The sequence below is a fragment of the Nicotiana sylvestris genome, chromosome 4, assembly GCF_000393655.2.
Source record: "Nicotiana sylvestris chromosome 4, ASM39365v2, whole genome shotgun sequence".
Taxonomy (NCBI): Eukaryota; Viridiplantae; Streptophyta; class Magnoliopsida; order Solanales; family Solanaceae; genus Nicotiana; species Nicotiana sylvestris.
The window spans coordinates 98,795,600-98,939,778 of record NC_091060.1 but is presented as its reverse complement, the minus strand read 5'-3'; positions in this window follow the sequence as shown (position 1 = coordinate 98,939,778).

Genomic DNA, 144,179 nt, shown 5'->3' with positions numbered 1-144,179 from the left:
ATTTTGGGGGAGTACCAGTAGATATTCAACAAGAGATCCTTCAGAAACTTGGCTTTACAATGGGTGAACTCCCCTTTCGATACCTTGGAGTACCTTTGAGCTCTAAAAGACTCTCAATTAGCCAATGCCAACCTTTACTTGATAAAATGCTGGGAAGAGTGAAGAAGTGGATAGTGAAGCTTTTGACTTATGCAGGGAGATTACAACTGATAAAAAGTGTGTTGATCGCTATACAATCTTTCTGGTCGCAGATCTTTCCTTTGCCAAAAAAAGTCATCCAAGCTGTTGAATCCATATATAGGAAATTTCTATGGACATGTGATACTGCAGCAAGTAAAAAAGCTCTGGTGGCATGGGAAAATTTATGCAGGCCAAAGTTAGCAGGGGGGCTTAACATCACTGACATGAGTATGTGGAATAAAGCTGCCATGCTGAAACATCTATGGAATTTGAGCAAAAAGAAGGATAAGCTATGGATACAATGGGTACATACATATTATATAAAGGGAGGGATCCATGGGCAGTGACAACGAAGCAAGCCTTATGGATAGTCCAAAAGATACTACATGCTGCTAAATACCTGCACGAGGCTAGGTTGGAAATAGAGAAGACCTTAACAGCAAGCACCTACTCCATCAGAACCATATATAATTAATTGAGAGGGGAGTTCCCAAAGATAATTTGGAGAAGATTGATATGTAATAACAAAGGATGCCCGAAATGGATATTCATTTTATACCTAGCACTTTAGAAGAGGTTATATACCAAAGATAGACTTAGTAAGTGGGGGATGCAGGTTAATCCAACCTGTCCTTTGTGTGACCAGGAAATGGAGGATCATCAGCACCTCTTCTTTGCTTGTAAATACTCGATAGACATATGGAGGAAATTATTAGCATGTCAGGGGATCACAAGGCAGGTCTATGGTTGGAGGGAAGAGGTTGACTGGGCAATTAAACATGTAAATGGCAAGGGATCAAAAGAAGAGGTCTACAGACTAAGTATGGTAGGAGCAATATATCATCTGTGGATAGAAAGGAAACAAGAAAAGAGAAGCTGTGAAGACATCACAAGGCAAATAATTCAAGAAATATATTGTAGAGGCAATATGCGGATACGATTGAGAAGAGAAATGCAATACTTAAATTTTTACACACAGCATGATAGAAGAAATTGTTAGATAGAAGAACTTGGTAGCTTGACGTATAGTTTGTCCTGACTTTGGGGCCATCTGTCCAATTTCAGGAGTTTTGTTTATACATGAAAATATTTCGAGTGGTAATAAAATCTTTAATTACCAAAAAAAAAAAAAAAAAAGAAATGTGACATTTTCTGGTACTAGCTACTAGCTAGTGCTTTCAAACTAGCATAGACTCCATCCTATAAGTAGAGAAAAAAGAAGAAACACAAATAAGAAGATACATACATATTTCCCGCACATGATTATGATATCAGAATCACATTAGTATGGTTAGTAAATGGTGTAAGTAAAAGAAAACACAAAATTATTACAGTGTTATATTATCGACAGTAAAAAATATATTTCTTTCAATGTTGATAACAATATTCTCAAAGATGCACATGGATTGCACATTTCTATCTCATCTTTGTATTGTCTATAAATTTATAGACTTGGCCTCACTTTTAGATTGAACCTATCTATTTCATTTTTTTATTGCCTATAAATTCAGATATGACTTCTACCACTCGCCTGTGGATTAAAAAATTGAGAATAATTTAGAGACCAGATTTTGTAAGATATTAATTATTGAAATATTGTTGTTAATTACATGACTAACAATATATATATATTTGTACTTAGAATGGTGGGAATTTCTGCATCATGTTCTGGAAAAAGGATAAGAAGCACTGGTCGGCTTGGATAGACAATAAGGGCGCCATGTACGGTGGCGCTTTGCCATATGTCTTTTGCAGGCCACCATAATGTACCATACCCATCTGATGAACATGCGATATTTCTTCTGATTGAAGTGCCGGATTGTATTAACCATGTCAATTTACTTTGCGGGTCTGATTTAAAGTGTCGGTCACCATACCTAATAAATACGATTGTACAAAACAAAATTAAATTAGAAGAGTAATAATTAATATACACGTACGAGTAGAGATCGAGGAGAAAAAAAGAAATTGAAGTAGAAAAAGAAGTTAATTTATACCACGAAATAGTTATATTGTCTTTGCCTTGGTTCTCGATATCTACTATAATAGTTTCTCCTTCGTGAGCGTATATTGTTGGCCCCGAAAATTCTTTATTGACCGTGAGAATGTTCTTTGAAACGCAGAGCCTCTCAAACGAAGCCTCCTCAACCTGCCATGCATGCAACATCCAGTGATTAGTACTCGTAGCTACTTAACACATGCAGGAAATTATTTTCTTGTAAGAAATTAAAATAAAGACGGTGAAGAATTTAATTATACAATAAAATGATTGAAAGCTGTGCAGCTAAAGCAAGAAAGCTGGCGAAAAACATGAACATAATGTAGTGTTTCCTAGTTACTATAGCCACCATTTTAATTAATTATGCAGAGCGTCGGTTTCTTGATTATGGCAGAGAAGTCAAAAAACGGTGGATTTGCTTAGCTGTTGCTTCGAAAGTTTTCGTGAAAGAAAGCGGGTTGTTTTTGTGTAGTGCAGAATGAAGATATAAGGGATGTTTTGATGGAAAGACGGTGTTGATATAGAAGAAAATGGGGTGGGGGTGGATATTATATATGTCATTTATATAGGTGTTAATTAGTAGTATAAGAACATGGAAAATAAAAAGAGAAAATGTGAATAATAAATTAAAATAAGAGAAAAAAGAGTGAAAATTTTAATTAAGTGGATTTTTTACGTGTCACTAGCTAATATAATATTATAGACGCATATAATTAAAGCGCATAATCTCGTGAAATTTTTATTATATGTCTCAGGATATTAGTTGCAGTTATTAAAATAGGAGTCAATGGGAAAGTTAATATATATATAAATAATTTTCCGGATAAATTTACAAATGAATCAGGAGCACACTCCAACATAGTACTAGAGAGAGGCATTTGCCAAGTCACTACGTGGTCCCTAATCCAAAAGGGAATATTGGATCTGTCAAGCCGTTAGAGAAGGGATGAGAATTGCTTGGCAAGGAATGACATATATAGCAGCAGCAACAACAACTAAAATAGGTGTGGATGAAGTTTGTTTTTTTTTTTATTTCATTAGCTACCTTGTTCTTTTCTTGTTTTTCATTTTTTGTTCACCGTCTAATCCTTGTTTGCCTAAGGATTCAGGATCATATATATAGTATAATTCCTCAGTTCAATTGAATATCACATCTGTTTCCTTACACAACTAATGAATTATTCTTAATTTAAAAAGTAGATTTGAGAATGAATATGCCATGTAATGTAATGTAATGAGCACAAGTGCAAATGGCAATCATAAATATAGACCTGTTTATCAAAATGAGGAAAATTATTTGAAATCACTGATAAGAAGAGAGTCCATCATACTATTGTGTCAAATTCGATATTATGGTGAAATCTGGTCTCGCGTTGTTCTTCCTAATTCGCAGTTCAGGATTCTAAATGTAATTTTTTCAGTTAATTAAATTTAATACTTAAAAGAGTAAACCCCTGTATACTAGACCACGATACAAGATCTACACATAGTTATTTTAAATTTACAAATTTGAGTTCAATTTTAGATTAGAAAGATGAAGTTTTAAGTCCCTTAAATGGCTGATTTCACCAGATATTATCCAAGAACATAATACGTTTGATTTCAGAATGGATTAATAATAGCTGCTATAAGAAATTAAACACAACCGTTTAGAATTATTTATTTACCCCCAACAAATAAGACAATTGAAGTATGACATTTTATGGTACTAGCTACTAGCTAGTGCTTTCAAACTAGCATAGACTCCATCCTATAAGTAGAGAAAAAAAGAGGAAACACAAATAAGAAGATACGTAGATATTTCCGGCACATGATTATGATATCAGAATTACACTAGTATGGTTAGTAAATCGTGTAAGTAAAAGAAAACACAAAATTGTTACAGTGTTATATTATCGACAGTAAAAAATATATTTCTTTCAATGTTGATAACAATATTCTCAAAGACGCACATGGATTGCACATTTCTATCTCATCTTTTTATTGTCTATAAATTTATACTTGACCTCATTTTTAAATATCGAAATTTTTGAAATCTATCCCCTCTTCTATGCAACTTTTTCCCAAAACAACAGCAAGTATCAAGTGTGATTTGCTCCATCATTTGAGTTCGTTAAATTTTGATAATTTGAAGTGCCGTTATTACAAAAAAATTTATTCTGTTCTATTTTGTGATGAATTAATTCATAACCTTAAACAACAACGAGTTGATTAAAATACTTAAGGACACATAGTGAATTCAGTGGGTTGAAAATTATTTAACGTTTCTGGTTGTTCTATTTTTCCAGTTCACTGCCATTACTGTTTTGTTAATCATTAATGGAGAATCTACATTTCGTTGCCAAACAGCATTTACACTAAGGGATTTTTACATTGTATAACAATATAAATATTTAAAATTATCATAAAATAATGAGGTAATTTTCCCTCCAAATTTATGTTTTTTAAAAAAAAAAAATTGGAAGCATTACTCACAGCCAATTGGAAAGAAGATTTCGCATGTGATTTTTAATTTCCAAAGTTACTTATAGACAGTGCAACAAGAAATGATTCAACTTTGGATAGTTGTTCCAAAACTTAAACAGATCAATCAATATATATGGCTAACTAGCAATCCCTTTTTAAACAGTCCTATAAGGATTAAGTTCAATTAAATTAGTTAACGCATTAATGCTTTTACTAATCTAGACGGTGCACAGATTTTCTCTCTTCTTACAAGCCTATTTTATTTTAAGTAATCGTAAGTGTTTTAAAAGGCGTGGGCGTAAGGCGAGGCATTTTACATATGCCTCAGCGAGGCGTAAGCTCCGAGGCAAGGGGCGTAAGCCCCATAGGTATTTAGTTTTTAATATTTTATAAAATAATATAATTATAGTAAATATTTATAAACTGGTAAAATTGCATAAAAACTAAAGAAAACTGTAAATGAAATATATATATATATATATAGATGTGTTTCATCCCCGCAAAAAAACTAGTCAAAACAATCTATTATACGCTACTTAGAAGCTCAAGTAACTTGACTCGAAAAGAATAAAGTTTTTTACATGAAGGAACAAAAAAGATGACTAACCTGCAATTTAAACTTTGAACTTGCTGCTATGAAGGACAATGGAGTTCTCTTTGTATTTGTAAAAAAAAAAATATTCGTTGCTTTTGGGAGATATTAGCAGACTAGCAGACAAGATAAAGAATTGGGAAAGACCATGAATTGGGGCTTCAATCAATAAAAAAGGTCTTAACTTTTAAATTTAATGCATTTCAGTTCCTTTTTAAAACATTTGAGTAATTACCAAGCTGAATTTTGAGAATTTGGGTATTATATGAAGGACTTATTCAACAATTTTTGTTTTAATTTGAAAAAATCTTTGAGGCTTACTCCTCACTAAAAAAATGTGCCCCGAACGCCCGCGCGTACGCTCCGAACACCAGGGCGTACGCTCCGAATTGCTGGGCGTAAGCCCCGAATTGTTGGGCGTACGCCTCTTGAGCCTTTCGCCCCACACCATCGCTCCGGAGCGTTTTTGGTGCGCCTCGCCCCAGGGCTCGCCCCTAAAACGCCTTTCAAAACACTTATCGTAAACAATTAGTGAACTTAGTCCAACCTATTTGATTATGGAATAAGCTATAAGGATGTGATCAGATGTAATAATAGAACAAAATGCCTACTAAAATAGTCATTGTGATATCGTTATCAATCGTTATCATCGTTGCTGTTGAGATAGATCTAAAGCTCCCAATGAAATATGATAGATGTCGTATTACCAAATGGTTGCTTCACTGGACGTGGTAGTAGAGCTGTTAATATGGGCTTAACTTGTTGGGTTGGTCCAGCTTAATCCTTTGCTCAACAAGGATGGGCTTAAAAATTTCGAGCCCATTTAAGAGCGAGGCTTTTCTAAGCCTACGAGATTTTGGCATGGTGTGATAATATACTCACATAATTAGCAGAGAAAGCCGTAGTTATTAATATTAGCAGCAAGTAGCCAATAAATATATATCACAATAATAATGTGTATATCAAAATGTATATAACAATCAGGGGCATATGTAGAAATTTTTATAAGTTGTGTTGAAATTTATGAAAGAATAAGAATAATAACTTTAATTATCATATTTCTATACAAACAATAGTCTTAGTCTATTGGTTTTATTGAGTTTTAGGTTAGAAAAGATCCCGATTTCCATTTTACTTCATCATAACTTTAACCACGAGGGCTCTCTCAAATATTTACAAAAAAGTGTGCTAGGTGAGGTTCAAACATTTGACCCTTAGAGCAAAATCAAGTACATAACCAACACGCAAAGAAATAATTTTTGTTAAATAGTGTCATTTTTGCCTACTTATCCATTTTCTTACATTACTAATACATATACTTAGTAAAAAATTTCAACGAAGTGGTGTCGCGTGACACCGCTTCGTTAAAGGAGCATCCGCACCTAATCACAACTTTATTTTCTTTTTTTGTATATAAAAAATGTATATTAAAATTTTATTTTCCATCTTTGTATATCTAAAATATGAAGTAATAAATATAATTCTTTATAATTTACTGTTATTTCTATATTAATGTTTATCACAATAAAAATACTTATATTATTTGCGTATAACACATCAAATAATGTGTATACCAACATGTATATCACAAAATTATTTTTCTTCTTTAGTTTGTGTATATCAAAAATTTATTTTCCTTTTTTTTTATAAATTAATTGTTTTCCTTCTTTGTATATCTCAGTGTATATATAACACATAATATTTTGTGGATATATACAAAGGGGACAAACATAAGGGTAAGGAGGGTTGAGGCCCATGCAGGAGTTGTGAGAAAGTAAATAGCATTTGAGGCATGAAATGAGGCCAGAAGAAGAAGGGGAGGGGAAGGTCGTAAATGAGCAAGTAGGGTAAAATGATTGAATATGGAGTCTTGAGATTGTAAGAGAAGATGGAACATCTAAAGGTGAAATTTGAAGACTAAGAGCCCGTTTGGCTTAGCTGATTTAGAGTAGCCGATAAGAATTAGGTGTTGAAGCTGATTTAAAAATAAGCAGTTATGTGTTTGGATAAAAGTGCTGAAATTAATAATAAACAGTTAAAGAATTGGGTATATGAAGAGTTTGTTTTTAAAAAGAAGTATTTTAGGGATAGAATAGTAAATATTTTGGTCAAACCTAAAGTGCTTATAAGCTGAAATTTAATAAGTTAGGGGAGACCAACTTATGGCTTTTAGCTTATTTTTGGCTTAGAAGCACTTAACTTATAAGCACTTTTAATTTTACCAAACGCGTAGATAAGCCAAAAAGTGCTTATAAGCCAGTTTGACCAGCTTATAAGCTTAGCCAAACACCCTCTAATTAAATTGATGAGATTTGTGATGATTATGTGCTTTTCTGGAGGAGATAGAAAAGAGTTTTCATTGTTTTTCGACAGGAGAGAAAATTAGGGAAAAGAAAATAAATGGAGAGGAAGGTTTTTTGGGGGGATTTGGCTACACAATGCTAATTTTTTGGGTTGTCTTTACTAAATATAATCTAGAGAAATTTTTATAAAGCATTATCTTTTAGTAGTAGTCATCTATAGATATCATTTGCTTTATTACGGATTATAGATACCTTTTTGTGGTTATAAGATGTATTTGATGTATTTAAGCTATTGTATTCATGAATACAGTAGCAAAAATAGGCGTGAATCAGGGAAGTCCAGCTAATCAGTTGTTGCATTTGAGTGCATTCGACTGTATTAATGGAGTGAAATATAGGATTACAGTTGGACAGATTATTTTATTCAATTGTATTCGAGTGTATTCACAACGTGAAATAGGGTATTAGACTGTTTTTAAAACAGAAAGCGAATCAATTAACATAATAGACTCCTTATATAACTCAACAAACTCAATTATAACACACAAAATTTGTATTTTCAGTTATAAAAAAAATTCTCAATCGAAAAATACCCCAAAAACATAGCAATCTTAAGAGAAATTATATAATACATCTGAATACATAAATTATATTAATTAAAAAGGTATATGAATACGTTCGTGGCATATAGCGAGACAATGAATACAATGAAATACATAAAATACAGCGGGATAAATTGAAATACAATGAAAAAAAGACAGTGAATACAATGAAATACATGGAATACAACGAGAAACATTGAATTACAATGAAAAAAAAGACACTGAATACAATGAAATACATGAAAATACATTGAAATATATTAACAGAAAATCAAGTTGCTCATCCCCAAACTCCGTCGTCTTTGTTCAAGAACAAACCCTAATTTCCGACGAATACACCATTCACCGGAAGTCAGTAGTGAACACGCGCCGCCTTGGTTCGGCGATGGTGCCGGAACCGAGGTCACTTCCTGAGCAGAAGCAACCGCCGATACGCGAATCAAACCCCTTATTTCATGACTTTTGCATAGCTTTTTGTACGTGTACCCATGTGCGTGGTCTCTTCGCATAAATTAAATGAATAGATAGTCACGGGGACTGGCAGTAGTGATAACTGAAACAGTCCTATGGACAGTTCCTGTCACGACCCTAAACCTGGATCCGGTCGTGATAGCGCATCTCGTGAATATAAGGTCAGTCGACACTTCCCATTTCCGAAATTAACAGTTAAACAGTAAGAAAACAGTCTAAAGCATGACAAAATAATCCAAAGGTTAAGCAGATAATGGCATAATGTGCGGAATACAACCCAACACACCCCGATACCGGGGTGTCACTAGTCATGAGTATCTAAAAATCCGGAATACTCAGAGAAATCTACAGAGTTTAATACAAAAACTAAGAACAAGGAGAAATAAGATAAATAAGAAGCTCCAGGCTGCGAACGCCGACAACTACCTAGAGACTCCTCGAATCCGCCTGAGCTGGAAAGATCAGCACTCGGGAGTAGGACCAGATGCGCCTAAGTCTGCACACGGAGTGCAGGGAGTAAAGTGAGTACTCTAACTCAGTGAGTAATAATCATAAATAAAAACTGAAAGCAGAAAAACACGTAAGTCACATTACAGGCTATAATGAAGCAGTAAAACAAGTAAAAACAGTAACTCGGTAAAAATATGAGAAAGTCATTTCATTCAACTTAAACTTCATAAAACGCCTTCAGCAATTAAACAAATAATGACAGGCAATTAAGAAAGATAAACACATAAAGGTTTGTCCCTGGGGCACAGTATCAACAATCCGCCCCTCGGGCAATATCTCAGAATAATACCAGCCTCTCGGGCTACATCTCACATCACATGGGTGCCCGCGCTCACTGGGGGTGTGCAGACTTACAGAGGGGCCCCTTACAGCCCAAGCGCAATATCAAGCCATCTCGTGGCATCATCACTAGGTTCTCGGCCTCATATCAATCAAGCCAACGCGTGGCGTACATATCTCAGGCCCTCAGCCTCAAATCATGATCAGTGTTTCCTCACAACATAGGCCCTCGGCCTTACTCCGTCAAAAATCCTCACAAGCCACTCGGCAGTAGTAAAACAGGATCTTTCAGCCCAATTATCATTTAAAAGATCGTATAAGTGTCAAAACATAGTAAACATGGCTGAGTATGAAAACAGTGAAATATATCATGACTGAGTTCAAGTATAAAATCAAAACAGTGAGGAAATATCGATAGAAATCCTCGAAGGGTTCAAATAGTATGCACGAGGTCCAAATATGGCATTCAGCCCAAATAATGATGATAGCAAATAGATTTCAGTCAAATACGCGGTAAAATAGTCATTCGGGATAGACTAAGTCACAATCCCCAACAGTGCACGACCCCACACTCGTCATCAAGCATGTGCGTCACCTCAATATAGCACAACGATGTGCAAATCCGGGGTTTCATACCCTCAGAACATAATTTACAATCATTACTCACCTCAAACCGGTCAAATCTCTAGCTCGCGATGCCCTTTCCCATCAAATCGGCCTCCAATCACGTCGAATCTATCCAAAATCAAAATCACTGCGTCAAAATATGCTAAGGGAACGAAGCCCAAGCAAAAATAATCAATATACGGCACAAATCCCGAAATTACCAAAACCTGTCCCCCAGGCCCACGTCTCGGAATTCGATAAAATTCACATCAATGGATTCCTTATTCCCCCACGAGTTCATATATATCAAAAGTACCAAAATCCGACCATAATAGGCCTCTCAAATCCTCAAGTCTAGGTCTCCAATACCAAGCCCTAGTTTTTCTAATTTTAACCCTTAAATTTCATTAATTATAGCTTTAATCCATGAAATAATAGCATAGGAATGAGTTTTAGGCCCAAATTCCTTACCTCAATGAAGTTCCCTTGAAATCCCTCTTCAAAATTGTCCAAAAAGCTCTAAAGCCGACTCAAAAATGATGAAATAGCTCAAAAATCGCGAATGACACAATTTATACCTTCTGGCCTAGGTATTTTCGCATCTGCGACCAATTTACCGCTTCTGCGGTACCGCATTTGCTGTCAACCAACCGCTTCTGCGGTTTTCACTTAAGTTCCCATATTTCTGCATCTGCGATGTTATCCACCGCAACTACGCCTTCGCAGATGCGGTCCCACAACTGCTTCTGCGGTTTCAGCCAACTCCACCAGCTTTCGCTTCTGTGACCACACTTCCGCATATGCGGCTTGCAGTCCCTAATCTGCAGGTGCGGAAATACCAGAAGCAACAAAAATATGCAACTTCACAAAATCTCAAACTCCTCCGTCAACTATCCGAAATCACCTCGAGGCCCCCGGGACCTCAACCAAAAGTACAAACATATCCCATAGCCTTATTCAAACTTGTACCAATCTTCAAAACATCTCAAACACCATCAAATCAACCAAAACAAATCGGATTCAAGACTAAGTTTCCAAAATTTTCCGAATTCTGCTTTTGATAAAAAACCCAACCAAGCCATGTCCGAATGACTTGAAATTTTGCACACACATCCCAAATGACACAACGAAACTATTGCAACTCTCGAAATTCGATTCCGACCCCCATATCAAAATCTCGCCTACCAACCGAAAATCGCCAAAATATCAACTTCACCAATTCAAGCCTAAATCTACTCCGAACCTCCAAAACTCATTCTGATCACGCTCCTAAGTCCCAAATCACCTCCCGTAGCTATACGAACTATCGGAACTCACATCCGAGCCCTCTAACACATAAGTCAACATCCGGTTGACTTTTCCAACTTATGCTTCCTCAAAAGAGACTAAGTGTCTCAAACCTTACCAAATCCTTTCTGAACCCGAGCCAACCAACTCGATTATATATAGAACCAATAGACCCAAAAAATAAGAAGCAGAAATGGGAGAAACAGAGCGGTAACTCATGAGACGACTGGCCGGATCGTCACATCCTCCCCAACTTAAACAAACGGTCATCCTCGAACCAGTTAAGAAACATACCTGAAGACGCAAATAAGTGAGGATATCTACTCTGCATCTCCCGCTCAGTCTCCCAAGTAGCCTCCTCCACGGGCCGACCTCTCCACTGCACTTTCACTGAAGCTATATCCTTTGATCTCAACTTTCGAACCTGACGACCCAAAATAGCTACAGGCTCCACATCATAGGTCAAATCATCATCCAACTGAAGCGTGCTGAAATCCAGAACATGAGATGGATCCCCAATATACTTTCGGAGCATAGAAACATGAAATACCGGATGCACACTTGACAAGCTGGGTGGCAAAGCAAACGCATAAGCCATCTCCCCAATGCTCCGAAGTACCTCAAAAGGCCCAATGAACCGCGGACTCAATTTCCCTTTCTTCCCAAATCGCATAACACCCTTCATGGGCGAGACCTTCAACAGAACCTTCTCACCAACCATGTAGGACACATCTCGAACCTTCCTGTCAGCATAACTCTTTTGTCTCGACTGCGCTGTACGGAGCCTCTCCTGAATCACCTTCACCTTTTTCTAAAGCATCCTGCACCAAGTCTGTCCCCAATAGCCTAGCCTCACTCGGCTCAAACCAACCAACTGGAGATCTACACCGCCTCCCATACAAAGCCTCATATGGAGCCATCTGAATACTTAACTAGTAGCTGTTGTTATAAGCAAACTCTGCAAGCGGTAGAAACTGATCCCATGTCCCTCCGATGTCAATAACACAAGCACGCAACATGTCCTCCAATATCTGAATAATGTGCTCGAACTGCCCGTTCGTCTAAGGGTGAAAAGTTGTGCTCAATCAACTTGAGTACCCAACTCTCACTGCACAGACCTCCAAAACTGCGATGTAAACTGAGTGCCCCTATCTGAAATGATGGAAACTGGGACACCATGCAACTGAACAATCTCCCGGATATAGATCTCTACCAACCGCTCAGAAGAATAGGTATTACACACAGGAATGAAGTGCGCGAACTTGGTCAGCCGATCCACAATCACCCAAATAGCATCGAACTTCTTCAAAGTCCATGGAAGTCCAACTTCAAAGTCTATAGTGATCCTCTCCCACTTCCACTCTGGAATATCCATCCGCTGAAGTAAGCCACCCGGTCTCTGATGCTCATATTTCACCTGCTGACAATTGAGACACCGAGCTATAAATCCCACAATGTCTTTCTTCATTCTTTTCCACCAATAATGTTGCCTCAAATCCTGATATATCTTCGCGAAACCCGGATGAATGGAATACCGCGAGCTTTGGGCCTCCTCAAAAATCAACTCCCGAAGCCCATCTACATTGGGCACACATATCCAGCCCTGCATCCTCAATACCCCATCCTCACCAATGGTCACATCTCTGACATCATCATGCTGAACTCTGTCCTTAAGTACAAGCAAATGCGGATCATCATACTAGCGCTCTCTGATGCGATCATATAAGGAAGACCGAGAAACCATACAAGCCAATACTCGACTGGGCTCCGAAATATCTAACCTCACGAACCGATTGGCCAAGGACTGAATGTCAACTACAAGAGATCTCTCCCAATTGGAATATATGCCAAACTCCCCATACTTAATGCCTTTCGGCTCAAAGCATCGCTCACCACATTGGCCTTTCCGGGATGGTACAATATAGTGATATCATAATCCTTAAGCAACACCAACCACCTCTGCTGCCTCAAATTAAGATCCTTCTACTTGAACAAGTGTTGGAGGCTATAATGATCAGTAAACACCTCACAAGAAACACCATACAAGTAATGCCTCCAAATCTTCAATGCGTGGACTATGGCAGCCAACTCCAAATCATGAACGGGGTAGTTCTTCTCATGGGGCTTCAACTGACGAGAAATATAAGCAATAACTCTACCCCCCTGCATCAAAACACAACCAATACCATTCCTCAAAGCATCACAATACATAGTTTATGAACCTGAAGATGATGGCAACACTAACACTGGAGCTGTGGTCAAAGCTATCTTAAGCTTCTGAAAGCTCTCCTCACACTCATCCGACCATACAAATGAAGCACCCTTCTGAGTCAACTTGGTCAAGGGCGATGCGATAGACGAGAATCCCTGAACAAACCGGCGATAATAGCCTACCAAACCAAGAAAGCTGCAAATCTCTGTGGCTGATGACGGTCTGGGCCAACTCTGAACTGCCTCTATCTTCTTCGAAACAACTTGAATACCCTCGCTGGACACCACGTGCCTCAAGAAAACCACTGAACTGAGCCAAAACTCACACTTGGAGAATTTTGCATAAAACTTCTCCTCTCTCAATCTCTGCAACACGACTCTCAAATGCTCCACGTGCTCCTCCGAACTATGCGAATACACCAGAATATCATCAATGAAGACTATGACAAACAAATCGAGATAAGGCCGGAACACGTTGTTCATCAAATGCATGAACGCTGCTAGGGCATTGGTTAGCCCAAAGGACATCACCAAGAACTCATAATGATCATATCGGGTCCTAAAAGCCGTCTTAAGAATATCCGAGTCCCTGATCTTCAACTGGTGATAACCTGAACGGAGATCAATCTTGGAGAACACTCTCGCTCCCTGAAGCTAGTTGAATAAATCATCAATGCGAGGCAAATGATACTTGTTCTTAACTGTTACCTTGTTCAATTGTCTATAATCAATGCACATCCTCATAGTGCCATCCTTCTTATTCACAAATAGAACTGGTGCGCCCCAAGGTGACACACTAGGCCGAATGAACCTTTTTTCAAGGAGTTCATGAAGCTGCTCCTTTAACTCATTCAACTCCGCTGGTGCCATACAATACGGCGGAATAGAAATGGGCTGAGTGCCCGGCACCAGGTCAATACCAAAATCAATATCCCTGTCCGGTGGCATGCCTGACAGGTCTGTAGGAAACACATTGGGGAAATCTCTCACAACTGGAACAGAATCAATAATGTGAGTCTCAGCACCGACATCCCTCACAAAGGCTAGATACGAGAGACAACCTTTCCCAACCATGCGCTGGGCCATCAAGAATGAGATCACCCTACTGGGAACATAGTCAGTCACCCATCGCCACTCAATCCGTGGCACACCCGGCATGGCCAATGTGACTATCTTGCCATGACAGTCCAGAATAGCACGACACGGAGATAGTCAATCCATGCCCAAAATGACATCGAAATCCACCATACACAATAATAAAAGACCCACTCGGGTCTCCAGACACCCAATAGTCACCACACACGACCGCTACACACGGTCTACAACAACAGTATTGCCCACCGGGATAGATACATGAATAAGTGAAACAAAAGACTCACGGGGCGTACCCAAATAATGAACAAAGTATGATGACACATAAGAAATGTTGGAACCAGGATCAAATAATACAGAGGCATCTCTGTGGCATACTGAAACAATACCTGTGATGACAGCATCTGAAGCAAATATATCGGGTCTAGCTAGAAGTGCATAGAAACAGGCCTGACCGCCACCTGATCGACCTCCCCCTCTGGGGCGACCCCCAGCTGAATGACCTCCACCCCTAGCTATGTGGGTGGGTGGTGATGAATTAACTGGCACTGAAGACGATGACTGACCCCTCTGTTGAGATGAACCCGCAAGACGACGAGGGCACTGCCTCCACATATAGCCCACCTTTCCACACTCATAACAACTCCTATGTACTGGAGAAGGGGACTGAAGGGAACCCCTCGCACCGGATTGACTAGAAGATGCACCTGGCATAGAAGAGCCCTAAACTGATGGAGTACGGGACGAACTCTGAGCTGGAAAGGCACTAATATTGATACCCAATTTTTTCCTATATATTTTCAATATGCACAATACCTTTAAAAAAGAATATATATGCATATATAAGCATGCCCAAGGATTTTTATTATTTTTCCATAATTTTAAAGGTTTTAATTGATTTATTTTCCCTTTTTTATCCATAAAATCCCAATAATTATTTTCAAATTATTATTTTGATAATTAATCTATTGGGTTTTTATATTTTATGCCAAAATATGGCTAAAGTATTTTTTTTTACATATTTTTTACAATTTTATTTTGTATTTTTAAAGCTAAATTGCACATAATTACAATATTAGCCCTTTAAAAGTTTAATTATGTTTATATTCATAAAATTAGATACTGTATTTTTAAATTGTTATTTATGTGTTATAAATCATTTTGGCTTTTTAAATTAATTTTTAGAAACTATTTACTATTTTCTATAAATTAAAAAGAAAAAAATGGCTATTTAAATTTTAGCCAAATTGGCTTTAAAATCTAGCCCAAATCGAATTCCCAATTCCCCAACCCAATTCCAATTCAAATCCGACCCTAACCCAATCTTAATCCAAGCCTAAACCGGATCCCACCTACCCATTTGATCATGACCGTTGATCATTCAGATCAACGGTCCCCTTTTCCCTTTACCATTTTAACCCAAAACGACCCCTAACCTATTTCATTTGTTACGATCCGCCGCCCTTGAATCCCCTCTCCTATCAAACTCTCTCTGAAACCTAAAGCCAACCCTAGCCGCCGCCACCCAAATTAACCCTAATCCCCTTTGATTCTCACTCAACCCATGGGCTCTCATGGCTGTCTGAGATGTATACCGGTCTCCTATGTCTCCTGGCTGTCTGTTTTCGTGATTTCATGGAAAGATCTCAAAGAGATCTAGTCCAGTCTTTGCTCAACTTCCATCTATGGCCTTTTCCCGGCCATCCATGGCCATTCGAGTCAGGTCCATGGCTTTTCTGGCTTGATCGGTAACTTTTCGAAGTCTTTCTCATTTTTCTGGGTTCTCCGAAACCCTAACTTTAAAGTATTCCGATTTTCTTTCAGATCTATCTTAGATCTGTGTATATTATGAACCTCTTAAGTGTTTTCCTTAAAGGTTTTTCGATTTTTCAAAACGACTCTTCGTCTTCAACGATTAGGGTTTTTCTCAACCTTTTTTAAAAAGATCTCTTCTCCGATTTTCAGTGTTGTTTTATGATTTTATCATGTTCAAACGATTTGTTTATGCTTTTCTTCTACTTGATTCAGCACGTTGAAAACCCTAAATATCTTTGGTTTTATTCGGGGTCCTGAAACTGTCTTTGTTTATTTTGTATACTTGTTCCGACTGAGTTCTTTGAGTTTAGATCTTTTTCTTTGTTTAACTTGACTGATTCTGAGTTCCTACCTTTTTAACTCAGATTTGTTAAAACTCTAGTTTCTTGAAATTTTCCTTAGAGCTTTAAAAGATCTCCTTTGCCTGTTGCTATGTGTTAGACTATTTCCTTTATTTTTGGTTCTATGTTACTACTTGACTTTGTTGACTACTATGCTTCGAGTAGGTTCTTTTACTACTGAGCCCTAGCCTACTCCTGTTACTGATGTATGTGTGTGTGCATCTAGTTGCTTCTTTTGTCAATATGGTTGACCTTACATGTCTGATATTCTTGTTCATTCTTCTCTATTTATACGGCGAAGTGCAGAATCGTGATTCTTTCTTGATTGATCTTGATTTCCTCAAGTTACGACTGATTGCAAGGGTTTTCTTATAAACCCTTAATTTTACTCATTTGTTTAAATTGATTGATTCCCTTCCTTTATTTGCTGTGATGTTTCACCCCTGCTGAATCCTTTCCCCAATTAAGTATATTCTGTACCTAGACTCAATTGTATACTCTATATTTTACTATCCCTTATATGGTCAAAAATCAATCTTTCTCAAATTGATTTTCTTTCCTTAATTATTCCTGTTTTGAGCAGTAATTCATTGATTAAAGGGAAGTACTTGTATTAATGGGATTCTGATTGTGATTACTTCCATATTTGCGTTAAACCTTTACTTGTTACCTTATTTTCTACTCATTTTAAAAGTTATAAATACCCTAATGCTTTCATTAACAACACACGAACAACTAAGTTCAAAAACACACACTTACACATTCAAACTCTCTTTCTTTCTCTACTACTTGTGCTCCTACCTTGTCTAGTCGGCTGAAAGCCAAGGCTAGACTGTGAAATTCTAATTGCTTTACTTTTCCTGCACTTTGCTTCTTCAACTGGTATGTCCCTAGTTTAAATTCTGAAACCCAAACCTATGTGTTCCCTTGTTTGTCAATCCTTGTCTCTTTCTGCACTAACTTAATGGCTCATGCTGTTAGTTGTACTGTTTGTTTATTGCTTTATTCAGCATGCTTAAAATTCTACTCTTCTTTGTTCAAATGTGATCAACATATTTACTTGTTCCTGTTTATGTCCTTCAACTAGCATGTCTATAATGTACCTAATTCATGACTAATTATGTGTTTCTGATTTGGGTCCTCTATGTCCCCAACCCCTACTCCCATTTTTGTAACTACTGAAGCATGTAATTCTCTCAGAACTGGTTTTGTGTGTTGTTATTATTGCTCCTACCCCCTTTCCCTTTCAAAAACTGTTTTACAGGCAATTCTTCTGCTGTTTTACAAACTCACTTCAAACATGTTGTTTCTAAAACTGTTTTCCAACTCAACTCCTTTGAGTCTATGTCCAGCACTCTCACATGCACTCTTAGATCATTAGGTTCTGGCCCTCTTATGTGAGCCTTGATTTGGGACCCTTTAGCTCCCTCTGAACCTGGACACATAAGAGCTAGCCCTTCCACACTGCACTCACTCTCTTGGTTATGTAATCTGGGTGTGAGTACTGCCCGGGATCCGTTGAGGTCCTTAGGGAACTCTGACACACCCAGATATGAGCAAGGCTTTGGAATAATATTGGCATTGAAGTAGTTTATTACATAACTCAGAGAGGAAGTCAGGATCAGGCTTCCTATGGTTGCAACTTCTTATTTTTGCATTTTTTCTTATGTAATTCAATCACATGGTTTGTAATAATTTGTAAACAAGTATTGGGGTGGCTAGTGAAAAGGGATGGAAAAATATGCATGCTATAGTTGTTAAAGGGTAGAAAACATGTTATTAGATTTATATTCCAAGTTGTGCAATAGAAATCATGTTTAGGATTCATACAATGCATTAGAAATCATGTTCTTAGGATTCATGTTTCCTGCTTTAGCATCTCATTCATTAATCCATACTTCGTGTCCATCACTTAGAAATCCTGCTTTTAGGACGAATAAATAAGAAAGTGTTACTCATGAGGTCATTTCTTAATAATTCTGCAACTCTTTTGTATATTTAGAAACCATGCCTTAGGAACTCTGCCATCTGCATATGCATATTAGATACCTTGTTTTAGGATCCTATTTGCATTTTGTTTAAAAATGCCTAGTTAATTACTGATTCATGAAAAAGGTAGTAAGGTAATAGTTTTCACATTGCAAAATTTCTGAATAACTGGTAATAATCTCTGTACCTAGAACAACATGTTTTAGGTCCAAACTGTCTTAGCAATTTTGAATAACTATTGAATACGGATTACGCCTAAGCAAGCCTTAGGTAATTATTTTAATAAAACTGAAACTACCTTTGTTTAATTCTTGACTGTCACAACCATCAGGCAAGCCTGATTCAGACTTTTTTTCTAAGTCATGTGATAAATCTGGTTCTGACTTAAACACCTTGCTTAGGGTTTTAAATTCAGACCTTAACTGTGTATAAGTCATGGTATTTATATGCATTATTTGTGGAGGTATAACTGAGCCTTATGCTTGTTTTCCGTGTTTTCCCTTTTTTTAAAATACAGTCCTACTTGTTTTGTATGTAACCTTAGCATTTTACCTTTAAACCTAAGGGTCAACCTAGAACCTCCTTCTTATAGGAATATGAGTCCTAAATTCCTCCGGGACTGATAGGAATGAGACGGGTAACAGCATGCAATAGAGGTCGAGACCAACCCTCGCTTTAATTACCTTTACGGGGCAGGAAAGGGTAGATATGGATATGATGACCGATGCACTAATACCACGTGCATCCCCTCTTTTGAGGAGTGTCATACCGGGTATTGCATTGATGTGATCCATATTACAAACAAACCTAGGATACTCCCTTTTATATTCATAAGCATGCCTTAGATTATAAATCTTTTCAAAATTTCACCTTTCAATAATTATTTTCAAACACTTGTGTATTTAAACATAAATCCTCTATTACTTGAGCCTTACTTGTTTATTTTCTAATTGCACAAATTCACAAAATATTGTCTGGCCGGGAACCACACTAGTGGATCCTGAGGGGTGCCTAACAGCTTCCTCTTAGGATAATTTCAAGCCCTTACCCTATCTCTAGTTATCAAACGTAGTTATAGTTAAACCTTATAGGTGCCCTAACATACCTTAAAACCGTTAGGTGGTGACTCTTCAAATACCCAATTCCCAAAAGGAAATGAGTCATTACACCCCATGAATGTCGAAACCCAGACTCTTCTCCGATGGAAGGGGAAAAAGGGGGTGCAACAATTAAGTGATGACTGGACCTAATGAGAACTGTGAGAACCATGACCCGATGACGCCCTACGATAACCTGGGCGAGCTGGCTAAGCATGCCTAAATGGACAGCCTATGCCGTGCTGAAACTGACCTCTCGAAGGAGCACTAATATAATTGCCAGATCCTCGAGGCCTCTTGGCCTCCCTCTCCTCTCGCTCCCGGCGGCGAACAGACTCAATCTCACGGGCAATATCCACAACCTCCTCAAAAGTAGCACCAGTCACCCTCTCCTTAGTCATGAGAATATAAAGCTAATAAGTGAGGCCATCAACAAACCTCCTAATCCTCTCTCTATCTGTCCGAACCAAACAAATGGCATGACGAGCTAACTCGAAGAACCTCAACTCATACTGCGACACGGTCATCTCTCCCTGACGCAACCACTCAAACTTCCTGCGCAGCTCCTCTCTATGAGACTGCGACACATACTTCTCCAGAAAAAGAACGGATAACTGCTACCAGGTAAGGGGTGTTGCACCAACAGGCCTACGCCTCTCAAAATCCTCCCACCAAGTGAAGGCAGCTCCAAAAAACTGATAAGTAGTGAAAGCGACCCCGCTGGTCTCCAAAATACCTATTGTAAGAAGCATCCTCTGACACTTATCCAAGAAACCCTGTGCATCATCGCCCTCTGCACCACTGAAGGTCAGAGGCTGAAGTCTACCAAACCTTTCTAACCTATGCTGCTCGTCCTCTGGCATGGCAGTAACTACATAGTTCTGAGCAGCTGCAACCGGCTGGGCTGGATGTGCCCCCAGAGTCTGAAGTCCTTGCATGACCTGCTCAGGTATGTGAGCGGTAGGAGTATGATTGCCTTCGCCGGCCTCAAAAGTAGTTGCGGCTGTAGTGGCTGAGACCGCCTAAGCTAGGCCAGTGCAAACTGATGGAATCTAAGCCAAGGCCTTCTGAAGACCCGGAATCACAATAGGCACAGCTGGTGCCTGAGCTGGTGCTGCTGGAGCATCCATAACTGGGACCTGATCCTGAACTAGGGCTATTGGTGGATCTGTAGGTGCTGCCTTAGCTATTGTGCGGCCCACCCCTCTGCCCTTACTGCAACCACGACCGCGTCCTCGGCCTTTAGTGGCCACATCTGGTGGTACTGGTGGTCATCCATCCTAACTGGTAGCGCGTGTCCTCACCATCTGTGAGAGAATAGAATAACAGAAGTTTAGTACTCGGATCAACAAATTTACACGACAGAATTTCAAGAATATGAAGTTTTTCCTAAAGGCTCTACAGCCTCTCGAGGATAAATACAAATGTCTCCATACCGATCCGTGAGACTCTACTAAACCTGCTCATGACTTTTGAGACCTATGTAACCTAGGCTTTGATACCAACTTGTCACGACCCTAAACCCAGACCCGGTCATGATGGTGCCTCTCGTGAAGACAAAGCTAACCGACACTTCCCATTTTCGAAATTAACAGTTAAACAGTAAGAAAACAGTTTAAAGCATGACAAAATACTCCAAAGGTTAAGCAGATAATGGCATAATATGCGCAATACAACCCAACAAAGCCCGATACCAGGGTGTCACTAGTCATGAGCATCTAAAAATCAGGAATACTCAGAGAAATCTACAGAGTTTAATACAAAAACTAAGAACAAAGAGAAATAAGATAGATAAGAAGCTCTGGGTTGCGAACGTCGACAACTACCTAGAGACTCCTCGGATCCGCCTGAGTTAGAAAGATCAACACTCGGGAGCAGGACCAGATGCACCTGAATCTGCACACGGGGTGCAAGGAGTAAAGTGAGTACTCTAACTCAGTGAGTAATAATCATAAATAAAGACTGAAAGCAAGAAAATACGTAAGGCACATTACAGGCTATAATGAAGCAGTAAAACAAGTAAAAATAATAACTCAGTAAAAATATGAGAAATTCATTTCATTCAACTTAAACTTCATAACAAGCCTTTTTAGAATTAAACAGATAATGACAGGCAATTAAGAAAGATAAACACATAAAGGTTCGCCCCTCAGGCACAACATCAACAATCCGCCCCTCGGGCAATATCTCAAAACAATACCAGCCCCTCGGGCTACATCTCGCATCACATGGGTACCCGCTCTCACTGGGGGTATGCAGACTCCTAGAGGGGTCCCTTACGACCCAAACGCAATATCAAGTCATCTCGTGGCATCATCACTAGGCTCTCGGCCTCATATCATTCAAGCCACCTCGTGGCGTACATATCCCCGGCCCCCGGCCTCAAATCATGATCAGTGTTTCCTCACAACATAGACCCTCGACCTTACTCAGTCAAAAATCCTCACAAGCCACTCGACAGTAGTAAAACAAGATTTCTCAACCCAATTATCATTTAAAAGGTCATATAAGTGTTAAAACATAGTAAACATGGTTGAGTATAAAAATAGTGAAATATATCATGACTAAGTTCAAGTATAAAATCAAAACAGTGAGGAAATATCGATAGAAATCTCCGAAGGGTTCAAATAGTTGGCACGAGGTCCAAATATGGCATTCAGCCCAAATAATGATGATAGCAAATAGATTTCAGTCAAATACGCGGTAAAATAGTCATTCGGGATGGACAAGTCACAATCCCCAACAGTGCACAACCCCACGCTCATCATCAAGAGCGTGCGTCACCTCAATATAGCACAACGATGTGCAAATCCGGGGTTTCATACCCTCAGAACATCATTGCAATCATTGCTCACCTCAAACCGGTTAAATCTCTAGCTCGCGACGCCCTTGCCCCTCACATCGTCCTCCACTCGTGTCGAATCTATCCAAAATTAGAATCACGGCATCAAAATATTCTAAGGGAACGAAGCCCAAGCAAAAATAATCAATATACGACACAAGTACCGAAATTACAAAACCCGACCCCGGGCCCACGCCTCAGAATTCGATAAAATTCACATCAATGGATTCCTTATCTCCCCACAAGTTCATACATATCAAAAGTACCAAAATCCGACCACAATAGGCCCCTCAAATCCTCAAGTCTAGGTCTCCAATACTAAGCCCTAGTTTCCCCAATATTAACCCTTAAATTCCATTAATTATAGCTCTAATCCATGAAATAATAGCATAGGAACGAGTTTTAGGTCCAAATTCCATACCTCAATGAAGTTCCCTTGGAATCCCCCTTCAAAATCGTTCAAAAAGCTCCAAAGCCGACTCAAAAATGGTGAAATAGCTCAAAAATCGCGAAGGACATAATTTATACCTTCTGGCCCAGGGGTTTTCGTATCTGCGACCAATTTACCGCTTCTGCGGTACCACATTTACGGTCAACCAACTGCTTCTGCGGTTTTCACTTAAGTTCCCATGTTTCTACATCTGTGATGTTATCCACCGCACCTGCGCCTTCGCAGATGCTGTCCTACAACAGCTTCTGCGGTTCCAGCCAACTCCATCAGCTTCCGCTTCTGCGACCACACTTCCGCATATACGGCATCGCACCTGCAGTCTCCAATCCGCAGGTGCGGAAATACCAAAAGCAACAAAAATCTGCAACTTCACAAAATCTCAAACTCCTCCATCAACCATCTGAAATCACCCCGAGGCCCCCGGGACCTCAACCAAAAGCACAAACATATCCCATAACCTTATTCAAACTTGTACCAATCTTCAAAACACCTCAAACACCATCAAATCAACCAAAAGACATCGGATTCAAGCCTAAGTTTCCAAAATCTTCCAAATTTTTCTTTTTATAAAAAACCCAACCAAACGACTCATAGATCAAAAATCTTCCGATTACGCTCCTAAGTCCCAAATCACCGCCCATAGCTATCCGACTCATCGGAACTCACATCCGAGACCTCTAACACATAAGTCAACATTCGATTAACTTTTCCAACTTAAGCTTCCTCAAAAGAGACTAAGTGCCTCAAACATTACCAAATCCTTTCCAAAACCAACCCGATTACATATAGAACCGATAGACAAAGCAATAAGAAGAAGAAATGGGAAAAACAAAGCGGTAACTCATGAGACGACTAGCCGGATCGTTACAGTTCCAAACCTGGAACTGACATTCAAATTGGAAATCAAGGTGGGGTCTCAGATCCTTCAAGATATTCTAAGAATTGAACATACCATAGATCCACACTTGTTTATACCCAAGTGCTTGGGTCATAGATCACCACCAATACAATCTCCTTATATGGATGCTCACCAACCTAGATAACTCACCATTTTAGACATTCAAACATGGAGAAAGAGGCGGAGAGAGAGAAGAGAAAACCATGGAGAAAGACTGGCGTTGAGAGAGAGAGAGAGGGTGGAGAAAAATCTGAAATAATGAGAGAGAAAAATAGTAAAAAGAGTATTTTATGGCTTAAGAGTAGGAGGTAACCATAAATAGATATTTGGCTATAAAAATCAAAAGGTATCTATAGAATATAATTTTTTAAAAGGGTATTTATTTAAAATAAATAAGGTATCAACCTTTGCTATAAGAGGTAAAAATTTCTATAATCTAAGGTCAAAATTTTGCTAATTCCTATTATGTGTTGTCAATCGGTGTCAATTTTAAGCCTACCCAAGTAAACTAGTTGGCTCTTGAGGCTTGACTAAGATAGGCTTGGGCTAGTCTGTGGCATAAATAAAAAAATATTTAATCTAAATTTATGCAGAATTAAAAACTTAGCATCCTATAACAACACATAGCAAAAATTGATAATTTTTTAGCCTTATATTAGGTTTGGCAAAGATAGCCCCAAACAATTGGCATTATATAGCCAAATCTTTAAAAAAAACCACTCTCTTTTATATTCTCTTTCAAAACAAAACTACAAGCTTATTTTGGCTTCCCTCCCCCTTTCTTTCCTTGTATTTCTTCTTTTATCTCTTCTCTTTTTCTCTCATAGTTTAGCAAAAATTCTTGCAAAAAAAAAAAAAATCAGAGGGATAAAAAGGTAAGATTGATCTCACATAACAGAAAATCAGAAGCAAAAACTAAGAGAGAAAAAATATATTTCAACTTTGTTTTTATTATTTCTCTCTTTTTTTTGTTTGGATTAAATGAGTGGGTGTGATTGAAATTGGTTGAGAATACCCAAACGAGACTATATACAAAATTTGAGCAAGATTAGCAAAAATTAAGAGACCAAAAATATATTTTAACTTTATTATTCTTCTCTCTTCCTTTTTTTTGTTGATTGAATGAGTGGGTGTGATTGAAATTAGTTAAAAATACCTAAACTGGGCTATATAGAATATTTGAGTAAGATTAGAAGTGATTTATACTGGTTTCAGGTAAAACGTTAGACCTAAAAATCCAACTACGACATGTGTATATCACGTGGTAAAATCGACTAAACGTAGCAATGGCTAAACATTTACTTACTCTTCTCAAGTCAAACAAATTATTATGCAATAATCTTAGTATCACGACCCAAAATCCACTAACGGTCGTGATGACGCCGGATATCGCTGTCAGACAAGTCAATCATAAATATTTAATTTAGGCCTTGTTTTAACAATGTTGAAAACTATGATTTTTCCTTCGATTCTACGAGTAAAAGATAAGCGTTTCAAAATTTAATAAAAATGTTTGGAATTAATACAAATACCCCATAATCATCCCAGAACCCGGTGTCACAAGTGCATGAGCATTTACTAGGGAATGGAATGAAATACAATAAATGTCCGGAATATAATTGGACATAAATGAAATAATACAGTACAGTACTCGGAGGGAGACTCTGCTGACTACGGGTCATCTCAATAAATGCAGCTCACCTAAGTCTCTATATCAACCATGCTGCTATGCCACTAAGCCACTAGCCACGCATAAACCTGTGCAACAAAAATGCACAGCAAGTGTAGTATGAGTACGCAACAACGTATACCCAGTGAGTATCCCATCTAATCTCGAATAAGTAGAGACGAGAGATCGACTTCGACACATACTAGTGGTCCAATGATAATATAATAAAAATGTTAGGAAATCATAGATTTCATAAAGCAGAAATAAACTCATAAAGCCGAAAAGCAAGTAAAAAACTTCTCAAATAATAAAGGATTTCCAAAGATTTACTTTTCATTATTTTTATCAATTTATGTGTGGCCAGGAAAGGCAAATATCAACATTTAAAATTCTCAGGAAAGCAATACAAGCATGCGCATATCATGTCGAGGTCGTACGACCCGATCCAATATAAATGTAAAATGTGCACTGCCGAGCGTCGAACGGCGCGAACCATAGATGCATCTATTACCCCGCTCGCGAATCATACATGCGACACGGTCAAATATAAATAAACAATCACCCTACTTGTGAATCATACATGCGATGCAGGTACACATAGAAACACGTATTCAAACAGTCCATCAGGACATTCATCAAGGAAACAATTATTCAAGGAGGTGTAATTTCCTTTTTTACAAGTCATAAAATGGAGTTTAACTCTTTTAGAAAATCATTTGTCACTTCGATATGATTTAAGCAAAATAAACTATCAATAAGGTTGCACTTATTGCAAGTAAGCATGCTTTTGGGTCCTAGACTACCTGGACATAAGCATAATAGTAGCTACGCACGTACTCTCGTCACCTCGTGCATACGTAGCTCCCACAATTAGCAACACATATTCAATTAATTCACCTATGGGGACAATTCCCTCTTACAAGGTTAGAAAGGAGACTCGCCTCGTTCCGAAGCCCACTTTTCGATTCAAGATTATGCTCAAACCCTCAATTCGGTGCGGAATAATCCAAAACTAATAAATTAATGTATAAACTAATCAATACATGTTCAAAAAATTATATTCCAACTATTAAGGTGATTACCCAATCCTGAATGTAAGATTCCTAAAAATTCACCCGCGGGCCCACGTGCCCGATTTCCGGAAATATTTGAAGAAAGTTGTAACCCATAACCTTATGAAGCCAAATATATGATTTTTACCAAATTCCATAACCATTTTCGTGGTCAAATCTCATTTTATACAAAACCTAGGTTTTCATCTAAACCCTTGATTTTACCAATTTTTACATGTTAATTTATCCATAATCTATGTATTAAACTCTTGTTGTGTAGAAATTACTTACCTCAAAGTGCTAGGTGAAAACCCTCTTCCAAAAGCTCCAAAAATCGCACAAATCCGAGACTCAAAACTCAAAAATGAGTAAAACATGGCTGACTCCCGTTTTTAGGCATTCTGCCTAGGCAAGTCGCATGTATGCAATGCTACTTTGCCTGATTTTCGGGCAAAAAATGAACTACTACCAGCTTTTAGTCAACGGATCATAACTTTTTGTACAAATATCCAAATGATAAACGGTTTAATCTTCTGGAAACTAGAATCAAAGATCTACAACTTTTATGTTTTGCACATTTTTATATTCCTCATAAATTTCGAGATATATGCTTCCAAAATAGGCTCCTCGCATCAGAAATTTCTGGGGAAATTGCAGAACAGATTTACCAACCTTCATTCAGTTGATCATAACTTTCTGTACAAATATCCAAATGGTAAATGGTCTATCTTCTGATAACTAGAATACAAGGGCTACAACTTTCATGTTTTGCAAATTTTCTAATTCCTTATATGTTGCAAGATATGAGCTTCCAAAATCAACTCCTTGCATCAGAATTTTTCTGGCGAACAACTGCTGCAACAGATTTCAGTAGCTTTTCTTTGTCCGAAATCCATTCCGTTAACCTTTCGAAATCCACCTGAGGCCCTCGGGACCTTAACCAACTATACCAACATGTCCCAAAACATGATACGAACTCGCTTGAGGCCTCAAATCATATCAAGCAACGTCGAAATAATGAATCGCACTCCAATTCAAGCTTAATGAACTTTAAAATTTCAAACTTTTACTTTCGGTGTTTAAACCTACCAAATCACATCCGATTGACCTCAAATTTTGCACACAAGTCATATTTGACATTATGGACCTAATGTAACTTCCAAAATTGAAATCCGGCCACGATATCAAAAAGATCACTTCCAGTCAAACTTCTCAAAAACCTTCAAATTTCTATTTTTAGCCAAATGACTACAAAATGACCCACGGACCTCCGAATTTACTTCCGATCACGCTCCCAACACCTGAATCACCATGCAGAGCTATTCCCAGACTCAGAATCCCAAATGGACATTGATAACACTGAAATACACTTCAACTCAAACTTATGAAATTCTTCCAAAAATGCTAGCTTCCACAATAGGTGCCGAAACGTTCCCGGGTCTTCCGAAACCCGATCCTGACATACGCCCAAGTCCAAAATCATCATGCGAACCTACTGGAACCTTCGAATCCCGATTCCGAGATTGTTTACTCAAAAATCCAATCTTAGTCAATTCTTTCAACTTAAAGCTTCTGAAATGAGAATTCTCTTTCCAAATCGATTTCTGAACTTCCCGAAATTCAATTCCGACCACACGTACAAGTCATAATACCTGAAGTGAAGCTGCTCATGGCCTCAAACTGCTGAACGACGGGCTAGAGCTCAAAACGACCGGTCGAGTCGTTACATTCTCTCCCACTTAAACATACGTTCCTCCTCGAACGTGCCGAAAACTGCTACGGAGTTGTCCGAAATCACTGCTTAACACCTTGAGCACCTACCTGTGCTACCACAACTCGCATGTGCACCTTAGCTTGATCAATATGAAGATATCATTTTTCCCTTAAGCAAATAAGCCTTAGAGCCCAATTCCCACATCCGCAATTCTATGCCAGGACTGTTTCCAATATACGATCACCATATCAATCACTACACGTTGTACCCAAACATGACTGCATACCTTTGCTGAATTCACACCTTGCACCACTTTACTCACAGGACCACAATAACATTCTCTGATCAAATTAGTCGATATTCCCCGAATCTGATACTCCCAATGCACCTCATGATATATATATAAGTCTTGCTCTAACTCTTACAATACCGCCACGATGGAAGAGATGTGTAGAAATTCATAACCAACTGCCGAATCAACAATTTATTGGGTCTATACTCCTGACAAGAACCATCACCTCATTCTGAACCGAATAATAATCTTTGCTCCTTAATATACTTCATATAATCAGATTTCACTGATCCTAAATCCAATAATCTCGTCTCATCCAGTACGAATTGCTTAGGCAATAAGCCACTCCGGACATGATCAAAAGTCTCATATAATGCCACAATGTGCCAATAGGCTACCAATTCGAACGTAATACAAAAGGAAAACGAACTCTGGAAGGGACTACTAAACTCACACAGCTAGTACGAGCTTTCCTCAGAAAAAAAGGGAAACAAAACACATAAAACAGATATAGGGAATTGTACTCAACATCACACTGTTGCAGCGCGCAACCTGATCCAAACAACATACCCATGGCGGCGTGACACCTGATCCCCACATAAAATTCACAGAAGGAGATACACACCGAGCTAGATTGCTTATTACAACAAAATACCGAATATCGGTCACAAGCACGCTAAGTGCATAATACCATCCCTGGGGAGACATATAGCGCCATTAGCTACAAAACTCAAGCACAACTGAGGTGTGATATACGATCTGAATCTCAAGAGCCATTCTGCTTATATAACACTATCTCTAAGCGGAACCTTAACACATAAGAAATTCACCAAGCCGTTTCACAACTCACACGGCGCAATACATCATTACATGAAATAGCTGACGCCGAAATAACACCCCGACTACTCTCCCATAAGGACCGCATTGCTGAAATGAACACATCTGGCATGATATAGAGCCATATTCACATTTAAATCCATCCACAGACCTCAAGCTGATTCTAATCGCGCTGAACTAGGCTAATAACCTTTCAAAGGTCCATAATAACCCCCCCTTTTCTCATAACACACAAGAACTACCATCATAACCGGAGTAATCCTCCACAGTCCACAACCCAATAAACCGAGTGCCCTCCAGGCATCAATTCTCAAATTAACGACATCACCACAATCTTCATACTTTGTTTAACTCTTCAATCAATCAAGTGATTACATGCCACACTTATACAATCTTCCCGTGGGGCACGCTCCTACAATCTTCCATGACAGATAACAGGTCTGCACCTCCATACAACCGGCCGCACTAACACTGAAAAGTGATCAAGAATCCATAACCAGGAGGTAGGGCCTCTTTCACAAAACAACGATCTCTAGTGAGGCTGAAGACAATGCCAGCTTACTCTAAACATTCAAATCCCATTTCCTGCTCATCTGAGCTCATGACATCCTTGTCAATACCAAACTACGAACTTGATCCTCACTTCAATTTCCATACCACTCATTACACCCAACATGCCAATATGCGACCGAATACGATTTTCATCATAACTCTGGAACCTCTAATAGATTAACACTTCATCATATAAAAACTTTTCACTTAACTCACTTCAGGAGAACCATAGCAACACACAGGTGAATTCTCATAACCGTAGAATATGCAAATCTCTAAGTAGTGTTCTAAGCCACATAGCCTTTCCGGGATCCGCCTACACATAACAGGCCATAACAGTAGAATACTTCTAAATAATATCAATTACGGTGGCTGACAAGCATTATACGTACCATCACAAATCACTTGCATAACTTGATCACGCTGCATGAACTAATCACTACACCAATATGCCAATTCAACTATGGCTAACCAATCTATCTCCTCCCAATTTATCATTGATTGCCTTAGAAATAATAATAACTCCATTCAACACATAACACACTCCATCCGCACTCATCCCGAGTGACCTTGAATCACGAGACCATGTTGTCTCCAATCCCACGAACCATTTCATACCTCCCTTGTGCACACATTCGCATCCTCAACTGACATGCCCATTCTGGTAATACCTCTACGAACCCGAAGTTGTTTTTTCATTTTTTTCCTCCCAAATGCTACACTGCAAGTCAAAACATCATAGAACATTCTGGGCCTCTTCTCATAAGCTGCTACAAAACTTGATTCTTAACCGTACCTATAGGCTCGAAATTATTAGGCACCATACTTAAACCTTTGAATCCACTAGGACCGTTGTTGAGAGTCACCCGCTCTGACTTGGCCCCGAATATAATTAACTCCATGAATCTTCTAGCACATGAATACCCTCTTGAACGAAGCACCTGACAGAATCACTTCCCTTGAAACCCGTATCTATACAAGGCATAAATCCAAAATCCTTCCCCACGTCTGAACATGAGCCAATAAGGCCAACTAATAGCACACCTTTAATAATTCCTTTGCTCAAATCACCCCTTATGTTACTCTCCCTTAGCTAAAATAACCTATCAATATGCTAATAACCGGAAATCTCATGAATAGACGATCATGCAATCCAACCGTAGGCGGTGGGACTCTCCCACTTAGCTTGAAGCCACTATTACACAACTCTGGAACCCACCAAGATTCCTTCTCTCCTATTGACATGAATTTGCGCAATCAAACCGCCAGATTCCTTGAAACCCTCCCGTTAGCACTTCATGAACACTCTGAATTCCCATCAATAACCCCATATTCGATCTCTACTAGATGGCCAGTAAAATCCTTTGCAGAAGTTTCGCCAACCACGCGACCACTAACCTGCTCATAGGGGATAACACACCTGTGGAAATTACCTGCCGACATCTTCCAACACTACTGCACAGGGTACAATCACTGCGACATAAATAACCCCTCCTGAGCCCATGCTCTTTCACCAGCTGTACAAGTCCATTCGCTCCTCATGGACATCAATTAAATGTGCGACCATCTCTTTCCATTCCAAGTCCTGTTGTATCCTCCTTCATATCAAGAAACTCCTTTTCGTCATATCCAATCTCCCGCCACATAATAGCCAATACTTCGAATTAAGTTCGTAGACCCAATCACTGATCACTAAAATTGCCAAATCATTCTAAACCTTCCTTAGGTGTGAAGTTATTCTTCCATTAAATCCACGTGCTGCTCTGCCACTCTCCCACTTTGGTGGAACTCACTCCTTTAATTAACTACCCGACTTTCGCTTCTTATACCTAGCCTTTTAGAAATTTTAACTACCGCCTGATACTTCCCACATGTCCTTCCTCATCCTTTGTTGCCTGGTTGTTGCCTTGATTCAATCTCATTCTCTGCAACATGGGAACCAACAGATCGTCACTAACTTTAAATCTCCCCGAGGTCATCTTTCTTGAGCTATCAACACTAGAAACACCGATTCAATACTGAACTTCCGCACACCGCAATCTCTGATAGTCGCCTCTCCATTATCATTTCACAACATCCTGCCCCAAGGCAAAATGGAAGAAAACCATAACACCGGCGAACTCAACATATTCAATCGAGGACGACAATACCACGTCGCAGATGAAAATTCCACCACACTCGAAAACACCAAGTCTCGTTACTCCATCGATCCAAATCTGGACATTCATAGGCCAATTGCTTTTTCCCGCCGGAAATGAAATCCCGAATCTCAAAATCATGCACTGAGAGAACTCCCTTCCAAATCATTCACTGCCCCACATATAGGCAAGTATCCTACTATCATGTCAATACTGTGCGATAACCAATCATGAGCAATCATAGCATCTGTGCATAGCATCAAAGCTCTCAAGAATACTGTTACTGAGCTGAAATGACAAGATATCCTCCCGCAAGGCAACGACAATAGCCTAATCAACTATGCAGGGAGAAACATCCGATGCCACATCGGTAGTACCATTACAATTCTTCAATTCTCGATTTATAACAAGTGGTTCACGTCGCGTAGGATTGAGTAGGAAGGAAACAAGGGCATAAGCCTCAAGGAATCAAATCGCACGATGAGGAATCAAGAAGGGAAGTGCTCCTAACAGTCCTGTAGCCTCTCGAAGATAAGTACAGACGTCTCCATATTGATCCGCAAGACTCTACTAGACTCACTCATGACTCGTGAGACCTAAGGCAATCTAGTGCTCTGATACTATGTTGTCATGACCCAAAATTCACTAAGGGTCGTGATGGCGCCGGACATCGCTGTCAGGCAAGTCAATCATAAATACTTAATTTAGTCCTTATTTTAACAGTGTTGAAAACTATGATTTTTCCTTCGATTCTACGAGTAAAAGATAACCGTTTCAAAATTTAATAAAAATATTTGGAATTAATACAAGTACCCCATAATCATCCCAGAATCCGGTGTCACAAGTGCATGAGCATTTACTAGGGAATGGAATGAAATACAATAACTGTCCAGAATATAATTGGACATGAATGAAATAATACAGTACAGTACTCGGAGAGAGACTCTGCAGACTACGGGTCGTCTCAATAAATGCAGCTCACCTAAATCTCCGTATCAACCATGATACTATGCCACTAAGCCACTAGCCACACATGAACCTGTGCAACAAAAATGCACAACAAGTGTAGTATGAGTACGAAAACAACGTGTACCCAGTGAGTATTCCGTCTAATCTCAAAGAAGTAGAGACGAGAGATCGACTTCGACACTTACTAGTGGTCCAATGATAATATAGTAAAAATGTGAGGAAATCATGGATTTCATAAAGCAGAAATAAACTCATAAAGCCGGAAAGCAGGTAAACAACTTCTCAAATAATAAAAGAGTTTCAATGATTTACTTTTCATTATCTTTATCAATTTATGTGTGGCCAGGAAAGGCAAATATCAACACTTAAAATTCTCAGGCAAGCAATACAAGCATGCGCATATCATGCCGAGGTCGTATGACCCGATCCAACATAAATGTAAAATGTGCACTGTCGAGGGTCGAACGACGCGAACCATATATGCATCTATTACCCTGCTCGCGAATCATACATGCGACGCGGTCAAATATAAATAAACAATCACCCTGCTCGCGAATCATACATGTGATGCAGGTACACATAGAAACACGTATTCAAACAGTCCATCAGGACATTCATCAAGGAAACAATTATTCAAGGGGGTGTAGTTTCCCTTTTTACAAGTAATAAAATGGAGTTTAACTCTTTTAGAAAATAATTTGTCACTTCGATATGATTTAAGCAATTTAAACTATCAATAAGGTTGCACTTATTACAAGTAAGCATGCTTTTGGGTCCTAGACTACCCGGACATAAGCATAATAGTAGCTACGCACGGACTCTCGTCACCTCATACGTACGTAGCCCCCACAATTAGCAACACATATTCAATTAATTCACCTATGGGGACAATTTCCTCTTACAAGGTTAGAAAGGAAACTCACCTCGCTTCGAAGCCCACTTTCTGATCTAAGATTATGCTCAAATCCTCAATTCGGTGCGGAACAATCCAAAACTAATGCAATAGTGTATAAACTAATCAATACATGTTCAAAAATTCATATTCCAACTATTAAGGTGATTACCCAACCCTAAATGTAAGATTCCTAAAATTCACCCACGGGCCCGGATTCTAGAATTTTTCTAAGAAAGTTGTTACCCATAACCTTATGAAGTCAAATATATGATTTTTACCAAATTCCATAACCATTTTCGTGGTCAAATCTCACTTTTATACAAAAACTAGGTTTTCATCTAAACCCTTGATTTTGCTAATTTTTACATGTTAATCTATCCATAATCTATGTATTAAACTCATGTTGTGTAGAAATTACTTATCTCAAAGTGTTAGGTGAAAACCCTCTTCCAAAAGCTCTAAAAATCACCCAAATCCGAGATTCAAAACTCAAAAATGAGTAAAACATGGCTGACTCCCGTTTTTAAGCATTTTGCCTAGGCAAGTCGCATGTATGAAATGCGACTTTGCCTGATTTTCGGGCAAAACATGAACTACTACCAGCCTTAAGTCAACGAACCATAACTTTCTGTACAAATATCCAATGATGAATGGTTTAATTTTATGGAAACTAGAATCAAAGATCTATAACTTTCATGTTTTGCACATTTTCAGATTCCTTATAGATTTGGAGATATATGCTTCTAAATAGGCTCCTCTCATCAAACGTTTTTGGGGAAATTGCAGAATAACTTTACCAACCTTTATTTCAGTCGACCATAACTTTCTGTACAGATATCCAAATGGTGAATGGTTTATCTTTCTGAAAACTAAAATGCAAGAGCTACAACTTTCATGTTTTGCAAATTTTCTGATTTCTCATAGATTACAAGATATGAGCTTCAAAAATCGACTCCTTGCATCAGAATTTTTCTGGCGAACAGCTGCTGCAACAGATTTCAGCAGCGTTTCTTTGTCCGAAATCCATTCCGTTAACCTTCCGAAATCCACCTGAGGCCCTCGGGACCTTAACCAACTATACCAACATGTCCCAAAATATGATACGAACTCGCTCGAGGCCTCAAATCACATCAAACAACATCGAAATCATAAATCGCACTCCAATTCAAGCTTAATGAGCTTTCGGTGTTTAAACCTATCAAGTCACGTCCGATTGACCTCAAATTTTGTGCACAAGTCATATTTGACATTACAGACCTACTCCAACTTTCGAAATCAAAATCCGACCCCGATATCAAAAAGTCCACTTCCGGTCAAACTTCTCAAAAACCTTCAAATTTCTATCTTTAGCCAAATGACTCCAAAATGACCCACAGACCTCCGAATTCACTTTCGATCGCGCTCCCAACACCAGAATCACCATGCAGAGTTATTCCTAGACTCGGAATCCCAAACGGACATCGATAACATTGAAATGCACTTCAACCCAAACTTATGAAATTCTTCCAAAAATGCTAGCTTCCACAATAGGTGCCGAAACGTTTCCGGGTTTTTCGAAACCCGATCCGGACATACGCTCAAGTCCAAAATCATCATACGAACCTACTGAAACCTTCGAATCCCGATTCCGAGGTCGTCTACTAAAAAATCCAATCTTAGTCAATTCTTTCAACTTAAAGCTTGCGAAATGAGAATTCTCTTTCCAAATCGATTCTGAACTTCCCGAAATTCAATTCCGATCACACGTACAAGTCATAATACCTTAAGTGAAGCTGCTCATAGCCTCAAACTGCTGAACGACGGGTTAGAGCCCAAAACGACCGGTCGGGTCGTTACACTTAGTTTAGTAAGGACTTGAAAAGAAAGGTTTAATTTAAAGCAACAATTTTGACCGATCGAATGACGAATAAAGTAATCATATTTAGTTAACTTATTTATTGATGACAATGTCATTCATATTTATCAAATTATTTCAAGTTAAATGTACTTAAAGTTTAATCCCATACGATGTGATTTTTTAATTAAATATTACATATAATTAAGAATGATATGACCCGTTACTAATCCAATAACAAGATAATTTTCATAAATCTAAATAGTATTGAGATATAATTTTCATAAATCTAATTAGTATTGAGATACTATCTTTAGAAAACATACTAAATTATGTATTATTGTATAGTTTCAGTATAATTTTTAAGTATAGAAATATTCCAACGCATGTATCATTAGCATGAAGTTTAATTTTGTCTCCCATAAAAGATAGATTTGTATTAAGCAAAACAAAAAAAACTTATTTTTTATTGTGTATCCCACATATATCTTATTCTATTTTATATGTATTTAAAATGATATAATTAAATTTTAGGGTGTCACTTAATTGATATTTATTTGTAAATATTATAGTGAGACTTAACTATTGAGTAATCTTTTATTTTGAAACATCCTATTGATTAAATAATATTGTTGAAGTAACCGAATCTTATGTTTGTGGTTAGAATTAGCGAAATAATTCTTACCAATTACTTAACCATGTACAATTTAATGAATTCTTGTCTAGAGAAAATATAAAATAAAGATTTAATGTGTTATTCAAGGTATATAAATGTCTTATTATCAATTATTATCTTAATTAATATCATTCTCTCACATGCACGGAAAATTTATTGTTTTTTTTATCGCATCTCTTACACATATAACCGGTCATTATTTTTTTTCTAGCCATATACATAAATTATACACTGATTATATTTATGCATATATTATACCTTGACCGATTATTTTTAATTTTGGGTTAATTCTTCTTCTGCTTTTTGGATCTTTTCGTTTCTGGAAGGGAGTCATGGATCATTGTGATTGCGATGTCAATTGTCATTAATATCATATGAATTAATTAATGACACTCAACGGTCTTACGTAAGGTGATCAATATTAACTATATATGGAAACTAGTTTTATGTCGTGCATCGACTAACAATAATTAGTATTGGGATCCGCGCGATACACAGACAAATCATTTAAAATTGCGATGTAGATTGTTTGAATCATATGCAAATAACCTTAAAATATAAACCTCTCAGATAAAAATTATATAACATGAGAATTTAATTATGAAGCTGGATATGAAATTATTGTTCAAATCTCGTAGTAGACAAATAATCTTTTTAATATATATTTGTAGCAACCTAACCCCATGATTTTAGTACTTGCAATTTGTTCCGCTGTTAATATTAAAAGAATAGTAAACATGTCATATTGTGATCTGTCTTGTTCGAGCACATTAGATCATATTATTTTAACAAAATTTTTACTATCACTTTATTTTTATCTAGAAGTCAAATATGTCTTATTCATCACATCATTTTTACGTAAATTTTTTTTTTGTTCTTTTCTTATAGTTATTGTATTATTTATTATTAAATATTATTATACTATCATACAATTTTTTATTAGCTTATAATTAAATTAATGTCTTGCTTATTATCCTTTTAATAATATTTAATAAAAATAAATGTTTTATTCTTGAAATTTGGTATATTTTTATGTTTTTATCCTCTTATTCATAATATTTTAATCATTTAAATTTATCAGTAATATTTTTAATATAATTTAATTATTTTATTTTATCTATTTTTAAATTAATTTAAAGTATAAGTATCCTCACACTACCTTTATTTTATTTTATACATTCTCTTCCCTACTATAAATTTTAATTAGTTTTTATATCAATGTTTTACCTATAACTTAAATAATATCATATTTTATTTTAAATTGGAAATTTTAATTAGTCTAAAATATTAATACATAAGTTATTTGATAATCATGTTCCAAATGTATTGAGTTCTCTTATAATTAATTTTGTATTAGATGCAATTAAATTTTCTTTCTTTTTTAGCTATAAGATACAATTTAATGTTTAATTTTCATTACTAAATTTTATTTAATCATAGAAAAAAAATCTTAATTGTTTGAACACATTATTTCTAAATATTGTAGTAATATTTTTATTGTCATTTTAGTTCTTTACTTAATATTTTGAAAAACAAAAACAAATCTCATCTCAAATTCAAATAATTCTTATCATTCTATTTTCTAAATTGGGCCGCATTTTTCAAAAATTATGCTATGCATTCAAACTCAAACTAACTGCACTCGATTCAGATATTAATCATAGAAAAATATTTTCTTAATTGTTTGAACATATTATATCTAAATATTATAGTAATATTTTCACTGTCATTTTATTTCTTTACATAAATTTTCTTTCTTTTTTAGTTTTAAGATACAAATTTACTTTTTGTTAAATTACCTATATTAGAAATTTATTTTGTAATTTAAAATTTTTATTTTTTATTTTTTTATTTTTCATAAATAAGACTTCAATTTCGTGATATTATCCATAATTTGAGAATTTGCATCATAGTTTTAAGAACATTCTAGTCTCAAATTTAAATAGTCTTTTCTTTTAATTTCTAAAAGTAAATTTCTAATAATTTAAAATAACTTTGCTATTTTTTTAATCTAATATATAGTCTTATTAAGTTTTATGTGGCTTTTCATTAACTTGTAACTTTATTTAATATCATTATCAACTACTTTTGTTTTTAAATAATATAAGATAAATATATAATTATTTAATTCTAAAATAACATTTATTTTGTTTTAAAAATATTGTTTTAATTTTAAATTATTTAAAATTTAATAATATTTTTAAGTATTTTAAAATATTTACTTTATTTTATTTTCTAAACTTTGATTTATAAATGTCCTTACATTATCTCCAATTTATTGTTATTGTTCAATATTTTTAGTTTTTGATTTTACTATTAGACTTGAGTTATGTAGATTTATATTATGACTTTTCTTATCATAATATAAAAACTTTCTCATCTTAAATTTAAATAAGTTTTACCCTTTTTCATATGATAAAAAATCTGAATTTTTATTTTTTTTCTCTATTTATTCTTTAAGTTTGATTTTATATTATTCAATACGTAATATTATTATATTGTCATGTAAATTTTTATTAGCATGTTTGAATCTAATATCTATTTTTTTCACACTCATTCTAATATGATATAGATAAAAATTTAAAAACTTTCTCATCTCAAATTTAAATAATTTTTATCATTCTATTTTCTTAATTGGACCATATTTTCAAAAAATTATGTTATGCTTTCAAACTTAAACTAACTGAACTCAATTCAAATATCATAGAAATATTTTCTTAATTGTTTGAACACATCATATCTAAATATTGTTGTAATATTTACGTATAAAATATTTGTTTGAACAATTTATCAATATTAATATGAATTTATTATTCTTGTTATTAAAATATTTTTTACTGATTATTTATGTATAAATTATTTTTGTAAGTTCTCATTTTGCTGCTTGAATTTATTTAATTTTTAAACTCAATTAATATTTAATATCTTAAGTAAATTCTAGTTTTATATAAAGAGTTACAGGTTATCTCAATTTACGTCTTTATGTATTTTTATTTTTTCTATTATAGTTTTTAATTAATTTTTTACATCCATATTTCTAGCTAATATAGAAGAAAATCTATGAGTGGATCAATATATAGATATAAATATAGATATAAATATAGATACAAATATACATATAAATTTAAATATAGATATATAAATTTGATTTGTCTAAGATCTATTTAGATTATGTATAAGATTCATTAAACTACTTCCATTAATTATGTTTTTATATATAATTTTTAATTATTAATGTTGGGCTTTATTTTAGCTTACCACTTGGCTTAATCACACTGCATACTACTCTCCTTTTAATATAATATAAATCCTCAGTTCTGTAATTATTGGTTTCAATCAATTATGTATTATGATGTAACTGGCATCTTCAATCCTTTATTAACTAACATTCTCTGCGAAATTCGAATATTTACCCATTGATACGTTTAATCGATTTTATCAGTAATGTTTAGTGCTAGAAAATTGCCAAAAATTGTCCAACAAAACCGAACTATATCGGCCGAAAATATAGAAAAACCGACCGAATTTCGACTGATTTTAATTCATCGAAACAATAGTGGTCGCTAAGGTGTGGCGACCGAAGACGGTCGCAATTTCTGACCGAAGTCGATCGGTTAATTTAACCTTTGGTTGACCACTTTAACTGACAATTTTGTCGGAAAAATAAATATACCGACCAAAATCGGTCAATAATATGTAAATTATTTTTTATTTATTTTTCAAAATTGTGACCGATTTCAGTTGGAAATATAATTATTTGATAATTTTGCATTTCTTTTTAAATTTTAACAGACCGATCGAAAATCGGTCAGAATAATTAAAATAAATAAATAAATAAATAAAGTTATTTTTGACCGACTTAGGTCGATAATTTCAAATTTCTGCAAATTGCACATTGAAATTACCGACCGAAGTTGTTCGGAAATTATGAATTTCTTGGTTTTAATATAAGAATTCCGACCGAAATCGGTCGGTTTTCTGGGTAAAAAAAAGGCAGAATATGTCTGCTTTTAAGCTATACCACCTATCAATTACAACCAATAACCATCCTATAATGGCAGCATTACATTGCTGTTATTCAACCACAATTAACCAACAACAACAACAAAAATTAACCAACAACAACTACAACAACGGCGCTAATAACAACCACAACGCTAATAACAACCAAAACCACAACTACAACAACAACGCTAATAACAACCACAACAACAATGCCAAGCACCAAACAACAATACAAAATACCAAAATAATATCAACAATACAATCATTATTCAAAACTATTCCAACTAAATATTCACAAGTTCAAGACTTTGTTTTAATACACATCATTCAATGAGTGTTTTGTATTGCATCATCTCCATATTCACTACTATAAGCTTCATCGTTGACATGGTTCAAAGGATCACTATGAGAAGGATTAGCATATCGGGAAGGCTCACGAGACCGGGGAATGGGGAAAGCACCACTAGCAAGAAGATTGGCCAGCTGACCTTGAAGGAGATTAAATTATTTGTCCCTCATTTCTAGCTGAACTGCAAGAGTATCAAATTATTTATCTCTCTTTTGTACTCTAGCCTTTGTCTCTTCGAGCTCAACTATCAGCTTTGCGATCTTCTTCTCCATAGACGAGAGAGTCGACTTATCAATTACCTCGCATTGGGCGGAAGTCCCTATACCTTGCATTCCAGTCCTGTAGCGGCGAAATGATATCTCTGGATGGTAGTATGCTATCCCCTTTTAGGATCACCGACAACATCCAACCATATCTTCTGCGCTTCTTCGTTTGAAACGGGTGGTCGCTTGCCTTGCTAATTCGGGGGCATGCTCTGAGTGTACTCCTCCACATTAATCTTGTTGCGACCCTTTATTTAGAAGATAGAAAATTATTAACTATATAATATTATAAACATTAATTTCAAGTTATAGTAGTTATGAACCTTATATATGTACTCTCCGCCCGGTCCTCGACCCATCTACTTGGATCTGTCGATGCCTTCTTCTTCCGGATGTGAGTCTCCATGAAGAACTCATCATGAGTCATCTTCCTCCCATATTTTTTTCGTACAAATATAATAAAACATGTTAACTAAATTAAAATATATAAATATAGTTCGATAAAAAAAATGAAATATTTTAAGGAAATACCAGTAGTCTCCTCGCAGTCCCCATGCTCCTTGCACTCACGCAGTGCAAGGAGCCACCCTTCTCAGATGCTCAGACCTTCTTTCCCTGTTCACTCTTCTTATTGAACTTCTCAGTGGTCCACTCTCTTAGCAGATCCTCCCATATGTGCGGTAGAACCCATGAAGGGTTCTTGCTCTTCTTCCAAGCAGAATAGAAGGAATCAAATAGTCTCTTATGGCATTTAAACTCAAAATTTTCAAGAATGGTACTATTATGCCGGTCCTCCCAGCATACTTAGTCTGCAAATGAAGTGTGTAATGTTATATGAAAATATAGTTAATATAATGCTTAAATATATAAGAATTTTAGTAAAATGTAATATTGGTTGAAAATTTGCTCCACGAGCTCCGGTGGAAATTCACTCCAAGTCGCATAGGGTGCATCACACAACCGGCCAAGAGCTTCAGTGATTTTCTTTGTAGTCCGATGATTAGGTATGAACCTTCAACATAGAAATTACATTAAATAAACAAGACTAGCTATTATAATTCAACAAAAATAAAGAAGTAATAAATAAATCTTACCCATTGCCCTCGGGCCTGATGATCATCTTATGATAACGATCATACCGCACTTCCTCTGGATCATCTTCCTCTGATGAATCTGAAGCGTGCGCAGAAGGGGAGTCATTTGACTCACCGCTACTATCTCGAAGGCGAAGTCTAGAAATGCTAGGAGACGAACTCCGTGGAGAGGGAGACGGGGTCGCTGATAAAGATGATTGTGATCCACACCCCTGCTGTGATCCAGATCACTACTGCAATCCGACTGGCTGAAATCTAGATGGATGCGATCCAGCTGGTGATGAAGAAAATGGATCAGATGACGGGCGCATCACCACGTAGGCCTGTGACTGCTGACTCGATGGACCTATGTAACTATATGCAGGATCATGTGGAGGAAGTGAGGTATAGCCATGTGGTGGAGAATTGTAAGAATAGTGGTGGGAGGGAGAATGATAGGTCATCTGATGAGTAAATGGATGTGATGGAAAAGATGTGTACCTAGAATATTGCTGTCGGCCATCAACAGCGGAGGGATGCATATGTTGAGTGGAAGGAAGCGAGGGTGTAGCCCTATCTTCATGATCAATAGGCCTCTTATCCTTACAAGACCTACCTCAACCCCGATCGGCCATCTTCATAAATTAAAGAAAATGTTAGAATTGAGAATATAAATCTATATAAGTTGAGAGAGCTTGAAAAAACTAACATGCTAGTCGTCTTCGAAGTATCCTTCCTCGTCTGAAAATTCTTCCTCTTCACTTATTCATTTTTATTATGTGATTGTTCGTCCTCATTTTCTATGATTGTTATTTCCTCCAAATCAACTTCTTCTAATATGCGTTGAGGATGCTCCAAGTCATTTTCTAACTGATCATCCACCATTTCGTTAACACTTGAGGTATCGTTTTGGTAAGAAATATCTAGCACATTCTAACCTTCTACCCTACCAACAGGATTTTTGATTACAACCAACCAATCACCCTTATCCCTCTGCAATGGATATGGAGCATAATATGCTTGCCTAACTTTTTTTGAAATTTTAAAAGGATCATAGCAATCATACTCCCTATTTTTATTAACCTCGATTATGTTGTATTGCAAGTGTATATTTGTACCTCTTCTAGGTGTTGGGTCAAACCACTTGCATCAGAAAAGTATGATCTTCTTATTTGGCCAACATGAATATGATAATTCTAGAATCTCTTTGGTCACACCATAATAATCATTTTCCCCATCCTGGTTGCCTTCACCACATTTGACACATACCCCACTATTATTGCCTTTTTTTTTATACTTAGAGCATTCCTTGATGTGAAATTTGTAGCCATTCACAAAATATTTAGACATAGTTGTAACCGTAGGTTTGATGAATATAAAATATTTACTTGTTGTACACTTTTGATATCCTAATTTAAATAATATACTTAAATTCTATTTCGAATTTTTCTCGTTACTATTTTTGCAGAAAAAAAGAAGAAAAAAACAATATAAATAACAGAAGGAAAAGACAGAATGCTCGATAAAAGTCTAATATGGAAAGCACAATAACTGAAATGGCAATATGGAAGCATGTAATTAAAGTTTCGGCGTGTTCTAGCCCACATCCTTGGACGTATCCAAACTCCTATCTTGGACGTGTCCAAGCTCATATCTTCAGATGTGTCCTAACTCATATCTTCAGACCTGTCCAAGATCTTATTTTCAGATGTGTCCAAGCTCATATATTCAGACATGTCCAAGCTCATATCTTCAGACGTATCCAAGCTCCTAGTCTTGGACACGTCTAATCATTTAATGCATGCAAGACTTTTCTATAAATAGAATGCAAATTTGGCATCATAAAGGGGTAGAGGTAGAAAGAGAATTACTTTTTATCTAAACTTTGGTCTTAACTTCTTTCTTTAACTATTTCATTTTCTTCTTGAAAGTTTTTGAATTTTCTAAGAGTATTGGTAATATTCTAGAATTCCTTTTTGTTGTGAGATTTAAATACTGCATAATTGTGTAATCTCGTTTGTTGGGATAGTTGATGAAACTTTAGAAATATTATTTCAGATTTAATATAGCCTTGGCTTGAAATTTTCTTTTTATACTTCATACTCTGCTGAAATAATGGTTTCTAATTAATCATTATTATTATCACTTTTACATATTTTTTTAAAGTTATTCTTATATTAATTTTGTAATTCTCACGGAGCAAAATTAATATATAATAACCAATAAATAAAATAGTAGAGTGAGAATAAGTTTTTGTAAAACTCTTATTTCAAATATGTAATCTCGTTTGTCTCGGTTTTAATTTCAGATTTAAATCTGAAATATTAAATCTTATTTCAGATTTAATATAGCCTTGGCTTGAAATTTTCTTTTTATACTTCATACTGTGCTGAAATAATGGTTTCTAATTAATCATTATTATCACTTTTATATATATTTTTTAAGTTATTCTTATATTAATTTTGTAATTCTCACGGAGCAAAATTAATATATAATAACCAATAAATAAAATAGTAGAGTGAGAATAAGTTTTTGTAAAACTCTTATTTCAAATATGTAATCTCGTTTGTCTCGGTTTTAATTCTCATGGAGAAATTGTTATAGGCAAGATTAATGATTTTTAGTAAGAAATTCTCACGAAGTTTATACTACCTTTTAGCACAATTCAAGCAAGGAAATATTTCGATTTGATTGTCACTAGTTTTAACTCAATTAATTAAATAAACTCACAAAGTGCTATTAATTGACTTTTTTTTAGTGAGCAAATATAATTGCATTAGCAATAAGCAATTATTCTATACAGAAATAAATGTAGAATTTGAGATTTTATTGTAATAATATTATCAAGTGAATTCAATGATTCCCAATTCTTTTTAAATTATAAATCTTTCCGAAATTGTTTGTTTTGCTTTAAGTAATTAACAAGTTTAAAACCTCACTCACCTTTCATCAATTTGGTTCTCTCAAACAGCAGTAAAAATATTAAAAGTGTTTAGCCTAGATTAACCAATCACTGTGAGACGATATCACAAGCTATACTAGAATTTGACTGAGTACGGGCAGAAAAATCCTATGCACATTGGTCTCGTCAAGGTGCAAGTCCCCAAGATATATCTTTTAAAAATTGATTAAAACCATTGTTTGGATTATTGACATACATGTAGTCACAAGTGAACAAGTATATTCACAAGTGACCAAGTTTGTATATTCACATGTGAGAAAGTATGTAAGATGCACTTACACACTCTTTAAATCATGCCTCAAATGTAGAATATACAGCATCATGGCCAAATTGACTCATGAAGTCACTGAGCGACTGATAAGTAGGGATTTTGACCGCTTATTTGCTCTCTTTTACTTGTATTTTAGCTAAAAAATGCTTCAAAGATTGTAACGATCCGACTGGTCGTTTTGCTTTCTAGAATCCTGTTTCCCCTAAATAAGACTTTTCGTACTTGCTTTAACTGATTTATGACTTGCGGGGATGGTTGGTTTGGAATTTGGAAGAGTTTGGGTTGAAATTGGAACACTTGGTTCCTTAAGGTTGGCTTAAAAGGCCAAGTTTGACTTCAGTCAATATTTTTAGTGAACGGACCCAGACTCGTATTTTGACGGTCCCGGAGGATCCGTAGTAAAATATGGAACTTAGGCGTAGGTCCGAAATTGAATTCCGAGCTCCCTAACCCGAGTAATGATTTTTTGTTAAAAATTGTTAAACTGAAAATTTAAGGATTTAAAGAAATTGAATAATATTTGATCATGTTGGTATCGGGCCCGTATGTTAGTTCTGGAGCCCGGTACAGGTCCAATATAACATTTAAGTCATGCCTGTGAAATTTGGTGAGAAACGGGACTGATTTGACGTGATTCAGACGTTCGGTTGTGAAAATAGGAATTTCAAATGTTCTTAAGGATTTCACGTGTTTTGGTGTTAAATCCGTAGTTTTAGATGTTATTTTGGCGATTTGATCGCACGAGCAAGTTTTTATGATGTTGTTAGACTTGTGTGAATATTCGTTTGTCACGACCCAGATTTCCCACCCTCGGGAGTCGTGATGGCGCCTACTCGTAGAAGCTAGGCAAGCTGCAAAATAAAGAATCACTAACTCTTTCATTTTAGCCCTTTTTAACAATTTGGATTATCAGGTAATTAACATTGAAATATCAACGATAAATAAAAATCAAGAGGAAGACTTAATCTGATAAAATAACTAAAGCCAGTACGATAATGCCAACATACTCTCTACCCGGAATCCGGTGTCACAATATCACGGACTGTCTATGAATACTACAAGAAAATGTCTGAAAAGAAAGTACAATCTGTCTCGGAAACAACTGAAAACAGAATACATAATGCGATAGAAGAGATCGCCCGGCCTATGGATGCTTGCAGGACTACCTCAGGATCTTTAGCTGGACTGAAGGCAGCCACCCAAATGCTATGGTCCAAGAGCTGCTCCGGGATCTACACATAGTGCAGAGTGTAGCATTATCACAACCGACCCCATGCGCTGGTAAGTGCCTAACCTAACCTCGACAAAGTAGTGACGAGGCTAGGACCAGACTACCAGATAAACCTGTACAGTTATATAATATACAGCGGAAAATAAAACCGAAATAAACAAGTAAAGATGGGAGGGGGTACATGCTGCGGGGTTTATCAATATCAACAGTAAATCAAGAGGAAAGGCATAAGGACAACTTGGAATTCACAACAAAACAATAAGGAACTTGTATCCAAGCTACAAACACTTTGTATCATCAATTGTTGAGGTGTGCAACCTGATCCCAACTTATATCAACACTGTTGCGGCGTGCAACCCGATCCATATCATTTATCACTGTTGCAGAGTGTAACCCGATCCAATTATATTATTGTTGCGGCGTGCAACCCAATTCAATTATATCATTATTGCGGCGTGCAACCCGATCCACATATAATGTTGTTGCGGCATGCAACCTGATCCAAATATATATTTATTGCGACGCGCAAATCAATCCACATATACAATCAATAACAATCATAACAAGAGTCCCGACAAGGGCTGAATCAAGAACTACACTATCCCGGCAAGGGAATCGACAGTTTATGTGAAATACGTCCCGACAAGGAAGAAACAGCTATAACCAAACTTGTTCCAACATCTAGCTACCTCATCTAACACCAATACTCAATCATAAGTAATTTCCACGAGAATAATCATAATCCTTGCTCAATACAGAGAATCATCAACTTAAACATCTGTAGTATTATTTAAGAACACAATAAATTACAATTTAAGACTTACGGTCATGCTCGACACCAACGTATAGATACTTGTCACCATGCCTATATGTCGTACTCAACAAGAAACAAGTAGCAAATAGGACACAACTCCTAATCCCTCAAGCTAAGGTTTGACCAAATAGTTACCTCGAACTTCCATAGCCAACTCAAGCCTCAAACACCACTTTTCCTTTTGAATTTGACTCCAAATAAATTTTATCTAGACATAATCGACTTAATAACATCAATAAACGCTAAACAATCCAACTTCAATGCTTAATTATAGCTTTCCCATCATTCTTTCCAAAAGGTCAAAAATTGACCCCGGGCCTGCTTGATCAAAACACGAGGTTCAGACCAAAACCCGATCACCCATTCACCCACGAGCCCGGATATACAATTAGTTCCAGAATTCGACCCCAAAACGAGGTCTAAATCCCAAATATACAAAAAGCCCTAACTCTACCCAAATCCCTAATTTTCTACCCTTAAAAACATGATTTAGGCCTAGAAATCTAATGGGTGTTAATGAATATTGAAGAAAATGAGTCTAACATTACATACCTATGAATTGGTGGTGAAATCCCCTTTCAAAAATCGCCCAATTTGGAGTTTGGAAGAAGAAGTTATGAAATTTGCTTCTGTTTTAAAATCACTGGACAAGCCTTCATCACGTTCGCGATAGGCCTGTCGCGTTCGCGATGAGTTGGGCCTAAGTTACCTTCACGTTTGCGACATTGTGCTCACGTTTGAGGAGCTTTGACCCCTTGAGCCTCCGCGTTCGCGGCCCAGTGGCCGCGTTCGCGTAGAACAAAAATGTGAATCCCTCCCCCCAGGCCAATTGCCTTACGCGTTCGCGAGTACCTGGACGCGTTCACGAACGGTACTCCCCCCTCAGCCTCGTGTTCGCATCTTAGGGTTCATGTTCGCGAAGAAGAAATCTATCACCTGGGAAATTTTCCTTACGCGTTCGCAAGTGGGACCACACGAACACAAAGAACAAAATCCCTGGGCACTGAACAACCCAAAACCTGCAACTTTCAATAGTTCAAAAACTTTCCGAAACCCATCCGAAACTCACCCGAGCCCTCGGGGCTCCAAACCAAATATACGTACAAACTCAGAAACATCATACGAACTTATCCGTGCGATCAAATCGCCATAATAACCTCTTAAACAACGAATTTAGCATAGAAATGTAAGAAAATTCTCAAAACTTTCAAAGTAGAAATTTTCACAACTACGGGTCCGAATCACCTCAAACGACTTCCGTTTCTTACCAAATTTCACAGACTCGTCTTATTTCACATATAAGACCTGTAACGGGCTCCGAAACCAGAATACAAGCCCGATACCATCAAATTCTAAATGCATTTCATTTCCAAAACTCATAGAAGTTTCAAGAAAATAATTTTCTTTAAAAATTCATTTCTCGGGCTTGGGACCTCGGAATTCGATTCCGGGCTTATGCCCAAGTCCCATATTTTTCCACGGACCCTTTGGGAACGTCAAATTACGAGTCCGGGTCTGTTTACCCAAAATATTGACCGAAGTCAACTTAAATGCATTTTAAGTCAAAATTTCAACATTTTCACAGATTTTCACATAATAGCTTTTCGGCTACGTGCCCCGACTACACACGCAAATTGAGGTAATTCCGAAAGAGGGTTTTAAGGCCTCGGAATGCAGAATTAATTTTAACAACAAGTGATGACCTTTTGGGTCATCATATCGGTGTGGAGCTCCGAGGGCTGGGGTGAGTTTCGGACGTGTGTTGGAAGTGAAAACACTCCAGTTTTTCTTGTATTTCTGGTCAGTGTTGCAGGTCTCGCAAATGTGAGGAATTGTTCGCATTTGCGATGACCGCATTTGCGAAGAAGGCTTCACAATTGGGAAGAAGCCTGAGCTGGGCAGTCGTCGCATTTGCGAACTCAGTAGGGTCCTAATACGAACCAGATGTCGCAAATGCGACATCAGAGGCCTCGACACAACTTTTAAAAATGGGACTTAGGCCATTTATTCCATTTCACTTCTACCCTTGGGAGATTTGGGAGCTTCCAAAGAGGAGATTTTAACCTAGCATTGTGAGGTAAGTTATTTCTACTTAATGTGAGTTTAATACTTGGGTTTTGGGTAGATTAACATATAAAAATTAGTGAAAATCATGGGATTATAGTAAAACCTAGGGTTTTGATAAAAATAAGATCTAACCACGAAATTTGTTATGGAATGGAGTAATAATCATATATTCTTGATCCTTAGGTTATGGATAACAACTTTCTTCAAATATTTCCTAAATCCGGGCAAGTGGGCCCGGGGATGAATTTTAGGAACTTTGCATTCAGGGTTGGGAAATTACTCTAATAGCTAGAATATGAATTCTTGAGCTTGTATTGACTAGTTCATACACCGTTTGATTAGTTTTGGATCGTTCGGCTCCGAATTGAGGGTTTTGAGCACGTTCTTGAGTTTGGAAGTAAGCTTTGGAGCACGGTGAGTCTCCTTTCTAACATCGTAAAAGGGAAATAAACCCCTAGGTGAATTAAATAAATTCTTGTGACTATCTGTGGGGGATACGTATGTACTTGGTAACGAGAGTCCGCACATAGCTACTATTATGCTAATTGTCTGGGTAGTTTAAGACTCGTATGATGCTATACATGCAAATGCCTATGTTTTTGCTTGCTACTGAGATCACTTAGGACATGCTAGGAATTGTAAATAATTATAAACAAATGTACGCACTTACTTGATAACTTATATAAATTTATTTGACTATAAATGAGCAATGTGTGCTTACTTGATAAAAATTTCTATTTGTGGATCGGCTCGATCGCCTTGGTAGAAATAGATGCATCTATCGTCATTTGACCCTCTGGCAGTTCACAGTTTAATATTATGTTGGACCAGGCCGTATGACCTTGACATCATGTGCGCATGTTATTTATGTGGAATTTATCCATGATTTACTCTGTTTAAATGCTTTGAAATGCAAATTAGTATATGACATGGCTGAAATTGATATATCGTTTTCTCCTTAATTCTGAGACTGCTGTTATATTCATGCTATCCATGCTTAGCAAAATCCTTAAATATTATTGATATTGACCTTAGTAAGTGTCATAGTCGACCCCCCATCACTACTTCTTCGAGGTTAGACTAGATACTTGTTGGGTACATGTTGTTTATGTGCTCATACTACATTTCTGTACTTAACTATACAGGATCCGAGGCAGGTGCATCTAGATATCTAGCCGGTGCGCACACCTTGTACTTGATCAAGACTTCACGGTGAGCTGCCCCTTCTGAGCCGTTCAACACCATGCCGTAGTCTCTTCTTTTCTTTTGTTATATCTGTCTATCCTATCCTAGGCAGTAGGGAAGTTATATTCTTTTGTACATTCTACTAGTTTCCTTAGTACTTGTGACACTGGTTCTTGGCACACACATTGGTATACTATTATTTTAGGTATTTATTATTATGGATTGTTAATTATCACTTGTTTTAAATTTAAGTCAAGAACATGTTGGGATTGTTTGGTAAAATAAATGAGACTATCTAGGGTTAGCTTGCCTAACAACGACGTTGGGCGCCAGCACGACCTATAATGAAATTTGGGTTGTGACAACATGGTATCATAGCACTAGGTTCACGTAGGTCTCACAAGTTATGGGCAAACCTAATAGAGTCTTGCAGATCGGTACGGAGACGTCTGTATCTATCTTCGAGAGGCTATAAGGTATTAGGAAACTACTCTTTATTCACCTTCTATCGTGCAGTCGATGGTATATTAAATTTTCTTCTTCTATTCTCTCACAGATGGTGAGGACACATACGATAGATGTTCTAGACCCGGGAGAAGCTACTCCCCCCATTGCTAGAGGCCGAGGCAAAGGCTGGGGGAGGGAACTGGACCGAGTTAGGGGACATGGACATCCTAGAGCTGCCCCAGTTGCACCACCGGCAGATCCTGTGGGGGACCATATCATTGAAGAGGAGGGAGAGGTGGCCGCAATTGATCCTACCTCAGCGGAATTCATGACAGCACCGGGTTTCCAGGAGGCCATAGGCCGCATGTTACGGTTAATGGACACTATGACTCAAGCTGGTTTATTTCCAGCAAACCCCAGCCATATCTCAGTCGGGAGAGGGATCACAGACACCTACTGCCCAGGCTATTAGTCTTGAAGGTCCTGTGTATTAGACTCCAGGTGCACTACCCACAGATGGGGCTCAGCCAGTTGCTGTAGTGGTACCCGATCCTAGACCGGCTGCGAACGACGATACACAGAAGTTGGTGGACCGATGAACTAAGTTACACCCTCCCATCTTCGGAAGTGAGCGTTATGAGGATGCTCAGGATTTCATTAATATGTACAGGGACAGACTGCACAACATGAGAATATTGAAGTCTCATGCGGTAGACTTCACTATATTCTAGCTGGAGGGCAGAGCCCGTAGATGGTGGCAGTCTTACATTCTTGGTAGGCCAGCGGGTTCTTCTCCTAATACTTGGGGTCAATTTATATAGCTTTTCCTGGATAGGTATATTCTACCCTATGATAGGGAAGAGTTCAGGTATCGGTTTGAGCAACTTGAGCAGGGTCAGATGTTGGTGGCCGACTATGAGGCGAGGTTTTTTGAGTTGTCCCGCTATGTACTGATGATACTTTCTACTGACGCAGAGAGCGTGCAGAGGTTTATTTCAGGGTTGTATTCTGGTATTAGGGCCAACATGGACCAAGAGGTTGAGATGGTTACTCCTTATCAACTGGTAGTGGATATTTCTCGGAGGATTGAGGGCTAGCATCTGAGAGGTACAGAGCAGATGCAGCAGGACAAGAGCACTCAATTCTCTGGAGAGTTCATAGGTGCCCCGACTAGGGGCAAAGGTCAGTTTGGGAGGGGTCAGCCCAATAGGCCCCCATATTCAGCACTACCTCCTTGAGGTACTCCAGCGCGCCCTTATTTCAGCGCCATACCAGAGAGTTCTTACCGCCCACTACCTATTCAGGGTTCTTCCAGGGGGTATTCAGGTCCCCAAGGTTCTTCTGGCTGCTATTTCAGTGCTAAACTGGAGAGTTCATACCGCCCACCGGCTATTCACGATTCTTCCAGTGGGTCTACAAGCCATCAGGGTCAAACATCAGGGCAACAAGTCACCATACCACATGGTTGTTTTGAGTGCGAAGATCTGGGTCATATGAAGAAATACTGCCCCAGGCTTCGGGGCAAGGTAGTGTAGCAGGGTCAACAACCCATAATTTCATCACCGGCTGCCCAACCGCCCTGAGGTAGAGGACAAACTGGTAGGGGCCGTCCTAGAGGTGGAGGCCAGGCAAGGAGAGGTCAGCCAGCTACTACTCAGTCAGGTGGAGGCCAACCAGCTGGCGCTCAAGCCAGATTCTATGGTTTTTCGGCCAGACCAGATGCATTGTCCTCAGATGCCATTATCACATGTATTATTTCTGTTTGCGGTAGGTATGCTTCAGTGCTATTTGATCCAGGGTCTACCTATTCATATGTATCATCTCTGTTTGCTCATTTTTTGGATATTCATCGTGAGTCCTTGGGTACTCATATTCATGTGTCCACTCCTATAGGCGATTCCGTCGTTGTGGATCGGATCTACGGGTCCTGTGTGGTCACATTCTATGGTTTTGAGACTAGAGAAGACCTCTTGTTGCTTGATATGACCGACTTTGATGTCATCCTGGGAATGGATTGGTTATCCCCATACCACGCCGTCCTAGATTGCCATGCCAATACTGTTACTTTAGCAATGCCAGAGTTGCTGAGGTTGGAGTGGAAGGGTTCCTCAATTAGTACATCTAGTCGGGTTATCACCGCACATAGTCGAGATGGGTTGTTTGGATTATCTAGCTTATGTTCAGGACACCACCGTAGAGTCTTCGACGATTGATTCAGTTCAGTAGTCCGGGAGTTTACCAACGTGTTTTCATCTAACCTTCCTGGCATGCCACCAGATCGTGATATTGATTTCTGTATTGACTTGTCTCTAGGCACCCAGCCTATATCTATACCACCATACCGTATGGATCTGGAAGAGTTGAAGAAGTTGAAGGAGCAGCTTGAGGAGTTGTTAGACAAGGGGTTTGTTAGACCGAGTGTGTCACCTTGGGGTGCACCAGTGTTGTTTGAGAAGAAGAAGGATGTGACTATGCTGATGTAGCTTGATTACCGCCTGTTAAACAAGGTTGCCATCAAGAACAAGTACCCATTGTCGCACATTGATGATTTGTTCGACCAGTTAAAGGGTGCTAGGGTGTTCTCTAAGATCGACTTGAGGTTGGGGTATCATCAGCTGAAGATTCAGGACTTAGATGTCTTGAAGACTGCTTTTCGTACTAGATATGGCCATTATGTGTTTCTGGTGACTTCCTTTGGCTTGACTAATGCTCCATCGGCGTTTATGGACTTGATGAACACGGTGTTTAGGCCTTATATTGATTCCTTTGTTATCGTCTTCATAGACAAAATCTTGATATACTCACGTAGTCTGGGAGAGTGCGAGCAACATTTGAGAGTAGTGCTTTAGACCTTGCGAAAGCAGAAGCTATATGCTAAATTCTCCAAGTGAGAGTTTTGGCTAGAGTCAGTAGCATTCTTGGGGCATATTGTATCAGGAGAGGGTATTAAAGTGGATCCCAAGAAGATTGAGGCAGTTCAAAGTTGGCCACGTCCTACTTTAGTGACTGAGATCAGGAGTTTCCTGGGGTTAACAGGTTATTATCGCTGATTCGTGTAGGGCTTTTCATCCATTGCAGTACCTTTGAATAGATTGACCCAGAAGGGTGCTCCTTTTCGTTGGTCTGATGATTATGATACGAGTTTTTAGAAGCTCAAGACAACTTTGTGCACGATGAAATTAGAGGACCAATTTCTCGTTGACAAATTGCTTCAGTAGGTCGCCTCGAAGGCTCTCGACCTCGAGCTGGTCACTTCCCTCAAGATCTTTCGATATCAAACCGAGGATAGCATTGGCCAAAATCCCGACGAACACGGGAAGTTTCCAAAGAATGCATCCGGAGACGATTAAGTCTATTTGGGCAGCCTAACATTGACCCACACATATGTCATAAAGCTAGTTATCCGTCGCATCCCGTTTCCTTTATCACTCAACATACCTTGTACTAAGTTTGGACTCCCCCCTCTTATAAAAGGGGAGTCGTTAACACTCTATAAAGAAGAGCTCCAACTACTCTATACAATATCATTAATATCTCACTCTCTTTCTTCTCTCTAACTTATATGCTCGAGGCCACTTTAGCATTTATTGCTTTCTTACTTGTTTTTCATTTATTGCTTGGTCTTGGCCATAAATAGCCTTGTTTGATCATACCTTAACTGTTATCCCACTCCCGACTAACCCAATAGCTTGAGCTCGAGCCAGATATCGACCCCGAGGCTTCTTCATCGACCAGTCCGAGGCTCGGGCTGCAAGCCCCTCGGTTTGATTACTGCCCCATTTTAGCTTGTATCTCTTCGTTAAACTTCATACTCTTAGCATCAACTACTCTAACAACTAGCATAAAAATAGATCACTTATTTTTAGAATCACATTTACAAATAATTGTTGTTACCATTTTTACGGTAAACAGTTTGGCACCCACCGTGGGGCTAAAAATAATAGTGATTATTTTCTTGCTAGTTTCATTACACAAACACAAGTTATCTTTCACATTTTTTGCTCGAGATCGTTGATTTCAGGTCGAAATGTCTGGATCGATAAATAGAGTCGAGAACGACAACCTCGAAAACCATGGGGAAAATGGCGTGGCTGTACTAGCTATCGGTATGCCAACACAGAATCCCGATAACTTGCCCGGACCGATTCTAGTGGACGCGAATTTAGAGGATGCACAACAAGTCGACGAAACCTCACACACCGACAGGAGCATACGACATAACAACCGATAGGAAGCCCAAAGAACCCCAGCCTAAGAAGAATAGGAAGCTAGTCTTCATGTCATTTTTGAAATGTTACAGGCACAACAGTTGGCCATCGCTCAGTTACAAAGCCGTTTGAAGACTCCCAGTACAGCAATGCCCGAAAACTGCTCCCCCACCGAACAAGTACCTGAGAGATCAAGCAATAATGGATCGGTAGCCGACCCTGCCATAGTAAAGATGCTTGAGGACCTCACCAAAAGGATCAAATCGGGTGAGAAAATGATAGCAGCCAACGATAAAAAGGTCGAGACCTACAACTCTAGGGTCGATCAGATCCCGGGTGTGCCCCCGATCCTCAAGGGCGTGGATTCGAAGAAGTTCATACAAAGGCCATTCCCCGAGGAAGAGTCCTCGAAGCCCATTCCAAAGACGTTCAGAATGCAGGAACTCCCTAAGTATAACGGTACCACCGACCCTAATGAACACATTATCTCCTACACCTATGCAATAAAGGCAACGATATAAAGAATGACGAGATCAAGTCCGTAAAGGCACTCTTGAAGGGGCCATGATGTGCTATCACAACTTGGCTCCTGATTCCCTAGATTCATTCGCTATACTAGCAGACTCCTTCGTAAAGGCACATGTCGGAGCCATCAAGGTAGCAACAAGGAAGTCTGACATTTTCAAAATCAAGAAAATAGAGAATAAGATGTTGTGGGAATTCGTGTCCCGCTTTCAGATGGAACAGATGGAGCTACCGCCAGTCTCTGACGACTACGCAGTGTAGGCCTTCACCCAAGGCCTGAACGAATGAAGCTCGGTGGCTTAAAAACAACTGAAATAGAACCTGATCGAGTATCCGGCTGTGACTTGGTCAGACATCCAAAACCGATACCGGTCGAAGATCAGAGCTGAGGATGACCAGTTGGGAGCCCCTTCGGGCTTAGTGAACTCGAACAGGCTCTTGGCAAAGGAACCAAAGCCAAACAAAGAAAGGTATTAGCCATACCTCGAGGATAGGAGGAACGCCCCGAGGCGCAACCTACCTCGCAATGATCGGAGGGTGGATCGAGGGCAGGACCCTCGAGGGCTCATCAACAGAACTAGATTCGATCGAAACATAGTGCCAACGGGTGCGCCCCACCTATCAGAATACAACTTCAACGTCGATGTGTCAGACATCGTGTTCGCTATTAGTAAGATCAGAGATACCAAGTGGCCTAAACCGATACAGTCAGATCCTTCGTAGAGGAATTACAACTTAGTATGCGAGTTTCAAAACACGCACGGCCACATGACCAAGGATTGTCATAAACTACGAGAGGAGGTAGCTCGACTGCTTGACAAAGGACACCTCCGGGAATTCCTTAGCGATCGAGCCAAAAACTAGTTCTAAGAAAAGGAGGCAACCAAGAAGAACGAGGTAAACGAGCCGCAACATGGCATCCACATGATCATGGGGGGAGCCGATGCCCCGCAGGAACTCGTAATGAGAATAACAAAAATATCCATCACCAGAGAAAAGCAGACTCGGGGATATATCCTCGAAAATTCCCTCACATTTAGCGAAGAAGACACCAAGACCCTGTCTCAACCCCACAACAACGCCCTGGTAATTTCCTTCCTTGTAAATTCTTTTCAGATAAAATGTGTACTCGTGGATCCAGCGACCAATATTGTCAGGTCGAGGGTAATAGAACAGCTCGGACTGCTCAATCAAATCGTGCCCGCTACTCGGGTCCTCAACAGATTGAACATGGCAAACGAAACGACGAAAGGAGAAATCATCCTCCTGGTTACCATGGCCGGCACGACCCAAGACACCAAATTCCATGTCATCGAGAGAGACATGAGGTATAACGCCTTATTCGGGCGGACGTGGATATACTGCATGAGAGCAGTGCCATCTACTCTTCACCAGATGATAAAATTCCCAACAAAGGACGGGATTAAAACCGTCTACGGGGAACAACACGGGGCAAGGGAAATATCCGCAATACATAATGTAGTACCAATGTTCGTACCTCCACCCCCGAATAAACCAAAGGGCGAATCAGGCCTCACCATCGATCGAACTTGACAAAATGAAGTAGAAATCCATACCGCATTTTCTCCTCAGGCAATTATAACAAATCAATTCTGAGGCATCGCCAGCATATCTCACTTCAAGGTATGACCATCTCTTTTTTTGTTTCAAATATAGAACTAACCCTTATGCAGGAACCCGACAGGAGATGTCATAACGCTAACACTGCCTGAAGACCTCGAGGCTCTAAAAACACACTCGTTGTACTCTTTTCCTTCGACCGAGTTTTTGTCCTAAAAAAGGGTTTTACCGGCAAGGTTTTTAACGAGTCAACATCTGTGAGCTGCTCAGGGAAAACTCTGCAAGTTGGAGACAACTTTGGACAGTGAGGGGCATTCCCCCAGAAAGCTACCCGCTTGAAAAGGTCTTGAAATGCCAAATGGGGTTCCTGTAGGAAAGCGATGTACCAGGCCAAACGGTCGAAAGTACCGTGTTCATATATTTAGGCCCTCATCGGCAAATACGTGTACTATTGTACCAAGCAATCAAAGAATACCTTTTGTCAAATACACCTTCGCAAAGTAAGGTACAATTATTTTGCCGGAAATGCCCCGAACACTCGGGGACTGACGCCAGCAATTCAATGCTCAGACGGCCTCCAGATCGAAACTCCGAAATAATGAAACCTTCAGGAAAGGCAACGCGAAAATTGCCGAGCATCACCAAAATCAAAGGTACCTTGAGTACTCGAAGACTATCGTCAGTCTCCACGCGCCTAAAAGGACGAGGCCGTAAGACCCCGAGCGAGCAAACTCGGTCTAGCAAAGATCTATTCAACACAACAACACGTATTTACATCAATAGATCAAAGGGTATTTATCACCAAAAGCACCTCGTACTCCAAAAAGAAAGTTCAGCATGCTCACAGTAGGGGTCCCAAAACCGAGTGCGTCCCGAAATACTCGGAGACTTAGCGTCAACAATTTGGCGACCGCACGACCCCAGGGTCGGAACTCTGGGCTCATAAGGCTCCAACAAGGCAACTCCGAGCTTACGAATAACGACCTTCGAGCCTATGCAAAATCGATGACTCGGAGACTGTTGTCACTCGCCATACACTGGAAAACCCGAGGCCGTAAGACCCCGAGTGGGCAGATTCGGTTAAGCCAGATCTATTTCACATAGCAACAAAACTGTAAGACCTCAACATGCATGAAACACTGTAAGACCTCAACAGGCATGACAAACTGTAAGACCTTAACAGGCATGACAAACTGTAAGACCTCAATAGACATGACAAACTGTAAGACCTTACTATAGGCATAAAACTCAATCCCGAAGTTTAGGCTATACGTCGGATTTGTAAGAATCTCAAAAGGGCATACCCTCGGTGTAGACGCCTAAACTATCACTCAGGATAAAAAATGGCTCTGGCCAAACACATATTAAGGTCAAAACGGCTGCACCAACTAAATTAACGCGACTCGGGGATGCCCGATCGTCGCTAACAAAATCGCAGACCATTACTTCAAATATACTTCGAAAAGAACCAGTTAAAACAGGCTTCCCTCAACTGGCAAATGAGCTTCGACTATGTCAGCTCCAAATCACAAGGCTTCGAGCTACTCAGCCTACGAGCTAAAAACCTTTTGAGGTGCTCGAACATCGCCGCTAATGACTTGAAATCGAGGTTCTTCTCGAACCGACGACGGGTCAGGAAATATTATTTCAAAAAGACCTTAACGAGAGGAAAACAAAGCCTACAATATGCCTATGGGCAAAATTTTAAGAGCCATTGTCGCCAGCCAAACGAGCCTCCGGACCGTACACTAAAAGGTCGCAATGACCAAACAACGTAAGAGCCACTGTCGCCAGCTTGAAAATTGAAAACTTTAGGATTAAAATGAGCTCGAGTCGTAACCCGATTCGGAGACCAGATCCAAAATAGTTAACTACACATGCCTAAGGGCACAACGTAAGTGCCATTGTCACCAGCCAAACAAGCCTCAGGGCCACACACTTAAAAGGTCGCTTCGAACCAAGGCTTAAGAGCCATCGACATCCTCCCATGTGGGCACGAAAAAACTTAGGGGTCGATTAAAGCTCGAGTCACAACGCGACTCGGAGACTGAACCCAAAATAGTTAAAATACAAATTCCCAAAGGCAAGGAATAAGTACCATCACCATCCACCCGTGCAGGCAAATGAGATTCAAGGTCGGGTAAGCTCGAGTCAAAGCCTGACTCGGAGACTAGACCTAAACAGCGGGGCAAGGAACAAAGGCCCTAACGCCTACTCGCGTCAAAAATCGCACTTAAGAGCTTCCGGGCCTCTCTAAGTGAGCTCCGGATCCATAGGGCTCCCGCTAGACACCGAAACCATCCCACCTGGTCTAAAGCAATGCAGAAAGAGATACAAAAGAGATAAAACTTCAAGTTTTCTCTTATTTACATATGTAAAAGGTGTGCTCTCCATCTACAAACATGCTATGCGAATGTCAAATACAAAATGGAAAAGTGGCAAAATCTACGCTCTGCTCTAGAAGGCTATAGCCTACCAGCCCTAGATTCGGTCTTCGTGACGTCAGCAAGAAGTGACCGAGCATAACGCTCGTCCGCCCTTGCTCGATCCAACTCCTCCGAGAGAACGAAGCCCCTAGCGCCGATCTCTTCGAGTACCTCCTCAGGATCCACAACAAACGTATCCCTCGATCCTTTTCTCATGATCGAGGGCCCACTCCAACTCAGCTCGGATGTCAGTAATGTCCTTCAAATGGATCACCATTTCCTCATCAGCCTTGGTCCGACTCAATGATGCTTCAGTCAGAGCGTCGATTATTTCGACCCAGAACTTCGAGGGATCAGACTCCAGCTTCGCGATCATATCCACTCGAACCGAAGCTTGAGCCTGCACCTGAGCCCTTAGTTCACCACAAGCATTTCTAACTCGGTCGACTTCGCCCCTAAGGTACTCCTGAGCCTTCGTCTTTTTTCTGTTAAAAAATAAGAAAAAGCCTAACCTCAAAGGTTAAAAAAGTGAAACGCATACTACAAGAGGTCACCTGCCCCATCAAATAGCTCTCGTAATTCAAACTCTGGTAAGCCCCATATTGCCAGTGCTTCAACTCAACACATTAAGGAGCCTAAGGGACTTACCCTCATCCAGAACTCACCGAGGTCTAGCCCCATGGCAGAGAAGCTCAAACTTAGGCCTATCAAAGTCCTATAGAGGGAAAACTTGATAAGGAAGGGAAGACATGAGATGTGGAAGAACTGTGCCGAAGCTCACCACGAAGTAAAGCCGGTGGACTTCCACGAAGGCCGAAGCACATTTCTGCTGGCTTAGCCCCCTCGGTCTTAGAAAAAACCAATCTTGGTTGAAGCATGATCACTTGGAGGAACCACCACTCCGGAATAAAAAACTTCTAGAACAACAGGCTTAGACGATGTTCTCTCGCCGGAGACACGGACCCATTTAGCCCCGCTAAAAGCTCCATCGCACTACGAGTGCATATCCTACTTATCACCATCGTCCCCTTGCTCGGAATCCTACAACTCTTCCCCCTCTCCGAAAGAGCACAGCCTCTCCCCTGGGGGACCATCCGATACCAACAGCGCATGAATAAACACAATAGAAGAAGGAAGACACAGCTACTAGGTTCGCTCTCACCATAGGCAGAACCGGCAAAGCGCGGGGCACAACGCCTAAAGAATATTGCTCCATTTTCAAGCAAATAATATGGTTTCCTAAGGTATAATACCAGCGGCCAGCACCCCAACAAAGCGACTTGTCCATGCCCGATCTCTATCGTCCCAGGCAACAGCGATTAAGGGCGTGATCAACCGGCACCATGGAGTCAGCCAACAAAAGATGCCAGCCAATAGCGCCATCTCTAGCCTCAAGGCGATACTCGATCTCGAAGACATCCGTTATGGTAAGGCGATGCTCCAGAGATCCAACAAAGCCTTTACCAACACAACGGTGGCATGAAACTTCGAAGATCTCCACCAAGGGAAACCAGTCTATGAAGAAATAAGCGTCTTTGAATGTTACCTGTATGAATCGGGCTCCGGGTGCTGTCCAGGATGGTCCAAGTGCGAGCGAGCCTCCGCTCAAGGGCTGTCTTTAGGAAATCAATAGCATTCCCCGTCCACAAGTCTCCGAGCAAATTTCTTCTCAAAGGTCATTATGAGGACCAAAAACATTATCCTTGCTTCCACGCGAAGTCAGGGTCCCGCCGACCCGAGGTTATTGGCCTTATTCAGGTTCGGTCAGAGGAATCGTGAAAGGCCCCGTGCAAAGCCATTTCCATCAACCAAAGGCCGGAAGGAATACTCACATCCGGGTTTAGTATTAGCAATGATAAAATAGGATCGTGTATTCAGAGCTGCCACAAACATAAAGAAATGCAGCAAGTATCAAAGGCAGGAGTCGAGGAAATATCTTTGTATTCATAACATGTTCGCTTACAACGATCTTCGGGGGGTCCTTACATATGATTACAAAAGCCCGCAAGGGGATGCCTACATAGAAATAATGAAGTTCAAGGGTATGCATATAACAAAAGCCTAAGAATCTAGCCTATTCCCGAAGTACGAATCTCCGATATCATCTCCTTAGGCGTGTGACCTCAAAGACAATATTTTCCGAAGTCCATTCCCCTCGGGGACCTTATCTCGGTCCTCCCGGAATGGCATCTTCAAAAGGAAGGATATAGAAAAGGAAAGAGAGGGAGAAGAGCAAAATGACAAAGGAGAAGCCAGAAGAAGACAAGAAGTGGCTGGGTGAAAAATTTGGCTACAGCGAACTCTGCCAGTACTACCATTGTAAAGCCACTTCTTGAGACGTTGCCTCGGCCCAGGAGGCAACAGCCAGTAGAGACTGTCGCCATACCCCTAGGAATCCAAAGGGGGTGTAACAGGCCAAGCCGAGGAAGGAGGGTGAGCAGTAGTGTATAATCCGAGCCCCCTATTGAGTAGCGGTGCATAATCCAAGTATCTCCTTGGGTCAGATAAAATCGGTTCTCTGCTTCATCGCCCCAAACCAACAAGGACAGCAATGATAGCAACAACAACAACAACAATAGCATCACAACAGCACAGTTTTGTCCAACCGAAAAAGGATCGATAGTTGGGCCATAGCGCGCATGATGTTGACATGAGATCTTGAGGCCATGGGCCTCAAACATGGCAAGACGGCAAAGACTAAAAACAACAAGAAAGGAGGAAAAGATAGGTATCAATAAATGTTTGGATGAAAAACTGATCACAAGAAGCCCAATTTATAGGGGGAGGGCAAAGTAACCGATGGCGCCATTATCACCCTCGAAAAGCGTAATAGCAGTCGCAATCAATGTGTTCATGTAAGATGAATCGATGTCAATATTATGACCCCGAAGAACGAGGAGTCACGACACATCAGATGACCCTGAAGAAGCGAAAGGGTGAAATGCCTCGGCACTTGTAAAAGGGGTTGCGCCATCAGCACGACGTCATTACGGGAGCCCGTGAAGTGGGGTGTCAAAATCATTTCTTATCGCTTCTCTCTATGAAACACGGGGACTATCTGTGCACGGTGAAATCGAAGGACCAATTTCTCGTTGGAAAATTACTTCAGTAGGTCACCTCGGAGGCTCGGGACCTCGAGCCGGTTGCTTCCCTCAATATCTGTCGATACCCAGCCGAGGATAACATCGGTCGAAATCCCAAAGAACATGGGAAGCTTCTAAAGAATGCATCCGGAGTCGATTAAGTCTATTTAGGTAGCCTAACATTGGTCCACGCATACGTCATAAATCTAGTTATCTATCCCTTCCCATTTCCTTTATCACTCAACATACCTTATACTAAGTTTGGACTCCCCCTCTTATAAAAGGGGATTCGTTAACACTCTGTAAGGCAGAGCTCCAATTACTCTATACAATATCAATAATATCTCTCTCTCTTTCTTCTCTCTAACTCATATGCTCGAGGCCACTTTAGCATTTATCGCTCTCTTACTTGTTATTCATTTATTGCTTGATCTTGGCCATAAAGAGCCTTGTTTGATCATACCTTAACTGTTATACCACTCCCGACTACCCCCCAGTAGATGCCTATACCTGAGTAAAAGTGGGAGCGCATTACTATGGACTTTGTAGTCGGGTTGTCGTGGACATTGCGGAAGTTTGATGCAGTTTGGGTCATTGTCGACGGGTTGATCAAGTCGGCACACTTCATTCCGGTAGTGACTACTTATACTTTATAGAGGTTGGCCCCGATCTACAGTCGGGAGATAGTTCAGTTGCACAGTGTGCCTATTTCCATTATATCAAATAGAGGCCCTCAGTTCACTTCCCATTTCTAGAGAGCTGTATAGAGTGAGTTGGGGACCTGGGTAGCGCTCAGCACAACATTTCACCCACAGACCGACGGACAGTCATAGTGGACAGTTCAGATTTTGGAGGACATGCTCAGAGTATGTGTGATTGATTTTGGAGGGCAGTGGGACCAGTTCTTGCCTTTGGCCAAGTTTTCTTACAACAACAGTTATCAGTCCAGCATCGAGATGGATCCATTTGAGGCTTTATACGGTCGGCATTGTCCTTCTCCTATCGGGTGGTTTGAGCCCGATGAGGCTAAGTTGTATGGTACAGATTTGGTGAAAGATGCCTTAGAGAAGGTAAAGTTGATTCAGGAAAGACTTCGCACCGCACAGTCCAGACAGAAGAGTTACGCGGATCAGAAGCCGTGTGAGTTATCATTCATGGTCGGTGAGAAGATCCTCTTGAAAGTCTCGCCGATGAAGGGTATTATGAGATTCGGGGGGAAGAAGGGCAAGTTGAGCCCAAGGTTTATTGGCCTATTTGAGATGTTGAGGCGAGTTGGAGAGGTTGCTTATGAGCTTGCTTTACCTCCCAGCATATCAGGAGTTCATCCAGTTTTTCACGTGTCTATGCTTCAGAGGTATCATGCCGACTTGTCCCACGTGTTAGGCTTCAGTACTATCCAGCTAGATGAGAGTTTGGGTTATGAGAAGGAACTAGTTGTCATTGTTGATAGGCAAGATCGCTAGTTGAGATCCAAGAGGATTTCTGTGGTAAAGGTCCAGTGGAGGGGCCAACTAGTCGAGGAGGTGACCTGGAAGTCCGAGGATGACATGCGGATCAGATATACCCATCTTTTTCCTAGCTCAAGTACTTTTGTAGGTCCCTTCGAGGACGAACATTTATTTTAGAGGGGGAGAATGTAACGACCCGAATGGTTGTTTTGATTTCTATAATCCCGTTCCCTTAAATAAGACTTCTCATACTTGCTCTAACTAATTTATGACTTGCGGGGATAGTTGGTTCGGGATTTGGAAGAGTTTGGGTTGAAATAGGAACACTTGGTTCCTTAAGGTTGGCTTAAAAGGTCAAGTTTGACTTCGGTCAACATTTTTAGTGAACAGACCTGGACTCGTATTTTGACGATACCGGAGGGTCCATAGTAAAATATGGGACTTGGGTGTATACCCTGAATCGAATTTCGAGGTCCCTAGCCCGAGTAATAAATTTTTGTTAAAAATTATTAATTTGAAAATCTAAGGATTTAATAAAATTGAATAATGTTTGAACATGTTGGTATCAGACATGTATGTTGGTTCCAGAGCTCGGTACAGGTCCAATATAACATTTAAGTCATGTCTGTGAAATTTGGTTAGAAACGGGAGTGATTTGACGTGATTCGGACGTCCGATTGTAAAAATAGGAATTTCAAATGTTCTTAAGGATTTCATGTATTTTGGTGTTAAATCAGTAATTTTAGATGTTATTTTAGCGATTTGATCACACGATCAAGTTTGTATGATGTTGTTAGACTTGTGTGAGTATTCGGTGTGGAGCCCCGAGGGCTCGGGTGAGTTTCGGAAGTGTGTTGGAAGTCAAAACACTCTAGTTTTTCTGGTATTTCTGGGTAGTGTTGCAGGTCTCGCAAATGCGAGGAATTGTTCGCATTTGTTAGGAAGGCTTCACAATTGTAAAGAAGCCTGAGCTGGGCAGTCGTCGCATTTGCGAACCCAGCAGGGTCCGCATTTGTGACAATTTTGTCGCATTTGCGATCCTTGCAGAGGGAGCCCAGGTTCGCATTTGCGATAATTTTGTCACAATTACGACCTTCGCATTTGCGAACCTGATGTCACAAATGCGACATCAGAGACCTGGACACAACTTTTAAAAATGGGACTTAGGCCATTTATTTCACTTCACTTCTACACTTGGGCAATTTTGGAGCTTCCAAAGAGGAGATTTTAACCTAGAATTGTGAGGTAAGTTATTTCCACTTAATGTGAGTTTAATACTTGGGCTTTGGGTAGATTAACACATAAAAAATGGTGAAAATCATGGGATTATAGTAAAACCTAGGGTTTTGATAAAAACAAGATCTAACCACGAAATTTGTGATGGAATGGAGTAATAATCATATATTCTTGATCCTTAGGTTATGGGTAATAATTTTCTTCAAATATTTCCGGAATCCGGGCACGTGGGCCCGGTGATGAATTTTAGGAACTTTGCATTTAGGGTTGGGAAATTACTCTAATATCTAGAATATGAACTCTTGAGCTTGTATTGACTAGTTCTTACCCCGTTTGATTAGTTTTGGATTGTTTGGCTCCGAATTGAGGGTTTTGAGCACGTTCTCGAGTTTTGAAGTAAGCTCTGGAGCACGGTGAGTCTCCTTCCTAACCTCGTAAGAGGGAAATAAACCCCTAGGTTAATTAAATAAATGTTGGTGACTATCTGTGGGGGCTACGTACGTGCTTGGTGAGGAGAGTCCGTGCGTAGCTACTATTATGCTAATTATCCGGGTACTTTAGGACTTGTATCATGCTATACATGCAAATGCCTACAATTTTGCTTGCTACTGAGATCTCTTAGGACATGCTAGGAATTGTAAATAATTATAAACGAATGTACGCACTTACTTGAGAACATGTATGAATTTATTTGACTATAAATGATCAATGTGTGCTTACTTAGTAAAAATTGCTATTTGTGGATTGGCCCGATCGCCTCGGTAGAAATAAATGCATCTATGATTTGCGCCATTTGACCCTCTAGCAGTGCACAATTTAATATTATGTTGGACCGGGCCGTACGACCTCGGCATCATGTGTGCATATTATTTATGTGGAATTTATCCATGATTTACTTTATTTAAATGCTTTGAAATGCATATTACTATATGACATGACAGAAATTGATATATTGTTTTCTCCTTGATTCTAAGATTGTTGTTATATTCATGCTATCCATGCTTGGCGAAATCCTTAAATATTATTGATATTGACCTTAGTAAGTGTCAAGTCGACACCTTGTCACTACTTCTTCGAGGTTAGACTGGATACTTGCTGGGTACATGTTGTTTATGTGCTTATACTACACTTCTATACTTAACTGTATAGGATCTGAGGCAGGCGCATCTAGCTATCCAGCCGACGCGCACCCCTGATACTTGATCGAGACTTCACGGTGAGCTGCCCCTTCTGAGCCATTCAGGAGCATGCCGGAGTCTCTTCTTTTCTTTTGTTATTTTTGTCTATCCTATCCTAGGCAGTAGGGAAGTTATATTCTTTTGTACATTCTACTAGATGCCCTAATACCTATGACACTGATTCCTGGCACACACATTGGTAGACTATCATTTTGGGTTGTATATCTATTATTATGGATTGTTAATTATCACTTGTTTTAAATTTAAGTCAAGAACATGTTGGGATTGTTTGGTAAATGAATGAGAACTCGCTAGTTGTCTAGGGATGGCTAGCCTAACAACTGTGTTGGGCTCCATCACGACCTATAATAGAATTTTGGTCGTGACAACATGGTATCAGAGCACTAGGTTCACGTATGTCTCACAAGTCATTGGCAAACCTAATAGGGTCTTGTGGATCGGTACGGAGATGTCTGTATCTATCTTAGAGAGACTATAGGGTATTAGGAAAGTACTCTTTATTCACCTTCTATCATGCAGTCAATGGTATATTAAATTTCCTTCTTCTATTCTCTCACAGATGTGAGGACACACACGACAGATGTTCCAGACCTGGGAGAAGCTTCTCCCCCCTTTCTAGAGGCTAAAGTAGAGGACGGGGGAGAGCACTGGCCCGAGGTAGGGGACGAGGGCATCCCAGAGCTGCCCCAGTTGCACCACCGGCATATCCTACGGGAGACCCTATTATTGAGGAGCAGGATGAGGTGCCCTTAGCTGAGCCTACCCCGGCGGACTTCATGATAGCACCGGGTTTCTAGGAGGCTATGGGCCGCATGTTGCGGTTCATGGATACCATGACTCAGGCTGGTTTATTTCTAGCAGACCCAGTCATATCTTAAGTAGGAGGGGGAGCACAGACCCCGACTGCCCAGACTCCTAGTCATACAGCTGCAATATATCAGACTCTGGGTGCACTACCCGCGGATGGGGCTCAGCTAGTTGATATAGTGGTACCCGAGCCCAGACCGGCTATGGATGGCGATCCGCAGAAGTTGCTGCACAGATGGACTAGGTTATACCCTCCCATCTTCGGAGGTGAGCATTATAAGGATGCTCAGGATTTCATTAATAGGTGCAGGGACAAACTGCACAACATGAGGATATTGGAGTCTTGTGGGGTTGACATCACTACATTCCACCTGGAGGGCAGGCCCCGTAGATGGTGGCAGTCTTACGTTATTGGAAGGACATCGAGTTCTCCTCCCATTACTTGGGTTCAGTTCCCACAGCTTTTCCTGGATAGGTATATTCCACCCTCTGAGATGGAAGAGCTGCGGTATAAGTTTGAGTAACTTGAGCAGGGTCAGATGTTGGTGACCGACTACGAGGCGAGGTTTTTTGAGTTGTCCCTCCATGCACTGATGATACTTCCTACTGACGCAGAGAGGGTGCAGAGGTTTGTTGCAGGGTTGCATTCTGGTATTAGGGCCAACATGGACCAAGAGGTTGAGATGGGGACTCCTTATCTGCTGGTAGTGGAGATTTCTCGGAGGATTGAGGGCTACCTTTTGAGAGGTAGAGAGCAGATGCAGCAGGGCAAGAGGGCTCAATTCTCTGGAGAGTTCAGAGGTGCCCCGACTAGGGGCAGAGGTCAGTTTGGGAGGGGTCAGCCCAGCAGGCCCCCATATTCAGCACCACTACCTCCTTGATTATGAGCCCAAGTTGGATTATCATTATCTCTAGTTCAAATCCGTTAATTAAACTAATCAATAACTCAATTAGTTTAATTTTGCGTTAGCCAAGATTCCTAGTCAAAGTCCCTCTTTCTTAAGTAAGAACAACATTAAAAAGGCAATCAATATTTGCAACCATCAATTCTAACTTTAAAGCATAAAACAAGTCTGAATAACACTTAACCCAATCAATATCAAGCATAATACTAATAATCCATAAGATTTACACATTACGGTTGGATGACAACCCTAGATAAAAGTCTAGCGATTCATAATAAAAGGCATAGAAAGATGAAAATAAGAAGAAATCAAAGACATAAAGTCAAAAACAAAAGAAAGAGTGGAAGATCTTCTCCAATTGTATCTCACACTTGCTCAAAATGGATAAAAGTAACTAACTCCTAGCTGCAATAGTAAAAAGATGCCATAAAGAAGTCACAACGTTCTATTTATAGGGCTCTTGAAATCTCTGACAAAAAATCCCTTTGGAGGATTTTGCAGCCGCACTATCAACTTTTGTGGTTCGCACTTTGCTGGGTTAACATTGCAAGTGCTTTCAGTAGGGGAAGTTCTACGGTCGCACTTCAGCTTTTGTGGCCGCACATCAGCTTTTGCGGCTGCACTTTGAGTTCTGCAGACCACATTTGAGGAGGCCTCAGAATTTTCCAACTTCTCATTCTCTGATCTTTCAAGCTTGTCAATGCAAACATATTTTGCAGACCAAGTGCGACCATGTGGTCCGCATTTTTGCCTAAAGTTCCAAAAGATTCACTCTCCTTCTGCGGCCCCATCTTTTCTTTTGCGGACTGCAATTGCTTTTGCGGCTGCAGCTGTAATTCTGCAGACCATACTTTTCTCAACACTTCTCTTTTTCACTGAATTTGGCTTAAATATCTCATTTTGAGTTATTTTTCTTCATTGAACTTATACTTTCTAGCACACCTGCAATTCAACCATTTTCATTAGATTAGGGGACAAAATCAGTACTTTTGGACCAAATACTATAGCAAAAGGCACTAATAAGTGGTTAAAATTCACAGTTATCAACCCCCTAAACTTAAGTCTTTGCTTGTCATCAAGAAACTAGATTAGCATCGTGTTGGCCATACTCAATAGTCATTTCAAGGAGTCACCCACAAGTCACTTGTACTCACTTGGGACCAATAATTATCCACAATACTATGCATTTTAGATAAGGTGTCAAATTTTTCAAAAAGATGCAACTTGCTCATCTCATGTAATTTTAGTGTGACGTTTGAGCCTCAAGGGTTAACTTCTTTCATCATGGATTCTTGTTCTTTCATGCTAATCATGGTGGACCCCAAAATCTTCCTCTTCTACCTTCCATATGCATTGCTCACTTAAAGATTCAACACTTAATTTCTAGTCAAGGTTTTACTCTTTTCTCACAAAGAACACAAGTTAGGCTTCAAATACCATAGTCTTGACCCTTATGTAAACGTCCACTAATGTAAGCACATTCGGATTGAAATCAAATAGGACTTCTTTCGGCTTGTATTGAAGGATTTTGGTTTGAGGTAGGATAGTATATGGGATACAAGTGGTTACACCTTTACTTAAGTACTTCACTTATCAATTCTTGGATCACATATTGTTATAAAACATCATAAAGAGAAACCCTTGAAGGTCATTTTTCTTTTTAGAGGCTAGAGAGACTTGTCATCACTCTTTGTTGATAATTTCATTCATTTTCTTCCTAGATTTTATGCTAGAGATACTTGTCTCACTCTATTTCATCAATCTCCCTTTTTGGGCCCCTTTGTGTTCATAATAATTGATTTTTTTTATATATGAAGATCATTTCTTTTCTTTCTCATTCATGCCTTGGTATCCCTTTCGAATTCTCAAATCTCCCCCAAAGTTAGTCTTTGAGACGCATGCTAAATATGAGCACTTAGGAAGGTTCGGGTGCCAAGAGGAGATTATGATCACAAGGTGAAAGACTTATAGAAAGGTTGCCAAAAGAAAAAGGCTAAAGGCTCAAAGGGGGTTAATTAAACATAGAGTGATTATTGAAATCTCAAACGGTCTAACAAAAGTCTATAATCATCTTTCAAACCATGCAAACTCAAAATTTTGCCTTGAAGCACATTCAGGGAAAGTTCTAGAATATCCACTCAAGCACTTGATCATCAACAAAATTTCACCTCACCTCTCATACAATTGAGTTAAAAGATCTCCATGGTCTACTCAACCACCTAATGATTATTAAAGAAAACTGAAAATCCTCAAAGTCACTTTACTAGACCTACTTCCTCAAAAAAGATTCACAACAACCTTGTCTCAAACCATAAGCATACATTTAAGTATATTAGTGCCACATGAAGCATAAATAATATGTTTTCATGAAAGAGCTTGATTATGGATTTAATTCATTGCTAGTTACTACTACTATTTCCTAAACATGTAACACACTAATTCCCTTAATGAAGTTTTCACACTATCCATCCTCGGAAAAAGTCACTCGGTTCTCACAAGAGACCACCTTTGAAAAGAACCACAAAATAAATAAAAGAATAACTATTGCACTACTAAAACATAACTTTTGATTAGTACTAAATGTATCAAACTACTATAAACTATCAAAATGTATCATCAAATTATTACATCCTAATTTCAGTCATCGAATCAGATCCTTCCACCCGCCCCAAATAAAATTAAAGTAAGCATTTTCCCCAAATGCAGAACAAAATAGAATCAAAGAGCAGAAAGGGGAAAAGAAACTCTCTAAACATCGTCAGTCACGTGGGTATCACCCGGTGGTTAGTCCGAACCGGCTCAACTAACTGGATGATATAATCATCTATGGGAGCTTCCTGAAATGTGAACATGTCATGTACCGTAGCACCATTGTTGGATACAAGGCTGGGATCCTCAGTGAAAGTAATCGGGGCATCCTGAATCTGATCTAGGTGTGGTTGGTCGGGGTCAATCAGCATTTCAAACGACAAGTTACCTGCCTCAACTATTTGTTTGTGCAAGGTGTAAATTCAGCAAAGGTATGCAGTCATGTTCTGGTACATCGTGTGGTGATTGATACAGTGTTTGTATGTTGGAATCAGGCTCGGTGGAGAATTTCGGATGTTGGAATTGGGCTCCAAGTTTTATTTGCTTAAGTCAAAAAGGATATCTTCATATTGATCAAGCTAAGGTGCCCAGCCGAGTTATGGTAGCACGGGTAGGTGCTCGAGGTGTTAAACAGTGATCTTGGACAACTCCACCGCAGTTCTTAACACATTCGAGGATGAACGTATGTTTAAGTGGAAGAGAATGTAAAGACCGAACCGGTTATTTTGAGCTCTAGCATATCGTTCAGCAGTTTGAAGTCATGAGCAGCTTCACTTCAGGTATTATTACTTGTACGCATGGTTGGAATTGAATTTCAGGAAGTTCAGGGTTGAATTGGAAAGATAATTCTCATTTCAGAAGCTTTAAGTTGAAAGAATTGACTAATATTGGATTTTTGAGTAAATGACCTCAGATTTGGGATTTGAAGGTTCTAGTAGGTTCGTATGATGATTTTGGACATATGCCCAAATCCTCATAATATGAAATTCTTCCAAAAATGCTAACTTCCATAATAGGTGCCGATTTTCCTCCATTTTACTCTTGTTTGGGCGATTTTTGGAGAGCTTCAAGAGGGGGTTTTCATCATCAATGACAAGGTAAGCTATCCCAACCTATCTTGAGTTAAATACATTGATTATGTACGGATTTGAGCATGAAAATTGGTAGAAATTTGGGGTTTTGGTGCAAAGACCTAGAAATTGTATTTTTGGATTTTGTCCACGATTTTGGATATAAAATTGAGAGTAAATTATATATTTGAGTTTGTGAGGTTGTGGGTAAACTTTATCTTCGAAATTTTTTGGAATCCAGGCATGTGGGCCCGAGGGCAATTTTGTCGACTTTTCGATCGGAGTTAGGATATGTTACAAATTGTATTGTAATGAGTAATTGAACATATATTAATGGATTTGCATAATTATTGGCTAGTTTTGGAGCATTGTGCATCGATTCGAGTCTTTGGAAGAGCGTGGAATGCCGGTTATGGATCTTTGGAGCGAGGTGAGTCTCTTTTCTAACCTTGTAAGAGGGAATTGTCCTCATAGGTGAGTTAATTGGTTATGTGCTCCTATTTGTGGGGGTTAAGGCACTCCAGCATACCCCTATTTTAGCGCCATACCAAAGAGATCTTACCACCCACCAGCTATTCAGGGTTTTTCCAGCGGGTATCCAGGTCCCCAAGGTTCTTCTGGCTCCTATTTCAGTGTTATATCGGAGAGTTCATACCGCCCACCGGCTATTCAAACTTCTTTCAGTGGGTCTACAGGCCATAAGGGTCAGACATCAGGGCAACAGGTCATTGTACCGCGTGGTTATTTCAAGTGCGGAGATCAGGGTCATATGAAAAGATACTTCCCTAGGTTTCAAGGAAAGGCAGTGCAGCAGGGTCAACAACCCATGATTTTAGCACAGTTGCCCAACCGCCTAGAGGTAGAAGACAGACTGGTAGGGGCCTCCCTAGAGGTGGAGGCCAGGAAGGGAGAGGTCAGCCAGCTACTGCTCAGTTAGGTGGAGGCCAGCTAGCCTGCGCTCCAACCAGATTCTATGTTTTTTCGGCCAGACCAGATGCATTGGCCTCAGATGCCATTATCACAAGTATTATTTCTATCTATGGTAGGGATGCTTTAGTGCTATTTGATCCAGGTTCTACCTATTCATATGCATCATCTCTGTTTGCTCATTTTCTAGATATTCCTCGTGAGTCCTTGGGTACTTCTATTCATGTGTCCACTTTTGTGGGCGATTCAGAGGTTGTGGATCGGATCTACTGGTCCTATATGGTCACATTATGTGTTTTTGAGACTACAACAGGCCTTTTGTTGCTTGATATGACCGTCTTTGATGTCATCCTGGGCATGGGTATGGATTGGTTATCCCCATACCACACCGCCCTAGATTGCCATACCAATACTGCTACATTAGCAATGCCAGAGTTGCCGAGGTTGGAGTCGAAGGGTTCTTCAGTTAGTACATCTAGTCGGATCATATCTTTTCTGAAGGCTCGGCACATGGTCGAGAAGGGTTGTTTGGCTTATCTAGCTTATATTCGGAACATCACCGCAGAGTCTCCGACAATTGATTCAGTTCAGTAGTCTGGGAGTTCACCAATATGTTTCCTTCTGACCTTCCTAGCATGCCACCGGATCGTGATATTGATTTATGTATTGACTTAGCTTTAGGCACCCAACCTATATCTATCCCACTATATCGTATGGCTCCAAAGATTTGAAGGAGTTGAAGGAGTAGTTTGAGGAGTTGTTAGAAAAGAGGTTTGTTAGACTGAGTGTGTCACCTTAGGGTGCACCAGTATTGTTTGTGAAGAAGAATGATGGGACTATGCAGATGTGCATTGATTATCGCCAGTTGAACAAGGATACCATCAAGAACAAGTACCCATTGTCGTGCATTGATGATTTGTTCGACTAGTTGCATGGTGCTAGGGTGTTCTCTAAGATCGACTTGAGGTCGGAGTATCATCAGCTGAAGATTCGGGACTCAGATGTTCAGTAGACTGCTTTCTGTAGTAGATATGGCCATTATGAGTTTCTGGTGATTTCCTTTGGCTTGACTAATGATCCAGTGGTGTATATGGACTTGATGAACAAGGTGTTCAGGCCTTATATTGATTCCTTTATTATCGTCTTTATAGATGACATCTTGATATACTCATGTAGCCTGGGAGAGCACGAACAACATTTGAGAGTAGTGGTTCAGACCTTGCGAGAGCAGAAGCTATATGCTAAATTCTCCAAGTATGAGACCTGGCTAGAGTTAGTAGCATTTTTGGGGCATATTGTATCAGGAGAGGGTATTAAGGTGGATCCCAAGAAAATTAAGGCAGTTTAGAGTTGGCCACGTCCTACTTCAGTGACTGAGATCGGGAGTTTCCTGGGGTTAACAGGTTATTATCACCGATTCGTGCAAAGCTTTTCATCCATTACATCACCTTTGACTAGATTGACCCAGAAGGGTGCTCCTTCTCGTTGGTCTGATGATTGTGAGACGAGCTTTCAAAAGCTCAAGACAACTTTGACTATAGCATCGGTTCTAGTGTTTCCTTCTGGTTTGGGGATATATATGGTATATTGCGATGCTTCGCGCATTCGCTTGGGATGTGTATTGATGTAGGAGGGGCGAGTTATTGCATATGCTTCTCATCAACTGAAGATTCATGAGAAGATTTACCCTGTGCAAGACCTAGAGCTAGCAGCGTTTGTTCATGCTCTTAAGATATGGAGGCATTATCTGTATGGGGTGTCGTGTGAGGTTTATACAGATCATTGCAGCTTAAAACACTTGTTTAAGTAGAGGGATCTCAATTTGAGGCAGTGTAGATGGCTTGAGTTACTAAAGGATTATGACATCACCATTTTTTATCATCCGGGCAAGGCAAATGTGGTCGCGGATGCCTTGAGTAGGAAGATAAAGAGTATAGGTAGCTTGGCATTCATTTCAGCGGAGGACAAGCCACTACCTTTGGACATTCAGTCGTTGGCTAAAAGACTTGTAAGGTTGGACATTTCAGAGCCTAGCCGAGTCCTTGCATGTGTTGTTTCTCAGTCTTCATTATTGCGACATATCAAGGTTCGACAGTTCGATGATCCGCATTTGGAAGTTATTAGAGAGACGGTGCTACAGGGTAGTGCCAATGAGGTTTCTACTAGCGAGGATGGTGTTCTGCGACTCCAGGGTCTCTTATGTGTTCCTAAAAAAATGGATTGAGGGAGAGGATTCTAGAGGAGGAACACAGTTCATAGTATTCCATTCATTTAGGTGCTACAAAGATGTATCATGACCTGAGACAACATTATTGTTGGCAGCGGATGAAGAAAGACATAGTTGAGTATGTGGCTAGATGTTTGAATTGCCAGCAAGTTAAGTATAAGAAGCAAAGGCCATGTGCCCTACTTCAGCAGATGCCTATACCTGAGTGGAAGTGAGTGCGCATTACTATGGACTTCATAATCAGGTTGCCGCGGACATTGCGGAAGTTTGATGCAGTTTGGGTCATTGTCGACATGTTGACCAAGTCGGCACACTTCATTCCGGTAGTGATTACTTATACATCAGAGAGGTTGGCTCCGATCTACAATCGGGAGATAGTTCGGTTGCACGGTGTGCCTATTTCCATCATATCAGATAGAGGCCCTCAGTTCACTTCTCATTTTTGGAGAGTCGTACAGAGTGAGTTGGGGACCCGGGTAGAGTTCAGCACAACATTTCACCTGCAGACCGACGGGTAGTCAGAGCGGACAGTTCAGATTCTTTAGGACATGCTTAGAGCATGTGTGATTGACTTCGGAGGGCAGTGGGACCAGTTCTTTCCTTTGGCCGAGTTTGCTTACACCAATAGTTATCAGTCCAACATCGAGATGGCTCCATTTGAGGCTTTATATGGTCGGCATTGTCATTCTCCTATCGGGTCGTTTGAGCCCAGTGAGGCTAAGTTGTATGGTACAGATTTGGTGAAAGATGCCTTAAAGAAGGTAAAGTTGATTCAGGAAAGACTTCGCACAGTACAGTCTAGACAGAAGAGTTACGCGGATCAGAAGGCACGTGATTTATCATTCATGTTCGGCGAGAAGGTCCTCTTGAAAGTCTCACTGATGAAGGGTATTATGAGATTCGGGAAGAAGGGCAAGTTGAGCCCAAGTTTTATTGGCCCATTTGAGGTGTTGAGGCGAGTTGGGGAGGTTGCTTATGAGCTTGCTTTACCTCCCAGCCTATCAGGAGTTCATCCAATTTTCACGTGTCTATGCTTCGGAGGTATCACACCGACTTGTCCCATATGTTAGACTTCAGTACTATCCAGCTAGATGAGAGTTTGGTTTATGAGAAAGAGCCAGTTGCCATTGTTGATAGACAGGATCGCAGTTGATATCCAAGAGGATTTCTGTGGTAAAGATAAAGTGGAGGTGCCAACCAATCGAGGAGGCGACCTGGGAGTCCGAGCAGGACATGTGGAGAAGATATCCCCATCTTTTCCCTAGCTCAGGTACGTTTCTATATCCGTTCGAGGATGAACGTTTGTTTAAGAGGCGGAGAACTTAATGTCCCGACTAGTTGTTTTTATTTCTAGAATACCATTCCCCTAAATAAGACTTCCTGTACTTGCTTTAACTGATTTATGACTTGCGGGGATGGTTGGTTCGGGATTTGAAAGAGTTTGGGTTGAAATCGGAACACTTAGTTCCTTAAGGTTGGCTTAAAAGGCCAAGTTTGACTTCGGCCAATATTTTTAGTGAACGGACCCGGACTCATGTTTTGACGGTCCCAGAGGGTCCGTAGTAAAATATGGGACATGGGCGTATGTCTGGAATCGAATTCCGAGGTCCCTAGCCCGAGTAATGAATTTTTGTTAAAAATTGTTAAACTGAAAATCTTAGGATTGAAAGAAATTGAATAACGTTTGATCATATTGGTATCGGGCCCGTATGTTGGTTACGGAGGCCGGTACATGTCCAATATTACATTTAAGTCATGTTTATGAAATTTGGTGAGAAACGGGACTGATTTGACGTGATTCGGACATCCGTTTATAAAAATAGGAATTTCAAATGTTCTTAAGGATTTCATGTGTTTGGGTGTTAAATCCATAGTTTTAGATGTTATTTCAGCAATTTGATTGCACGAACAAGTTTGTATGATGTTGTTAGACTTGTGTGAGTATTCAGTGTGGAGCCCCAAGGGCTCGGGTGAGTTTTGGATGTGTGTTAGGAGTGAAAACACTCCAGTTTTTCTGGTATTTCTGGGCAGTGTTGCAGGTCTTGCAAATGCGAGGAATTGTTTGCATTTGCAATGACCGCATTTGCGAGGAAGGCTTCGCAATTTCGAAGAAGCCTGAGCTGGGCAGTTGTCGCATTTGCGACATTTTGTTCGTATTTGCGAACACAGCAGGGTCTGCATTTGCGACTCTTTTGTCGCATTTGTGACCCTTGTAGAGGGAGCCCAGGTTCGCATTTGCGATGATTTTGTCGCAATTGCAACCTTCGTATTTGAGAATTTGATGTCGCAAATGCGACGTTAGAGACCTGGACACAACTTTTAAAAATGGGACTTAGGTCATTTATTTCATTTCACTTCTACACTTGGGCGATTTAGGAGCTTCCAAAGAGGAGATTTCAAACCTAGCATTGTGAGGTAAGTTATTTCCATTTAATGTGAGTTTAATACTTGGGTTTAGGGTTGGGAAATTACTCTAGTAGCTAGAATATGAACTCTTGAGCTTGTATTGACTAGTTCTTACCATGTTTGATTAGTTTTGGATCGTTCGGCTCCGAATTTATGGTTCTGAGCACGTTCTTGAGTTTGGAAGTAAGCTTTTGAGCATGGTGTGTCTCCTTTATAACCTTGTAAGAGAGAAATAAACCCCTAGGTAAATTAAATAAATGCTTGTGACTATCTGTGGGGGCTACGTACGTACGTGGCAATGAGAGTCCATGTGTAGCTACTATTATGCTAATTATTCGGGTAGTTTAGGACTCGTATCATGGTATACATGCAAATGCCTATGATTTTGCTTGCTACTGAGATCGCTTAGGACATTCTAGGAATTGTAAATAATTATAAATGAATGTATGTACTTACTTGAGAACTCTTATGAATTTATTTGACTATAAATGAGCAATGTGTGCTTACTTGATAAAAATTGCCATTTTTAGATCAGCCCGATCGTCTCGGTAGAAATAGATACATCTATGGTTCGCGCCATTCGACCCTCTAGCAGTGCACAGTTTAATATTATGTTGGACCAGGCCGTACAAGGTTATACTGGATACTTGCTGGGTACATGTTGTTTATGTTCTCATACAACGCTTCTGTACTTAACTGTACAAGATCTGAGGCAGGTGCATCTTGCTATCTAGCCGGTGCACACACCTGATACTTGATCGAGATTTCATGGTGAGCTGCCCATTCTGAGCCATTCAGCGGCATGCCAGGGTCTCTTCTTTTCTTTTGTTATATCTGTCTATCCTATCCAAGGCAGTAGGGTAGTTATATTCTTTTGAACATTCTACTAGTTGCCCTAGTACTTGTGACACTGGTTCCTGGCACACACATTGGTAGACTATCATTTTGGGTTGTATATCTATTATTATGGATTGTTAATTATCACTTGTTTTAAATTTATGTCAAGAACATGTTGGGATTGTTTGGTAAAATAAATGAGAACTCGCTAGTTGTCTAGGGTTGGCTTGCCTAACAACGGTGTTGGGCGCCATCACGACCTATAATGGAATTTGGGTCGTGACAAAGATAATCCCGAAAACTAACGAAATGTGCTTACTTGAAGAAATATTTGGAAATGAGCCAAAAAAGTCAAAATAAAGTCATAAATAAGTCAAAAGTGAACAAGAAACAAAACAGAGCAAAAAGGCTAGCAGTGCAGACCGCACAATTCTAGCGTGGCCGCAGAGATTCAGAGAGGAGTGTTTGAGCCAGCTCAGAGAGTGCGGACCACACCAAAAATGTATGGACGCAGGAGTTCAAGTGCAGCCGCAATCATTATTATGCGGTCCGCAAGTCTGAAGAATAAGAGAGCTGGTCCAAGACCAAAATCAGAAGAGTGCAGACCGCATCACTTTTTTGTGACCGCATAATCAGAAGTGCGGCCGCACCTACTTTTATGCGGATCGTAGAAGCCTGAAGTTCCAAGCCCAAATTCCCAAGATTGCGGACCGCACGATAATTGTATGGCTGCAAAAGCCCATTGTGCGGAACGCACCAGAATTATGCGGCTGCACAACCTTTGTATGAGAATTTTTATCAGATATTTTTAGCTTAGTATAAATAGAACGTTTTGTCAATTTTAGGTTTGGTTTAGTTTTCATATGAGCACGTGAGTCGTTGTCTTTACTTCTTTGAGTAATTTTGTACTAGATTAACTTCTAAATATTAGATTTTATCTCTCTAATCATTTATTATGCATTCTATCTTAATTTCTTCTTGTATTTCTTTATTTTTCATGAGTAGCTAAATCTTTAGCTAGGGTTGTGGCTCAAACCTAGTGTGGGTTACTTAATAAGTGTTTGATTTAGGTCTTGTTTGTGATTGGGTTAGTGATATTTAGCCTTGTTTACGCTTGAATTCTAGAATTAATGGTTGCAAATATTGATTCATGCCTATTTGATCTAGTTTTTACTTGAGAAAGAGAGACTAAGTTTAGGAAAACTTGGCTAACAAGGAATTGCGGTGAACTCAATAAATTGATAGCCGCAATTAATGGATCAAATCTTGAGATTGTAAGACCCGAATTGAGCATATATCACTTGATTTGTGCAATACTCATTAGGGCTTGAGAAAACCAAATTGGGCAAAATCACTCAAACTACTTAGAGGTATAGAGTAAGAAATTGCGTGTGATTGCTATATTACGATCCCGATTAATCAAACTTGCCCTATAGTTTGCAAACCGTTAGGTATCCACCTAGGTAGAAGTCACGACCCTAGATCCTTTATCATTTGGTAAACAACCAAAACCAAAAACATTGTCTACTAGTTTATTAATTGCAATCAGTAGCTTAAATTAGATATAGAAACAACAAACAAGAATATGGAGGTGCAATCTAGGGCATATCATACATTGACTCTAATTATATACCTAATCCTATTTCTAACTCCCTGAGGATTCGACGCCGGCTCGCATCGTGATTTATTATTGCTTCGACCGCCTCACTACCTATTTGTTGTGTGAGTTTGGGCGACATTAATTTTTGGTGCAGTTGCTGGGGAGTTAATCGGATTTAGCTATATATCTAGATTTTTGTGTGATTTGTCTTCTTTTCCTTCCGAGTTACTAATTTTGTTTTGGAATTACTTTTAGGTTCAAATATGTCTCTCAACAACAAGCCCATCGGGAATTTGCCAATGGGGAGGACGTAGATGATGATCAAATGGATGAGGTTCCTCTTGAACCTCCACTAAATAGGTGAGTTCAACCGCCGCAAGATAATGTTCCTACCCCTCCCCCACCTCCACCAAGAGCGGCAGGACACCGTGTATTGCTGAACGAGGGTTATGCAAGTGCTCTAGTCCCGCCCTGCATTAGGGCGAGCAACTTGCAAACCACCAACGTGATGCTTACACTACTTGAGCAACGAGGTTTTTTCACTGGAGCTCCAAGTCAAAATGCTTACAAGCATCTCAAGGGGTTTATCGATACTTGTTGGGGGAGCAAGCAAATAAATATTTCCGAGGACACGGTGCGGTTGAGGTATTACACTCTATAGTATTACATCGATGTTATGCTCTGCAGTAATATATTACAATGATGTTACCCCCAACAGTATTACATTACGGTGATGTTACGCTTTATAGTATTAAGATACGACGATGTTGCACCCTGGAGTATTGTACGTTAAAATTTCATTTTCAGTTAATCGATGTAGACTCGGAGACGAGATCATCTTGACGTTAACGTACTTATGCTATTTATAGCAAGCAATAAATAAGTGTTATAAAGAATAAGAGGGTACACAGATTATAAAAAACGAGTTTTGTTGAAAGTGGTCGGTTTGGAATAAAATAGGGGTCGAGTGATAATACCCGATAATTATGAACTAGTACCATACAAGGTACCATATAACCATGGTAGTATAATATATATAAGGTATATATGAAGTATTTTAAAAATAAATAGAATTTTAAGTAATTTGTGGTAATTTTAAATTATGCGGGTGATTGATTTATTATCGGGTAATGGAACATTACCCAGTTAACTAATAAGTGGATAAAAAATTAACAAAAACTTACTCCAAAAACATGGCAGTAGACTACCACTTAAGCATATGACTCATCGTCATATATGCTTCATACTAAAGTAACGTGTAAATCACATAACTCATAAGAATGAGTCATCTTCTAAAAGCTTGCTCAACATTTAAGTGCTTGGTCTCTTTTGGGCAAGAAATGAGTAGTACGTCCAAGACTTGGCTACAAGTCTTACGCTTTTGCCTTTAACACACAAAGACAAGCAAACTTTCAAAGTTCAACAACTGAGATTAAATCCAGTACACAAAAATGCTAGGAGCAGAACAAATTCGTCCAAGAATTCAAGGAATCCAAGTGTAAATTTTGCAGAAGCAGATTCGTTTAAATAATTCTAGGAACATGTATGTTAAGGCCATCCCTTCTTTCTTTTGGCATTGTCCAAATTATATTGAAGAAACGAGCAAATACACAGTTTCCATAAATTACTCTATTCATAGAATTATTAGGGGTGTCTATATTCTTGATTCCCCATGAAAAATATTATTATTTCCTGTTCATGGGTCTCAGAATAATACGCAGCTGGAAAAGTTTGTCCAGAAGGAAATATCGAGATTATTATGTATTTTTCATGCATTTTACTCATTTATACATGTGCATTGACCCATGACCGGATGGTGTTATATATGCGTATATATCTAAATATATGTATATGGGATATGGGAAAAGGTTATGGTGTTATATACGCACCACCACCTGATCAACTAGTATATAATGATGATGTTGCCCACAGTTGCTGAAATATGATTCAAACAATGTTATATACGTGTATATATGTATGTATATGTATATGTATATGGGATATGGGAAGAGGTTATGGCGTTATATACACACCACCACCTGATCATCTGGTATACGATGATGATTTTGCCCACAGTGGCCAATATGAAATGATGGGATGCCCTCAGAGGCTGATGATGTTATGAAACATGTACCTATACACGACATGACATTCATACGCATATGCATGACACTAAAAGTAATTTATGATTTACAAAGTTATTCAGACTTACAGGTTGAGTCATGTACTCTATATGTCTTCCATGTCTCTTATGTATTTATTTATGTGCCTTACATACTCGGTACATTATTCATACTGACGTCCCTTTTTCCTGGGGACGCTGCGTTTCATGCCCGCAGGTCCAGATAGACAGGTCGAGAGCCCTCCAAGTTGGCTATCAGCTCAGCGGAAGGTGTTCGTGCGCTCCATTTTCTTCGGAGTTGCGTGTTTGGTTAGTATGATTTAGACATGTATTGTTTGGTATGGAGGGACTCTGTCCCGACCTTTATGACATTTATGTACTCTTAGAGCTTGTAGACATATGTCATGTACGTGAAAGATTGTACGGCCTTGTCGGCCTATGCTTTGAGTTTATAAATGATCATGTTGGCCTATTAGACCCGTATGTCATGTGTATATGATGATGTAATAAGAAAGATACGTTACGTTGGTACTCGGTTGAGTAAGGTATCGGTGCCCGTCGCGGCCCATCGGTTTGGGTCGTGACATGAGGCTATTTCCATTTTCTCTATGGGGAAAGGCATTGGACTGGTTAGAAAGACTGTCCAACCATACCATCCATACATGGGATGAGTTGGCGGAAACATTCATTGCCAAATTCTTTTGTCCGGGACATATGGCAGATCTACAGGATAAGATTCTTGAATTCAAATAAGAACCCAATGAGCCATTGCACGAGATTTGGGAAAGATATCGTACCATGGTTAAAGGGTGCCCGAACAATGATATGACTAAGCCATGATGCAACAGACCTTCTATAGGGGGATCAATACAACAAACCAATGTGTGTTTAACCAACTTGCTTGGGGGAACTTCATGAAAACTCCCTACGCCAAAGCTTGTGAAATTCTTGATGAGATGGAGGATACCTCCTCGACATGGCAAAGTAGAGCCAATGTTCCAAAAGGTGACCCAAAAGTTATTGCCGAGGTGACAACTACCATGAACCAATTGGCCAAAGCTTAGCTTCAACAAGTTCAAGGGCCGAGACAAGTGAATGCAATGGGAAGGTATAAATATTATGGTAAACAAGAGGCGGCAACAAAGGCAACAAATGCAAAACCGTCTGTAACAATTCATGTAATATGATAGTGGTTATGATCAAGGTGATTCATTCAATGAGAAAGATTAAGAAGTTCAATATGTCAACAATTATCAAGGTCAAAGAAACAATGCTCAAGGACAAATTCAACAATAGTGGAGATCATAAGGGAACCAAGGAAATTGGAACAACCAAAACCACCAAGGCAATTGAAGTGGTGGCAATCCTAATCAAAGCATTTGGAACAATAAGGGAAATCAAAACAATTGGGTCAATCAAGGCAATTGGGGTAATTGGAATAGTCAAAGCAATCGGGGTGGCAACAACCAAATCAATTGGGGAGGAAGTAACCAAGGAGGGTGGAACAACAACAACAACAACAACCGGGGGTCGAGTTTTCAAAGGCCTCCGATGTTCCAACAACCAAGCAATCTAGCTCCCTATCATTCTCAAGGCCCGAGCTCTTCTTCCAATGAAATGGGTAGATTTGAAAACATGTTTAAATAGATGATGGAGAAGACTGCCGACTCCGATGCTCAACTAGCATCACACAACACTTCTATTCGCAATTTGGAGGTACATTTGGGCCAAATCTCGCAAGCATTGAACATTCGTCCTAAGGGGGTACTACCTAGTGATACAGTGGTGAAACCGAAAGGCATGAACAACATGGGGCTTGCTATGGCCATGACAACGAGAAGTGGTAAATGTGGAGAGGCAACCACCTCAAATCAAAGAAAAATTTTGGATGATGATGTTGTGGTTCAAGAAAAGGAAGTTCCAAGAATTGTGGTTAAAGTTAACGAAGAAGTGAGAATTGATATTGATGAAAGTGTGGAGGAGACGCAAGAAGAGGTAAACCCATCTAGGGAACACATGATTGGCATGAGAAAACTGGTAGTGCCGAAGGCTAAGGCACCAATTCCAAGGCCTCCTCCTCCATACCCTCAAAGGTTTGCAAAGCAAAACAATGAGAACCAATTCAAAAAGTTCATTGATATGATGAAGAGTTTGTCTATTAATGTGCCGTTGGTTGAAGACTTGGAACCAATGCCAAGATATTCCAAATTCATGAAGGATTTGGTAACAAAGAAAAGATCAATGAATTTTGAGACCATCAAGATGACTCATCAAGTGAGTGGTATTGTGCACTCAATGGCTCCAAAGTTGGAAGATCTGGGCACTTTAACAATCCCTTGCACTATTGGGAGCGCTGACTTTGTTAAAGCATTATGTGATCTCAGGGCAAGTATCAACTTGATGCCCTATTTTGTGTTCAAAACGTTGGGAATTGGGCAACAAAAACCCACATCCATGAGGTTGCAAATAGAGGATCGAACAATGAAGAGGCCATTAGGTATTATTGATGATGTATTGGTTCGAGTTGACAAGTTCATCCTCCTAGCAGACTTTGTGATCTTTGATTGTGAAGTAGACTATGAGGTGCCTATCATTTTGGGGAGACCTTTCCTTGCTACAGGGAAAGCTCTTGTTGATGTGGAAGCCGGTGAGCTACCTTCCAGGTGGGTGACGACAAGGTGGTCTTCCATGTGTGCAAATCAATGAGGCAAACGAATAGTAATAAAGTTTGTTCATTTGTGGATTTGGTGGATGACGTGATAGTTGATGATGCTAGTGCAACAATAAATGTTGAGGACAAATTGGAAGCCGTTTTGCTCAATCTTGAAGATGATGAAGAGAGTGATGACTATGTGGAGTGTATAAATGCATTGCAAGGCATGGGATTGTACACTTATGAAGCTCAAAAGATATCTTTGGATCTTGAAAATCGGAAGACTCCTCCAACAAAGCCCTCAATCGAGGAGCGTCCTACCTTGGAGTTAAAACCATTGGCTCCACATCTCAGGTATGAATTCCTTAGCCCTTCTTCTACTTTACCGGTTATTCTTTCTTCGTGCTTAACTAACATGCAAGTAGAGTCCATATTGGAGGTGCTACAAACTAGAAAAAGAAAAATTGGTTGGACTTTGGTGGATATTCGGGGCATAAGTCCCACGTTTTGCATGCACAAGATTATTTTGGAGGAAGGTTCCAAACCTTCCGTCGAACATCAAAGAAGATTAAATGAAGCAATGCAAGAGGTGGTGAAGAAGAAGATTATTAAGTGGTTGGATGCTGATGTTGTGTACCCCATCTATGATAGCTCTTGGACTTCTCCCGTGCAAGGTGTCCCAAAGAAAGGGGGCATGACTGGGGTAAAACATGACAAAAATGAATTGATCCCTACAAGAATCGTCACCGGTGGAGAGTATGCATGGATTATAGGAAGCTCAACAAAGTCACACGGAAAGATTATTTCCCGCTTCCATTGCTTGACCAAATGCTTGATAGGTTGGCCGGGCGTACTTTTTATTGCTTCCTTGATGGATACTCCAGCTACAATTAAATTCTTATTGCTCCCGAGGACCAAGATAAGATGTCTTTCACATGTCCTTATGGTACTTTCTCATTTTCAAGGATGCCATTTGGGTTGTGTAATGCATCGGCGACTTTTCAATAGTATATGACGACTATTTTCACCGACATGGTGGAAGATATTGTTGAGGTTTTCATGGATGATTTTTCTATGGTTGGAAATTCGTTTGATGATTGTTTGAACAACTTGGATAGAGTGTTGGCTAGATGTGAGGAGAAAAATTTGGTGTTGGACTAGGAGAAGTGTCACTTCATGGTCGACGAAGGCATTGTCCTCGACCACAAAATTTCAAAACATGGCATTGAGGTTGACCAAGCTTTGAGGTGATCTCCAAACTCCCTCCTCCTACATCCGTGAAGGGAGTGAGGAGCTTCTTGGGTCATGCAGGTTTTTATCGCCGATTCATCAAGGACTTTTCCAAGGTGGTAAACCCTTTGTGTAAACTTTTGGAGAAGGGTGCCAAGTTCCATTCCAATAAAGATTGTATGAAGGCATTCGAATTGCTTAAGTTCAAGTTGACTACTACTCATACCATTACCGCACGAGATTGGAGCTTGCCTTTTGAGCTTATGTGTGACGCTAGTGATGTAGCGGTTGGAGCGGTGTTGGGGCAACAAATCAATAAAATATTCCATCCGGTCTACTATGCTAGCAAGACCATGAATAATGCCCAAGTCAACTACATAGTGACGAGAAAGAGCTACTGCTATTGTTTATGCTATGGAGAAGTCCCGCCCGTATTTAATTGGTACAAAGGTGAAGGTTCACACCGACCATGCGACACTTCGATATTTGATGAGAAAGAAAGATTCTAAGGCAAGGTTGATATGTTGGGTACTTCTATTGAAAGAGTTTGATCTTGAAATTCAAGACCACAATGGAAGCAAATATCAAGTGGCAAACCACTTGTCCCGATTGGAGGAGGAGGGGAGGCCACATGATGTCCTTGAGATAAATGATTCATTTCCCGATGAACAACTCCTAGCCGTTTCAATGACAAGGATGTCGTGGTTTGCCGATGTGGCCAATTATCTTGTGAGTGGAATTGTACCGAATGAGTTCTCTTCAAGCCAAAAAAAGAATCTCAAATGAGATTACTTGGATTATTATTGGGATGAGTCGTATCTTTTTCGGATATGTACCGATGGGGTAATTAGACGATGTGTGCCGGAAGAAGAACAAATAGGAATTCTTGAGACTTGCCACTCTTCACCGTATGGTGGTCACCATGGTGGATCAAGAACGACAACGAAAGTTTTGAGTTGTGGATTCTATTGGCCTACCCTCTACAAAGATGCTAGTGATCTTGTAAAGCGTTGTGATGAATGCCAAAGAGCTAGTGGAATTTATAAGAAGAATGAAATGCCCCTCACCACCATCTTGAAAATTGATATTTTTGATGTGTGGCATATTGATTTCATGGGACCATTCGTGGGCTCCTATGGGAACACTTACATTTTGGTAGCACTGAATTATGTATCGAAATGGGTTGAATCTGTGGCTTTGCCCAACAATGAAGCTCGAAGTGTGGTGGCCTTCTTAAAAAAGAACATCTTCACAAGGTTTGGGATCCCAAGGGCCATTATTAGTGATGGGGGTTCGCATTTTTGCAACCGGGCTTTTGATACCTTATTCACAAAGTATGGTGTCACTCACAAAGTCTCAACCCCCTGCCGTCCTCAAGCTAGTGGACAAGTTTAGGTCTCCAACTGGGATATCAAGAGCATTTTGTTGAAGACTGTGAATGCCAATCGGACTGATTAGTCAAGAAAACTTGATGAAGCTCTTTCGGCTTATAGGACGGCCTACAAGACGCCGATTGGGATGTATCCATATCGATTGGCATTTGGGAAGGCATGTCATCTTCCAGTAGAACTTGAGCATAAGGCCATGTGGGCTTTGAAGAAGTTGAACCTTGAGTGGGATATCGCTGCAAACCTAAGAGTGGCACATTTGAATGAGCTTGATGAATTCCGATATCATGCCTACAACAGTTCATCCCTTTACAAGGAGAAGATGAAGTATCTGCATGACAAGTACATCTATAACAAGAAATTTAAGGAGGGTGATCTTGTGTTCTTGTTAGATTCCTGGTTAAGAATGTTTCGGGGCAAGTTGAAATCAAAATAGAGAGGGCCCTTTGAAGTAGGGAATGTAACCCCCTTTGGTGCTCTAGATTTGAAAAATAAGAATAATGAGGTGTTTAGAGTCAATGGGAACCGGGTTAAGCATTATCTTGGCAAGGTTGATGATGGCCATATTGTGGTGGTTCTCCAGTTCTCATGATTTGTAATTTGTGTCGTTCCGCAATGTTAAATCAGGCACTTCTTGAGAGGCAACCCATGTCTTTTTCTTTCTTTCATTTTTCTTCTTTAGATTAGATAGGCTTTGTTTTGTGCTAACTAGTTTTGAAGTGTATACAGGAATGGGTGTGCATTGCAGGAACTGTGTATGAAAATTTTGGCTAAGTGTAAAACTGCATGGTCTCTGAAGTTGGCCTATCAAAAATGCTAAAGGAATTGTGGCCGAACACATTTTTGTGCGGTCTACACTAAGGCTGCGGCCGAACACATTTTTGTGCGGTCTACACTAAGGTTGCGGCCGAACACATTTTTGTGCGGTCCGCATCGTGACTTTTCAAGGGCAGGTAAGGAGTGCGGACTGCATAAGAATTATGCCGCCACACTCAGGTAAAAATCTGGGTCCCACGGGTAATAATATAAATAGATCTTTTCTCTTCTATTTACACTTTACGACCCCTGAGCTCTTTATGCCCTAACAACTACAGTGCACCATTTGTTCTCAATATTCTCTCATTTCAACAACTTGTATTCTCACCTACATTTTCATTACTGCTATGTTAATTTCTTCTCTAGCTTCTTCATTTTTTGTTTTGATTTGTTCTTTGATTTAGGGTTAGTTCGATGCCTCAAAATGTCAATGTTTAGCTGTTTTGACTTAAAATCATGTGGGTAGCTTCTTGAACGTTAATTGGGGTCTGGGTAAGTAGTAATTATGTTTGATTGCTAAAACCATGTCGATTTGAGAACAAAATTATATGAACCCTAAGTCAGCGCCCATAAAATTTGAATTATGTGGCTGCACACACTTTTGTGTTGTCCGCAGTAGACTTGTGCGGCCGCACTCATTTTTGTGCAGTCCGCACAAACAAAACATCACAGACCCTAGTAGTCTAAACTTGAGGCTCTGCAGCTACTGTAAAAATTATGTGGTTCGCACTTTTGGTTGTGCGGTCGCACACACTTTTGTGCGGTCCACACTGGGCAGTCTGCGGCCACACTCATTTTGTGAAGTCCGCACTGCCCTTCTGAGGCTGTTTTGCTACAACTTTCAATTATGCCTATGTATACATTTGAGCTTCAATTGTAACTGATATGTAGATCTTATGTGTTGCAGACAATAGTTCGATTGCGTAGCAAAAAAGATATGTCAAAAGGGAGGGCAGAACTCTCCCGAGGCGGTGGTCGAGGTAAAAGTTTAAAGGTATGGGAGGATAGATTTTTCAGCGCCAATGCCTTTGTAATGTTTAGGGAATGGTGGCCATAGATATCGCTCACTCTTGAGCGACAATTCCTTTTGAAAGATTTGCACAAGCACAACCCCAATATCCTGCCGGGGCTGCCGGAGTCCACAGCCCCGACAGCGCAGGCAGCAGTGCCCGAGTCACCAAAGGCAGCAGTCGACCAGTCTGAGGAGCCGGTTGCGACTTCCCACACCGTCGAGGAGATGATCCGAATGCTTAACAACCCAGTTGTCCATCAACCTGGAGATGATGAGATACTGTTAGAGGCAGAGGGTGCTGAGGATCCCATACAAACTGAGACCACATAGGGAGTTCTCTTAACTCTCTACCCTTTCCTGCTCTTATTTTTATTAAGCATTGGGGACAATGCTTATTTTTCATTTGGGGGGTGGTCTATTTTTGCTATTGACATTTGTCATGTAATAACTATTACACTATTTTTCTTTTATCTTTATTTTCTATTTGGTGATGTATATATTTTCCCTTAATGTACATATTCAGTTTCCTTTATGTATATATTCATTCGATTTCGGTTTGTATATTCATTTATCTCGCTTTCCGTAGTTTATTTCATAGCTTCTTTAGTTTACTTTTCCTTAATAGTATAACTTCTTGTTTACTTTAATAGCTTCTTTTTAATTTGCTAGCTTCTTTTACGTTTTGAGTGAACAATAAGCCTTTGATTTTCGTAATGTCACGGTTCTTTCAAAAGGTAGCTTATGTGTGAACCGGGTGACTCTTCCCAACGATGGATAGCCTGACAACCTTCTTAAGGGATTAAGTCTATTTTCTTTTATGTTTTAGTAAATATAGTAGTAATGAATAAAAGGGGTCTCAAGCATGCTTCACTTGGTACCAACACTTTTACCTATGATCGTATGGTTAAAAACAAGTTGTTGGCAGAAAATAGCTCTAGTTGTGACTCTTTTGACTCTTGTGTTGACTTAAGCAGCCATCGAGTGGTTCAAATCCAGACATTTGTGATTCTCAATCTTAGCTAGGATTGTTGTGGGCCCTCGATTCTGTTCTCTTTAGCAATCCAGAAGCGTGAAAGGTGAGATGTTTAGTTACAAGTCCAAGTAACCATGCTAATGGTCTAGAACTTGCCCTGAATGTTTGTCTAGGCAAAATTCTAAGTGTAGCTTTGCTTGAGAAAGGATTGAAGGATCTCCTTGACCCAAATCGAAATGTGAAATCTTCCATAGCCTACCAATGTGATATCCCTAGTCAACCCCTTTGAGCCAAAGCCCTTTTTCTTTCAATAATCACATTAAAAGCCTTTATCCATTTTGTAATGACCCTCTCTTGGCACCCGATCTTTCCTTAGCATTCACGAGAAACACTTGGAAAAAATGTAAGTTTGGGGGGAGAGACGAGGAGTTTGAATGTGATAAAAGGTACAAAGAAGAGAATGAAATAAAGAAAAGGGAAGGCAAAGAAAAGAAAGAAAGAACTAAAAGAAAAATGCCAAAAAGAAAGTGAATAAAGTGAAAAGTTGAAAGGAATTCAAAAGAGAAAAAGGAGGAAAGGCTAAAGTAAATAGAAAAGGAGAAAAATGGATGTCATGCTCAAGATTTAGTGATGTTACATCTCTTTAGTTCCCCTGAGGAAGAAGAAAATGACTTAAACAGTTGAGAAAGTATGAGCCGAAAAGAGAAATTGGAGCGCTTAAGGAAAGATGAAACCATTCTATTCCAACAAGTCCTACCTTGATCCAAAAGTCTTCATTACATCCTGCAAAAGCCCTACATGATTTCAAGTTGAGTGAGCTTTCATTAGATGGGATTTACATAAGAGGCAAGCTTATGCTACTTAAAGCCAGACTTGTGACGTTTTTTTGAGAAAGATGAGCGAACTTTTCACAATCCTTGCTTCGAGTGTTACATTCTAAAGTGAGATTTGCTAATGGAGAGTAGAGGAGGAGGAGTTTGGGATCCAAAATGACCTACATTTAAAGAGCGAGCTTCCTTGATGAATAAAGTCAACTCTTGATGCTTTAGTATCACACTAGAACTATTGTACTCAAAAAGTCAAATCATTGCATTGTTGATAATTCATATGTGTTGTGGATAATTGTTGGTCCCAACTGATGTGTGTCTGATTCATCTTAGGCCAGCTAAAATATCCCTTTTTCTAGTGGAGGTGGGAATTGCCTTATTTGCTTGAGGACAAGCAATAGCTTAATTTTTGGGGAGTTGATAAGTAGGGATTTTGACCGCTTATTTGCTCTCTTTTACATGCGTTTTAGCTCAAAAATGCTTAAAGGTATTCTTGGTAACTAACAAAATATGATTACTTGCAGGAATATAGGGAAATGAGCCAAAGAAGTCAAAATAAACTTATAAATGAGTCAAAGGTGAACAAGAACCAAAACAGAGCAAGAAGGCTAGCAGTGCAGACCGCACAATTCTAGTGTGGCCACAGAGTGAGATTCAGAGAGGAGTATTTGAGCTAGCTCAGAATGTGCGGACCGCACAAAAAATGAGTGTCCGCAGGAGGTCAAGGCGGCAGCAATCATTATTATGCGGTCCGCATGTCTGAAAAATCAGAGAGCTGGTCCAAGACCAAAATCAGAAGAGTGCGGACCACATCACTTTTGTGCGGCCGCATAATCAGAAGTGCGACTGTACCCACTTTTATGCAGACCGCAGAAGCCTGAAGTTCCAAGCTTAATTTCCCAAGATTGCCACGATAATTGTGCGGCCGAAGAAGCCCATTGTGTGGCCCGCACCAGAATTATGCGGCCGCACAACCTTCGCAGGGGCATTTTTATCAGATATTTTCAGCTTAGTATAAATAAAACTTTTTGTCAATTTTAGGTTAAATTTAGTTTTCATATGAGCACGCGAGACGTTTTCTTTACTTCTTTGAGTAATTTTATACTAGATGAACTTCTAAACATTAGAGTTTATCTCTCTAATCATTTAATATGCATTCTATCTTAATTTCTTCTTGTATTTCTTTATTTTTCATGAGTAGCTAAATCTTTAGCTAGAGTTGTGGCTCAACCCTAGTGTGGGTACTTAATGGGTGTTTGATTTAGGTCTTGTTTATGATTGTGTTAGTGATATTTAGCCTTGTTTACGCTTGAATTCTAGAATTAATGGTTGCAAACAATTATTCAAGAGTATTTGACCTAGTCTTTACTTGAGAAAGAAAGACTAAGTTTAGGAAAACTTGGATAACAAGGAATTGAGGTGAATTAAATTAATTGATAGCCCCAATTAAAGGGTCAAATCTAGAGATAGTAAGACTCGACTTGAGCATATATCACTTGATTTGTGCAATACCCATTTGGGCTTGAGAAAGTAAAAATGGGCAAAATCACTCAAACTACCAAGAGGTATAGAGTGGGCAATAATGTGTGATAGCTATATTATGATCCCGGTTAATCAAACTTGCCCTATAGTATACAACCTGTTAGTAGCCACCTAGGTGGAAGTCACGACCCTAGATCCTTTATCATTTGAAAAACAACCAAAACCAAAAACTTTGTCTACTAGTTTATTAATTGCAATCACTAGTTTAAATTAGATATAGAAACAACAAACAAGAATGTGGAAGTGAAATCTAGGGCACATCATACATTGACTCTAGTTATATACCTAATCTTATTTCTAACTCCCTGAGGATTCGACCCCGACTCATGTTGGGATTTATTATTGCTTCGACCGCCTCATTACCTATTTGTGGTGTGAGTTTTGAAGACATCAGCGACACATTGAAGATTTTGTTAGTTTCATCAACCAAATTAAATAGTAGTCCATGTAAATTAATCTTACGTCAAAGCTTACTTAAGAAAGGGTTGAACTTCCGGACAATTTAGCAACATATGATTTGAAGCTGATTTGTACTCCATACTACTTAGACCCCTTTTTGTTCGATCTTTAGATACTCGGCCTAGTTTATTGAATGTGGACATTGGTGGATTTAATGGATCAATCTCAATCACGACGTTATGCCGATCGGGCCTATTTATAGCACATGGCACATGACTGTCGAAGTAGTAAGCACAAAAATGGGCAGTTTTCTTTGCAATATAGGCTTCACATATGGATCCTTCAATCCTATTCCTCTATTTAACAAATCATTTTCACTTGTCGATAGTCATGTACATTGTCATATAAGACGATAACGTTAATGATAATTACAAAAATAAATCAAGGTTTGATCATTACCTCTCGAATGAATACATCCACCTGCATTGAACCGGCCCTCCAAGTCGCGCCTCGTGTATAAGGTGAATTGGAAGGTGTTCCATCATATCAAAGAAACCGCATGGAAAATTCCTTTCCAACTTATTGTTTATTACAGCAATGTTCCGATTCATTGGAAATAGGTTTTCTTCCCTTAATGTGGTAGAACATAAGTCTTTGAAAAATAAAACTTATCTCTGTGTTGGGTTTTGAGATATTTTCAGGCAAGCCACAAAATGCAATAGGGATTAAGGTTTCCACGAAGATATGACATTCATGACTTTTCATATAAGTCAGCTTTCCTTCAACCATATCAACACGTTTTCCCAGGTTTGAACCATATCCCTCGGGCATCTTTAGGTTTGCAACCCACTCACAAATCTATCGTCTTTGTTCCAAAGTGAATGTGCAGCTAGCTTTGGACTTGAACACCTTACCATTGTTCGCAGACTGCAAATGTAATTCAGGTCACCTGCAATATTCTTGTAAGTCCAGTCTAGCCTTTAGGTTATCTTTTGTCTTATTCTTATCATCCATCAGTATTTTGAATAAATTGTCAAAATAGTTCTTCTCAATATGCATGACATCAAGATTGTGTCGGAGAAGATTATCCGTCCAATATTGCAACACTCAAAATATGCTCTGTTTTGTCCAGTTATGAGTAACACCATATCTAGGAAATCTAGAAGGTGGGGCCTCGATAACTTTAGTAAAGTTCTGAATCCTCTTCCAAATTTTCTTACCAGACAAAATTGGAGGTGGAAAATCAGGTTCAATTGTATTTTTTTTGAATGTATTCTTCATCCTTCTGAACTCATGATCAACTGGCAATAACTGACGATGAAAATCAAACCATGACTGCTTATGGCCATGTCTTAAGGTGAACCCTTTACCATTTTCCATGCAATAAGGACATGCTAACTTTCTAGCACTCATCCACCCAGACAACATTCCATACGCAAGAAAATCATTAATGGTCCATATTAAGTTAGCACGCAAGTTGAAATTTTGCTTAGTTGATATGTTATATCTCTCAACTCCATCATGCCACAGCTATTTTAGCTCATCAATCAGAAGTTACAAATATACATCAATTAAACTCTTTGGATTTCATGGACCGGGAATAACACAATTTTAAAAAATATATGGACTTGTTATACACATTTCCGGCAGCAGATTATACGGCATAATAAAGACCAACCAAAATGAATATGGTGTTGCAGAAACAGAAAATGGCGTGAAGCCATCAACACACAAACCCAATCTAACATTTCTCGGTTCACTAGCATAATCCGTATATGTCCTATCAAAATGCTTCGAAGGTTCCCCATTTGAAGGATGCCACATAACACTAGGACCTTATATTTTCATAGTGTCATCTCATACGAGGAGCGGAACGCATCTATGCGTACAACCTCTTTAATCTAGGAATAAGAGGTAAATAATGCATCGACTTCACAACAACATTCTTTCTGCTGGAAACCCGCTAGAACAATATTTTTCATAAAATTTACAACTTTCTAAATCTGCATCACCATTATAGTACAACATGTGACCATATTCACAACAATCGATTATCATAGACGAGAGTCCTAACTTAAAAACCATTCTTTTAGCCTTATAGAAATCTTTAGGTATGTTGAAAGTTGGGTAAATTAGTTCACTCATAAGGCCAATGAAAGAATCCATTTCCGCTTGAGAAATATTGGTATCTGATTTGATACTTAATAATCGAACCGCAACAAACAACTAAGAATGCATACTCTCTTCCCTTAGTGGACGACTAACGGCCTCTAACTGTTCATAAAAATGTTTTGCCTCTTTGTTAGGAGGTTGTTCAACACTTTTATGGGTTTCAAAATTGAAGTGCATCCCAAAAGCATCCGCAACCATTGCATGGTATCTAGGATGTTGAACGCTATTCTCCACTGACCTACTACTTTCACCAACAAGGACGTTGTGAAATACACCATCAATACCATCAACCGCTCCATGACTAGTGCACATAAAATAATTATCCATAAACCCCTTTCTATAAAGATGAGTCATAACATCATCCGAACCCAAAAAATGCAAACACTTGCATTTCGTACAAGGATTCCGCTTGAGAAATATTGGTATCTGATTTGATACTTAATAATCTAACCGCAACAGACAACTAATAATGCATACTCCCTTCCCTTAGTGGATGACTAACGGCCTCTAACTGTTCATAAAAATGTTTTGCCTCTTTGTTAGGAGGTTGTTCAACACTTTTATGGGTTTCAAAATTGAAGTGCATCCCAAAAGCATCCGCAACCATTGCATGTTATCTAGGATGTTGAACGCTATTTTCCACTGACCTACTACTTTTACCAACAAGGACGTTGTGAAATACACCATCAATACCATCAACCGCTCCATGACTAGTGCACATAAAATAATTATCCATAAACCCCTTTCTATAAAGATGAGTCATAACATCATCCGAACCCAAAAATTGCAAACACTTGCATTTCGTACAAGGACATCTAATCATCCCTCTAATCCGAAATAGTTCAAGTGACATTACATGCCTAATAAATTCCTTAACCCCTTCTATAAAGTCCTCCTTCAAAAACCGGCGATTAGGATAATTCCTATCATACATCCAACTACAATATTCCATGTACATAAATAACAAAAAAATTACGTGTTATATTAATCATAGTTCAAATTAATTATAGAATTAAGTTACATAATAAACTTTAGTTACAAAGTATAACATTTACTTACTAGAATATTGAATTAGTCAAGCCATTCAATTAGACTAAACCACTTACTATTAATCATAATTAATAAACCCTAAATCATAATTTAATATGCCCTAAACATCTAACTACGATATTTCATCTACATAAACAATAAATAAATTACAAGTTATATTAATCATAATTCAGATTAATTAATAGAATTATATTACATAATAAACTTTAGTTTAAAATTTAGTTACAAAGGATAACATTTACATACTAGAATATTGAATTAGTTAAGCCATTCAATTATACTAACTCACTTACTATTAATCATAATTAATAAATCCTAAATCATAATTTAATATGCCCTAAATCATAGTTTAATAAGCCCTAAATCATGATTTTGTAAACCCTAAATCTAAAGAATTATAAATCAATTGAAATAATCCTAAAATCCCAAATTGTAAACCATAGTTTATACAATTAAAAAAATTTAAATAACTTAACAAATATAGATAAATAACCTTCAAAGAGAGGCGAGGTGTATGATTTTGCGAGTGGTGCGGCAGTGGTGGCGGATGAGCAGTGGTGGCACGGCATAAGTGGGACCAACGGAGAATAGGGAGAGACGAAGTGGGGTGCGGGTGATGAGTTGATTTGGGTGCGATTTGGGAAGGGTTCATAGAAGTGGAAGAAAGAGTGAGAGAAAGAGTAAAGAGAAAAATGGGGAAAAACCCCGTCTCTGGGACCCTAAATTAAAATTTTACCAACTTCGATCGTAAACTGCGGTCGGTATATTTAAGTTAGTGTTTGACCATTTGATCGCACATTTCCGATCGAAATCAGTCGTTATTTCAATTTTAATGGAAGTACCGATCGAAGTCGGTCAGTTTTAGTCAATTTATAATATCTAATATTCAATTGATATATATATATATATATATATATATATATATGTGTGTGTGTGTGTGTGTATGTGTGTGTGTGTGTGTGTGTGTTTCAAATTACTTTTATATGGACACTATATACACACACTGTAACGCTCCGACAAGTTGTTTTGATTATTTGCACTTTGCTCGGCAGTTTATGGATATGAGTAGCTCAGTATGATGTATTATGACTTGTGTGAATCGTTAGTTTTGGTTTTCAGGTTATTCGAAATTGATTTGGAAGAATGATGCTCAACTAGGAATCTTTGAATTGGAAGAGTTGACCAAATTTGACTTTTTAGTATTTGACCACGGATTAGAGTTTTGATGGTTCAGTTAGCTCCATTGGGTGATTTTAAACTTTGGAGCGTGTCCGGATCGTGATTTGGAGGTCCGTAGTTGAATTTGGCTTGAAATGGCGAAAGTTCTATTTTTGGAAAAGTTTGATCGGGAGTGGACTTTTTTTATATCAGACTAGGATTATGGTCCCAGAAATTGGAATAGTTTCTTTATGTCATTTTGGATGTGTGCAAAATTTGGCTTCATTCCGGGTTGATTTGCTAAGTTTCGGCACGAGTTATAGAAGTAGGAAAAGTTCAAGTTCATCAAGTTTGATTTGAGGTGCGATTAATGATTTCGTTGTTGTTATGTGTTATTTGAGGTCTCGAGTAGGTACGTGTTGTGTTTCGAAACTTCTTGGTATGTTTGGTGGAGGTACCGGGGCCCTCGGATGAGTTTCGGATGGTTAACAGACCAATTTTATAATTTGAGATGTGTTGAAGTTTCTGGTGTTTGTGTATCTGGTTTCCTCTTTCGCGGTCGCGAAGGCAGAGACACGATCGCGAAGGGTTGTTGATGGAAGGTGGTGATTTATTCTTCGCATTCTCGGTATAAGTCCCGTGGTCGCGAAGCTTTGAGAGATTCAGATCATCGCAAACGCGAGAAGGATCACGCATTCTCATAGAGGAGTGGTCAGTTGGGGCATCAAGCTTTAAGCCTACGTGATCGCATAGTTGTGCCCGCATTTGCGTAAGGTCTAGTTAGGTAAGCATCGCGTTCACAGAAATGTTTCCGTATTCGCGTAGACCATTTTTGGTGGCAGTATATTTTGTTCATCGCGAACGCGAAGGATTTCCCGCGTTCACGTAAGGGGAATGCCTGGACAAATTATAAAGTACTCTATTTCAGGGTTTTGTCCATTTTTACATTTTTGGAGCTATGGAGCTCATTGAGGCGATTCTTGAAGAAATTTTAACCATGTGAACTAGGGTAAGTATTCTCTACTCATTTTTGATTTTATAACATAAATCTATCTTCATTTTGGGCATTTGATTGAGGGTTCCAAAAGAGAAATTGGGGGGTTTTTGCTAAAGTTTCATAATGTGATTTTTCGAGTTTTGAACTTCGATTTGGAGTTGGATTTGAGTGAAACTAGTATGGTTGGACTCGTAATTGAATAGGTTGTCCGATTTTGTATGTTTTGTCGGTTTCGAGGCACGGGCCTGGGTGTGACTTCTGGTTGGTTTTGGATTTTGATTAAGGATTCGGCCTTTATCATTTGGAATCATTTTCTTGGGCTTTATTTGATGTATTTGAGTTGCTTTTGGCTAGTTTTGAACCATTTAAAGGTCGGTGCAATCGGGATGGCATCTTTGGAGAATCATTTGGCTTGCTCGGTATTGGAATTTTGCTTGTTCGAGGTAACTAACACTTCTAAATTTGGTGCTGAGGGTATAAAATCCCAAATTACGTGTTATGTGATTGGTGTTGAGATTACGCACATACTAGGTGACGGGCGTGTGGCCATGCACCGTGTGAATTTTGACTCCATTATTTCCGTGGTGATGTGTAGTTACCTGATCTTACCTGTAACCATGAAATTTCTACGTACTTGAGCTATTGAGCTGTAATCCATGTTAGAAACCTTGTCTAGGCTACATGCTTATCCTGTTGGGACCCACTAAGGTTATTTATGCTATTGTGTTATCTGCTTTCATTGCATTACATACTCAATCATACGCATTCATATGCATATCATATCTCAGTCTCTATTACCATTAATTGACATATCATATCATCATTTTGGGCTAGTTTCATGGCATTGTCAGCCCGAGAGACTAGAGAGATTGATGACTAAGTGAGGCCAAGGGCCTAAGTGAGAGTGATATGATGGGATCGGGCTACACGCTGCAACATGTCATATTGATTACATTTATGCGATCGGGTTGCACGTCACAGCGGGCTTTACTGATTTATGATAGCGCTTGGGGTGAAGGAGCCTCTCCAGTGTCTGCACACACCTCCAACGATAGCGGTTGATTTATATTGAGGGATGGATCTTCCCTGGACATGGATCTTGTGTGAAGAATTTATATTTGGGGATGGATCTTCCCCAGGTTGCATTGACCTTATACAGTACTGAGGGACTGACTAACAGTTTATATGTATATATTCGGGATGGAACTTTCCTTGGTTAGATTGGCCATATACAGTGCTGAGTGATTGAGCATGATGAGTGGAAAGTGTGAGACATTGAGATTGAGTACTCTGAGAGTGTGAGTACATGAGTTCATCTTTGAGATATTTTGCATTTACATATACACATGACATACAGGCATAAATATGCATTTTTTCTCATGTTGCACGGTATCACAACATTTATGACTTCTCACACATATTGACATATGGGCGTAGAGATGTATTTTACACTTGCTATCTGGAAAGAAAATAAAACATCTTATTTATTGTTGAAAGGATTTTTGGGAAAATTACAGTTTTCAAACTTGCTCACAGTTTCGACGATTTCGGTAAAGGATTTAGATTTTCACTGATATACTTGAAAAGAGGAAATATTTTTCGGGAAACTATGAAAAAGCTGAGCATTTTATCTCTAAGTTACTCCTTTATTACTTGCTTTACGTTGTTATGAACTGTTGTTGGCTATTGGTGTTGGACCCGACCTTTGTTCCAGCTCGTCACTAATTTCAACCTATGGTTAGGTTTGTTACTTATTGAGTATATGGGGTCGGTTGTACTCATACTATACTTCCGCACCTTGCATGCAAATGTTGGCTGTTGATGTTGTTGTGATCGACGGGAGTTGGAATTGAAGACGTACCTACGTTCCGATTGTAGCTGCCTCTTATTCATGGTAGACTTAGAATATAAAAATTTGTTTATGTACTTTTAGAACAGATGATGTATTTATTTCATACCATCTTTGAAAATTCTAATCTTAGAAGCTCATGATTTGTACTACCAGTTCTTGGGGAATGTATAAGATTCAGATAATTTCTTTTATTTAGTTGCCTTATTAATTTCATTAGAATTGGATAGTTGTTAATTGGCTTACCGAGCGGGTTGGGTTAGGTGCCATCAAGACTAGTTGGATTTTGGGTCGTGACAAGTTGGTATCAAAGCTCTAGGTTCATAGGTTCTACAAGTCATGATCAAGTGTCTAGTAGAGTCTTGCGGATCGGTATGATGACGTCTATACTATCTTTGAGAGGCTAAAGGGCATTTAGGATATACTTCCCATTTTTCTTTTCTTATCTTGCGGCATTGATTCAGCTTGAAATGTAACTCTTTGAATTCTTTCCACACATTCGTATGCGTCTGCAAGCACTCGGTATCAGCTGTGCACCAGCGGTTTGTGATTCCATGGATGAGGTGTAAGATGTGACTTAGGTGTGCTGATAATGGGCCAGTCTGGAGGACTTGAGGCCGGGTTTTGACCATAGCTGGAGCACGGAGATTGCGGTTGTTTGAGTATGTGCTTTTGGACTTATATGTCCAGTAGCATCCCCATTAGGGTAATTTGTGGCTCGATGAGTGGTTGGATGGCTATATGATGAGTATGATGTGACCGCGGGATGTGTTCAGATGTATTGAATGTGACGAGAAAAGTTTGCTTGAGATGTAAAAAGGACTATTGGGTGCTTGATTTCTGTCTTGATGTGACCTAAAGGTAATATTGATTGAGGCTAGAGTAAAAATGGGGAATTCCCAAGGCACGCGGTTAAGTCTGACAAAGCCGGCCTACTCGGAACCTATATCAAGGTGTCACGTCTAGCCCTCCCATCTCCATACCTTTACAATTAATGCATTTTGTAATATGTTGGGATTTCTCCTCCTATATAAGGGGGATCCTTGGCACTTTGTAAACACTATTGCTCCAACTATTCTACACAAGATAAATAACAACTCTCTCTCTCTCTTTTCTCTCTAATTTACCCGATAGAGATTACCACTTTCATTTATTACGTTCATACTTGTTCTTCATTTACTACTTGTCATTGGCCATAAAGAGCCTCTAACAATTACATCCTAACTATTAACCCCTTCTTAATTATCCCCGATAGCTCGAGCTCGAGCCCAAGCATCGACCTCGAGGCCCCTTATCGGTTAGTCCGAGGCCCAAATAGCTAAACCCCCTGGTTTGATTATACCTCCATTTTAGCTCGTATTTCATCTTTTAACTTCACACATATACCATCAACTGCCTAATAGTTAGCATAAAAATAGATCACGTATTTTTAGAGTCCCATCAACAAATTTATTTATTATTACCATTTTTACGGTAAACAGTTTGGCACCCACCGTGGGGCTAAAAATAATAGTGATTATTTTCTTGTTGATCCCGTCCTATAACGCAAGTTATCTTTCACACTTTTTCTTGTCCAAAATCTTTGATTCCAGGTCAAAATGTCTGGATCAGTGAACAGAGTTGAGACTGACAACCTTGAAAACCATGGAGAAAATGGTGTGGCTGTTCCAATTGTTAGTGCGCCACCACAAAACCCTGATAATGCAATTGGACTGATTCCAGCAGACGCGGGTCTACAAAACCTCACACACCAGGAGCATACGACATGGCGACCAACATGAAGCCCAAAAAACCCCAGTCATATAAGAACAGGAAGTTAGCCATCATGTTATTTTTGAAATGTTGCAGGCACAACAGCTGGCTGTCGCTCAACTGCAAAGCCAACCGAAGACTCCCAGCACAATAGCACCGAAAGCTACTCTCCCGGCCGGATAGGTACCCGAGAGATCGAGCACAACAGATCGGTAGCCGATCCTACCATCGTAAAAATGCTCGAGGACCTCACCAAAAGGATCGAGTCGGGCAAGAAAATGATAGCAGCCAACGACAAGAAGGTCGAAACCTATAACTTCAGGGTCGACCAAATCCCGGGCGCAGCCCCGGTCATGAAAGGTATAGATTCGAAAAAGTTTGTGCAACGGCCGTTCCCAGAGGATGTTGCTCCGAAATCTATTCTAAAGATGTTTGGAATGCTAGAGCTCCTAAAATACAACGGGACCTCAGATCCCAATGAACGCGTCACCGCCTATACATGCGCAGTAAAGGGAAATGACATAAAAGACGACGAGATCGAGTCCGTCTTATTGAAGAAGTTCGGAGAAACACTCTCGAAGGGGGCCATAATATGTTATCACAACCTAGCTCCAAACCCCATAGACTCATTTTCCATGCTAGCAGACTGCGAGAATTCGTATCTTGCTTCCAAATGGAATGAATGGAACTTCCCCCATTCTCTAACGACCGGGCGGTCGAGGCCTTCACTCAGGGCCTGAATGAATGAAGCTTAGTGGCCTCAAGGTAGCTGAAAGAGAATCTGATCGAGTATCCTGCCGTAACCTAGTCGGACGTTCACAACCGGCATCAGTAAAAGATTAGGGTCGAGGATGACCAGCTGGGAGCCCCCTAAGGCTCAGTATATCCGAGCAAACTCTTGGCGAAGGAGTCGAAACCGAACAAAGAGAGGTATCAGCCGTACCTCGAAGATAGGAGGAATGCCCCGAGATGCAATCTGCCTCGCAACAATCGATTGGTGAACCAAGGACAGAACCCTTGGGGACTCATCAACAGAGGCGGATTCGATGGGGACATAGGGCTAACGGGGGCACCTCGCCTATCAGAATACAACTTTGGCGTCGATGTATCGGACATCGTGTTCACCATCAACAAAATCAGGGACGCCAAATGGCCCATGCCTATTCAGTGAGATCCTTCCTAGAGGAATCACAACTTAGTATGTGAACTTCATAATACGCACAGCCAAGAAGAACGAAGCAAATGAGCCACAACATGTTATCCACATGATATTGGGGGGCGTCGACACTCCCTAGGAACTCGTGATTAGAAGGACGAGAATATCCATCACCGGAGAAAAGCAAACTCAGTGATTCGTACCCGAATATGCCGTTGCATTCAGCGAGGATGACTCCAAAACCTCGTCCTAACCTCATAACGGCGCCCTGGTAACCTCTTTCCTCGTTAATTCATTTCGAATAAAACATGTGTTCATGGATCCAGGTAGCTCAGCTAACATTATCAGGTCGAGGGTAATAGAGCAGCTCAGACTGCTAGACCAAATCATGCCCGCCACTCGAGTCCCTAATGGATTCAACACGGCGATCGAAACAACGAAAGGAGAGATCACTCTCCTAGTCAGTGTGGCCGCCACAACCCAAAATGTCAAATTCTATGTCATTGAAGGAGACATGAAATACAACGCCTTATTCGGGTGACCAAAGATACACTGCATGGGAGCGACACCATCCACCCTCCACCAAACGATGAAATTTCTGACAGAGGATGGGGTTAAAACTATCTACAGGAAACAACACGCGGCAAGGGAAGTGTTCGCGGTACGTAATGCAGCGCCGACACTAATATCTCCACTCTCGAAAGAGCAAAAGGATAATAAAACTATGTCTTCGGCTATGCTCAATTAAACATAGTGGAGGACCGTACCAAGTCCTCGCTCCAAACAATAGGGACACATCAAACCTCGGAACATTGCCAGCGCATCCCACGATAAGGTAAGACCACCTCCCTTTTTCATTATTTTACACTAACCCATATGCAGGCGTTCGATCAGGGCAGTCGAAAGTGCTAACCCAACCCAAAGATCTCAAGGCCTTAAAGGCGTCCATTGCACTCTTTTCCTTCGGCCGAACTTTTGTCCCGAAGAGGGTTTCACCGGCAAGGTTTTTAACGAGGCAACGTCCACGCGCTACCAAAGGAAGATCCAACAAGCGTACAAGGATTCTTCTGCAATCAACCCCGAACACTGGAAGACACCCCCTTGAGAGGTCATCCACTCGGAAAACCCAAGGAATGACGAATGAGATTCTAATAGAAAATGATATACTGGGCCACACGGTCAAATGAACCATGTCCGCATAAGCCGGACTCACGACAGCAAAATGACATGTACTTACGCCAAGCAATCAAAGAATATCTTTCGCCAAAACATCTCGTACTCCAAAAGAAACTTAGCATTTTCGCAACAAAGATCCTTCTACCAAGAACGCCCCGAAATACTTGGAGACTAGCGTCAATAACTCGGCACCTACATGGCCTCAGGGTTGGAACTCCAAACTCATAAACCCTTAACAAGGCAGCACAAAAATCACGAAACATCTCCAAAAAGGAAAAAAGTCCCGAACACTCGGAGACTGGCATCACAGATTCAGAAAGCACATGACATCAAGGTCGGAATCTCCAAAATCATAAGCCCTCAATGAGGCAGTTCTGAGCCCATGAGTAATGGCTCCCAAGCCAAAGCAAACTTGATGACTCGGAAACTGTCGCCAATCGCCATTCATTTAAGAACCCGAGGCCATAAGACCCCGAGCGTGCAGACTCGGTCTTGTAAGGCCTACATATGGAAACAACAAACACTGTAAGAGCTCAAGTAAGGCATGAATAATACTTGTACCAAGTATCAACGAAAACTGTAAGACCTCAAGCAAGGCATGAATCATACCTGTACCAAGTATCAAAAAAACAGTAAGACCTCAAAAGGCATGAAAATTTTGTAAGACCTTACTACAGGCATAAGCTAAATCCCGAAGTTTATGCTATATATCGCAGTCGTAAGATTCCCGAAAGGGCATACCCATGATATAGATGCCTAAACTACTATATTTGGAACAAACAATGGCTCCGGCCAAACACAAATGACTACGGTCATACGGCTGCACCGGCCGAATTAACGTGACTCGGGGATGCCTGACCGTCGCTACAAAATCATAGGCCATTACTTCGAATCTACTTCGAAAAGAATTGGTTAAACATGCTACCCTTGACAGGAAAAAGAGCTTCGACCATGTCAGCTCCAAATCACAAGGCTTCGAGCTATTAAGCCTACGAGCCAAACCTTCCGAGGTGCTCGAACATCACCGCAAATGACTTGAAATCGAGGTTCTTCCCGAACCGACGACGGATCGAGCAAAATCATTTCAAAAGTCCTTAACGAGAGGAAAATAAAGCCTATATAAAATGTCACATCGACCAAGCGTGTAAGAGCCATTGTCGCCAGCCTAATGAGCCCCAGTGCCATATACACTAAAAGGTCGCAACGACCAAAAACGTAAGATCCACTATCGCCAGCTTAAAATTTGAAAGCTTGAGTGTCAAAATGAGCTCGAGTCGTGACCTGATTCGGAGACCGAACCCATAAAAGTTAACTATATATGCCTAAGGGCAAAGCGTAAGAGTCATTGTCGCCAGCTTAATGATCCTTAGGGCCATGCATATAAAAGGTCACTTCGACCCAAGACGTAAGAGCCATTGTCGCCCGCCCATGAAATCACAAAAGCTTGAGGGTCAAAATGAGCTTGAATCATAACCCGATTCAGAGACTGGACCTAAAATAGTTAACTATACATGCCTAAAGGAAAAGCGTAAGAGCCATTGTCTCCAGCTTAATGAGCCTCAAGGCCGTGCATATAAAAGGTCGCTTCGACCCAAGGCGTAAGAGCCATTGTCACCCGCCCATGCAAATACAAAAGCTTGAGGGTCGAATGAGCTCAAGTCAAAGCCCGATTCGGAGACTAAACCCAAAACAGTTGAGCAAAAGCATAAGAGCTCTAATGCCAGCTTACACTAGAGGTCGCATCGACCGAAATATTAAGAGCCCCCGGGCCTGCCTGATGAGCCCCAAAGCCATATCACGAATCTAAGGATTCTTACCAACTCTGAAACCAGTCCACCTAGTTAGAAGTGAAGCAGAAGGGGGTACAGAAGAAATAAAGCATCAAGTTTTCTTTTATTTACATACGTGAAAAAGTGCATTCTCCATCTACAAACATGCTCTAAAGGTATCGTATACAAAATGGCAAAGTCTACGCCCTGCCTCTGAGGGCTACAACCTATCAGCCTCATATTCACTCTCCTCGGCGTCGAATGGGAGTGACCAAGCACCACACTCGTCCGCCTTCGCTCGTGCTAACTCTTCCGGGAGAACAAAACCCCTGGCACCGATCTCCTTGAGAACTCTTCTACGAGATCTGCAATGAGCATATTCTTTGATCCTCTCTTCATGATCGAGGACCCTTTTCAACTCGGCTTGGGCATCTGTAGCATCCTTCAAATAAATCGCCATCTCCTGATCAGCCTTAGTCTGGCTTAGTGTTGCTTCTGTCCAAGCATCAACAATCTCTGCCTTGACCTTCGAAAGTTCGGATTCGAGCTTCTTGATCATATCCGCTTGAACTGAAGCGTTATCATAAGCTAAGCGGAGTTGGACCTCGAAGGCAGGAACTTTAGCCAATTCACCTTTCTCCTCTGAAGCATGAGCCTGCACCTGAGCTCTTAGCTCGCCACGGTCATTCCTGATTTGGTTGGCTTCTCCCCTAAGGCGTTCCAGGGCCTCCATCTTTTTCTGCAGCTAGGATAGGCGAAGAGTTAACTTGAGAAGTTAAAAAGCGAAATGGATACCCACCCGAGATGAGAAGTTACCTGCTCCGTGAAATAGCTCTTGTAATTAGAGCTCCGGTACGCCTCATATCGACAGTGTGCCAACTCAACTTCCTTCTTCTCTCAAAGGATCCCAAGGGACCTACCCTCATCCAGAGCTTTCCGGAGCTTAGCCCCATGATGGAGCAGCTCAGACCTAAGCCTGTCAAAGGCCTGCAAAAGAAAAACTAGATAAGGAAGGCAAGACGCGAGATTCGGAAGGCCTGCGCCAAAGCTCACCGCAAAGTGAAGTCGACGGACTACCTCGAAGGACGAGCACACCTCTGTCAATCTAGTCCCCTCTGCCCTAGAAGAATCAACCTCAGTCAAAGCCCGATTGCTCGGAGGAACCACCTCTCCAAAACCGGAAACTTCGAGTGCAACAGGCTTGGACGATGTTTCTTCTCAAAGATGGCCCCGTTTTGCCCTACTGTGGGAACCATCACACTACAAATGCATATCCCATTAAAAATACGTGATCTATTCTCATGCTAGTTGTCTAGAGCCGATGATGCTAAGAATATGAAGTTTAACAATGAAATGCAAGCTAAAAATGGGGCGATAACCAAACTAAAGGTTTAACGCCCGGGTTTGTTTTACCAAGGGGATACAGGCTAAAACAAGGGATTGAATGAGCTGAGGAACCTACTGCCCGGGTGTAGGATCGGTCGATGAGGGGCCTCGGGGTCGACGCTTGGGTCGAGCTCGGGCTATCGGGTGCAGTCGGGAATGGGATAACAGTTAAGGATATGATTAAATAAGGTTCTTTATGGCCAATACCAAGCAATGTAATGAAGAACAAGTAAGAAAGCAATAGATATTAAGTGGCCTCGGGCCAGTGAGAATGAGCGAATTGGAAAGAAGAGGGAGAGAGAGATATTATTGCACTTGGAGATAATAGTTGGAGCAACATCAACCCCTTACAATGTAGTGTGAGTTCCCTTTATATAGGAGGGGAAATCGAATATAGTAAAACATGCATTAATTGTTAAATATGGAGATGGGACGGCTAGACACGACGCTTCGTCGTAGGCCCTGGATAGGTCGGCTTTGTCAGACTTAGCCGCATGCCTTGGTAGCTTCCCCTTCTGTTATGGCTTCGACTTCCATCTTCTTTGAGTCGGGCCTTGACCAGCCCCGAGAGAGGAGACTAGGTCGTAGCTTCCCGTCCTCAGGGTCTCGAAGCATTCTTCTGAATTGGCTTGACAGTGAGAAATCAAGTCCTCTGATTTTGCCGTGTATAGATAGTCTTCGTGTTTCCCAGAACAAAGCGATGGGAAATGATTCTGACACTTGACTCCTCGAGCTTCTTATGGCGATGTCATGCCAATGATGTGACCCGTGGCATGAGCTTTTGTGGCGATCGGGGTGTCCCATGGACTTGTACATTTCGACTTCATTCAATGCACTGCCGGTTCCCGTTCTTCAAGGTAAATGTTCCGCTACAATTTGTTTTTTCAAGAATGCAGTAACTGCATCTGCCAGTCAATCTTCCAAAGCCTCAATGACCGTGTCATTACCCCTTATAAATAGGGGTGCCTTGGCGTTGTTTTTCCTATATCAATGCTTTCGTTGGCTTATTTGCCCATTTCTTCTTACCATCCTCCTCTATCCTTGAATATCATGCTTGGGACTCATAGCACCAAGGCCATTTGGCGGAGCTCCCTTAGATTGCGTTGTGGCCTCTTGCCGGGGCTTACTTTTGTCGAGCATAATCATGCTATCTTGTTGCTGTGGTCATTGACATGTTTGTCGTGGCTGTTGTTGTTGGCCCGAGATGGTGACGGATGGGGAGTCAGATTTTCCCTTATGTAGACAGTCATTCGGACTATGCACTGCTGCTTAAAAGGGGGCTCGGATTGTACACCGCTGCTCACCTTCATACCTCGGCTCGACATGGTGCTCTGCCTTGAGCTGGGGGCTTGTACGGCTAGACGTTCCAAGAAGTGGACTCTAAGTAGCCGTACAAGCGGGACCGAGGCTTGTTTGGCCCGTTGTATCTTCGAGGTTCTCTTGGCCAGTGAGGGTCCTCGAGGTCGGACTTTGTCCCGAGACTGGAGGCAATACAATTGACTCCTTACGGCCTAGCCTCTTGTCGGTGGATGCCTCTGGGGTCAGGTATCACCCCATCGATCTGTATCGAGGTTGTTGGCTTCCCGAGGCTCATTCCGGGTGGGCGAGTCATCATTGCTTCTTGCATATATGTGGGGCGGCTTTGGCTTCTTTGAAAGACCATACTATTTCAGATAGCTGCCCTTCCACTTTGGCATAGGGTTCTTCATTTCTTCAGGCTCAAAAAGCATTGGCGCATGTCCTTTATCTATTCAGTTAATTTTACCATAGTCATGGCAACTACTTCAGGGCTGACCCGGCAAGGAGTGGGGAGTACTGCTCCTGGCGCTCAGGATCCGCGTGAGTTTGCTCTGAAGACCATGTCTTTGATAAGATACAATATCTGGAGATGATGAGGAGATACTGTGGATGGAGTGAGGGGATAACGCTACAGGTACTTTCCCCAGATGATAGTATTACGAACTCCGTTAATGGATTCTTGAGCGTATACCTATGTCCTTTCGCATTTGGCCCCATTGATAGGGTCATGCTTGATTTTTGCTTGAAGTATGGGGTTACTTTGGCGCATATACATCCATCATTTTGGTGAGTGGTGTTGATGATGAGGTCCTTTGCAGAGACGGCTGGGCTTGAATTCACGCTTAGTTACCTCATCAGGCTATACCAGCCCTTTCATCATCAAGGCCTACTAACCCTGAGGTGCCGTTCATCCACGCCCTTTGTCATCAATGACAAAGAAGATGGGGATCGGGAGTGGCCCAGTTTGTTCATCCATGTCCGGACGGCCGACATTATCCCTGTGGAGCTTTTTCCATTTCCCGAGGGATGGAAATATGCACGTGAGTAGAGCATCTAGTGCTTTTTTAGATTTTGCTTATAGCAAAAATAAGTTGAGTAATTGTGTTTTTCCCCTTTCGCAGCAACTTCACGGACGCCGTGTGAAGTTGTTGACTTGCCCCGCTGGGTCCGGAGGCTGGTGACCCATTCGACCTGCGATGAGCGTAGGTGGCAAGCTGTATGCCGCATCAGATAGGGAGCGAAATACCAAGGTATGTGTGCATGCCGCCTTTGCCTTGGCCTTCGTATATTTGAGGTGACATTTTCCCCTTTCTTTTGTACTGGCTTTGCCGTTTGTAGGTATTGGGCAGTTCCTTGGTATAAGGCAATACTCTTTCGAAGAGGGGAAGGAGGCATCGGCCTCCAAGCTAAGGGACGATGGGATTGGCACCTGGAGTGTGATGGAGCTTTTAGTGGCGCTGAACGGGTCTGTTTCTTTGAGGAGAGGGCATCGTCCGAGCCTGCTATTCCCGGAGTGTCTGATTCCCGAATGGCGGTTCCTCCAAGTGAACATGCTTTCCCGAGGTTGGTTATCCTGGGGCCGAAGAGGCTGGATCAATAGGAGTGTGCTCTGACTTCGAGAAAGTCTGTCGGCTTCACTTCATGGTGAGCTTAGGCGCAGTTTTCCTGAATCCGCATCCTCCTCTCTTTATTGAGTTTTCCTTTTGCAGGCCTGTGATAGGCTTAGGTCTAAGTTGCTCCGTCAAGGAGCCAGGCTTCGGAAAGTTCTGGACGAGGCTGAATCCCTTAGGCTCCTTAGCAAGGAGAAGGAGGTTGAGTTGCTGCATTGGCGATATGACGGGTACCAGAGCTCGAATTACGAGAGCTATTTGATGGAGCATGTAACCTTTCGTAGTACGTGCTTCGCTCTTTTTTGCCTTTAAGGTTAACCCCTTTCTCCTATATTAGCTGCAGAAAAAGATGGAGGCTTTGGAGTACCTCAAGGGCGATATCAACCGCATTAGGAACGCTTGTGGTGAGCTAAGGGCTCAGGTGCAATCTCAAGCTTTAGAGAAGACAAGCGCTTTGGCCAAGGTCCTTGCCTTCGAATCCCAACTCTTCTTGGCTCGTGATAACGCTATAGCTCAAGCGGATATGATCGAGAAACTCGAGTCTGATCTCTCGAAGATCAGGGCAGAGATAAACCGATGTCCGAGGCTGAAGCGGTATTAAGCCGAACCAAGGCTGATTAGGAGATGGCGATTCGTATGAAGGACGCTGCTGATGCCCAAGCCGAGCTGAAGCGGGTCCTCAGCCGGGAGAAGAGGATCGAGGAATATGTTTGTTGCAGATCCCGAAGAGAGGTACTCGAGGATATCGGCGCAAGGGGCTTTATTCTCTAGGAGGAATTGGCTCGAGCAAGGGCGGACGTTTTTTGCGTATGTAAAATAAGAGGAAACTCGAAGCTTTATTTCTTCTGCATCTCTTTATGTATTGATTTTGACCAGGCGGGCTGGTTTCGGTGTTTGGCAGGATCCTCGTAGGTCCGGAACTGAACAGGCAGGCCTAGCGGCTTTTAAGTGCGATCTTTGGCGTGAGCAGGTGTTGGGGCCTTCGTGCTTTACCCAGCTATTTAGGCTTAGTCTCTGAGTTAGGCCTTGACTCGAGCTTTCCTCACTTTCAAACTTCTGTGCTCGTGCGGGTAGATAGTGATTGCTCTTATTTCTTTCTCTTAGGAATTTGTTGTTACAACTTTTTTAGGGTCCAGTCTCCGAGTCGTGTTGCGATTCTAGCTTTAATTGACCCTTAAGTTCCTTCAATTTTCAAACTGGTGACAGTGGCCCTTACACTGTTTTGGTCGTCGAGACCTTTTAATATGTGGCCCGAAGGCTTGTATAATTAACTATTTTGGATCCGATATCCGAATCGGGTTATGACTCGAGCTCATTTTAATCCTCAAGTTGTGAATTTTCAAGCTGGTGACAATGGCTCTTACGTTGTTTGGTCGTTGAGACCTTTTAATATGTAGCCTGGAGGCTCATTTGGCTCGGGACAATGGCTCTTACGCTTTTTGCCCATGGGCTTTTCGTAGGCTTTACTTTCATCTCGTTAAGGTCTTTTTGAAATAATTTTGCCTGACACGTCGTCGGTTTGGGAAGAACCTCAATTTCAATTCCTTAGCGGTGATGTTTGAGCACCTCAGAAGGTTTTTAGCTTATAGGCCGAGTAGATCGATGCCTTGTGATTTGGAGCTGACATGGTCGAAGCTCGTTTTTGCTTATTGAGGGAAACCTGTTTTAACCAGTTCTTTCTGAAGTATATTTGAAGTAATGCCTGCGATTTTGTTTAGCGACGGTCGGGCATCCCCGAGTCACGTTAATTTGGTTGTATCATCCGTTTTGACCGTATTCATATGTGTTTGACCGGTGTCATTTTTGATCCCGAGTGATAGTTTAATTGTCTACACCGAGGGTATGCCATTTTAGGATTCTTACAAATACGACGTATAGCCTAAACTTTGATATTTTAAGTTTCTTGCTTGTTGAGGTCTTATAGTTTGCCATGCTTGTTGAGGTATTACAGTTTGTCATGCCCGTTGAGGTCTTACAGTTTGTCCTGCCTGTTGAGGTCTTATAGTTTTTGTTGTAATGTAGAATAGATCTGGTTACGCCGAGTCTACTCACTTGAGGTCTTACAGTTTCGGGTTTTCCAGTGCATGGCGATTAATGACAGTCACCGAGTCATCAAGTTTGTTTAGGCTCGAAGGCCACTTTTTGTGAGCTCGGAGTTTCCTTGCTGGGGCTTTATGAGCCCGGAGTTCCGACCCTAGGGTCGTGCGGGTGCCAAATTGCTGACGCTAAGTCTCTGAGTATTTTGGGATGTATTCGGTGGAGGGTTTCCTGCCGAGAGTACACTGCGATTTCCTTGTTTGGAGAATGAGATGCTGAAAGATATTCTTTTATTTCTTGGTGTGAACACATATCATTTCATTGTTGTGAGCTCGACCCATGTAAGAGCGGCTCCTCGGACCATTTGGTCTGGTACATGATTCCCTATTGAAACTCAGTCTGCTATTCCCCGATCCTTCTGAGAGGATGGCACCCTCGAAAGAAGATCATTGCTCATTGTTTGATAGTAGAAGAAGTCCTGTGATCTTATTGTATCCTCCTCTGGCGGTACGTTGCTCCGATAATAATCTTGCTGGCAAGACCCTCTTTGGGGCGGAAGTCCAATTGAGGGAAAAGAGCGCGGTGGGCCCTGTCAAGGCCTTGGGATTTCCGGGTGGAGTTAGAATTTCCGAATGTCCCGGTCGGATATCTGCATACAGGTTAGTGAAAAAATAATAAAGGAGTAAAGCAGTTCCTCCTCAACGCGGGATGTGTAGGCGACATTTCGAGATTTGGTATGTTCCTGCCTTTTCGAGGTATGAGCCCTAATATAGCCCTTCGTTGTGTTCAATCAGGCTTGGTCGAAGATGTGGTTTGCTTACCCTTTGATCCTTCCGAGGGTGGAGGCATTGATGTCGGCGATGCGCCATATGGTGAGGAATTTTTCCTCGTCATGTATTGCTCCCTGTTGACTATTTTAATTCCGCCCCTTGCGTGGGATTTCATTCTTTTGGCGAAATGGGGCTGACGCTGTCTCCGGTTGGTGTGCTCGTGGTCATCTGAATAAGACGTTCGTGCCTTGCACCTTCATTGATGGCACAGAGCTCGGCATCCCAGCTCGAGCTTAGACGGGTTGTATCGAGAGAATGGTCTTCCAACTTATTGTGGTGATCATCATTTGGAATCCATCAAAGATTCAAGGTGCGGGAGCGATTTGGTTCACTAGTCCGAACCGCCCTATTGACTATGGTCCGACATCGTTGGTATGCTTGATCGAACCACCTGAATTCATGAACACATGTTTTATTCGAAATAGATCAAATGAGGGAGAGGGTTACCAATGCGCCAGTGTCAGGCCGAGGCGAAGTCTCGGTGTCCTTTTCTCTGGATGTTAAGGTGTCCTCTGGAATATATCCTTGGACTCGTTTTCCATGGCAACGAACATTTTTACTTTCCATTTTATGAGTCCTTGAGGGGTGTCGCCACTCCTCCACTGTCGTGGTAACACGTCGCGGCTTGTTTGCTTCGTTCTTCTTGGTTGCCTTCCTTCCTTGGGGCTGAATTTGAGCCTGATTGCTCGATAGTACTTGGTGGCAATTTTTATTGAGTAGCACGGGTATTGTCCTTCTGAGTTGGTGGCCATTTTCGACCACGTGGTTATGCGCGCCATGCGGTTCCTGCGCCAAGTTTTGGTTTCTTCGAGAGGGATTCGGTCAAATAGGCCTGAGCCGTTTGGAATCCCTGGTTTCGCTTATGGTGATCATGATGTTCGGTATAGCAATGCTGAAATCGTACTTTGGTGGGCGAGGTGATCCTGCCGGCCATGCCTCGTCGAATCTGGTGCTATTGAAGATTCCTCGAGGATGCTGCCCTCGAGCCATTTCCCGATCGTTGCGAGGTAGATTGTATTTTGGGGTGTTTCTCCTATCCGCGGTGCATGGGTGGTGTCTTCCTCTGTATGGCATTAGTTTCTTTGCAGGAAGCCTGCTTGGGTATACCGAGCCCGAGGTGGCTCCCGGATGGTCATCCACGGATCTGACTCGTAACTGATGCCGAGTACGGGCATCCAACTGGATCTCGACTGGGTATCTGATCAAGCTTCGTTTGAAATGCCCTGAAGTCGCCGAGCATGGTTCATTTAGGCTTTGGTAAAAGACCTGCGTTGCCCAGTCATTCGAAACTGGGGGCGATCTCGTTCGTTCTATCAGAGAATGAGGCGCGACCTCCCGCGACATTTCATTCTCTCTTTGTTCGGCCTTAGACGTGTCGGGCTCTCCCATTACTGCTTCGATGGCATCGGTGTGTGCCTCTGCGGAGGAATCTGTTGGTACGGTAAGCGAGTTTGTGAGGTCAGGCGCTAGGCTACGGCACCACATCATGGTTCCTTTTTAGAGTATTTCCCCGAACTCCTTCAATGAGAGGGGCTCGATCTCATCATCTTGAAGGTCGCTGCCTTTTCTCGCGCACGAGTTAGCGGTAGTGCGCTCATCAGGATCCGAGGTCCTATCGTACTTAGGGAGTTCCGGCATTCCGAATTTCCATTAAATGGGTTTCGGGACCGCTTCCTTGGGGGATGACTGTTGCATGAACTTCCACGAACCTGACTTGATCCTCTTGGAGAGATCCCCAAACATCCTCGCTATGGCAGGGTCTGTTACCCGATCCGTTGTTGCTTGATCTCTTGGGTGCTCGTTCGGCGCGTGGAGCTATTTCCGGTGCTGCTGTGTTGGGAATCTTCGGATGACTGCGCAACTGAGCGATGGCCAACTATTGTGCCTGCAACATTTCAAAAATTTCATAAAGACTAACTTCCTGTGTTTCCCGAGTTGGGGTTTGCTGAGCTTCCTATTGGTAGTTGTGTCGTATGCTCTTGTAGGAGTGAGAAGTTTCGTCGACTTGTTGTCCGTCCTGTGAATCCGCATCCTCTAGAATCGGTCCGGGCGCGTTATTGGGATTCTGTAGCGGTGCTCTAGCAGTCGGGACAGCCATGCCGTTTTCCCCGTGGTTTTCAAGGTTGTCATTCTCGACTCTGTTTACCGAGCCATACATTTTGACCAGAAATCAAGAGATCTTTGGACAAGAAAAAGTGTAAAAGATAACGTGCGTTGGTGCAATGGAACCAGCAAGAAAATAATCACTATTATTTTTAGCCCCACGGTGGGCGCTAAACTGTTTACCGTGAAAATGGTAACAACAATTAAATTTGTAAATGGGATTCTAAAAATACGTGATATATTCTCGAGCCAGTTGTCTAGAGCAGTTGATTCTAAGAATATGAAGTTTAACGATGAAATGCAAGCTAAAAACAGGGCGATAACCAAACCTAAAAGCTTACTACTCGAGTTTGTTTTACCAAGGGGATACAGGCTAAAACGAGGGGTTGAACGAGCCGAGGAACCTGCTGCCTGGGTGTAAGATCTATCGATGAGGGGCATCGGGGTCGACGCCTTAGTCGAGCTTAGGCTATCGGGGGCATTCGGGAATGGGATAACAGTTAAGGATATGATTAAACAAGGCTCTTTATGGCCAATACCAAGCAATGTAATGAAGGACAAGTAAGAAAGCAATAGATATTAAAGTGGCCTCGGGCCAGTGAGAACGAGCGAATTAGAAAGAAGAGGGAGAGACAGATATTATTGCACTTAGAGAGAATAGTTGGAGCAACATCAGCCTGATAAAGCACGAGACGCTCTACTCACACGTGTAATTCTATTCCTCGGGGAATGGCATAAGTTTCACGGGAATTACGTCAGCCGTCCGGACCCGGACGAATCGACTAATCCACTCTCGATCTCCATCTTCCCCATCGTCAAAAACAAAGGACGTGGACGAATGACACCGCAAGGTTAGCAAACCTCGATGATGAAAGGTCCGGTACAGCCTGACAAGAAGACTAAGCATGAATTCAAGCCCTGCCTTCTCCGCAAAGAACCTCATTATTAGCACTATTCACCAAAACGACGGATGTATCTGCACCAAAGTAACCCGATACTTTAAACAGAAATCGAGCACGACCCTATCAAGTGAGCCTAGTGCGAAAGGGTACAAGTACACATTCAGGAATCCATCGGCAAGGTCCGTAATGACCTTATCCGGGGGATGTGCCTGTAACACTACCCCCTCGGCCCATCTGTAGTCTCTCCTTACCAACTCAAGGTGCTCCTCTCTTATCGAAGACATAGTCTTCAAGGTAAACACCCCTGGATCCTGAGCGCAGGGAATGGAACTCTACCCTTTCTGTCGGGCAGACCCTGAAGTAGCAGTCATGACTATGGTGGGACTAGCAAACTGAAGCTAGAACCTACACAAACACTTTGGTGCTAAGGTAACGAAGGACTCAACGCCGAAACGGAAGGATAGCCATCTAAAATAGTGGGATCTCCCAAGAAGCGGGAGTAACCCCATATATATATGTGGGGAAACAGCAACAGTCCACCTACCCAAGTTAGGCTTCAAAAGGCCAACAACATTATCTCCAGTCCCGAGGTGGTACCCAACCTCGAGGACCTCCATCAAAAGGAAGTTAGACTTCAAAAGGTCAGCGACTTCGTCTCCAGTCCCGAGAGGGTATCCGACCTTGAAGGTTCCTCTCAAGAAGAAAAGTAAGCACTTCGAGATCCGTCCATGAGGGTTCGACCTCAGGACATCGTGTAAATATGGGAAACCCCTCCTCAAGGACCTATCTACAACGCCTTAAAAGTTTATCTACATCAATTTCAAAGTAAATCTCTAGGTGCCTAAAGTTGACATTCACTCAGAGACCACTCTAAAAAATTTCGAGGTTCGATGCGCTATCTTCATGTGACTCGAGGTTCCCGATGACCCGAGCCTAACGAACCGCTTCAGGCTTGGTCCAAGGAACAATGGTGGGCTCGGAAAGGAGCCATTTCTATAAACAAAAGACTGGAAGGAGTACTCGCATCCGAGTTAGATATTGACAATCGTCAACAGAGACACACATTTGGAATTCCCACAAATATAAAAGAATATGACAAGCAGCAAAGGTAGAATTCAAGAAAATAGTTTTATATTCATATTCGTAAACATTTGGTTCCTTACATATGATTACAAAATCCAACAAGGGGTCCATACACAGAAACAAAGAAGCGAAGGGGTACCCACCCATAGCGAAAGCCAAAAGGCCTAGTCTACCCTTGAAGGTTCATCTCCGGTAGCAGCATCTCCGAGCGCCACCTCCTCGATCTCGCATCACCGAGGGAGAAGATGAAGAAGAGGAAGGGTCGAGGATGTAGAAGAGGCTGAAAGAAGAGACATAACCCGCCGAAGCCAAAGGTTGAAGATTCAGCGGGCCCCAGCCTCAACGGCCGGTTGTGCCATTTTATCCCTTGGAAAAAAAAACCCAAGGGACAAAGTGCCACACCAGGCCAAGGTAGGAGAGTGAGCAGCAGTGTATAGTCCGAGCACTCTCCCGAGCAGCGGTGTAGAGTCCAAACGTCCTTACAAATCGGAGGAAGTCAGCCGCCCCTGTATCATCATCTCGAGCGAATAAGAACAACAGTAGCAGGCATAACAACAACAACATCAATGACAAAATGGTATGATCTCGCTCGACAAGGGGAAGCTCAGGCAGAAGGACACCACACAGCCGATAGGAATTTTGTCGAACAACCTTAAAGCCATGAACTCCAAACGTGGTGATTAACAATAAAGAAAGATGGCGAGAAGAAAGGGATGAATGAATAGAGGAAGGCACTTGGGTATAGAGATAACGCAAGAATACCTCCATTTATAGGAGATAATGACACGGACATCAATGCCTTTGGAAGACTGACCAGCAGGTACAATTAATGCATTCTTAAAAAGCTGAATCGATGGCGGTACTGTCACTTTGAAGAACGGGAATCGATAGCGCACTGAATGGCGTCGAAAAGATAAGTCTATGGGATGTCCTGGTTATCGTGAAAACTCACGCCATATGTTGCGTCATCGGCATGTCGTCGTCACGGGAAATCCGAGGAGTCGGACATCAGAATTGTTTCCCATTTCTCCATTCTAGGAAACGCGGAGACTATATGTATGCGGCAAAATCAGAAGGTTCAATTTCTTGCTATTAGTTCATTTTAGAAAAACACCTCGAGGCCTCGAGGGCACAAAGATGTGACCGAGTTCCCTCCCTCGAAGCTCATCGAGGTCCGACCTAAAGGGAGTATCGATAGAGGCTAGAGTAAATATGGGGAATTACCAAGACATGCGGCTATGTCTGAAAAAGTCGGCCTGCCCGGAACATGTATCAAGGTGTCACGTCTAGCCATCCCATATCCATACCTTTACAATTGAGGCATTTTGTACTATGTTAGAATTTCCCCTCGTATATAAGGGGGATCATTTGCACTTTGCAAACCCTGTTGCTCCAACTATTCTACACAAGATAAATAACAACTCTCTCTCTCTCTTTTCTCTCTAACTTACTCGCTCGAGATTATCACTTTCATTTATTACGTCCATACTTGTTATTCATTTACTACTTGTCATTGGCCATAAGAGCCTCTAACAATTACATCCTAACTATTAACCCCTTCTCGATTATCCTTGATACCTTGAGCCCCAGCCCAGGCATCAACCTCGAGGTCCCTAATCGGTCAGTCTGAGGTCCGAATAACTAACCCCCCCTCCCTGTTCGATTATAATTCCATTTTAGCTATCATTTCATCTTTTAACTTCACACATCTAGCATCAACTGCTTCACAATTAGCATAAAAATAGAACACGTATTTTTAGAGTCCTATCAACAAATTTAATTGTTATTACCATTTTCACGGTAAACAATATAGTCTAGAGTTATGAGTGTATTGGATGATCTTTCATGTTGTTTAACTATGGAACGAATAGGTTCTAATGCCTTGTTGGTGAGTTTAGACTTAGGAAGATTAAGTGATTGCATAGTAATTATGGGTGTGAAAGGGTATAAAGAGATGTCAGTTTGAGGCTAAGCAAGTGGGTCATAACCTGCGAGGTAATCTACGGATGTGTGATTTTTGTTTATGATATTGTGTGGAGGCTTCTTATCTACCAGTAAATTATATATGTTGTAATTTGAGTTTGGATCTCTTGTGGAAGTTAGCTTGATTATTACAAAGGTGAATGCGAGAATAGCAGATAATTTAAAATATTAGATGGTTTATGTTGCGGGAGCTCATAAAGGATTTAGTTTAATCTCACTGCAGTAGTATGTATTCTACTTGTGACTTAGAGTTGATTATGAGGTTCTCGTACTTCTCTTATGATGACATGATAGATTCAGTATGTTGTGTGGGATTAAGGTTAGCGTATGCAAGGTCACGGTTTAGTTTTGAAGGGAAGGTCATAAATCCATAGATGGCATGGATAGTTTTTGATGTTTAGATGAATGTTATAACTACTGGGTTTTGCCTAAGAAGGGTACGCATCTCAGAAGGAGCATTGTGTTTTGACTTACGGATGCTTCGTTAGTATTGCAGTACTCGCCTGGTTGATCAACCACTGATATTCATATTTTGCTATATAGCACGGAAGAATTATAGAAGTATTCCTCGTGGGATGATCGGGTATGGAAGAGGTGTTAGACATTCAAGCTGTGGAGTTGGGACCATATATGGTGACTCGTGTTATTTATGGATTTGGAGTCTGGGAGTTCTCATGAGCAGAATATATTGTGGTTGCGGACTATGAAGATGTGGCCAAAGCTAGCCAGATGATAGTATGCTTTACGGTTAGGTCATTGTGAACCTTCGCAGGGTTAAATATCTATTTGTGAATAACCAGGGTTGATTTGGGGATTATTAGTAGGCCTAATGAGGATGTGTATTTTGCACCGGGTTGGATTGGTTGACTCTGTACTGCCATGGTAAGGGATGTGCCATTTGGTTATTGTCGAGCTTATGCGTGTTTTGATATGTTCTATGAGTTACCCTTCTATGTTACGAGGGGTTTTGATTTGTTAGTTATATGCACACATGGTGTAGTTCTATTGGGGCCTCATAGCAAAATTTGAGCGAGATAGGTATTTGGGTGATGCATGATTGATTGTACATTGGTTATGTTCTTTAGGGTTTATGTGGCATTGTGTCATTTTCTTCTCCATGGTTATGATCATACATCTTGGGTATTTGATGTTGAATTGCACGTGGTTATTGATTTTGAGCAGGGCGGCTTGAGGTATTTCATATGGACTAGTGATTAGATGGTGTCATGCATTGCAGCAGAGTTATGTTGAGATATGATCATTTGTGATAGATTCGTGTGTTTTGGTCCTACAGTGTGTGATGGGTTTGTAGCATTTCGTTGTGGCAATATTTTTTTTAGCTTGCAGGACGGTTCTCTCATTTGAGTCATTTTCCATGTTTGAGTACATTGGAATTGTTGCATATTGGTGCACGAATTGCACTGTTTGTAGTTTAAGGTTGTATTGGTATGGCATGTTAGCAGAGTAGCTAGTACTTGATAAGATGAGGTCGTCAGACCTAGAATTGGTGCTATTAGATTTGAAAGTGGTATATTTGAAAGGATAATGATGTCGATCGGCTTAGAAATTTGCTATAATTCTTGTCAAAGGAGACAGAGCTCCATGACTTGTTGATCTGATGAACGATTATGAGTTTTGCATGTTTCTTTCTTTAACGGCAGTGTGCGAAGGTTTTAGAATGAGGTTTTGTTTAATATGAGGTTTATTACCAAAATTAGGTTGTTTTGAGTAGCTACTGTGATTGGAAATATTGCTATGGGCAATTGAGTTATGTGGTATATCCCGTGATTTTGTCTTGGATTATGGTTGTGGATTGATATAGCATGTTTAGACTTATACAGTGTGTAGATACGAGATTCAGATCTTATAAAAAATTCCGAATGTTGAAAATAGGATTGTGTGGTTTACGGGTTAAGGTTGACGTAATGATCTTCAGTATGTTGTGTTGTTAGGCTTATATGTAATAGGATGACATGGGATCACTCCCGGAAATGTACATGGTAAGGTTACACTATGATTTGACGACTTAAGAACAACTCTGGGCACGTTCGAGGACGAACGTATGTTTAAGTGGGTGAGGATGTAACGACCTGACCGGTCGTTTTGAGCATTTACCCTTCGCTCGGTAGTTTAAGGGCCTGAGTAGCTCTGTATAATATATTATTACTTATGTGAATTATTAGTTTTGGTTTTCAAGTTATTCGGAATGCATTTGGAAGAATAATGCTCAACTAGGAAGCTTTAAATTGAAAGAGTTGACCAAGTTTGACTTTTTAGTATTTGACCTCGAATTGGAGTATTGATAGTTCTGTTAGGTCCGTTGGGTGATATTGGACTTAGCAGTGTGTTTGGATCATGATTTGGAGGTCCGTAGTTGAATTTGGCTTGAAATGGTGGAAGTTGGATAAAATTTGGGTTCATTCCGGGTTAATTTGCTATGTTTCGGCACGAGTTTTGGAAGTTGAAAAAGTTCAAGTCGTTTCGTTGTTGCTATGTGTGATTTGAGGCATCGAGTAGGTACATATTGTGTTTCGGGACTTGTTGGTATGTTTGGTTGAGGTCCCTGGGGCTTCGGGTGACTTTCGAATGGTTAACAGACCAATTTTGGAATTTTAGATGTGCTGAAGTTTCTGGTGTTTGTGTATTTGGTTTCCTCTTTCGCAGTCGCGAAGGCAGGGATGCAATCTAGGAGAGTTGTTGATGGCAGGTGGTGATTTATTCTTCACATTTGCGATATAAGGCCCGTGTTCGCGAAGCTTTGAGAGATTCACGGATGCGAGAATGATCACGCGTTCGCATAGAGGAGTGGTTAGTTGGGGCATCAGGCTTTAAGCCTACGCGATCGCGTAGTTGTGGAAGCATTTGTGTAAGTCAGGTCAGGTAAGCATCGCGCGCAGAAGTCTCACGTAGACCATTTTTTGTGCCAGTATATTTTGTTCATCGCGAACGCAAAGGATTTCTCGCGTTCGCGTATGAGGAATGCCTGGGCAGATTATAATGTATTCTATTTCGGGAGTTTCGACCATTTTTACATTTTTTGAGCAATGGAGCTCGGATTGAGGCGATTCTTCAAGCAATTTTCACCATGTGGCCCCCCTGTAAGTGTTATCTACTCAATTTTGATTTTATATCATGAATCTATCTTTATTTTCGGCATTTGATTAAGGGTTCCAAAAGAGAAATTGGGGGTTTTTGCCTAAAGTTTCATAAATGCGAATATTTGAGTTTTGAATATCGATTTAGAGTCGGATTTGAGTGAAACTAGTATGGTTGGACCTGTAATTGAATGGGTTGTACGATTTTGTAAGTTTTGTCGGGTTGCAAAGCGCGGGCCTGGTGTGACTTTTGGCTAGTTTTGGGTTTTGATTAAGGATTCAACCTTTATCATTTGGAGTTGTTTCCTTGGTCTTTATTTGATGTATTTGAGTTGCTTTTGGCTAGTTTCGAGACGTTCGGAGGTCGTTGCGAGCGGGATGGCATCTTTGGAGCATCGTTTGGCTTGCTCGGTATTGGAATTTGGCTAGTTCGAGATAAGTAACACTTCTAAACATAGTGTTGAGGGTATGTTACGACCCAAGTTCTCCCTCTGTGAACTGTCATGACGGCACCTAGTCTCTACGACTTGGTAAGCCTAACAAATTGCGAAATATGAATTAAAGATACAAAACTAGTTGACTAACAGGTAAATAGGATTAAAAGAGTTTAAGATGTTGCTCGGCATATACAATAACAAGACTTTTGACTGAACATAGCACTCCCAAAACCCGGAATCTCATGAATCACAAGCTAAAGAAATACATAGTGTTCAAACTCGAGAAGTCTAAACAAAGGAAAATATAAGAAGTCTATAACTGAAGGGAAAATAGAGAGGGACTTCTAGGTCTGCAGACGCGGCAAATATACCTCGAAGTCTCTGAATTGCCTCGCCTCATGGATAGTATGGCTGAGTAGAAGAACCTGTATCTGCGCACGAAAAACATGTGTAGGAAAGGGCATGAGTACACCACAACGGTACCCAGTAAGTGCCAAACCTAACCTCGGTCGAGTAGTGACGAGGAAGATCAGGGCCCTACTGGTTATATATATATAACAAGGTAAAACAGTATGAAAGATGACAGTATAATTAAAATACTAACAGTCAATAAAGATGAAATCACAGAAAGAAATAACTCAGTACAGAGATAACAATAGGGGATCTCCCAGGATAACGTTTCGTAGTCCCAAATGTAAATGTGTAGAGGATCTCCCGGGATACCGACCCATAGTCCAAATCGTAAATATGTAAAGGATCTCCCGGGATACCGCCCCGTAGTCCAAATCGTAAATGTGTAGGAGAATCTCTGGGAATACCGATCCGTAGTCCCAAAGTAAATATCCAGTACAAGGGGGATCTCCCAGGATACCGCCCCGTAGTCCCAATTATAAATGTGCAGGGGGGTCTCCTATAATATTGATCCATAGTCTCAAAGTAAACATGCAGGGGGATCTCCCAGAATAACGTTCCGTATTCCCAAAGTAAATACATAACAATCTCAAGAAGGAAATCTACAGTTCTATTTAAGTTCGTATTGAAAAATAGGAAATTTTTGCTCTAAACATGCTACACAAAATCCAATTAAGCAGTTAAAGCAGATAAGACAATTAAGTCATATAAGCATGCTTTCCTAAGCTAAACAAGAGGTGTCACATACTAGTATTGCTCAATTAAAGGAGAAACATAGATAAGTATTTAATGAAAACATGCTTTTTCAATAATTAGCACATGTACACACTCGTCACCTCACGTACACGGCATTCATATAACAACAACACCAAAATCCTAATGGGAGTTCCCCACACAAGGTTAGGCAAGCCACTTACCTTGAACCGGCTCAAAATCAATTCGAAACCACGCTCTTGCCACAAGTATCCAACTCCGAGTATCCCAAATCTAATCAAATCAATTACGTAACATAAATAAAACTACAAGAAACTAATTTAACTAATGAGTTTAAAGCTACGGAGAGAAATAAGAAAACGCCAAAAAATCCTCCCCTGGCCCACGTCTCGGAATCGGCAAAAAATTATGGATTATGAACACCCATTCACTATCGAGATCACTAGTACAAAAATCATCCCAATCCGACGTCAATCTTTTATTCAAAACTCAGATTTTCCATTAGGGAACTTTTTCCCCTATTTCCAAACTTCTTCCTTCAAATTCCTTATTTAGATGAGAAAATAATAATAGATTAATGTATTAGAACCAAATAAAATTAGAATTCGTTACCCAATAGTTCTCCTTCAAAATCTCTCAAGAAATCGCCTCCTACCGAGTTCTAAATCAATTTTAGAAGTTATGAACTCAAACCCTCGATTTCACTCTTTTCTGCCCAGCGATTTCCGCTTCTGCGAGGGCCCAATCTCACTTGCGGTCCCGGTTCTACGACTCAGGCTCCGCACCTGCGGAAATTCATTAAGCCTCCAGATTCCACACCTGCACTCCTCTCTTTGCAGATGTGGTCCCGCTTCTGCAATCCTTGAGCTGCATCTGCGACAATTGATCTCCAAGCCTCAGACCGCATCTGCAGTCACCAAACCGCTTCTGCGGCGCCGCACCTGCGGTCCAAACTCAACAAAATATACCAACCAATCCTAAAACATCATACGGACCCATTCGAACCCTCAAATCACATCAAACAACACTAAAACCATGAATCACCCTCCAATCCAAGCCTAATGAACTTGAAATCTCAAGAATTATATTTAACCGATGCTGAAACCAACCAAACCATGTCCGATTGACCCCAAATTTTGAACACAAGTCATATTCAACACTATGGACCTATTCTAACTTCCGGAATCGGATTCCGACCCGATATCAATATTTCATTATTTGTCTGAAAACTCAAAAAATTCAACTTTCGGCATTTCAAACCTAAATAAGCGACGAACCTCCAAAACAAAATCCGGACACACCCTTAAGCCTGAAATCACCCAACAGAGCTAAAGGAATCGACAGAATTCCATTCTGGAGTCGTCTTCACACTGCTCCCATTACGGTTCAAATTATAAAGGATAAACTCTCATTTGAGACTAAATGTCCCAAAACACCCCGAAACTCAAGAGGAACCATCCCGGCAATTCACAATAGCAGAAATAGAGTCGGGGGAAGCAGTTAATAGGGGATCGGGGTGTTAATTCTCAAAATTACCGGCCGGGTCATTACATCCTCCCCCTCTTAAAACTTTCGTTTGTCCTCGAACGAGCATAGAGACATACCTGAAGTAGTGAAAAGATGAGGGTAACGACTGCGCATATCCTGCTTGGTCTACCAAGTTGCCTCCTCGACCGGATGACCCCGCCACTGAACCTTTACTAATGCAATGCTCTTTGACCTCAGCTTGCGAACCTGCCAGTCCAATATAGCCACTTGTCACGACCCTAAACCCGGACCCGATCGTGATGCCGCCTCTCGTGAAGACAATGCCAACCAACTATTCCAAATTCAATTTTTAAACAGTTAAACATTTAAAAACAGTATAAAGCATGATTAAATAACCAAATTTTAAGCAGATAAATAGCATAATTTGCGGGAAATAACCCAACATAGCCCAAAACTAGGGTGTCACTAGTCATGAGCATCTAAACAATCCAGAATACTCCAAAACAAACTACAGAGTATAATATAGAGACTAAGAACATGAAGAAATAAGATAAGGAAGAGCTCTAGGCTGCGAACGCCAACAGCTACGTAGAAACTCCTCGAATTCGCCTGAGCCGGGAAGATCGGCACTCGGGAGCGGGACCAGCTACACCTGAATCTGCACACAGGGTGCAGGGAGTAAAGTGAGTACTCCAACTCATTGAGTAATAATCATAAATAAGGACTGAAATCAAGAAATCACATAAGGCACAAAGTATTATATAATGAAGTAGTACAACCGATAAAAATAGTAGATCAGTGAATGATCGGTGAAAATCCTTAAAATTTGAGTTAAACTTCATGAAAGAGCCTTTTTCAACAATTAAGCAGGTAATAGACAGGCAATTAAGGAATGTAAACACATAAAGGTTCGCCCCTCGGGTACAGTATCAACAAATCCGCCCCTCAGGCTCAATCTCACATCACAATGGGTACCCGCGCTCACTGGAGGTGTGCAGACTCCTGGAGGGGCCTCTTACGGCCAAAGCGCAATATCAAGCCATCTTGTGGCATCATCACTAGGCTCTCGGCCTCATATCAATCAAGCCACCTCGTGGCGTACATATCTCAGGCCCTCGGCCTCAAATCATGATCAGTGTTTCCTCACAACATAGACCCTTGGCCTTACTCAGTCAAAAATTCTCACAAGCCACTTAGGCAATAGTAAAACAGTGAACCTCAGCCCAATTATCATTTAAAATATCATTTAAATATTTAAAACAGAGTAAACATGGTTGAGTATGAAAATAGTGGAAAATAATATGACTGAGGTCAAGTATAAATTCAAAGCAGTGAGGAAATATCATTAAAAATTCCCGAAGGGCTCAAATAATTGGCACGAGGCCTAAACATGACATTCAACCCAAATAATGATGATAGCAAATAGATTTCAGTCAAATACACGGTAAAATAGTCATTCGGGCGGACTACGACACAATCCCAATAGTGCACGACCTCATGCTCGTCATCAAGCATGTGCGTCACTTCAATATAGCACAACAATGCGCAATCCGAGGTTTCAAACCCTGAGAACATCATTTACAATCATTACTCACCTCAAATCGGTCAAATCTCTAGCTCACGATGCCTTTGCCCCTCGATTCGGCCTCCACTCGCGTCGAATCTATCCAAAATCAGAATGAAGATATCAAAATAGGCTAAAGGACGAAACCCAAGCAAAACCAATCAATAAATGACGCAAATCCCAAAATTACCAAAACCTGACCCCCGGGCCCACGTCTTAGAATTAGATATTTTTTACATCAATTGATTCCTTATCTCCCCACGAGTTCAAACATATCAAAAGTTCTGAAGTCTGACCTCAAATGGTCCTTCAAATCGTCAAGTAAAGGTCTAAGTTTCCATGCCCTAGTTCTTCAATTTTTGGATAAATTTCCATGATTATTTAGGTGGAATTCACATTAGAATTGAGTTTTAAGTCCAAGAATCTTACCTCCAAGTGATTCCCCTTCAATCCCTCTTCAATCTCCTTCAGAAAGCTCTAAAAACGACCAACAATGGAAGAAATCAACCCCACATTCGCGGACAAGACGACCTTTTAAACCTTTTGCCCAGGCCTGAAATCCTTCTTCGCGAACGCGGTCAAACCCTTTCATTCGTGAAGCACAAATTAACTTTAACCAATTTACCTTTTTCGCGATCGCGATCTCCCCATCGCGAATGCGATGCCTTGATCAGACCAAGCTTTGTGATCGCGTTCTGCCTCTCGCGATCGCGATGAATAAAGATCCACTGAAGTTCAACTGCCCATTTTCATCTATGCGAACGCGACACCTCCCCGCGAACGCGATGCACAACCACTTATCCCTTCACGAACGCGTAGCCTTCCTCGCGAATGCGAAGGCTTAAATTCCACCCTCCTCAACTGAAACCAAAATCTGCAACTCCAAACATCAAGAAATGAACTGATTGACCACCTGAAACTCCCCCGAGGCCCTCAGGACCTCAACCAAAGGCACAAACATATCCCAATACCTTATTCAAACTTGTACCAATCTTCCAAAAACTTCAAACAACATCAAATCAACCAAAACACACCGGATTCAAGCCAAACGTTCTAAAATCTTCTGAATTCCATTTTTTATCAAAAACCCAACCAAACCACGTCCGAATGACTTGAAATTTTGCACACACATCCCAAATGACACAACGAAACTACTACAACTCTCAGAATTCCATTCCGACCCCTATATAAAAATCTCGCCTACCATTCGGAAATCGCCAAAGTATCAACTTTGCCAATTCAAGCCTAAATCTACTCCGAACCTCCAAAACTCATACCGATCACACGCCTAAGTCCCAAATCACCTCCCAAAAGCTAACCGAACCATTGGAACTCACATCCGAGCCCTCTAACACATAAGTCAACATCCGATTGACTTTTCCCACTTAAGCTTCTTTAAAAGAGGCTAAGTGTCTTAAATATTACCAAAATCATTCCGGATTCGATCCGACCAACCCGATACCACATAACACGAATAAACAAAGCATAAAGAAGCAGAAATGGGGAAAACGGAGCGGTAACTCATGAGACGACAGTTCGGGTCGTCACATCCTCCCCAACTTAAACAAATGTTTGTCCTCGAACGAGTCAAGAAACATACCTGAAGTCTCAAACATGTGAGGATATCTGCTCCGCATCTTCCACTCGATCTCCCAGGTAGCCTTCTCCATGGGCCGACCTTTCCACTACACTCTTTTGACCTCAACATCCGAACCTGACGACCCAAAATAGATACTGGTTCCACATCATAGGTCAAATCATCATCCAACTAAAGCGTGCTGAAATCTAGAACATGAGGCGGATCCCCAATATACTTCTGGAGCATAGAAACATGAAATACCGGATGCACACTCAACAAGCTGGGTGGCAAATCAAGCTCATAAGCCACCTCCCCAATCCTCTGAAGCACCTCGAAAGGCCCAATGAACTGCGGACTCAACTTCCCTTTCTTCCCAAATCTAATAACACCCTTCATGGGAGAAACCTTCAATAGAACCTTCTCACCAACCATGTAGGACACATCTCGAACCTTCCTATCAACATAACTCTTTTGCCTCAACTGCACTGTACGAAGCCTCTCCTGAATCACCTTCGCCTTTTCCAAAGCATCCTTTACCAAGTCTATCCCCAATAGTCTAGCCTCACTGGGCTCGAACCTGAATACCCTCACTGGACACTACGTGCCCCAGGAAAGCCACTGAACTAAGCCAAAACTCACACTTGGAAAGTTTTGCATAAAGCTTCTCCTCCCTCAATCTCTGCAACACAACTCTCAAATGTTTCGCGTGCTCCTCCTGACTACGCGAATACACCAGAATATCATCAATGAATACTATGACAAATGAGTCGAGATAAGGCCAGAACACACTGTTCATCAAATGCATGAACGGTGTTGGGGCATTGGTCAACCCAAAAGATATCACCAAGAACTCATAATGATCATATCGGGTCCTAAAAGCCATCTTAAGAATATCCGAGTCCCTAATCTTCAACTGTTGATAACCTGAATGGAGATCAATCTTGGAGAACACTCTCGCTCCCTGAAACTGGTCGAATAAATCACCAATGCGAGGCAAAGGATACTTGTTCTTAATTGTTACCTTGTTCAATTGCCTATAATCAATGCACATCCTTATAGTGTTGTCCTTCTTCTTCACAAATAGAACTGACGCACCCCAAGGTGACACACTAGGCCGAATGAACCCCTTTTCAAAGAGTTCCTGAAGCTGCTCCTTTAACTCCTTCAACTCCGTTGGTGCCATATGATACGGTAGAATAGAAATGGGCTGAGTGCCCGGCACCAGGTCAATACCAAAATCAATATCCCTATCCGGTGGCATGCCCGATAGGTCTACAGGAAAAACAACTGGAAAATATCTCACAATTGGAATAGAATCAATACTGGGAGTCTCAGCACCGACCTCCCCCACAAAGGCTAGATACGAAAGACAACCTTTCCTAACTATACGATGGGCCTTCAAGAATAAGATCACTCTACTGGGAACATAATCAGTCACACTTCGCCACTCAATCTGTGGCACACCCGGTATAACCAATATGACTGTTTTAGCATGATAGTCTAGAATAGTATGACATGGAGATAGCCAATCCATGCCTAGAATGACATCGAAATCCACCATACACAATAATAAAAGATTCACTTGGGTCTTCATACCCCCAATAGTCACCACACATGACCGGTACATATGGTCTACAACAACACTATCGCCTACCGAGGTAGATACATGAACAGGTGAAGCAAGAGACTCACGGGGCATACCTAAATAACGAGCAAAGTATGATGACACATAAGAAAAGGTGGAACCGGGACCAAATAATACGGAGGCATCTCTATGGAATACTGAAACAATACCTGTGATGACAGCATCTGAAGCAATAGTATCGGGTCTAGCTAAAAGAGCATAGAAACAGGCCTGACTGCCACATAATCGACCTCCCCCTCTAGGACGTCCTCTAGCTGACTGACCTCCACCCCTAGCTGGCTGGGTAGGTGGTGATGAAGTAACTGGCGTTGAAGCTGATGAATGACCCCTTTGCTGAGATGAACTCGCAAGATGACGAGGACACTGACTCCACATATAACCCATCTCTCCGCACTTATAACAACTCCCAGGTGTTGGGGAAGGGGACTGAAGGGAACCCCTCGCACCAGAGTGATTAGCAGATGCACCTGGCATAGAAGAGCCCTCAACTGATGGAGCACGGGACAAACTCTAAGCTGGAATGGCACTAAGTGATGGCTGGCCCTGATGAGAACTATGAAAACCATGACCCAATGACGTCCCACGATAACCTGGGCGAGCTGGCTGAGCAAGCCTGAATGGATGGCCTCCGCCATGCTGAAACTAACATCTCGAAGGAGCACCACTATAGCTACTAGATCCTTGAAGCCTCTTGGCCTCCCTCTCCTCTCGCTCCTAGCGATGAACAGACTCAATATCACGGGAGATATCCACAACCTCCTCGAAGGTAGCACCAGTCACCCTCTCCCTGGTCATGAGAATACGACGCTGATAAGTGAGGCCATCAACAAACCTCCTAATCCTCTCTCTATCTGCCAGGACCAACCAAATAGCATGACGAGCTAACTCAGAGAACCTCAACTTATACTGCAACATGGTCATCTCTCCCTGACGCAACCAATCAAACTACCTGCGCAGCTCCTCTCTATGAGACTGTGGCACATACTTCTCTAGGAAGAGAATGGAGAACTGCTACAAGGTAAGGGGTGCTGCACCAATAGGCCTATGCCTCTCAAAATCCTCCCACCAAGTGAAGACAACTCCAGAAAACTGATAAGTAGTGAAAGCAACCCCGCTGGTCTCCAGAATACCTACTGTAAGAAGCATCCCCTGACATTTATCCAAGAAACCCTGGGCATCCTTGCCCTCTGTACCACTGAAGGTCAGAGGCGGAAGTCTACCAAACCTCTGAACCTACGCTGCTCGTCCTCTGGCATGGCAGGAACTACATAGTCCTGAGCAGCTGCAACTTACTAGGCTGGATGTGCCCCCAGCGTCTGAAGTTCCCGCACGACCTGCTCAGGTGTGCGAGCGGCGGGAGCCTGATTGCCTCCCCCGACCTAAGAAGTAGTTGCGGCTGTAGTGGCTGAAACCGCCTGAGCTAGGCCAGTGCAAACTGATAAAATCTGAGACAAAGCCTCCTGAAGACCCGGAATCACAATGGGCACAACTGGTGCCTGAGCTGGTGCTGCTAGAGCATCCACAACCGGAACCTAATCCTGAACTGGGGCGACTGGTGGATTTGTAGGTGCTGCCCTAGCTACTGTGCGGGCCACACCTCTACCCCTACCGCAACCACGACCGCTTCCTCGGCCTCTAGGGGCCACAGTTGGTGGTACTGGTGGTCGTCCATCCTGACCGGTAGCGCGTGTCCTCACCCTTTGTGAGAGAATAGAATAACAGAAGTTTAGTACTTGGATCAACAAATTCGCGCGACAAGAGTTTCGAGAATATGAAGTTTTTACTAAAGGTTCTGCAGCCTCTCAAGGATAAATACAAACGTCTCCGTACCAATCTACGAGACTCTACTAAACCTGCTCATGACTCGTGAGACCTATGTAACTTAGTCTCTGATACTAACTTGTCACGGCCCTAAACACGGACCGGGTCGTGATGGCGCTTCTCGTGAAGACAAGGCCAGCCAACTATTCCAAATTCAATTTTAAATAGTTAAACATTTATAAATAGTATAAAGCATGCTTAAATAACCAGAGTTTAAGCAGGTAATAGCATAATTCACAAAAAACAACCCAACACAACCCAAAATCGGGGTGTCACTAGTCATGAGCATCTAAACAATCCGGAATACTCCAAAACAAACTACAGAGTTTAATACAGAAACTAAGAACATGAAGAAAAAAGATAAGGAAGAGCTCCGGGTTGCGAATGCTAATAGCTACCAAGAGACTCCTCGGATCCGCCTAAGCCGGGAAGATCAGCACTCGGAAGCAGGACCAGCTAGCCTGAATCTGCACACAGGGTGCAGGGAGTAAAGTGAGTACTCCAACTCAGTGAGTAATAATCATAAATAAGGACTGAAAGCAAGAAATCACATAAGGCACAAAGTATTATATAATGAAGCAGTACAATCGATAAAAATAGTAGATCAGTGAATGATCGGTGAAAATTCTTAAAATTCTAGTTAAACTTCATAAAAGAGCCTTTTTCAACAATTAAGTAGGTAATAGACGGGCAATTAAGGAAAGTAAACACATAAAGGTTCGCCCCTCGGGCACAGTATCAACAAATTCGCCCCTCGAGCTCAATATCAGAACAATACCAACCCCTCGGGCTCAATCTCACATCACAATGGATACCCGCACTCACTGGGGTTGTGCAGACTCCTGGAGGGGCCCCTTACTGCCCAAGCGCAATATCAAGCCATCTCGTGGATTCATCACTAGGATCTCGGCCTCATATCAATCAAGCCACCTCGTAGCGTACATATCTCAGACCCTCGGCCTCAAATCATGATTAGTGTTTCCTCACAACATAGGCCCTTGGCCTTATTTAGTCAAAAAACCTCACAAGCCACTCGGGTAATAGTAAAATAGTGAACCTCAGCCTAATTATCGTTTAAAAGATCATTTAAGTATTTAAAACAGATTAAATATGGCTGAGTATGAAAATAGTGGAAAATAATATGACTGTGTTCAAGTATAAAGTCAAAGCAGTGAAGAAATATCATTAAAAATCCCCGAAGGGTTCAAATACTTGGCATGAGGCCCAAATATGGCATTCAGCCCAAATAATGATGATAGCAAAAAGATTTCAGTCAAATACGTGGTAAAATAGTCATTCGGAATGGAGTAAGTCACAATCCCCAATAGTGCACGACCCTACGCTCATCATCAAGCGTGTGCATCACTTCAATATAGCACAATGCAATCCGGGGTTTCAAAACCTGAAAACATCATTTACAATCATTACTCACCTCAAACTGATCAAATATCTAGCTCGCAACGCCTTTTCCCCTCGAATCGGCCTCCACTCGCGTCGAATATATCCAAAATCAGAACGAGGACGTCAAAATAGGCTAAGGGAACGAATCCCAAGCGAAACTAATCAATAATCGACACAAATCCCGAAATTAGCAAAACCTGACCCTCAGCCCCGTGCCTTGAAATTTGATAATTTTTACATCAATAGATTCCTTATCTCCCCACGAGTTCATACATATCAAAAGTTCTGAAATCCGACCTTAAATCTCCCTTCAAATCCTAAAGCAAAGGTCTAAGTTTCCAAGCCCTGGTTCTTCAATTTTTGGCTTAATTTCCATGATTATTTAGGTGGAATTCACATTAGAATCGCGTTTTAAGTTCAAGAATCTTACCTCCAAGTGGTTCCCCTTGAATCCCTCTTCAATCTCCTTCAGAAAGCTCCAAAAACGACCAATAATGGAAGAAATAAACCCCACATTCGCGGACAAGACGACCATTTAAACCTTCTGCCTAGGCCTGAAATCCTTCTTCGCGAACGCGGTCAAACCCTCGCGTTCGCGAAGCACAAATTAACTTTGACCTATTTTCCTTTGTCTTGATCGCGATCTCCCCAACGTGAACGCAATGCCTTTCTCAAACCAACCTTCGCGATCGCGTTCTGCTTCTCACAAACGCGATTAATAAAGATCCACTAAAGTTCAGCTTCCCATTTTCTTCTATGCGAACGCGACACCACCCCACGAACAAGATGCACAACCACTTAGCCCTTTGCGAATGTGTAGCCTTCCTCGCAAACTCGCAGGCTTAAATTCCATCTTCCTCAACTGACTCTTCGCGAATGCGACGGTCCACTCGTGAAAGCGAAGAGTAGAATACCTTCAACAGCTGAAACCAAAATTTGCAACTCCAAACATTAAGAAATGATCCGATTGACCAGCCGAAACTCCCCGAGGCCCTCGGGACCTCAACCAAAGGCACAAACATATCCCAATACCTTATTCAAACTTGTACCAATCTTCAAAACACCTCAAACAACATCAAATCAACCAAAACACACCGGATTCAAGCCAACCTTTCTAAAAACTTTCGAATTCCTCTTTTGATCAAAAACCCAACCAAACCACGTCTGAATGACCTGAAATTTTGCACACACATCCCAAATGACACAACGGAACTACTGCAACTCTTATAATTCCATTCTGGCCCCTATATAAAAATCTCGCCTACCAACCGGAAATCGCCAAAATATCAACTTTACCAATTCAAGCATAAATCTACTCCGAACCTCCAAAACTCATACCCATCACACTTCTAAGTCCCAAATCACCTCCCGAAGCTAATCGAACCATCGGAACTCACATATGAGCCCTCTAATACATAAGTCAACATCCGATTGACTTTTCCCACTTAAGCTTCCTTAAAAGAGACTAAGTGTCTCAAACCTTACCAAAAGCATTACGGATTTGATCCGACCAACCCTATACCACATAACACAGATAAACAAAGCATAAAGAAGCATAAATTGGGGAAATGGAGTGGTAACTCATTAGATGACTAGCTGGGTCGTCACATCACTAGATCCTCATCATAAGATAGATCCTTGTCCAATTGGACTGAGCTAAAATCCAACACGTGCGACGAATCACCGTGATACCTCCGAAGCATCGAAACATAATATACCGGATGAACTCCTTCCAAGCTGGGAGGTAAGGCAAGCTCATAAGCAACCTCCCCAACACATCGCAACACCTCAAAGGGACCAATAAACCTTGGGCACAGTTTGCCCTTCTTCCCAAATCTTATAACGCCCTTCATAGGCGAAACCCGAAGCAAGACTTGCTCTCCAACCATATAGGAAACATCACGAATCTTCCAGTATGCATAACTTTTCTGTCTGGACTGGGTTGTGCTGAGTCTATCCTGCATCACCTTAACCTTCTCCAAGGCATCCAGAACCAAGTCTGTGCCTAATAATCGAGCCTCGCCCAGTTTGAACTAACCCACCAGGGATCTGCACTGCCTACCATACAAAGCCTCATACGGTGCCATCTGAATGCTGGACTGATAACTGTTGTTGTAGGAAAACTCTGCCAATGGCAAAAACTAATCCCAAGAACCTCCAAACTCCATCACACACGCACGGAGCATATCCTTAAGAATCTAAATAGTGCGCTCGGACTGTCGGTCCGTCTGGGGTTCAAATGTTGTGCTTAACTCCACCCGAGTACCCAACTCATGTTGTACGGCCCTCCAGAACCGTGATGTGAACTGAGTACCTCTATCTGAAATGATGGAAACTGGGATACGATGCAGACGAACAATCTCCCAGATACAAATCTCCACCAACCTCTCTGAAGAGTAGGTAGTACATACAGGAATAAAGTGCGCAGACTTGGTCAACCGACCCACGATCACCCAAATGGAATCGAACTTCCTCAAAGTCTGTGGGAGTCCAACGATGAAGTCCATGGTGATCCGCTTCAACTTCCACTCCGGAATCTCCATCTGCTGAAGCAAGCCACCCAATCTCTGATGTTCATACTTCACCTGCTGACAAATGAGGCACCGAGCTACAAACCAAACTATATCTTTCTTCATCCTTCTTCACCAATAGTGCTGCCTCAAATCCTGATACATCTTCGCGTCACCTGGATGGATGGAATACCGCAAACTGTGGGCCTCCTCTAGAAGCAACTCCCAAAGCCCATCAACATTGGGTACACATAACTGAACCTGCATCCTCAATACTCCGTCATCACCAATGGTCACATTTGTGGCATCATCATGCAGAACCTTGTCCTTGAGCACAAGCAAATAAGGGTCATCATACTGACGCTCTCTGATACGATTAAATAAGGAAGACCGAGAAATCACACAAGCTAGAACCCGACTGGGCTCTGAAAGATCTAATCACACAAACTAGTTGGCTAAGACCTGAACATCCATCGCCATGGGCCTCTCCGCTGCTGGTAGAAAAGCCAAACTCCCCAAACATTCCGCCTGTCAACTCAAAGCATCGGCCACCACATTGGCCTTGCTCGGGTGATACAAGATAGTGATATCATAATCTTTCAGCAACTCTAACCACCTCCTTTGACGCAAATTAAGGTCCTTCTGCTTGAATAGGTGTTTCAAACTCCGGTGATCAGTATAGATCTCACAAGGAACACCGTACAAATAATGGTGCCAAATCTTCAAGGCGTGAATAATAGCAGCTAACTCGAGATCCTGGATAGGATAATTCTTCTCATGCACCTTTAGTTGTCTGAATGCATAGGCAATCACCCTACAATCCTACATCAATACCGCCCCAAGGCCAATCCTCGAGGCATCACAATAGACAGTATAAGACCTCAAACCTATAGGCAATATCAATATTGGGGCTGTAATCAAAGTTGTCTTGAGCTTCTGAAAGCTCTCCTCACACTCTTCCGTCTATCTGAACGACGCACCCTTCTAGGTCAGTCTGGTCATAGGTGCTGCAATAGATGAAAATCCCTTAACAAACTGATGGTAATAACCCACTAGGCCAAGAAAACCACGGATCTCTGTAGCTGAGAATAGTCTGGGCCAACTCTACACTGCTTCCACTTTCTTCGGATCCACCTTGATCCCTTCACTCGATACCACGTCACCCAAGAATGCTACGGAATCCAACTAGAATTCACATTTGGAGAACTTAGCATATAATTTCTTTTCTGTCAAGGTCTGAAGCACTGTCCTCAGATGCTGCTCATGATCCTCCTGACTTCGGGACTATACCAGAATTTCATCCATAAAGACAATGACGAACGAGTTAAGATATAGTCGAAATACACTATGCATCAAATGCATAAATATTGTTGGGTCATTGGTCAGCCCAAATGACATAACAAGGAACTCGTACTGACCATACCGAGTCCTGAAAGCAGTCTTCGGGATATCTGGCTCCCGAATCTTCAACTGATGATAACCTGAATGCAAGTCAATGTACATACGCATAGAACCATCCTTTTTCTTCACAAACAAGATAGGAGCACCCCAAGGTGACACACTGGGCCAAATAAAGCCCCTATCATGCAATTCCTATAACTGATCCTTCAAATCCTTCAACTCAGGAGGAGCCATGCGATAAGGAGGAATAGAAATGTGTTGAGTGCTCGGTAACAAATCAATGTAGAAACCAATATCTCTATCGGGTGGTATACTCGGAAGATCGGCTGGAAACATTTTATCAAAGAAATTACATACTACTGGGACATAATCAACTATAGGGGTATCAATACTGACATCTCACACATAAGCTAGATACATGTCACACCCCTTCTCAACCATTCGCTGAGCCTTAAGAAATGAAATAGCTCTACTGGGAGTGTGATCTAAAGTACCCCTCCACTCTACTCGCTGTACACCTGGCATAGCTAGCGTCACGGTTTTGGCGTCACAATCAAAAATAGCATAATGGGGAGACAACTAGTCCATGCCTAAGATAACATCAAAATCTACCATGCTGAGCAATAATAATTCTACTCTGGTCTCAAAGCCACTAAGAGCAATCAAACATGACCGATAAACGCGGTCCACAACAAGAGAATATCCCACAGGAGTAGAAACATAAACAGGAGAACTCAAAGAATCCCGAGATACACCCAAATGCAGGGCAAAATAAGAGGACACATAAGAATAAGTGGAGACTGGATCAAATAGAACCGATGCATCTGTATGACAGACCGGAACAATACCTATGATAACAGAATCGGAGACAACAACCTCAGTACAGCCAGGAAGGGCATAATATCTGGTGTGGCCTCCCCCTATAGGGAGATCTCTACCTCATCGACCTCCACCTCTAGCTGGTTGAGCAGGTGGGGTGACAATTGGTGCTATAATCATAGCCTGGGAACTGTGTGGAGCACATTCTAGATGAGAAGGCTATGGAGGTGCACCCCTCCTAAATCTAGGGCAATCCCTCACCATATGGCATGTGTCTCCACACTTAAAATATGCTCTGGGAGGACATGGTGACTGTGACTAGCTCTGGCCAGGTCTGCTGGACTGGCCACTAAAAGCACCCCATGCAGGAGGCACGCTAGATACTAGAGGTGCATAATAAGGCTCCTGAGGTCTAGGAGGAGCTGGAATACCACTATCTACTGGAAGAGATGAATGAACGAGGCGACTCGTATAACCCTACCATGATGAACTACAACTGGGGCACGGGCACCAGAATAATGGCCCAACTCTCGAGACCTCTTGGCCTCTCTCTCCTATCTATCCCAAGCAAGCATGCCCTCTACTCTCCTAGCAATGCTCACCATATGCTGATAAGCAATATCCATCTCCAACTCCCGAGCCATGCTGGACCTGATGTTGGGAATGAGCCCCTCAATAAACCGGCAAACTCTCTCATGAATTGTAGAAACCAATGCCGGTGCATGCCTAGCCAAGTTAGTGAAACAGATAGCATACTCTGAAATAGTCATAGTACCCTGACGTAAATGCTCAAAGAATGAACACCATGTGTCCCTGAGGCTCTGAGAAACATACTCCCTCAAGAACATATCTGAAAACTAGGTCCATATAATGGAAGCTGCCTCAGCCGGAGTGTCCAACTCAAAAGTACGCCACCACTGATAGGCTGCTCCTCGAGCTGAAAGACAGTGAAAGAAACCCCACTCGATCCCGATATACCCATAGTGCGAAGGATACGGTGGCACTCCTCCAAATATCCCTGAGCATCCTCTGATTCTAGACCACTGAATGTAGGAGGCTTGTACTTCTTGAACCTCTCGAGCCTCCACTACTCATCCTCTGAAGCCGCTGCCCTATCCTCAGGTAGAACTGGGGCTACAAGCGGTACCGGTATAACCTCTAGGATCTGATCAACCTGAACCCGCTGCTCTGGGGTGCGAGCGGCGAGATTATGTGCTCCTCCCCCGGCCTGAGATGTGGCTGCAGCAAGGGGAATCAACCTTGCCTGAGAAAAAGTGGTGTACTTACTCATGAACTATGCAAGGGTCTTCTTGGAGAGCTGGAGTAGTAGTAACAGTAGGCATATCAAGCGTCTGGGCTCTGGCTGGAGCTGTTGGTGGCTCTTCCGCGGCAGCTCGCACGATTGTTCTAGCTGTACCACGTGCGCGTCCACGGCCTCTACCCCGGCCCCTGCCTCTGCCGGCTTTAGCAAGGGGGCGAGGGTGCCTGGTCAACTGTGGTAGCACGTGTCCTCACCATCTGTGAGAGAATAGAAGATAGAGGTTTAGAAATTTGACATCAATAATCTCGCACGATAAGGAATCAAATGAAATGTCATTTTCCTAACAGTTACATAGCCTCTCGAAGATAAGTACAGACGTCTCCGTACCGATCCGCGAGACTCTAATAAATTGACTTATGATTCATGACTCCTATGAACCTAGAGCTCTGATACCAACTCGTCATGACCCAAGTTCTCCCTCCATGAACTATCATGACGGCACCTAGTTTGTACAACTAGGTAAGCCTAACAAATTGCGGAACATGAATTAAAGATACAAAACTAGCTAACTAACAGGTAAATATGATTAAAAGAGTTTAAGATGCCGCTCGGCATATACAATAACAACACTTTCGGCTGAACATAGCACTCCCAAAACCCGAAAACTCATGAATCATAAGCTAAAGAAATACATAGTTCTAACTCCAGAAGTCTAAACAAAGAAAAATATAAGAAGTCTATAACTGAAGGGAGAATAGAGAGGGACTTCTAGGTCTGCGGACGCGGCAGATATACCTCGAAGTCTATGAATCGCCATGCCTCACAGATAGTATGGCTGAGCAGAAGAACCTAGATCTACACACGAAAAACATCTGCAGGAAAGGCCATGAGTACACAACAGCGGTACCTAGTAAGTTCCAAGCCTAACCTCGATCGAGTAGTGACGAGGAAAGTCAAGGCCTTACTGGTTATATATATATATATAACAAGGTAAAATAGTATGAAAAGTTACAATATAATTAAAATACTAACAGTCAATAAAGATGAAATCACATAAAGAAATAACTCAGTACAGAGATAACAACAGCGGATCTCCTAGGATAACGTCCCGTAGTCCCAAACATAAATGTGCAGAGGATCTCCCGAGATACCGTCCCATAGTCCAAATCGTAAATATGCAGAGGATCTCCCGGGATACCGTTCGGTAGTCTAAATCATAAATGTGCAGGGGGATCTTCCAAAATACTGATCTGTAGTCCCAAAGTAAATATCTAGTACAGGGGGGATCTCCCGGGATACCATCCCGTCGTCCCAATTATAAATGTGCAGGGGGATCTCCCGGAATACCGATCCATAGTCTCAAAGTAAACATGTAGGGGGATCTCCCGGAATAACATTCTGTAGTCCAAAAGTAAATACACAACAGTCTCAAGAAGGAAATTTACAATTCTATTCAAGTTCGTATCGAGAAAACAGGAAATTTATACTCTAAACATGCTACACAAAATCCAATTAAGCAATTAAAGTAGATAAGATAGTTAAGTCACATAAGCATACTTTCCTAAGCTAAATAGGAGGATTCACATACTAGTATTTCTCAATTAAAAGAGAAACATAGATAAGTATTTAGTGAAACAGGGGTTTTCAACAATTAGCACGTGTACGAACTCGACACCTCACGTACACGGCATTCATACAACAACAATACCAAAATCAAAAGGGGAGTTCCCCCACACAACGTTAGGCAAGTCACTTACCATGAACCAGCTCAAAATCAATTTGAAATCACGCTCTTGACACGAGTATCCAACTCCGAGTGGCCTAAATCTAATCAAATCAATTACGTAACATAAATAAAACTACAAGCTACTAATTTAACTAATGAATTTAAAGCTACGACGAGAAATAAGAAAAACACCAAAAAATCTTCCACAGACCCACATCTCGGAATCGGGAACAATTACGAAATATGAACACTCATTGACTCACGAGATCACTCCTACAAAAATCATCCCAATCCGACTTCAAATTCTTATTCAAAACTTAAATTTTCCATTGGGAACTTTTTCCCCCATTTTCAAACTTCTACCCTCAAATTCCTTAATTAGATGAGAAAAATAACAATAGATTAATGTATTAGAACAAAATTAAAGTTAGAATTCGTTACTCAATAATTCTCCTTCAAAATCTCTGAAGAAATTGCCTCCTACCGAGCTCTAAATAAATTTTAGAAGTTATGAACTCAAACCCTCGATTTCATTATTTTCTTCCCAGCGGTTTCCGCTTCTTCGAGGGCCCAATCGCACCTGTGGTCCCACTTCTACGGCTCAGGCTCTGCACCTGCGAAAATTCATTAAGCCTCTAGATTCCGCACCTGCGCTCCTCTCTTTGCAGATGTGGTTCCGCTTTTGAGGTCCTTCAGCCGCATCTGCGACAATTGATCTCCAAGCCTCAGACCGTATCTATGGTCATCAAACCGCTTCTGCGACGCCGCACCTGCGGTCCAAACTCCGCAGGTGCGATACCAATAGGTTCAGCACATCAGAAATTTGCCTAAGTCTAAATTCAATTCTGTTAAGCATCCAAAACTCACCCGAGGCCCCCGGCACCTCAACCAAACATACCAAACAATCCTAAAACATCATATGGACTCAGTCGAACCCTCAAATCACATCAAATAATGCTAAAACCACAAATCACCCTCCAATCCAAGCCTAATGAACTTGAAATCTCAAAAATTCTACAACTAATACCGAAACCAACCAAACCATGTTTGATTGACCCATAAATTTTGCACAAGTCGTATTCAACATTACGGACCTATTACAACTTCCGGAATCGGTTTCCGACCCCGATATCAAAATTTTACTATCTGTCCGAAAACCCCAAAAATTCACCTTTCGGCATTTCAAGGCTAAATAAGCTGCGGAACTCCAAAACACAATCTGGACACGCCATTAAGCCCGAAATCACCCAACGGAGCTAACAGAATTGACGGAATTCTATTCTGGAGCCGTTTTTACACTGCTCCGACTACGGTCCAAATTCTAAAGCTTAAACTCTTATTTGGGGACTAAGTATCCCAAAACACTCTGAAACTCAAGATGAACCATCCTGGCAATTCAAAATAGCATAAATAGACTCAGGAGAAGTAGTTAATAGGGGATCAGGGAGTTAATTCTCAAAATGACTGGCCGGGTCGTTACAGGGTATGAATGCCCGAATTACGTGTTATGTGATTGGTGTTAAGGTGACGTATATGCTAAATGACGGGTGTGTAGTTGTGCACCGTATGAACTGTGACTCCATTATTTCTGTGGTACGGTGTAGTTACCTGATCTTACCTGTAACCATAAAACTTCTACGTACTTGAGCTATTGAACTATAATATATGTTAGAAACCATGTCTAGGCTACACGCTTATCATGTTGGGACCCACTGAGGTCATTTCTACTGTTGTGTTATCTGTTTTCATTGAATTACATACTCAGTTATACGATTTATATGCATATCATATCTCAGTCTCCGTTACCATTTATTGACACATCATATCATCATTTTTGGCTAGTTCCATGGCATTGTGAGCCCGAGAGACTGGAGATATTAATGACTGAGTAAGGCCGAGGGCCTGAGTGTGAGTGATATTATGGGATCCGGCGGCACGCTGCAGTTTGTTATAATTATTACATTTATGGGATCGAGATGCACGCTGCAACGGGTTTTACTGATTTATGATAGTGCTTGGGGTGAAGGAGCCCCTCCAGAGTCTGCACACACCCCCACTGAGCGCGATTGATTTATATTGAGGGATGGATCTTTCCTGGACATGGATCTTGTCCGAAGCATTTATATTTTGGGATGGATCTTCCCCATGCTGTATTGGCCTTATACAATATTAAGTGACTGACTTGAAGTTCCTATGTATATATTCCAGATGGATCTTTCCTTGGTTGGACTGGACATATATAGTGCTGAGTGATTGAGCATGATGAGTGGAAAGTGTGAGAAATTGAGATTGAATACTCTAGGAGTGTGAGTACATGAGTTCATCTCTCAGATACATTGCATTGACATGCACATATGACATACATGCATAGAGATGCATTTTTCCTTATGCTGCACGGTATCACGTCATTTATGACTTCTCACACATATTGACATATGGGCGTAGAGATGTATTTTATACTTGCTATCTGGAAAGAAAATGAAACATCTTATTAATTGTTGAAAGGATTTTTATGAAAAATTACAATTTTCAACTTACTCATACTTTCGATTTCGGTAAAGAATTTGGTTCTTCACTGATATACTTAAAATGCGGAATTATTTTTCGAAAAACTATGAATAAGTTGAGCATTT